At 42.0% G+C, this 144,179-nt stretch overlaps 1 protein-coding gene across 4 annotated transcripts; it reads left to right on the top strand.

Moving 5' to 3' along the window:
- The first annotated feature begins 25,693 nt into the window (after positions 1-25,693).
- On the top strand, positions 25,694-141,369 carry LOC100092510 (spermatid perinuclear RNA binding protein). Of its 4 annotated transcripts, none has more exons than XM_029062081.2 (18): positions 25,694-25,802; positions 89,229-89,397; positions 96,730-96,950; positions 105,537-105,702; positions 108,417-108,561; positions 118,328-118,419; positions 118,848-118,943; positions 120,405-120,516; positions 121,111-121,208; positions 121,480-121,591; positions 125,790-125,882; positions 126,721-126,920; positions 127,562-127,720; positions 130,583-130,717; positions 131,279-131,419; positions 134,547-134,670; positions 138,180-138,224; positions 140,925-141,001. In XM_029062081.2, the coding sequence occupies exons 2-18, from the start codon at positions 89,395-89,397 to the stop codon at positions 140,999-141,001; spliced, it is 2,019 nt and encodes a 672-aa protein (XP_028917914.1). In that variant the 5' UTR covers positions 25,694-25,802; positions 89,229-89,394. The 4 variants fall into 4 exon arrangements, with proteins under 4 accessions (XP_028917914.1, XP_028917911.1, XP_028917913.1 ...); XM_029062078.2 differs by having other exon boundaries at positions 25,696-25,802; positions 118,325-118,419; positions 140,925-141,369; XM_029062080.2 differs by lacking the exon at positions 25,694-25,802 and adding an exon at positions 63,622-63,793 and having other exon boundaries at positions 118,325-118,419; positions 140,925-141,369.
- The last annotated feature ends 2,810 nt before the right edge of the window (positions 141,370-144,179 follow it).

Genomic DNA, 144,179 nt, shown 5'->3' with positions numbered 1-144,179 from the left:
ATGGAAAGAGTGCGGACGTGGGAGTCAGAAGACTTGGGTTGTAATCACAGCTCTGCCACTTGTCTGCTGTGTGACCTTGGACAAATCACTTATCTTCTCTATACTTCAGTTACCTCATCTGTAAAGTGGAGATTAAAATTGTGAGTCCATGTGGGACTTGGACTCTGTCTAATCTGATTAGCTTGTATCGACCCCAGCACTTAGTACAGTGCCTAGCACATAGTAAGCACTTAACAAAAACAAACATTGGGAATTTTTAAGGATGACCTGTTTAGGATGACTTGAGCCTGGGGTACGAGGCAAAGAAGCAGAAATTTAGTCTTGCTGTATGTTTAAGTGCTCAGGTACACGTGAGCTGATAAATTCAATTTTGTCATCTCTAGTCACTGCCACCGATCTCATAGCACTAACCTGTAAACCTGGATCACCTCCACGGTATGCTTTCTCTGCCCTTGAGCACAAGCTGCAGAGCACACTGCGGAGCACTTCTGGCAGAAATCCAGATAACAGGCCAACCTCATCCATCTATAAAACTCATCCTCTCCTGCTTAAACTCTGCCCGCTCCTCCTCCTGGCAGCAATACTGCTCCATTTATTTTGACTCTCATGTCCACTGCCCAAATCAACATCAGCTGTTTCAAACTTTTAACTCCCTCCTCAAACCCCCTGTTCCTCCCCGCCATGTCTTGCCCTGTTGATCTTGCCACATACTTCAGTGATAAAACTGAAACAACTAGACATTCATTCAATTTAATTCTATTTATAGAGCACTGTACTAAGCTCTGTTATTGTCCTACAATCTCCTCTGTTCCTTTCCAGTCTGTTCTACCTTCTAACCCTTCTTCAACACGCCCATCTTCCCAGCAGTTTCGCAAGAGGAGACATCCCACCTCTTCTCAAATATTACCCCCTCCACCTGTGCCTCTGATCACATCAAAACTACACTCCCTTCTTCTTTCCCTGATTGCAACCTTCAACCATTTAGTTTGCAATGGCTCATTCCACACTACTTTCAAATATGCCCATGTATCTTTCTCCTAAAAAAAACCTTTCATTTGCCACTGCACCCTCCAGGTATCACCCCATCTCTCTCCTACCATTTCTCCCCAAACTCCTTGAGAGAGTTGTCTCCACTTGCTGCCTCCATTTCTTCTCCTCATAGTCTTTCTTTGATTTCCTGCAGTCAGGTTTCTGCCCCCTCCGCTCTACAAAAACTGCTTTCTCTAAGGTCACTGATGACCTCCTTTTGGCCAAATTCATTGGGCTCTACTCCAACCTAAATCTCCTCGAACTCTTCACTGCCTGAAACATGCCTTTCTCCTGGAAACATTTCTAACCTTGGTGTCACTGACACTCTTCTCTCCTGATTCTCATTCTATTTCTCTGGTTGATTCTTCTCAGACTTATTATCGGGCTCCTCCTCTGTCTGCCAATCTCTAAATGAGAGGGTCCCTCAAGGCTCAATTCTGGGTCCCTTCCTATTCTTCATCCACACCCACTCCCTTGGAGAACTCGTTTGCTCTCATGGCTTCAACTATCATCCCTACATGGTATCTATCTCTCCAACCTCTCTCCTCCGTAATCTCACATTTCCTCCTGTCTTCAAAACATCTCTATTTGGATGTCCTGCCAACACCTCAAACTTAACATCTCACAAACAGAACTCCTCATATTGCCACCCAAACCCTGTCCTCCCCCTGACTTTCCTGTCATTACAGACACCACCATCATCGTCCCTGTCTCACAAGCCTGTAATTTTGGCGTTACCCTCGACTCTCTCTCATTCAACCCACACATTCAAACTGTCACCAAATCTTTTTGGTTCTACTTTCCAAACATCTCTAGAATCCACCCTTCCCTATCCACCCAAACTGCTACCACAATGATTCTAGCACTTACCATATCCCACCTTGAATATAGCATCATCCTACTCACTGAACTCCCTACCTCTTTTGTTTTATATAGTATTTGTTGAGTGCTTACTATGTGTCCGGCACTGTACTAAGCACTGGGGTAGGAAAGAGCATGGGCTTGGGAGTCTAATCCTGGCTCCGCCACTTGTCTGCTGTCTGACCTTGGGCATGTCATTTAACTTCTCTGTGCCTCAGTTACCTCATCTGTAAAAATGGGTATAAAAAAAATGTGAGCCCCACGTGGGACAATCTGATTACCCTGTATCTACCCCAGCGCTTAGAACAGTGCTCTGCACATAGTAAGTGCCTAACAAATACCATAATTATTATTATATAGATAATCGGGTTGGACACAGTCCATGTCCCACATGGGGCTCACAGTCTTAATTCCCATTTTACAGATGAAGTAACTGAGGCCCAGAGAAGTTAAGTGACAAGTGCCACGAAAGACAAGTGGAGGAGTGGGATTAGAATCCAGAGCCTTCTGAATCTCAGGCCGTGCTCTATCCACTAGAACAGAACACACTGTTTCTCGTCTCGCCCTGTTGCTCCCTTCTCCAGTCCATACTTCAATCTGCTCCCTGGATCCTTTTTTCTAAAAAAAAAAATGTTCAGTCCATATCTCCCCACTCCTCACAAACTCCCATTGGTTGCCCATCCACCTCCTCACCAAAAAGAAACTTCCCTCCATCAACTTTAAGGCACTAAACCAGCTCTCCCCATCTTACGTTACTTCGCTGATCTTCTCCTACACCCTACCACGTGTACTTTGCTACTCTAATACCAACCTACTCTCTGTACCTCAATCTGGCCCGTGTCATCCCTCTGGCCTACAACTCCCTCACTCTTCATATTCAATAGATGACCATTCTCCCCACTTTTAAAAACCTACTAAGATCACATCTCCTCCAAGGTCTTCCCTGACTGAGTCCTTATTACCTCTATCCCCTTCCCTTCTATGTCACCTATGCACTTGGGCCTGTAGCCTTTAACCACTTAGATAATCATCCCACCCTCAGCTTTGCAACACTTTTTTTATGTGCTCTTAAGCACTTACTATGGATCAAGCACTGTTCTAAACACTGGGGTAGATATAAATTAATCAAGTGGGTCACAGTGCCTATCCTACATAGTCTTAATCCCCACTTTACAGATGAGGTTAACTGAGGCCCAGAGAAGCATAGTGACTTGCCCAAAGTCATACAACAGATATGTGGCAGAGCCAGGATTAGAACCAGGATCCTCCCAGGCCCATGGTCTTTCCATTAGGCCACGCTGCTTCTTATATATGTATCCTTACACTCTGTAATTTCCCATATCTGTAATTTCCCCTATTTCCTCTAGACCCTGAGCTCTTTGTGGCCAAGAATCATGTCTACCAACTCTATTGTACTGTACTTTCCCAGGTGTTTATCACAGTGCTCTGGACACAATAGGTACTCAATAAAAACCATTAATTGGTGCCTAAAATCTGTTCCAGTCTTGTGTATACAATTCCCAGCAAGCATCTTCCCCATTCTTCACTTTCTCCATCCTCCTTACCAATCACTCCACCTCCACAAGAAAGAGACTAGCTCTTGGTCCTTGTAGTTTCTTTGCTAGATTCTGGTACATTCACAGATGCTTTGAGGGGCTGCTTTTTTAAAGCTATGTGTTTATCTTTTTGATGTCCCCATCTTTTCATCCTACATATTTTTTCATTTATGTGATCCAAATTTTGGATTTTTAAGCCCTTTATAGTTAGGGGCTTTGTCTTATTCTATACTGATTTTAAATTTTGTACAATGTCCAGCCCAAGCACACGAAGGGGCTTTATAAATCTTTTGTGGTCAGTTTCAGAAACTGTCCGCTAATTCAAAAGCCAAGTGAGACAGTCACATTTATGTTACAAGTAATGAAACCTCAATTGGCACTGTGTGCCAGCTGGAAGAAATGATGGACATTTCAAACCCATTAATACCCACCGCATCTCTTCTTTTCCTGACGACTCTGCCTCTGCCCTCTACAAAGGACACAACCATGAAAGAGAAGTTGAAACCAAGCCTATTTATCTGCGCTCTCACCGTCGCCTCTGAAATGGTAGAATTATCTTCTAACATATTTCCTCTTCAGATTTTTCAGTTGTATTTTTAGTTCCCTTTCTTCTTGGTTTCCACTACAGTGAGCAAGGGTTTGTTTTTTTTTTAGGTCATGTTTTTATAGTCCTCCTTTTTGAATTCATCGCTCTATTCTCTTCCTCTCTGAGGTCGTGGCTGCGGCTGTGACTTTTGGGACTGTTGGCCTAAGCAGCAAGGAGCCCAAGACTGGGGTCCTCTAGCCACGGTGTCCTGCTGCGCTTGTCTTTATCACTGTCCTTGGCTCTTACATTATTGCTGTGTTTTTCTGGTTTTGTCTTTCCTTGTGTGTCTCTAGTTAACACCCTCCTTGACTTATTTTTAGACCAAGATCACTTTGGGGCCCAGGAACCGTAACTAATTATCATCTGTGTATTTGTTCCTGTTGTTCAGTACAGTGCTCTGCACCCAGTGGACCCTTAATATTTTTACTACTACTCTCCGTCAATCAGTAAGTATTTATTGAGTGCCCACTTTGCAAAGAACACTGTACTAAGTACTAGGATTACTCCAAAGATAGCGCTTTAAAAACGCTTCATTTAGAGAAGCAGCATGGCCTAGTGAAAAGATTATAAGATGGGGAGACAGAGGATCTGAGTTCTAATCCTGGCTCTGGTGCGTGCCTGCTATGTGACCTTGGGTAAGTCACTTTGCTTCTCTGCATTTCAGTTTCCTTATCTATTAAATGGGGATTCAATACTTATTCTCCATCCTACTTAAATTGTGATCCCTGTGTGGGGTAGGGATTATGACCTACTTGATTATCTTGTGTCTTCCCCAGAGGTTAGAACAGTGCTTGACACAAAGTAAGGGTTCGACAAATACCACAATTATTATTATTGTAATCATAATAATTATTATTGTGGTATTTGTTGAGCTCTTACTCTGTGTTAAGCACTATGATGGAGTTATTGACTTCTTGCCTTTAGATCTCTAAAAGGACCACTCTTAAAGGACCACTTTATGAACATCTTGACATCTGACTCTATCTTTCTCATCCTTCTTTCCAGTTTTCCACTTTCTCTTTTTTAATTTTTTTTTTGGTATGTGTTAAGCTCTTGCCATGTGCCAGGCACTGAACTAAACCCTGGGGTCAAAAAGAGCTCACCAAGTTGGACACAGTCCACAGTCTTATTCCCCATTTTACAGATGAAGTAACTGAGGCACGAAGAAGTGAAGTGACTTGCCCAAGGACACACAGCAAACAGGTGGTGGAGCCGAGAGCACACACAGTAAGCACATAACAAATACCATTATTATTGTGATAAATTAATGGCACTGACATAACACTGTCTCCTTCTTGACTCCAAAGAACCAGCTTCCCCACCTCTCCAACTGGATCACAGAGTAGGCCTCCAATGTGTGGCTGGTATTTCTTTTTCTAGTTTGTGGTTGGGTCTACTGTGATCCATATTTCCCACTTTCAACTGCAGATCATAGAAATGGAAGCCACAGCATTCTTCTCCAGATCTCTTTTGGGGACTGAGTCTGAATTGTTTGCTTGGTAGAAAGCTAGACCCAATCTTTGGAATCTGTCTGGAGCTCTGCCCAATCTTTGGAATCTGTCCAAGAGGCCTTCCCAGACTAAGCCCCACTTTTCCTCATCTCCCACTCCCTTCTGCATTGCCCTGACTTGCTCCCTCTTCTCTTCCCCTCCTCCCAAAGCACTTATGTACATATCTATAATTTTATTTATTTGTAATGATGCTTGTTTCCCCCTCTAGACTGTAAGCTCATTGTGGGCAGGGAATGTGACTGTTTATTGTTGTATCGTACTCTCCCATGCACTTAGTACAGTGCTCTGCACACAGTAAGCGCTCAATAAATAGAATTAAATGAATGAATGAATGAATGAATGAAATCCAGTCGGTTACACTGCACTTGGTTTGTTCTCCTCTTGAGGCTACTGACCATTTAATCTTCAGCATTGTGTTGGGAACTAGGGGTATTTCAAATAGGTTTACCCATTCATCTCTAGCTCAACTCATTCATTCAGTCAGTCAGTCATATTTATTGAGCTCTTACTGTGTACGGGGCACTGTACTATGCCCAAGGGAGCAAATAACAAAACAGTGAACAGACACATTCCCTGCCCACAACGAACTTACAGTCTACGGGGGGGAACAGACATATAAATTAATAAACTACTGATATGCGCATAAGTGCTGTGGGGATGGGGGGGGATGAATAAAGGGAGCCAGTCAGGATAACATAGAAGGGAGTGGGAGAAGAGAAAAGGAGGGTTTAGTCAGGGAAGGCCTCTTGGAGGAGTTGTGCCTTCAATAAGGCTATGAAGCGGGGGAGAGTAATTGTCTTTCAAATATGAGGAGGGAATGACAGCCTCCCCTAGCTCAGTGGTCCCGGACATTTGAAGTGACAATCTACACTCATTGTTCTTTCCTTTTCTTTCAATGCAGTTTCCTAGCCTACTGTCATCTTTTTGAAAATTACTTTCATACATTGGATCTACTCACCAGCTGCTCCCCTTTCTATCTCCCTCACTTAGCATCAGGAAAGAATGCTTCACTGGTTACATACGGAATGATTTCTTGCATCAGAAAAAACAACCCACTAGGTAGGTTTTTTAAAACTCTTTTTTTGTTACCTGGTATAGAATGATGGGAAGTTATGATCCCAAACAGAGGTGTTGGAGTGTCACTTGAATAGACATATGGGGTGCATTTGCAGGAGTTCATTCCATCAGATAAACTAGTGTTTCAAATGCTGCACTCTTGGCTTGGCTTTTTGTTTTGTTTTGTTTTCTTAATGGCATTTGATAAGCATTTACTATGTACCAGGGGTAGATAAAAGCTAATCGGGCTACTCACAGTCCATGTCCTAGACAGGGCTCATAGCCTTAATTTCCATTTCCCAGATGAGGTAACTGAGGCACAGAGAAGTGAAGTGACTTGTTCAAGGTCATCCAGCAGACATGTGATGAACCTGGGATTAGAATTTAGGTCCTTCTGACTCCCAGGCCCATTCTCTATCCACTAGGACATGCTGCTTCTTTAAATTTAAGATTCAGGCAGGTGTGATTTTATTCCAATTCTCCTTGGAATCCTGTACAACAAAAAAGATATCTACATTTCTCTCTAGTAATTTACATGTGGTTCAAACTTTCTATTTTTTTTTCTTTTTGGACATTTCTTAGCAAAACGTCTAACATTTCTATAAATTCAGTCCCTGGATTTTACTTCTCCTTACTCTCTCCTCACATTTTGACCCCTACTTCTGACCCAAACATTTAGTGGTACTGGATGTGATTCGTATTTCCTAATTTTCTTTTCAAAAATCTATTTCTCATGAAACAGTGTTTCCTACTCATCAAGAATGTCAAATCGAATATGGTAACTAGGTGTATTCAACTTCCTTTATATTGATGATTTCTGGCTCATTTCCTAGGACACTTCCTAAAATAACCACTGAACTTGGTTGTTCTCAAGAACTGTGAAATGAAATCTTCTTGTGCTACCCTACCTCCAGGCATATGCATCTTTGACTAGGCCATTCTAGTGCTATCTCAATAAAGAACTAGGTGACTGAAAGTCTTCTGTGATCAGAGCTTGAGGCATGTTTAAAAAGCTGCTGTCTCTGCATAAGCATCTCTGACTTCTGTACTATTCTTCTGGTAAAGTGCATTTGTTTCCAGAAATCATTTTCTTTTAATCAATAGAAGTTGCTCACATATAAGTGAAGGCCAAATATGACCATTCTTTCTTCACAACCCCCTTATCCCCCATTAGATTTTATTTTGTCTTTCCCTTGGTACTACTCCAATCAATCTCATGATTTTTTATTTTAGAAATCTCACTCACCTTTCCATCACAGCATTTTTCTTTAATACGTGTGTATATATGCACACCATTTGACACCTCATTTTTTGCATATGCTCCAGCTTAACAGCAATGTTAATTATCCACATATTCTAAAACTTTTTAATTGAATCGTAATAGTTGTCTTTGAATTCTACTTTTTCCTTGTCATTGGCTTAATATAATTTCCCCCCAAATTTCACATTCAAAATCCTTTAAAATGTTGCTGGAAAATGTAATAGGACCATCTTAAACCTCCTATATGTCCCGTTCTGATTGATTTATGGGCTGGGTCACTAAAGCTGATTTAATTCCTTGTATTTTAAAAGACTGCAGTGGTTTTCTTTATTTGCATTTTTGCCTTTGTCAAAGCATGGGGGGCTAAACTGTTTTGATTTCGGTCAAAATAAAATTTCATAAAACAATGAAGATCTCAGTTAACAATATCCTTTCCCTCCTTCAAGATCCCTTTGCACTTTTCTCTTGTGCTTGTCCATCTCTCCTGCCGATTCTGCAGAAGTAAGCTCTGCAGAGATTCCCAGTCTGAAAAATGCTGGATGTATCTTTTTTCTCTACTTTTTTTTGTCAGCCAGCATGCTTGGCTTCTCCTCCCAGGCACACTGTCCTTTTCCTCCTGCCCACTCACTTTACTACTTCAATATGTTTTCTTTGGCTCCTAGTTTTGACTGTGTATACATCTGTGATTAACAGTGAATATTAAGACTAAATTCTCATTCTTCAAACCCCCTAGGGCTTGGCCTTGAGTTTTGACTGGATTTTTTTTCTACTCTCATCTTTAAACAGGATAGGAAATTCTTCACACGTTTCTCTTAAAATTATTTTCCTTCAAAAACAAAAATCAGTCAATCTACCACCCTCCACTTAAGCTTGACTCCAAGCACATTGTTAGACTCCAGCACAATATTGATTTCTATGCAGAAAAATAAAAATAGCAGAGTCCCCTAACTTCCTATCTTTATAGAACCACACGTTTGTGCCCCCAATTCCCCGAGCTAAGGCCATAGAGACACAGAAGGCCCCGAGTGATCATTTTGAGCTATTCCACTACCTCCAGGCAGGACTGTATCAAAACCAAACCATCGAGTTTTTTAGAACTTTTCCACTTTTGTAGGTTACCATGCCTGGCCACCATGTTGAGAAAAAACTTAACAAACAGGAAATAGAGCAATCAACAACTTTCAGTTTTGAATTATAACCAGAGAGATTTGGGGTTTTGAATGGTAGAGGTTATTTGAACAGAAACTATAGAAGTCTTGAGCAGCATGGCCTAGTGGGAACATCGTGGGCCTGAGAGTCAGAAGACTTGGGTTCTAATCCTACCTCCACCACTTTTTTTGGGGGGAGGTGGTATTTGTTAAGCACTTACTATGTATCAAACACTAAGTGCTGGGGTAGGTACGAGTTAATTAAACCTACACCGTCCCTGTCCCGTTTGGGGCTCACAGTTTCAGTAGAAGGGAGAACAGGTATTTAATTCCCAGTTTACTGTTAAGGAAACTAAGGCACAGAGAAGTGAAGTGACTTGCCCAAGGATGCACAGCAGACCTCAGTTTCCTCAACTGCAAAATGGGGTTTAAGACTGTGAGTCCTATATAAATCAGAGACTGTATCCAACCTGATTATCTAATAAATACTTCAGTTGTTGGTACAGTGCCTGGCACATAGTAATTCATAGTAATTGCTTAGCAAATAACATAAAAAAAGTCTACAACTCAGCATGGCATAATGGATAGAGCAAGGGCCTGAGAATCAGAAAGTCATGGGTTCTAATCCTGGCTCCGCCACGTGTCTGATGCAAGACCTTGGGCCAGTCATTTCACTTCTCTATGCCTCAGTTGCCTCATCTGTAAAATGGGGATTGAGACGGTGAGCCCCACATGGGACGGGGACTGTGTCTCACCCAATTTGCATGTATCTACCTCAGTGCTTGGCACTTGGCATAATAAGTGCTTAGGAAATACCATCATTGTTATTATTATTATTACTATTATCTGTGGAGACAGAAACCCTACTTGACATAAATCCTGGCTCCATCATTTGTCTGCTGTGTGACCTTGGGCAAGCCACTTATCTTCTCTGGGCCTCCGTTAACTCATATGTAAAATGGGGGTTAAGACTGTGATCCCCACGTGGGACAACCTGATTATCTTGTATTTATCCCAGTGCTTAGAACAGTGCTGCTTGGCAGATAGTAAGCCCTTAACAAATACCATAATTATAGTTATTATTATTATAAATCCAACTAAGAGCCATTATGCCTAAGAGTAAACTGGGTCCCAGAAACAATGAAGGTTAAGAATCCATAATGTAAAATATATGTGCAAGTAGATTAAAACCCAGGAGAAGATGAGTGGCTAAAAGAGAAAGAACCCTAAATGTGAATGCTGTGGCATGACAGGGCCTAAGAATTGAGAGGATGTGTATTGTTAAAGCCTGATTCCCTCATTAATCTTACAGTGATGTAATTCCTATGGACACTGCAACAATTTCCATAAAACAACCATCAGTTTAGTCAATATGTAAATACCACAAACCCAATTTGTGTCAAGCAAGCCCTAGGAATGATCCAAATACAGTAAGATCTCACTGCTCCATACTCAAGTTGGTCTGTCTCCCCCTGTAGATTCTAAACTCCTTTTAGGCAAGGGTCATGCCTATCAAATCTATTGTTTTCTACCCTCCCAAGCATTCAGTATAGTGCTTTGCAACCCATCAGTCAATGGCATTTATTGAGCACTTACTGTGTGCGGAACACTGAGCAGTTGGGAGAGCACAATACAGCACAGCCAGCAGACTCATTCCCTGTCCACAAGGCGCTTACATAGCAAGCGCTCAATAAATATTACTGGTTATGGATGGGGAAGATGTCTGTTAATTCTGTTATATTTTATTCTCCCGAGTGCTTAGTACAGTGCTTTCCCCATAGAAAGCGCTCAATAAAAACCATTGATTGCTTGATTGATTGGTAGATATGGGATTCTGATAACCTGGCTGGGTTACCTACACCTAATTGCCTTTCTTTGAAAGGAGAGGTTTTAAACTACAGGAGGATGTGTTTGATCTACAGTGTAGTTAAAAGAAGCTTGCTTAAGCTGCAAGCAGCAAAAGAAACCCAGCAACAGCACAGTAGTTACAAAAAAGAGAGACATGCAGGTTTCTGGTCACCTAGGTAGATTTAAAGAGGCAGTCAGAGAAAAAAACTGACTTGTACGGACACCAAAAACACCTAAATCTAAGCTTAGCACACACACAGACCCACAAAACATCCTCTCCTCTCCCTTGTTATTACAGTAAAGCTGCATTTTAAAAGAAATGACTTAGGAATTCAGACTTTTGACTGACTACTTTAGTCCCAAACAGAGGTAGCATTGTATTTGTAAACAGTGTAAGAGAAGATGACTCTGAAAGACTCTTGGAGGATGGGGAGAGGGAGATGGAAGAAACAGAGGAGGGCAAGATGAACATGGCAGTAAAATACCTGTCCAAGAATCATCTTGCCTCTGGAAGAGAAGAATCATAGCAAATAGAGACCATGCCAATCTCCATCACATTTCATGTGGTGAGATTTTTCCTACTGATTATTTGCCGATTATTTACTGTTGTGTCTTTCTGCAAGTTATTAAAATTTGCATAATAATTCAAAGTAGATTGCTGTGGGGCATTTGGATCCGAAAGCTTTTCGAGAATGGTCCACTTGATATTCCTAGACATAACTTGATAGAGAGGCACAGGATTTCTCTGAAGAGTGAACCCGAGAGTCTAATGCCTGTAGAATTTGGCCCACATTTTGATTATAATTCCCCAGTACACAGAAGCGTGCAGTCTTTCCAAAACAGCAAGCTTTATTAAAGGAATCTCTGAATTATGTCACTTTAAGGCCATTGGCTACATTTTTTTTTTCACTATTTAAAGTTAAAGTGCTGCTGTGATTGTGTTTATTTCCTGTGGCTAGAGTCAGCTGAAGGGAGCCAATAAGTGGCCTGCACTTATGACATGTACAGTCCAGTCTGCTTGTCTGGGGACTTCGCTTCTAGGATCTGCTACCGTTTCTGGCTCGGAATTGCGGCCAGAGCAGTGACTTTATTCCATTCTTGTCATCACCACGTTTTGATTTATTTTTGTTTTCAATGTAACCTTATTCCAAAATGACTTCAAATCGAGTTTAAGAACAGCCTGGTGTGAACAGAGGAAAGGAGCGGATAGCCCCGTGACCTTATCCTCTTTCAGTTGTGGGATTAGAAAAAGTGGATCTCAACTGTCGGGAGAGGAAAGGGGGGTCGGGGGCAATACTGTACTTTTAACCATTAATTCCCAAAGGGCCTAAATGTAATAGGTGTCTTTCTGAATAGGAGTTCTTGTTGTCTGTTGTGAACTAAACCTCAGAGCTGCCTTTTTTCTTAATAGTTGACCAGGATTTCATTAAATTCCTTGGTTGCCAGCTGCTAGTAAGCTGCTCCAGGAAGCCTCTGAGAAAGGGATTTTTTGTTTAATTCACCGATCTTCAGTGCTTTCCCTTGTGCAAGATTGCGTTAGATAATCTGATATGAATCATCTGGCACCTATGCTAAAAAGACATTAAATAAAATCTTTATCACAATAGTTAATACTTAAATAGTAAAGGCTACTTAAATCTTTTGAATGTATGACAATCATAATGCAAAGGAAGTCAAAGCAGGTAGCTACATATGTCAACAGCATCAGTTAAAAAAGGAATCCTCTACTGAAGTTTTTCCTCATGTTGTGATAAAGAGTCACCTAGAAAGCAAATGTTTTTTTATTCGTTAGAATAATAAAAGTGTTTTGTTTCTTTCTTACTCAGAAGCAGTGAAAGTAGAATCCCAATACAAGAGAAGTGGAAAAAGCATGGGTCTGATAGTCAGAGGACCTGGATTCTAATCCTGGATCTCCTGCTTGCCTGCTCTGTGACTTTGAACAAATCACTTAACTAGCCTGAGGCTCAGTTTCCTCATCTGTAAACTGGGGGTTCAATATCTGTTTTCCCTCCTACTTAAACTGTGAGCCCCCATAGAGGACAGAGACTTAGATCTGATGTGAATTATGTTGTATCTACACCAAAATTTAGCACAGTGCTTGACATATAGTAAGCACTTAGCAAATACCATTTAAAATGGCACATGGAATGTCTGGTCACTAGCAATAGTGCAAAGGAAACACCACAAAAGTGGATGAAAAGTAAAGGTGAGAAGCCCTAAAATTAAAATTCAGAGTCTCAACTGGGATCACAGTGCCAAAATATTCTGAGGAGGAAGATGAAAACTTTTACTCCTCACTCAATAATAATAATAATGTTGGTATTAGTTAAGCACTTACTATGTGCCGAGCACTGTTCTAAGCACTGGGGTAGACACAGGGGAATCCAGTTGTCCCACGTGGGGCTCACAGTCTTAATCCCCATTTTACAGATGAGGTAACTGAGGCACCGAGAAGTTAAATGACTTGCCCAAAGTCACACAGCTGACAGTGGCTGAGCCGGAATTTGAACCCATGACCTCTGACTCCAAAGCCCGTGCTCTTTCCACTGAGCCACGCTGCTTCTCAGTGTTTGATTCACTCTGAGAGCAAGTTATTAAAGTGCTTCTGCCCCGTTTGGTTGGAAGCTTTGGTATATGTATAGGCAAGTTTATTTCCTCCAAAACATTCAACTGCATTAGAGAATTATAGTAGTGGCTAGTTGGTATGGCCAAGAAGCACTTTCATTAAACTTTCCGCTTCCTAATCCTTATAATCCTACAAAATTCCCAGAGCTCTAATTTCTCTTGGTTCTTTAGCCCTATAAGAAATTTTTCTTTTTGGAAGGTTAATGAACTTCCATTTGCCTGGTGTTTTCTTGTCTTATGTGGTCGAGTCGTCTCTCACCCAAAGCGACGCCATGGACACCTTTCTCTCAGAATGCCCCAATTTCAACTGCAATCATTCTGGTAGTGTATCCATAGAGGTTTTTTTTGTAAAAATATGGAAGTGGTTTACCATTGCCTCCTTCCCTGCAGTAAACTTTGCCTGAGACATAAAAAGGTGTATTTCTGCAGAGGAATAAATTATGCAGATGCAATTTTTTTATTTGTATACCAAGCTTTTTAAAAAAAACTAAACCAATGAATGCATTGATCATTTTGATGAAGCAAAGTTTAAAATTGAATAAATGACTAATGGTTGAAAAATCAGCCCTTGATGATTTTTTTCACAAAGAGTTTAGGAAGTAGAATTCAGGGAGGTAAAGCAATTTATTAATAACAGTCTCTTAATTCCCTCCTTCCCTACACTTGAATCATAGTGCTACTTCTGTTCCCACCCCTCCACCTGCTTCCACTGCCTCCACCTGATTTGGGAATCTAACGGTTGGATGAGCTGGCCAGCCAATAGGTGGATCAGGGAAAAGGCAAGAAAATATAAACCTGCAGAGAAAGAACTGGGCAAAGAAAGATCAGCTGACCAAGTAACAGGACATCTGCCCTCTAGCTACAAACCCTTCCAAAAACCTAAATTGTTTCTGGGAGTGTGCTTCCCTTTCTAGGTGATAAATGCTTTTTAATCTATACATTGTAATGGAATTTACTCAAGAATCACACCAAATGGAGAATTGTAACTAAAGCAATCTGGCTTTCACAGCCTCACATTGTTTGGTACACAGTAGTAGGCACTTAACAAATTGAACATGGTTGTTATGAGTGTTACTATTACTATTAATAAAAATAATAAAGGGCCAGTAGAAAGAACAAAGTGGCATCAGTGGCACTCACTGAGCCCTTACTGTGTGCAAAGCAGTATACTAAGGACTTGGGAGAGTACAGTACAACAGAGTGTGTAGACTTATTCCCTTCTCACGAGTTTACAGTCTAGAGGGGGGAGAGAGAGAATTAATATAAATAAACAGTTTATAATATATAGTGTATAGATATATACATAAGTGCTGTGGGGCTGCGGGTGGAGCAAATATAAAATACCCAGCTGCCCAAAGAGGGAGCAGGGGGAAAGAGGGCTCAATTGGGGAAAGTGTCTTGGAGGAGATGGGACCTTAATAATGCTTGATTCTCTGACCTTTCCGTCTCAAGCTCTTTCATAGGCTGCTCCTCTGCCACCCATTCTTTAAGTGCTCAAGACTCAGTTCTGGGGCACCTTCTACTGTCCATCTACACCAATTCCCTTGGAGAACTCATTCAACTCCCATGGCTCAAACTATCTACCATCCTTCTGTGGATGACTCCCAAACCTACATCTCCAGCCCTGCTCTCTCTCCTTCTCTACAGACTCACATTGCCTCTTGCCTTCAGGACATCTCTACTTGGATGTCCAAAACAGAGGAGAGGGTGAGTAAAGGGTGGAAATCCAAGGGCAAGGGTAACATAGGAGGGAGTGGGAGAAGAAGAATTGAGGACTTAGTCAGGGAAGGCCTTTGAAGGAGAAGCAGCGTGGCTTAGTGGAAAGAGCCCGGGCTTGGGAGTCAGAGGTTATGGGTTCGAATCCCAGCTCTGCCACTTGTCAGCTGGGTGACTGTGGGCAAGTCACTTAACTTCTCTGTGCCTCAGTTACCTTATCTGTAAAATGGGGATTAACTGTGAGCCTCAGGTGGGACAACCCGATTACGCTGTATCTACCCCAGTGCTAGAACAGTGCTCTGCATGTAGTAAGGGCTTAACAAACACCAACACTATTATTATTAAGGAGATGTGCTTTTAATAAGGTTTTGAAGGTGGGGAGAGTGATCATTTGTTAGTTATGAAGAGGGAGGGCATTCCAGGCCAGAGGCACGGCTTGGGCAAGAGGTTGGTGGCGAGATAGATGAGATTGAGGTACAGTGAGGGGGCTGGCATTAGAGGATTGAAGTTTGTGGGCTGGTCTGCAGTAGGAAAGCAGCGAGCTGAGGTAGGATGGGACAAGAGGATTGATTGCTTTAAAGCTAATGGTAAGGAGTTTCTGTCAGATGCGAGGTGGATGGGCAGCACCTGGAGGTTCTTGAGGAGTAGGGAAAAAGGGCCAAATGGCTTAGTAGACAAATGATCTGGTTGGGAGAGTGAAGCATGTACTGGAGCAAGGACAGACAGGAAGCTGATACAGTAATCAAGGCAGAACAGAATAAGTGCTTGGATTAACATGGTAGCGCTTTGGTTGGTGAGGAAAGGGTGGATTTTAACGAAGTTCTCAAAGTTGAACTGAGAGGATTTGGTGACAGATTGACTATGTGGGTTGAATGAGAGAGATGAGTCTAGAATAATGCCCAAGTTACGGACTTGTTAGAAGGAGGTGGTGCAGTGATAGGAAAGTCAGGGGGAGGATGGGGTTTGGGTGGGAAGATAAGGAGTTCTGTTTTGGACATGTTAAGTTTAAGGTGTTGGTAGGTCATCCAAGTAGAGATGTCCTGAAGGCAGAAGGCAATGAGAGAATGTAAAGAAGGAGAGAGATCAGGGCTGGAAATGTCGATGTGGGAATTATCTGTATAGAGATGGTAGTTGAAGTCACGGGAGTGAATGAGTTCTCCAAGGGAATGGGTGAACATAGAGAATAGAAGGGAACCTAGAACTGAGCCTTAAGAGACCACCAAATATCAGAGGGTGGGAGGCAGAGGAAGAGCCTGTGAAAGAGACTTAGAAGGAGCAGTTAGGAAGAGAGCCAAGAGAGTCGGGAAAGTGTCAGGAAAGTCAAGATTGGATAAAGTTTCCAAGAAAAGGGGTTGATCCACAGTGTCGAAGGCAGCTGCGTGGTCAGGGAGGATGAGGATGGAGAAGAGGCTGCGTAGTCAGGGAGGATGATAAGAAGGTCAGTGGCTACCTTAGAGAGGGCTTTGCCATGGAACAAAGGGGGTGGTAGCCAGAATTGATCAAGAAGAGGAAGTGGGGCAGAGGAAGTTGGTGTAAACAACTCTTTCAAGGAGTTTGGAAATGAATGGAGGAGACTGATGGGGTGATAACTGGAGGAAGCCATGGGATCAAGGGAGGTTTTTTTAGGAAAGGAGTTATGTAAGCATGTTTAAAAGCAGTGGGGAAAAAGCCATTGGAAAATGAATGGTTAAAGATAGCAGTCAAGGAGGGAAGAAGGCTCCTCCCCCTCTCCCTTTCATTCATTCAATAGTATTTATTGAGCGCTTACTATGTGCAGAGCACTCTACTAAGCGCTTGGAATGAACAAGTCGGCAACAGATACAGTCCCTGCCGTTTGACGGGTTTACAGTCTAATCGGGGGAGACAGACAGACAAGAACAATGGCAATAAATAGAGTCAAGGGGAAGAACATCTCGTAAAAACAATGGTAACTAAATAGAATCAAGGCGATGTTCATTTTATTAACAAAATAAATAGGGTAATGGAAATATATACAGTTGAGCGGACGAGTACAGTGCTGAGGGGATGGGAAGGGAGAGGGGGAGGAGCAGAGGGAAATGGGGGGAAAAGAGGGTTAAGCTGTGGAGAGGTGAAGGGGGGGTGGTAGAGGGAGTAGAGGGAGAAGAGGAGCTCGGTCTGGGAAGGCCTCTTGGAGGAGGTGAGTTTCCTCCTCCCTTCCTCCCTTCCACTCCCCTCAGCACTGTACTCATTTGTATATATTTGTATATATTTTTATTACCCTGTTTATTTTGTTAATGAGGTGTACATCCCCTTGATTCTATTTGTCGTGATTATGTTGTCTTGTTTTTGTCCATCAGTCTCCCCCGATTAGACTGTGAGCCCGTCATTGGACAGGGATTGTCTCTATCTGTTGCCAAATTGTACATTCCAAGCGCTTAGTACAGTGCTCTGCACGTTGTAAGCGCTCAGTAAATACTATTGAATGAATGAAAGGAGGCAAGTGTTTTAATAAGGTGTGAACGGATGTGATCAGAACCGGGAGATCCGAGTTTGATTCCTGGCCAATGCAAATGGCCTGAGAAGCAGCGTGGCTTAGTGGAAAGTGCACAGTCTTCATTCATTCATTCATTCAATCATATTTATTGAACACTTACTATGTGCAGAGCACTGAATAAGTGCTTGGAATGTACAATTCGTCACCAGATAGAGACAATCCCTGCCCAATAATGGGCTAAGAGTCTAAACAGGGGAGACAGACAACAAGACAAAACAAAACAAGTAGTCTGGCGTCAATATCAGTCAGAGGTTGTGAATTCTAATCCTGGCTCCACCACTTGTCAGCTGTGTGACTTTGGGCAAGTCACTTAACTTCTCTGTGCCTCAGTTCCCTCACCTGTAAAATGGGGATTAAGACTGTGAGCCCACATGGGACAACCTGACTACCTGTATCTACCCCAGTGCTTAGAACAGTGCTTGGCACATAGTAAGCGCTTAACAAACACCATCATCTATATTATTATTATTATTTATTCATTCAAGCGTAATGATTGAGTGCTTACTGTGTGCAGAGCACTACACTAAGCGTTTAGAAAGTATAATACAGCAATAAAGAGAGACGATCCCTACCCAAAATGGCCTCACAGTCCCCGAGAGACATCAATGCAAGTAAAGCAGGCATCAATATAAATAAATAGAATTATAGATGTATACATTTATACATAAGTGCTGTGGGGCGGGGAGAGGTGGGGGACGAGCGAAGGGAGCGAGTCATGGTGACCCCAAAGGGAGTGGGACCTGAGGAAAAGTGGGGCTTAGTGGTGGTAGATTTTGAGAGGAGGCAAGAGATCTCTTCTTGAGATACTGCAGGAAATATTAGGAGCACTGAAGAGGGTGGAGGAAGGTGGGGGGATTGGAGAAGAGCAGGGGAGATGTTAGGGAGATCACGCCTGAATGTTTCAATTCTGTTAATGAAGCATGTGACCAAGTCATAAAGGTAGAGACATGGTGCAGGGACAGGAGATTTGAGCAAGCAGTTAATAGTTTGGAAAAACTGGCAGGGACGATTGATTTGGGAGTGAATTAGGAAGAAGTATTGTTATCAGGTAGAGAAGAAGGACGAATCGAAGCAGGTAAGAACGAATTTAAGGCGATGAGGTCCAACAGATGTCTGGATTTCCTCAAACAGTGTTCCTCCGCTCGAGTACAGGAGTACAGAGGAAGTGTACTGTGATGATCCAGGGTAAACAATAATATTAATAATAATGGTGGCATTTGGTAAGCACTTATTATGTGCCAGGCACTATACTAAGTACTGGAGTGGATACAAGTCAATTGGGTTGGATCAGTGTGTGCCCAAGTTTCTTAAGCAGCAAATCAGGAATTCTGAAATTTCCTCCAGTTGGAAATGTTTGCCCAAGCTTCGAAAGAGCTTCCTGTTCCAATATCATACTCATTGGGTTGTGTGGATGAATAAATACAATTGAATGAATAAATAGTTCACGTGGAAGAAAAAGAATCATTATCATTCAGAAGAGCTTGCTGACAAATGGGCTGATTGTATCTAAAGTATGTTCAATAAATAATTCTTTTTGAAAGCTGTCTGGACTATTACTAAAAGCACCCTGGAGTAAAGTCTTCTGAATTTTGTCCCCTTCCCACTGATGATCCAGAAAATGAATTGCACCAGTAGATACCTCAATTTCCCTATCTGCAAAATGAAGATGACAAGTTAAATCGGTGACATAACCAGCTGCCCAGTCACTTGGAAGGTAAAGAATGTTCCAATGCTTAGAACAGTGCTCGGCACCTAGTAAGCGCCTAACAAATACCAACATTATTATTATTAAAGAAGTTTCTGGACACCCAAGAGGCCTGGAACTAGATCCACCAAACCAGCTGCCAGAGCGAGTGATTTTGCCCTATTATCAGAGACTCTGGAGGAAAATGGGTGTAAAGACCAGAGATTTCCCATGTCTGCAATATGACCTTGGGCAAGTCACTTCACTTCTCTGGGCAATTACCTCATCTGTAAAATGGGGATTAAGACTGTGAGCTCCATGTGGGACAGGGACTGTGTCCACCCTGGTTCTCTTCTATCTACCCCAGCTCTTGGTAGAGTGGCCGGTACATAGTAAGCGCTTAACAAATACCAGTATATTTATAGGTATATGATTACATAGAATAATAATAATAATTATAGTATATGTTAAGCGCTTACTATGTGGTGAACACTGTTCTAAGCGCTGGGGTAGATACAGGGTAATCATATTGTCCCACATGGGGTTCACATTTTTTAATCCCCATTTTTACAGAAGGGGTAACCGATGCACAGAGAAGTTAAGTGACTAGCTCAAGATCACATATGATATGTATATGTATACACAATTATGTATATATATGTGTGGCTTAGTGGCAAGAGCCTGGGTTTTGGAGTCAGAGGTCATGGGTTCGAATCCCGGATCTCCGGCCTGTCAGCTGTGTGACTTTGGGCAAATCACTTAACTTCTCTGTGCCTCAGTTACCTCATCTGTAAAATGGGGATGAAGACTGTGAGCCCTACATGGGATGACCTGATCACCTTGTATCTCCCCCAGCCCTTAGAACAGAAGCACATAGTAAGGGCTTAACAAATACCAACACTATTATTATTATTATTATTAATAAATGTATGTGTGCGTGTATGGTTGTGTTTAGGACAGTACTCAATAAATTCGATTGGTCGAAGGGTACATTTGAAAGCTTTATTGCGAGACAGGGCAGATCTTTGAGAATGTCTCTCTGGAGGGCTGTCCAGAAGTTTCTGATGGGAAGGCAAAGGAAGGCGAGCTGGCCTGGTAGTGAGCAGGCGGTGAGGAGCTTCAAGACAATGAAATGAAATGAAACGAAAACTGGCCCTAAATCTCCTCTGTGAGGCCATTCCCCGGTCCCCATGAGCATCGTCAGTGCGATTCTTCTTTTTCTTCCCTGCAGTGGGGCGGAGGGGGAGGAGGTCCCTCTCTCTTGGGTGAAATTCGACCCCCATTTTTCACCTCTTCTGGACCATATCCTAGAAATAAAATAAAATCAAGCAATCAATTGTATTTTACTGAGCACTTACTGTGGGCAGAGCTCTGTACTAAGTGCTTGGTAGAGTTCAGTGTTAAAACATAACGGACCCATTCCCTGCCCCCAGTGAGCTTACAGTCTAGATGGGGAGTCAGATGTTAATATCAATAAATAAATTATTGCTATATGCCTAAGTGCTGTGGGCCTGGAAGGGGGATGAACAAAGAGAGCAAGTCAGGGGGACACAGATGGGAGTGGGAGAGGAAAAGAGGACGTAGGGAAGGCCTTTTGGAGGAGATGTTCATTCATTCATTCAATCAATCGCATTTATTGAGCGCTCACAATGTGCAGAGCACTGTACTAAGCGCTTGGAATGTACATTTCGGCAACAGATAGAGACCATCCCTGCCCAGTGACGGGCTCACAGTCTTAAGGGGGGAGACAGACAGCAGGGCAAAACAGAACGAAACAAAATCAAGACAACATTATCCTGTTAAATAGAATCAAGGGGCTGCACACCTCATTAACAAAATAAATAGGGACATAAATAATATGTACAAATAAGCACAGTGCTGAGGGGAGGGGAAGAGGGAAGGTAGGAGCACATGCAGCGTGGCTTAGTGGAAAGAGCCAGGGTGTGGGAGTCAGAGGTCATGGGTTCAAATCCCGGCTCTGCCACTTGTCAGCTGTGTGACTGTGGGCAAGTCACTTCACTTCCCTGGGCCTCAGTGACCTCAGGGACTCAGTGACTTCATCTGCAAAATGGGGATGAAGCCTGTGAGCCTCACGTGGGACAACCTGATTACTCTGTATTCCTCCCCCCCGCCAGCACTTAGAACAGTGCTCTGCACATAGTAAGTGCTTAACAAATATCAACATTATTATTATTAGAGGGCTTTGAAAGGGGGGAAGAGTAATTGTAGATTATGAAGAGGGAGGGAGATCAATAAATACTATCGAATGAGTGGATTTTCTCTAGGGGATCTTCCCCTGTGGAAGGGCCCTCAGCCACTTAGTCCAGTGCTCTGCACATAGTGAGCGCTAAGCGTGGCTCAGTGGAAAGAGCCCGGGCTTGGGAGTCAGAGGTCATTGGTTCGAATCCCGGCTCTGCCACTTGTCAGCTGGGTGCTGTGGGCAAGTCACTTCATTTCTCTGGGCCTCAGTTGGAGAAGCAGCGTGGTACAGTGGAAAGAGCCCGGGCTTGGGAGTCAGAGTTCATGGGTTCGAATCCCGGCTCCACCGCTTGCCAGCTGTGTGACTTTGGGCAAGTCACTTAACTTCTCTGTGCCTCAGTTACCTCATCTGTCAAAGGGGGATTAAAACTGTGAGCCCCACATGGGACAACTGATCACCTTGTATCTCCCAGCGCTTAGAACAGTGCTTTGCACATAGTAAGCGCTTAACAAATACCACCTCTCTCTCTCTCTCTCTCATCTGTAAAATGGGGATGAAGAGTGTGAGCCTCATGTGGGACAATCTGACTACCCTGTATCTACCCCAGCGCTTAGAACAGTGCTCTGCATATAGTAAGTGCTTAACAAATACCGTCATTATCATTATTATTATTATCATAATTGTTCATTCCAAGCACTTAGTACAGTGCACTGCACATAGTAAGCACTCAATAAATACTTGAATGAATGAATTATCAGGAGCTGAGGAAAAGGGGGCTCAGCTGAGGGGAAGGGAAGGGGGAGGTGCAGAGGGTGGGGGGGAGGAGTTATGAAAAGGGACGGAGATCGATAAATACTATCGAATGAGTGGATTTTTCTCTAGGGCATCTCCCCCTGTGGAAGGCCCCTCTGCCACTTAATCCAGTGCTCTGCACATAGTGATCGCTCACTAAAGAAGCAGTCTGGCTCAGTGGAAAGATCCCAGGTTTGGGAGTCAGAGGTCATGGGTTCAAATCCCGGCTCTGCCACTTGTCAGCTGACTGTGGGCAAGTCACTTCACTTCTCAGGGCCTCAGTGACCTCAGGGCCTCAGTCACCTCATCTGCAAAATGGGGATGAAGACTGTGAGCCTCACAGGGGACAACCTGATGACCTTGTATCTACCCCAGCGCTTAGAACAGTGCTCTGCACACAGTAAGCACTTAACAAATGCCAACATTATTATTATTAGAGGGCTTGGAAAGGGGGAGAGGAGTAATTGTAGGATATGAAGAGGGAGGGAGATCGATAAATAACAACAATGTTGGTATTTGTTAAGTGCTTACTATGTGTAGAGCACTGTTCTAAGCGCTGGGGTAGATACAGGGTCATCAGGTTGTCCCACATGAGGCTCACAATCTAAAAGCCCATTTTACAGATGAGGGAACTGAGACACAGAGAAGTGACTTGCTAAATGCTCGATAAACACTATCGAACGAGTGGATTTTTCTCTAGGGGATCTCCCCCTGTGGCAGGGCCCTCAGCCACTTAGTCCAGCGCTCTGCACGTAGTGAGCGCTCACTCAGTAGTATTGAATTAGTCCCCAATTAGACTGTAAGCCCGTCAAAGGGCAGGGACCGTCTCTATCTGTTACCGATTTGTCCCTTCCAAGCGCTTAGTCCAGTGCTCTGCACATAGTAGTGTGGCTCAGTGGAAAGAGCCCGGGCTTGGGAGTCAGAGTTCATGGGTTCGAATCCCGGCTCTGCCACTTGTCAGCTGTGTGATTGTGGGCAAGTCACTTAACTTCTCTGTGTCTCAGTTCCCTCATCTGTAGAATGGGGATCAACTGTGAGTCTCACGTGGGACAACCTGATTACCCTGTATTTACCCCAGCGCTTAGAACAGTGCTCTGCACATAGTAAGCGTTTAACAAACACCAACATTATTATTACCTGATTACCCTGTATCTACTCCAGCGCTTAGAACAGTGCTCGGCACATAGTAAGCGCTTAACAAATACCACCATTATTATCATCTGTCAAATGGGGATGAAGACTGTGAGCCCCACGTGGGACAACCTGATTCCCCTGTATCTACCCCAGCGCTTAGAACGGTGCTCTGCACATAGTAAGCACTTAACAAATACCAACATTATTATCATCTGTCAAATGGGGATGAAGACTGTGAGCCCCATGTGGGACACCTGCTTACCCTGTATCTACCCCAGCGCTTAGAACGGTGCTCTGCACATAGTAAGCGCTTAACAAACACCAACATTATTATTACCTGCTTACCCTCTATCTACTCCAGCGCTTAGAACAGTGCTCTGCCCATAGTAAGCGCTTAACAAATACCACCATTATTATCATCTGTAAAATGGGGATGAAGACTGTGAGCCCCTCGAGGGGCTGCCTGATGACCCTGTATCTCCCCCAGCGCTTAGAACGGTGCTTGGCCCATAGTAAGCGCTTAACAAATACCACCATTATTATCATCTGTAAAATGGGGATGAAGACTGTGAGCCCCACGTGGGACAACCTGATTCCCCTGTGTCTATCCCAGCGCTTAGAACAGTGCTCTGCACATAGTAAGCACTTAACAAATACCAACATTATTATCATCTGTCAAATGGGGATGAAGACTGTGAGCCCCACGTGGGACAACCTGATTCCCCTGTGTCTACCCCAGCGCTCCTCCCCCTCTCGCCTCCCCTCAGCATTGCACTGGTCTGCTCAACTGTATATATTTTCATTACCCTATTTATTTTGTTAATGAGATGTGCATCGCCTTGATTCTATTTAGTTGCCATTGTTTTTATGAGATGTTCTTCCCCTTGACTCTATTTATTGCCACTGTTCTTGTCTGCCTGTCTCCCCCGATTAGACTGTAAGCCCGTCAAAGGACAGGGACTGTATCTGTTGCCGACCTGTTCATTCCAAGCGCTTAGTCCAGTGCTCTGCACATAGTAATAATAATGTTGGTATTTGTTAAGCGCTTACTCTGTGCAGAGCGCTGTTCTAAGCTCTGGGGTAGACACAGGGGAATCAGGTTGTCCCACGTGGGGCTCACAGTCTTCATCCCCATTTTACAGATGAGGGAACTGAGGCCCAGAGAAGCGAAGTGACTTGCCCGCAGTCACACAGCTGACAAGTGGCAGAGGTGGGATTCGAACCCATGACCTCTGACTCCAAAGCCTGGGCTTCTCTTAGTAAGCGCTCAATAAATACTATTGAATGAATGAATGAGTGCTCGGCCCATAGTAAGCGCTTAACAGATACCAACAGCAGCGTGGCTCAGTGGAAAGAGCCTGGGCTTTGGAGTCAGAGGTCATGGGTTCGAATCCCAGCTCGGCCACTTGTCAGCTGTGTGACTGTGGGCAAGTCACTTCGCTTCTCTGGGCCTCAGTTCCCTCATCTGTCCAATGGGGATGAAGCCTGTGAGCCCTACGTGGGACAACCTGATTCCCCTGTGTCTACCCCAGCGCTTAGAACAGCGCTCTGCACAGAGTAAGCGCTTAACAAATACCAACATTATTATTATTATTATTATAGTAAGCCCTCAATAAATACGAATGAATGAATGAATGAATGAATGAATGAATGAATGAATGAATGAATGAATGCATGCACTTGGCCGACGGTTACGCAGCGCGCGGCTTACGCCGTTTGCGTAGCGGCCGGGCCGGCGCGCGACGCCTGCGCCTCGCGCCCAGGTGCGGGCCGGCCGGGGCTACGCAATCGGCGTAAGCCGCGCGCGTCCCCGCGGCCCCCCACCCCCACCTTCCCATTCCCGCTCGGGCTCCGCTTAGGGCGCAAGCGGGCCCCAGGCGCGGCCGGGCTGGGGGAGGGCCAGGCTCCCTCGCGCAAGGGCGGCCGTTAGGCATTTGGCGCCGCCCGCCCCCCCCTCCCTCCCTCCAAGGTGCGCAGTCGGCGCAACGGCCGCCGCTGGCTCCGGCTCTCAGGTGCGGCACAGCGGGCTGGGAGGGAGGGGGGGAGAGGAGGGCCGCGAGGGGGCGGGGCTACGTTCCCTAGCAACGCAGGGGCCGCCCCCCGCGCCCAGCCAATCGCGGGGCTCGGCGCGGTCACGTGGGCTTCTCCTCCTTCGGTCCCCGCCGCCGCCGCCGCCGCTGCCGCCGGAGCAACGGCCGCTTGTTGGAGCGCCGGCGACGACGACGACGAGGAGCAGCGCGGAGCCGGGACCGGCCAGCGGGGAGAGGGGCGCCGGCCGCGGTAGGTTCCTCCCCTCCCCGGGAGGGCGGTTGGCGGGAGGCGCCCGCCCGGCGCCCCGCATTGTTTGTCGTGTCTCCGTGGAGGCGAGCGCGGCCGGTCCTGGGATTGTGCTGTCTCCGCGCCCCGGCAGCAGCAGCGGGCGAGGGCAGGACGTTGCGTTCACCTTTGGAGAGGAGGCGGTGCCCGCCCGAGGGGACGGTTGAAAGGGAGGGCGGGTGGGGGGCAGCGGCTCCGGATTGGGGGCGGGGAGGGGTGGGGGGTGGAGGGGGTCGGGATTGGGGGGGGCCACGGTGGATGCAGGGGGGCGGGATGGAGGGGGTTGGGATGGGGGGGGTTGGAGGGGAGGAAGGTTGGGATGGGGGGAGATGGAGGGGGTCGGGATGGGATGGATGGCGGGGGTCGGATGGGTTGTAGGAGGTTGGGATGGGGTGGATAGAGGGGGTCGGGATGGAGAGGGATGGATGGAGGGGGTCAGGATGGGGAGGAGGGAGATGGGATGCATGGAGGGGGGCGGGATGGATGGAGGGGGGCGGGATGGATGGAGGGGGGCGGGATGCATGGAGGGGGGCGGGATGGGGTGGATGGAGAAGGGCGGGATGGGGTGGATGGAGAAGGTCGGGATGGGGTGGATGGAGGAGGTCGGGATGGGGTGGATGGAGGGGGTCGGGATGGGGTGGATGGAGGGGTTGGGATGGAGTGGATGGAGGGGATCGGGATGGGGTGGATGGAGTGGGGCGGGATCGGGAGGAAGGGGTGTGTGGATGCCTGGGGCCGGGATTGGGTGTGATGGGCGCGGGGGGGGGGTGGGGGGGAGGGCGGATGGAGGGCGTCGAGATCGGGGAGGGGAATGGATGGAGGTGCAGAGAGTCTAGATGGGGGGAGGGGGTTGGAGGGTGCAGACTGCCGAGATCGGGGTTTCGGCGGGAGGGGGAAAGAGGGAGGATGCCAGGAGGCGGGGGGCGGGGGGCGGGTGGATGGGCAGTTCCCGGAATAGGAGACAGAGCGGTGGTGGAAGGAGGAAAATGCCTAGAATAAGAGGGAGCGTTGAGGGTCCAGGGTGCGGGGGCCCCGGGGCAATACCTGGAAATTTGGCATCTACAATGAAGGATGACAGGGAGAAGGAGATGGGCATGGAGGGAGATGCCCTGAGTGAAGATTCCCGATCCGAGGCGATGAAAGAGTGCCCCGTCCCAGGCCCAGGACCCAAAGGAGGCCGACTAACCATTGGAAGGGTGTCAGGTTGGACCCGTGTGGAAGTACCTAAGATTTGAAGGATGCCCCCCAAAGGAGGGAGTTTCCACATTGTGCAGGGGTAGGGGAGTGGAAATTCCCCAAGGGAAGGGACGGATCCTAGCTTTAGGGCCTTGAGAAGGAATGACTTTGACCCGTGTCCCGAGATGGAGGTCGCTCCTTGAAGGTGAGGTCCCAGGATCAGATTATCGTCGTCATCACTATCGAGCCGTGGTGAGTGCGGAGCATTATTATCCTTAGGTCCTTGAGGCTGGGTTTTAGAGTTAGGGTGACGGTGACCGACAACGCCCACGGGCAGGACGAGGGGATGGGGAAGAAATCCTCTCGCTGTCATCGAAGGAGAGTTGGGTTGTAATATTTTCCACGTCATGGGGTGCGCTGAGTGGTGCCAGTATGATATGGGGGTGATGGGGTGCTAGGTTCTTCACTCCGATGCCAGGACGGTGCCCCGATGTTGAGGCCCGAGTGTCAAAATGCTTTATCCGTGGCTGTATTCATTCATTCGGTCGTATTTCCTGAGCGCTACCCTGTGCGGAGCGCTGTTTTAAGCACTTGGGAGAGTAGAATCCAAGAAGAGACAGACGCATTCCCTGCCCACAGCCAGCTCACAGATGTCTGAAGTGGAGAACAATGCTTAGGTAGATTCTTTAGTGTGGTGTACGTTTAAGGCCATATGAGAGGAAAATTGCTTTAGCGGAATTTATTTAGGAGTCGTTGGGGAAAACTCTTCAGCATTATACCGGGAAGGGTGTAGTCGTTGAAGAAGGCAGGTACCCCGGGCCTGGTGTCTGTGCAGTGCTTTCAGCCTGCTAACACGTGGCAAATAACCTCTGGGGTTTAAACATAGATATTTCAGTTGTAGGTCCCCGTTGGGATTCCATGACTAGGGTCAGATTCTCTGAGATTTGAAGGGATCAAAGGAACCGCTTCTCCTTTCACAACTTCAGTACGCAAAGGAGTCCCTAAGAACCCACTTAAAGGTCAGAACACTTTTTGACAGTATGATACTAAATTCATGATCTCGCCAGACATTTTAATGGATTATTTTTGTCATGTTAATCCTCCACTCTAGTACCGCTCTGATCGTTTCTTGTGGCATTAATGTCCTTTGGGCAATTTAAAATAAAATACTAAGTGCCTGGTATTCCCATTGGAACCTAGGGAGATTTATGGATTGGTTTTACTCTTTTGAGAATTCAGGAATTGTCTAAATGTGAACACTACTGTACAGAAGATAAGGCTGAGTGAAAGCAGGAACCAGAACCGAATTTATCTTTGGGGTTACTCGAGAGGCTGATCTGAAATTTGAATTTAGTAGCCTGTTCATTTGCAATTTTGTGATTTTGCTATGGCACACTTTGATGGAAACCAGTGCATTTCTAAGTCAAATTTTCAAACATTCAGGTAGTAAAATAGTATCATGTAATCATTGCTATAGATGTTCATTTTGAAGGAGAACTGCTGTGGAGTCGAACCTTGTCAGGATGCTGAGTTTTGATGTCATGCCTCTGGATTAGGAAGTATATTTGATCACCTTGGCTCTCTGGTGGGTGTTAGATGCCGAAAGATACAACAAGAATAGGTGGCATTGGGAAACTGCCATCAATATTGCCATCATTTCTCTCTGGCAGTTTTCGAACCCATGGTCACAATCCTTTGAGTGGATCTAGTGCAAACAAAGCTGAATTTTAGCAGTCTTTGCCCTGGTGCTGCTATCTAGGGTGGCCTGAGGTCCAAGATAAAAAATTTTTCAACATAGTTTAAAAATTTTTCAGTCTTTATAATCCAGAGGAGACTGAGTTTGCCTAAATGTGGTATAGGAATTTGAGGGTCAAAATAACTGAGTCCTCTTTAATCAGAGAAGCAGCATGGTGTAGTGGCCTCGGATGGGCTGGGGAATCAGAGGTCATGGGTTCTAAACCTGGCTCTAGTACTTGTCAGCTTTGTGGCCTTGGGCAAGTCACTTCACTTCTCTGTGCCCCAGTCACCTCATCTGTAAAGTGGGGATTGAGATGATGAGCCCCTGGTAGGACAGGGACTGTGTCCAACCCCATTTGCTTGTATCCACTGCAGAGCTTAGTACAGTGCCTGGCACGTAGTAAGTACTTAACAAACACCATGATAACAATAATTATTATTATTAGTCTCAGTTGATCAAGAAGGCACTTGTACTTCTTTCCTATGTACTTCTTTCCTTGCCTCCTACAATCAAAAATGCCTGCTTCCTAATCGCCTCTAAGGAATTGAGAGTATTGATATTAACCTCTTTTGAATCCCTTTAAGGAATTATGTGAAAAACTGAAAAACTGATATCAATTTCTCTATTTCTCTAATGCATTATACATTTTCCTTATACTACTTTAATTTTTCAAATAAAATTCATTCTTGAAAATTGTTTATAGTGAGATTTTTGACGAGAACAAAATCTTCCTTGTGTGAGGAAGATGGAACCTTTTCTTTTTTTCCAAAGGAACACCTGGCATTTCTGACTCTTAAAGTGCGTCAGGTTTTAATTCCTCCATCATGACAGAAGCTTGAGAAGCTGTGTGGTCTAGTGGATAGAGTACGGGCCTAGGAGTCAGAAGGACCTGGGTTCTGATCTTGGCTCCCTCTGGTTCTGATCCCGGCTCTATCCCTTGTCTGCTGTGTGACCTTGTGTTAGTCATTTCACTTCTCTGGGCCTCAGTTATCTCATCTATAAAATGGGGATTAAGACTATGAGCCCCATGTGGTACAGGGATGGTGTCCAACCTGATTAGCTTGTATCTACCCCAGCGCTTTTGTTCAGTGCCTGGTACATAGTAAGCGCTTAAGAAATACCGGGCACACAAAATTGTCAACTCTGATTGTAATTAGGAAGCAGGAATATTGAGGGTGCTTCCAAACGTAGACTTTCCTGTGCCATTGTGATGTCATACACTGGTTCACTCAACTGGAGGTTATTGAAGGTAATAAAAGATGTAAACAATACCGTTGCCAATACATATGCCAGTCGTCTAATCAAAACTGCATTTCAAGTGTACATTTTAGAAATGTGGTGAGAAGAAATGAACGAAGGGCGTTAGAACAAATTGATTTATTGCTTCCTCTATCAGAAGATTCATACTTAAAACAAAGCCCCTTATTTTATAAAATCGGTTAGAGATTTTTCTAAACTGTTGACAGTTTCTATTCCCTCGGTGGGAGAAGGATTTTAAATGGTTTTTTTTTTGTTGTTGTGGTTTGGTTGCTAGTTTTAAGAAGCCTCCAGATGCTAACATGATTGACATTACAAAACGTAAGAAGTAAATTGCTTTGTTAGACATATATTTGGCTTGAGGTTTGTAATGCCACGCTCCAGTAGTAACTTCCTCTTACGCAGGCTGATGGAATTGTTCATTAACTTGTTTAACCAAATTGGAGCATCTATTACTATTACACTTTCCTGTAGCAGCCTCTTTGTTTATACTTGTTTTGTATAGGGTGTTTTTTTTATTGGAAGATTAGGTCGTTTTAAAAACCTTTTGCCGTAGAAAAGCTCTTGATAACAGGTAATTATGGGAGGCCTCGATTTAATCCAATTTTAGAAAACTGTTTATTGAAGTATGTTAATTCAGTTTATTAGGAGATTAAAATAGAAAAGGAATGAAAAGGGCACATGTTAGGTGCTCAGTATGTTAACTGGTGCGTGAAACTATTGTTATTATTGATGTGAAGTGGACAGATTTTTCACAGCATATATGTATATACACGTGCACACACACACATATATATATATATATATATATAGATGTGTATATATACACACACACACACATACACACATATATCTTTTCTTTTAATGTAAGGAACAGTTCTACTTGAACCTACATTGACCAAACATATTATTTAGTCATTTCTCTGACTGATTTGAGAGATCAGGTTCTTCTTATGTGAATTAGTATGAAGCATTTGCCCGGAGATGTGAGTATTGAAAATTTTCCTCCGACTCGGTTGTGTAATTAAAACAACATCAAAAATATTGTCCTTTTTCAAAACTTTAGAAACATTTAAATTGGTTCTATTGATCGCCTCAAATTGTGAGCTATCACAGCCCCTTTTCATTTGGAAAGTGAGTGTTCTGGAGCTGTCGTGTAATAAATCTGGAGGTGTTTCTAACTCACCGATACGGTATATAGCCTTTAAGACCTCCGTTTCTGCAGAATTTACTGCCAGTTGCAGTTCATCCATTTTTCCAATGAAGCAGGGGTCGCGTTCTTGCAAAATCCTGCTTTGAGAAATACTCACACTGTCGCACTCACCCGTTTTGATGCCGGACATACAAACCTTTCTTTGGTCACCACGGGGTGCTGTATCCAAACAGGCTCGCTTTGTCCAAAGAGGGTTTCCTAATTCCCTGACAAGACTGTAGCCAAAACACACAATGAAAACTCTGATTATGGCTCTGTGTCTTTTAGGTGTCCAGGATTTTCATAATCTTCTTTGGTCAGATCATCGCTTTTGAAAATAATCCTTTTCATTATATTTAACCCACCCCAAATGGCCGCTTTCCTAAAAGCAAGAGAAAAATGTAAGCTAGAAAAGGAGGTAGGGAGAACACTCAAGGGATCATTTGCTTGTGTATTGAAGAGGTAAAGATTTGGAAATACACGGTCAGCTTTTCACAGAAAGGGGCATTTAATCTAAAGGTTCTGATTTGACACAATAAGACTTTTATTGTGCATTTTCTCTCATTCTTATTAGATATTGGCCCAGTTAGACATTAACTGCTCACTGACTATAGAGTCTTAATACTGAAATCACCATTTGGGGTAAATACAGGGGCGGAAGTGAAGCAGAATGGCTTGATGTGTTCATTCTGGCTTGAATGATTTCAAAGCACATCCATCAGTGGTATTTGTAAGCCCTTAGTGCAGTGCTCTGCACACAGCAAGCACTCAGTAAATACGATCGAATGAATTGAGCGCTTACTATGTGCAGAGCACTGTTCTAGGCACTTAGGAAAGTACAGTTCAGTAGAATTGGTAGGCACAATCCCTGCTCACAAGGAACTTCCAGTCTAGAGGGGGAGATGGATGTAAAACAATACCTGCCTGCTCAACTTTATGAAAATGACTGAGCAAAAGAAATATTCTCTCAGGAACGAATATATTCCTCACTGGACTCAAACGATCAGATGTAAGTACTTCTGAGTAGCGGCCCCTCTCCAAACAGACTTCCTCCACTTTCTTTTGTGGTCCTTAGTCATTTTCATTTGGGTTCACTGGAACCTAAAGTGCTGTTATTTAACTAGGGCTGAAAGTAAAAATTGACTTATACCACAGTAGGGTGGGAGGACCAAGGCATTTAAAGGACCCTCCAAGAAGCCCAGGCATCATGCACAGAGGAGGCAGTGTTTTAGCATCTAGAGCTTTATCGTCTATTTATGTAGATTAATCCCCATCTCCCCCTCTAGAATGTGAGCTCCTTGTGGGCAGGGAATGTCTGTTGTATTGTACTCTCCCAAGTGCTTAGTACAGTGCTTTGCACCCAGTAAGTGCTCAATAAATATGACTGAATGAATGACTCGAGCCTTCCTTCAGGCAGTCCTCAGACTTACATAGCACAGTTTGCTTCCTGAAAACCACCAGCAGTTGGAACCCATTTTCTCATAGGAGCAATGTTTTAAATGGGGACTTGGATTCCAAACCTAGGTTGAATACCATATCTGTATCAAAATGATCAATTAATCAGTGCTATTTGTTGAGTCCCAACTGAGAGTGAAGCACTGTATTAAATGGTTGGAAGAATATACAGCAGAAGCAAGGCCCTGGCCTCCAGAAGCTGACATCTACTTGGGGAGACAGGTAGTCACTCCACCCCCCGCAATGTCTTCATGTATTTTTTTTTTTTAAAAAAGGTTTTTAAGTACTTACTATATGCCAGGCACTGTACTAGATACAAGATAATCGGATTGAACACAGTCCCTGTCCCACGTGGGGCTCGCAATCTTAATCCCCATTTTACAGGTGAGATAACTGAGACACAGAGAAGTTAAAATGACTTTCCCAAGGTTACATAGCAGACAGTTGGTGGAGTCAGGATTGGAACCCAGGTTCCCTGAATCCCAGGCCCATGATGCTTCTCACTCTCCTGCTTCTAATCCTCACTTACTGTCAATGCCAGAGTGGACATTTTTCCTTTTCAAATCCACCAGATTTGTTTGACAGCTAAGGAAGAAGTGTGGCCCAGTGGAAAGAGCAAAGACCTGAGAGTCAGGGGACTTGAGTTCTGCCACTTGCCTGCTGGGTGACCTTGGGCAAGTAACTTCCCTAAGCCTTAGCTTCCTCATCTGTAAAATGAGAATTCAGTTACCTTTCTACCTGCTACTTAAACTGTGAGCCTCATATCAGTCAGGGACTGTGTCTGACATGATTATCTAGTCTGTCATCTTGTATCTCTCCCAATAGTTAGCACAGTGCTTAACCCATAGTAGTAACAATTACTAAGTGCTTACTGTATGCAGAGCACTGTACTTAGTCCTGGAAGAGAGTATACAAATGGGAATTAGACATGGACCCTTTTCCTTGAGGGGTTCACAGTCAATCAGTGGTATTTATTGAGCACTTATGTGCAGAGCACCACACTAAGTGCTTGGGAGAGTGCGATACTGTGGAATCAGTAGATAGGTTCCCCTCCCATAACAAGCTTACGGGCTAGAGGGGGAGATGAAGATTGGGGAGAGGACTTTCCTGCCTTGGGTGTTAGGAAGCAGGATGGGATGGGGAGGGTTTGGGGCCGGTGGGGGTTCTCCTCAGAGGGGAACTGGTGCCGTTTCCTAAAAGGCTGTGTGACTAGCAAAAAGAACTTGATGGGGGCAGGCAGAGAGTTCCTCAGCCATGGGAGGGGTGGGGACAGTAGGGGACTGAGGGCCCACAGGGAGACCAGCCTGCAAATGCCGGATGTTTCTCTTGGCTGGAGGTGAAGAGGGTTCGGAGAGGCACAGCAGTGGCTTTTATACTCCGCCTGGCACACGCAGAGCATGCCAGAGGCAGGCACAGAGTTCCTCACTCATGACGGGAGGGCCTAGACCATGCATGGCACACATTTCGCTCATATGTGTTTAACAGATCCCATTATTATTATTATTAGTAGTAGTAGTAAGTCTTGGTGTGCTTTCAACTTTTCTCATTTGGTCTGGCAAGGGAACTACAGCAAAGGAAAGGAAAACACTGTGGAGCCATGGACCATTGGGGCTTTCTGGGAGGAGTTTGTCTTCCTTACTGAAGTGGAAAGCTACACTCACCTCAGAGGCACAGCTAAATTTTATAAGGAATTACTCAGAGGTGAATCCTCCCTCTCTGCTTGCTTTTCTCTGCTATCTCTGTTACTGCCTGCCTTGGGGCCTGCCAGAAGATTTACCCTTACCTTTGCTTCACTCTGAGACATGGGGTGAGAGATTTTTCTCCTTGTTGAATACCTTTTTTAATGATATTTAAGCACCTACTGTGTACCAAACACTGTAATAATGATGATGATGGTATTTGTTAAGCGCTTACTCTGTGCAAAGCACTGTTCTAAGCGCTGGGGTGATCAGGTTGTCCCACATGGGGCTCACAGTCTTAATCCCCATTTTACAGATGAGGCAACTGAAGCCCAGAGAAGTGAAGTGACTTGCCCAAAATCACACAGCTGACAAGTCGTGGAGCCGGGATTCGAACCCATGATCTCTGTCTCCCAAGTCCGTGCTCTTTCCACTGAGCCACGCTGCTGCTTGTAAGCAGCACTACTGAGCGCTGGGGTAGGTACAAGTTAATTAGGTCAGACAGCGTCACTGTCCCGCATGAGAAGGGAAAACATATCTCCATTTTAGAGTTGAGGAAACTGAGGCACAGAGAAGTTAAGTGACCTGCCCAAGTTCACACAGCAAGCAATGGGCAGAGCTGGGATTAGAACTCAGGTCCTTCTGACTCCCAGGTCCTTGTTCCACCTGTAGTAAAATAGGCCAGGGACCTAAGGACTAACTTTTGAAACCTGTGATAAGACTACTATTACTACTACTACTACTACTAATAACAATGGTAATAATTGTGGTATTTGTTAAGCTCTTACTATGTTCCAGGCACTGTATTAAGTGCTGGGGTAGATATTCATTCAATCAGTCATTCATTCAATCGTATTTATTGAGCGCTTACTATGTGCACAGCACTGGACTAAGCGCTTGGAATGCACAATTCGGCAACAGAGAGAGACAATCCCTGGCCAACAACGGGCTCACAGTCTAAATGGGGGAAGCAGACAATAAAACAAAGCAGAACAAAACAAAACAAGTCGTCTGGCATAAGTATCATCAAGATAAATAGAATCATAGCTATGTACACATCATTAACAAAATAAATAGAGTAATAAATACAAATATACACAGTGCTGTGGGGAGGGGAAGGGGGAAGAGCAGAGGGCGGGAGAAGGGGGAATGGGAAAGGGAGGAGGAGCAGAGGGAAAGGGAGGGCTCAGTTTGGGGAGGCCTCCTGGAGGAGGTGGGCTCTCACTAGGGCTTTGAAGAGGGGAAGAGAGTTAGTTTGGCAGAGGTGAGGAGGGAGGGTGATCCAGGTCAGGGGTAGGACGTGGGCCAAGGGTCGACGGCGGGACAGGCGCGAACAAGGGACCGTGAGGAGGATAGCGGCAGAGGAGTGGGGAGTACGGGGTGGGCTGCAGAAGGAGAGAAGGGAGGTGAGGTAGGAGGGAGCAAGGTGATGGAGAGCTTTGAGCCAAGAGTGAGGAGTTTTTGTTTGATGCGAAGGTTGATAGGCAACCACTGGAGGTTTTTGAGGAGGGGAGTGACATGCCCAGAGCGTTTCTGTAGGAAGATAATAATAATAATAATGTTGGTATTTGTTTAGCGCTTAACTAGGTACAGAGCACTTTTCTTAGTGCTGGGGTAGATCCAGGGTAATCAGGTTGTCCCACGTGAGGCTCACAGTCTTAATCCCCATTTTACAGATGAGGTAACAGAGGCACAGAGAAGTTGTGACTTGCCCACGGTCACAGAGCAGACAAGTGGCAGAGCTGGGATTCGAACCCATGACATCTGACTCCCAAGCCCGGGCTCTTTCCACTGAGCCACACTGCTTCTCGATGATCCGGGCAGTGGAATGAAGAATAGACTAGAGCGGGGAGAGACAGGAGGAAGGGAAATCAGAGAGGAGGCTGACACAATATTCCAGTTGGGATATTATGAGATCGGGTTGAACAAAGTTCCTGTCCCACATGGAGCTCACAGTCTTAATCCCCATTTTACAGATGAGGCCTAGAGAAGTGAAGTGACTTACCCAAGGCCACACACTAGACAAGAGGCGGAGCTGGGATTAGAACTCAGGTCCTTCTGACTCCCAGGCCCATGCTCTATTCATTAGACCGTGTGATCCATTCCCTTTTCTGCCGTAAAGCCTTAAAGCCTATGGTGCGTGCGGAAGGTTGCAGCTTTAAATCTCAGATGGTAAATTTCCATTTGATTCTTTCCAGTTGTAATATTGATTAAACATAGACTTTGCCCAAGATTCAGTCGGAGAACATTGCAGCCATAGTAACCAGAGTTTTTGTAGAGTTTCCCCTTGGATCTTGGCCCAACTCCTCACCCCTTTTGTTCCTTTTCCGTGCCATGGGGGCAGGAGGGTTTACTCTTTGGCCTGGTGGGTTTCAGCAAGGTGGCTCCAAAAGTCACAAGTCCCAAAGTCTAAAGTAGTTACCAAGTTCAGCTTTCTAATTTCCACAGGCGAAGTATGGAGTTAAAATAGGAGGTTTTCCCTTTGCATATGAAAATCGAGGTGCTGAGAGGTTACAGGCAGAGATAGGCCTATAGGTCTTCAACTGCAGGTTCTGTTGTCTCTTCAGTGAGGTCTGTTTGCCTCTGAGTGGGTGTGGTAAAATGACTGCCTTTTCTTTTATTAACTGAAGTCAGTTACCACAAAGTGATTTGTGCGCCAGTTCTAACAGTAGGAAGTACATAAAAGGTCTTAAATTATTACATACCTCTCGGAAGATTACTTTTTTGCCATGGGTCAGATAATAAGATGAGCTTTGCCTTAGACCTGATTCTGGATCATTTCCAGTTTCTCTAATGGCTGGAGTCAGTGAGACCGGATTTTGGCTGCCCGTAGGTGGCATTTTCACCATTAGCTTCCTATTATCGAGATTTAAAAAAAAAAAGGCCTTAATTCAGAAGTCATTTCTAGAAGTGCGGAGCTATGGATCCGATGCCTTTCTTTGATAGTACAAAGCATATCTGAAGAACTAGCTGGTCCTGCTAGCCCTTGATCTCCCAATTCTGAATCCAGGTAATTGATTTTTAAAACTTTTGGTATGACATTGAGCTCTACATGCATTTGATCTGATTGCAACTTTAACCTAAAGTTAACCAAATTGAATCGCCGAGAGCTTTAAAGTGATCCAAGCGCTTCTCGGTCAATAGATAGAACTTGAAATGGTATCTATTTTAGGCCCTTCCCTACTATTTGACTCTTCGTTATAGGTATCTGCTCAATATGTATTTTTATGATTGCTCTTTTGAAGACAACACGTAAAGACTGCCAGCAAGAAGCCTTACGCTTCCAATTGGGATGAAGCAGTACTTGTTTCTTAAAAATAAGGTCATATATATGGCACAACCTCCGACACAGGTACCTTAGTATTGATGATGATGTTTTGTTTTGCTTTGTTCCCTTTTGCTCTGCTGTCTGTCTCCCCTGTTTAGACTGTGAGCCCGTTATTGGGCAGGGATTGTCTCTATCTGTTGCCGAATTGTACATTTCAAATGCTTAGTACAGTGCTCTGCACGTAGTAAGCGCTCAATAAATACTGTTGAATGAATGAATGAATAATCAAGGTATTGGAATTGCCTGGTCCCTCATTTCCCTTCTTCTTGTCCTTTCTAGGTTGCCCTTGCTCCTGACTTTGAACTTTTCTTCACCCCAGTCTCCACAGCACTTATTTCATTATCCACAATTTGTCTCCTCCTCTAGACTAAACTCCATGTCTACCAACTCTGTTATTTTCTACTCTCCCAAATGCTTAGTACAGTGCTCTGCACACACTAAGACCTCAATAAATACTCAATTATGGAATTTGTTAGGCACATACTATGTGCCAGGCACTGTACTAAGCTCTGGGGTCGATACATGCAAATCGGGTTGGACACAGTCCCTGTCCCATGAGGGGCTCACAGCCTCAACCCCCTTTTACAGATGGGGTAACTGAGGCACAGAGAAGTGAAGTGACTTGTCCAAGGTCACGCATCAGACAAGTGGTGGAGCCGGGATTAGAACCCATGACCTTCTGACTCCCAGCCCCCTGCTATCCACTCTGCCATGCTGCTTTTATATGATTGATTGATTGCCAGAGCTCAAATTAATCAGTGGCAAAAAATATAAATAAACTTTCTTATCCATCAGTGATTTTCAGTTAGTCACCTGATAACTTAGGTGCATCTCCCAACTACATAAGTGTTTTTATTGGAAATGACATTTTTCCTTTTTAGTTATTTGTGTTTTTTTTTACCCAGACATCTCCAATTTAAAACCATATATTAATCAATACTATGTGCAAATGCCTATTCTGTTCAAAGTACCGTACTAAGCACTTGGGAGAATACAACATAGTAAAGTAGTCACGAGAAGCAACATGGGCTAGTGGAAAGAAAGAGCATGGGTTTGAGCTCTAGTTCTGGCTCTGTCACTTGCCTGTGTGACCTGGGGCAAATCACTTAATGTCTTTGTACCTCAGTTTCCTCATCTGTAGATTGGGATTCATTCCCCGTTTTCCTTTCCCGTTGGACTGTGAGCCCCAATGGGACAGGGACTCATTAAGGCTTATGCTGATCTGCATGAGTTGTAGCTATGATAGTATTTAATACACTGCTTAATAAATGTTGCCATAATTATTATAATCTCTGCCCTCGAGTAACTAACAATGCAGTGCGAGACAGAAAAATAAATTAGACACTGGAGGAAGAAGCAAAAGAGGTTATATACATGTGTTAGTGCTTGAGTAGTAGTGTTTAAGTTAAGTGCTTAGATTAAAGTATTTAAGTGCTGCAGGCGGTTGAGTGTACACCAGTATTTAGGTGCTGCAAAAGTGCTGAAGTGGCCCTAGAATTAACTTGGGGAGATTGGAGACTAATTGGGCAAAGAATCTAGGAGGAGGTCTGATTTCAGAAAGGCTTTGGTGGTGGTAAGAGCTGTGGTCTGGCAGATTTGAAGCGAGAGCGAGTTTCAGGGAGGGGAAAAAGCCTGAGCAAGAGGTAGGTGGTGGGAGAGATGAGAATGAGGCACAGTGAGCAGCTTAGCATGAGAGGAATGAAGAATGTGAACTGTGGGGTAGTGGGAAAAGAGGGGATAAGTAGGAGGGAGGGAGTTAACTGAGCATCTTAAAGCTAGTGTTCAGGAGTTTCTGCTTGTTGCGGAGAAGAATGGGCAACCATTGGAGGGATGGGAGGATATGTGCAGAAATATGTTGAAGAAAAATGATCTGGGAAGCACTGTGAAATGTGGGCTGGCGAGAGAGTCAATCGGAGTCAGGGAAATCAGTGAGGAAGCTGATGCAGAAGTTAGTAGGTGGGCTTGGATGTGCCAAATTCCTGGATCAGCATGCTGGCCATTTGTTTGATGAGGAAGGGACACTTACTGCAAATATCATAGAGGACAAATTGGATTTAATATTGGATTTAACGTTGGAGCTTGAAAAAAAGGGAGAAGTTGAGGATAATGCTAAGGTTACGGGCTTGAGAGATGGGAAGGATGGCGATGTCACTTGTTTTGGTAAAGTTATGTGGAAGAAAAGAGATTAATTCAGTTTGGGGGCATATTGAACTTGATGCACTTATGGGAAATTTCTTGGAGGCAAGAGGACAAGTGAGGTTGCAGAGAGGGAGAGAGATTGGGGCTAGTGACGTAGATTTCGGAGTCATCCACATAGGGGTGAGAATTGAAGCCTGGGAGTCGTCGAACTTGCCAGGAGAGTGAATGAGTAAACAGAGATGAGAAGGGGATCCAGAACAGAGCCTTGATGGATACGCACAGTTAAGAGGTGGAAGACAGAGAAAGAACTGGCAAAGGAGACCAAGAAGGATTGGCTTGCTAGTTTCTGCAAGAGAAAGGACTGGTTCACAGTTTTGAAAGTAGCCAAAGAGGTCAAGGAGGATTGGGTTAGGGAAGAGATTCTTCGATTGGGCAAGTAGGGGGTCACTGGCCACCTTGGAGAGAGAACAGTGTCAGTGGAGCGAAGAAAGCAGAAACCAGATTGTAAAGGGTGAAGAAGGGAATTGAAGAGGACGTGTGGAGGCAGTGGGTGTACACATCCCGTTCATAGGAATGGGAGGAGAAAAATGGGGCGATAGATGAAGAGCAAAGTGGATTCCAGAGAATATTTTTTATGACAGGGGCTATGTCTATTTGGAAGCAGAGGGGAAGTAGTCATCGGAGTGAGCAATTCATAACAGTGATCAAGGAGGGAAGAAGAATGGACACCAGTGTTTTTAGAAGGTGAGAAAGGATGGGATTGGAGGCTGCCAAAGGGGTTTAATTTTTTTAAAGGAGGCGGGAGATCCTCTGAGAGACAGCGGAACTGAAATAGTGGAGTTGGGGGTGGGAGAAAGTTGGAGAGGTGAGGAGACTTTGGATAGCCCATCCTGGTTTCAGTTTCGTCAGCTACTTAATCGGCACAGTCATAGAGACAAGAGAGGGATGAGCTGGGGGCACCTGCAGCCTCGGGAAGGGGTTAAAGGTCAGGGATAAACTGGTGGAGGCAATTGGCGTGTGGGAGTCAACGAGGAAAGCAGACCTAAATTAGCTTAGAGGAAGAGAGAGCAGAGTTGTAGCAAGCCCAGATGAATCTGAAATGGCCTAAAATGGCCTAGTGGTTAGATATACTCCAGCAGAGCCTTGCGGCCCGATGGCAGGGGTGAAGGCAGCAAACCTGTGGAGGAGATTGTAGACTCTAAGCTCCTTGTGGACCGGGACCGTGTCTACCGGGAAGCAGCCTGGCCTAGTGGAAAGAGCATGGACCTGGGAGTCAGAGGACCTGGGTTTTAATCCTGGCTCTACCAATCGCTTGCTCGGAGACCTTGGACAAGTCACTTCACTTCTCTGTGCCTCGGTTACCTCGTCTGTAAAACAGGAATTAGGTTCTCCACCCTCCAACTTAGACTGGGAGGCCCATGTCGGGGGTTAGGGACTGTGTCCAACCTGATACATGATCTACCTCAGTGCTTGGGACAGTGCTTGTCACACAGTAAGCGCTTAGCAAACACCATAAAATAAAAATTTAAAAAACCCAACTTTAATATATTGTTCCCAAGCTCTTCTGCACACAGTAAGATCTCAGTTAATACTATTGATTGAGGTCCAGTGCTGGGGTTTGATGATGTGTGATTGAAGTGATTGAGGATGAGGAAATGAATGGGTCAAAAATCTTGGAAATCGCTGCTCTATATAAGTACATATAGCAGGTTCAGGAAATGAATAGGGATATATATCTTCGTATACAAGATAGAGTTCCTATTCTTTGCTATGTAGTCTTGGCCAATCATGTAACCTGGTTTAGGACTGGAATCGGGAACTTAAAATGGTTGCTTACTGTTCGGCAGGGGATGAGCATAGGGACAGAGGTGTATCCTGGAGCCCTACTTGAGCTCACTGTGGATAGCAAGTTGGATAAAATTACCAGGAAACTCCATCTCCTCAACCGTCCACTTTGCCAGGTCAATACGGAGACTGGAAAAGGACAAAATTCTTTGTGATGCTGCTGGTAGGGAGGAAGACAGAGGAGGGGTTTGCTCACTGTTTAGTCTCTTGCTCCTTAACATTTTAAGCCCTGGGGAAAGGAAGTTTGAGGAGAATGGTTGATGGGGGTGATGGAACTTTGTCAAGTTAGTGAAACTGGTTCCTGCCAAAGAATCTCTGCCACAGAGGCAGTTGTGATTATATTAGACTTGGGGGAATAAGAGTGAAACCGTCATTGGGCAGAGATTGTCTCTGTTGCTGAATTGTACATTTCAAGCGCTTAGTACAGTGCTCTGCACATAGTAAGCGCTCAATAAATACTATTGAATGAATGAATGAATGAACGAAAGGCTTTAATACAAATAGATTTCATCATAATATGGAAAAAAATGCAGTGCTGCTTCCAGGCAGAATAGCTCCTGAAGTTTTCTCCTGTACTGTATTTAAATAAGTAAAAAGTTAATATCCATCAATCAGTACTATTTATTGAGCGCTATGTGCAGAGCACTGTACTGAACACTTGGGTAGGTACAATACCAGAGAATTAGCAGAACTGTTCCCTGTCCATAATGAGCTTAGAGTCTAGAGGGGAGACAGACAGACAGACTGATATATATTGTTAATGATTCATTAGCTAGGTGGATTTAGTCAGATTTCTCGGTATTGAAACTCAGCTGACTTTCATTCTAAGAAGTGTCAAAAAACAAAAATCCAACATCAGATTATTGAACTTTCTGAGAAATTTAAAATGAGAAACTATTTTCCCTAATAACAATGCCATATTCAGGGTTTTTTTTCCTAGGGGCAGAGAATATCTGCTATAGTGTGTTCCTGATTATTAAAATAGTGCTTGATAATAAAACTGTGACAAATATGTGAGTGTGTTACTGAGCCGACGCTGTGCTATACTATTTAGCTTTGGTTTTATATTGAGGTCATTAGCTACCCTGTGAACCAAGAAAGAAATCTAGTCTTTACCCAGTGTAGAAATTAGCAACTCCGTATATGCAGGCATTTTTATTTCAGGTTGATATTTATAATTTTACTTCAGAACATTAAGGTCCCTGGGATTACTTATCATCTATCTCAAGGTTCATCTTGGCTTGTTTCTGGGCATATTTGCAGTAAGCTATCAGTTTGACATCATGGCACCACCCTCCTCTAGAGATACTGTTTTTGAAAATGAGGGACGTAAGTAAAAGTGGACTTCTGCATCCCAGAACCTATGCCCGATGATAGAAGCAAAAGATGTCAATCCTGCAAGTTTTAATAGGCCGCTTGAAGTCTTAGTTAGGCACGTAGTCTCTTTCTAGTTTGGCTAATATGCACCTCAACTACTGGCTAGGAAGGGTATTTATTTATTTGTATTAATGTCTGTCTAGACTGTCAGCTGCTTGTGGGCAGGGAACGTGTCTGTTTACTGTTTTATTGTACTCTCCCAAGTGCTTAGTACAGTGCTTAGCACACAATAAGCGCTGAATAAAAAAGATTGAATGAATGAATGAATAAATGATTGAGTGGTACCTTGTTGGGAGAAAAGGACAGTTGTGTGGCAACCATGGGACATTTACCCTCTCGACTGACCTTGGAAAGAAGGGACTGTCTAGGATGACAAATGAGGAATTAAGTTGGAATAGCCGCAGATGTCAGCAAATAACCACCAATTTTGTGTATTTATTGATATCTAATGCATTAAACTTAAAACTGCTTTCTGTGCTAATTTGTCTGGGCACCATAGAATAAGTGCTTCAGTAAATGGACATTAGAGACTTCTAGTTTCCTCCACTTTTGGAAGTATCTCTTCAGCTCAGCTAAAACATTTGGGGTTTCATTTATTTTTTGACTCGGTGGGTGGTTTCATTCCTTTCCTTCTTTCAAAGGAAGGGGACGGCTAAATTTGAATTGAGCCATGAAAAACAGTATTCTAAATAGTTTTGTTGCTCATGCGAACGTGTAACATTTTGGTTGCCAAAACAGTTCAAATTAAAAGTAATGCCCATGTGTGTGTGTGTGTGTGTGTGTGTGTGTGTGTGTGTGTATGCGTGAGTGAGCTATGATGCCGTGTGTGTGTGTGTATGTTTGTGTGTAATGGTGACCCAGAGGAAAACTGTAAGCAAAACGAGCCCAAGAGTTTCTTCAAAGACAAATTCAGGGAAACACTCCTCCAGATTGAACAATACTGACATCCTTAGCCAGGACATGACAATGATAATAAACAAAAGGGAACTGCTGAAGCAAAATGGGAGTACTTGGTCTGAGCAAAATAGATATGAACTGATTGTGAGGCTGATAGGGTACAGCAAGAAGTAATGATTCCTTGAATTTGGAGCTTTTTGAAAGAAGCAGCATGGCCTAGTGGAAAGAGCTTGTGACAACTGGGAGCCAGGAGACCCAGTTTCTAGTCAGCGCTCTGCCATTTGCCACCTGCCACCTCTCTTGTGGCTCAGTTTCTTCGTCTCTAAAATGGATAAAATGCTTTTCTTTCCCTCTTGGATTGTAATCCCTTTGTCCAATTCAGTTATCTAATATCTACCCCAGACTTTTACCACAGTGGTTGGCACAGAGTAAGTGCTTAATAAATCCCATTAATTATCACTACCCCAAATAATTTTCCCATATATTTTCTCATTTTAGCCTTAATAACTTACCTGTGATGTAGGAAGAGACTACCTGTGGTGAGAGAAGCAGCATAGCGTAGTAGCTAGAGCACAGGCCCAGGAGTCAAGAAGTCATGGGTTCTAATCCCAGCTCCACCACTTGTCTGCTGTGTGACCTTGGGCATGTCACTTCAATTCTCTGGGCCTCAGTTACCTCTTCTTAAAATGGGGATTGAGACTGTGGGCCCCATGTGGGATGGAGACTGTGTCCAACCCAATTTGCTTGTATCCACTCCTGCACCTAATATGGTGTCTGGCACATAGTGGTTATCAAATGCCACAATTGTTATTATTATTATTAGGAAGAGACTGGAATTATATTATCCCCAGTTTATTATAGATGATGATCTTGAGGCCTAGAGAGGTTTAAATGACTTGTCCATGACTACCCAGCAGGTCAATGGCAGTTTGCTGCTAAAGCTGCAATTTAATGGTCAGTATGAAAGGAATCTCTGACTACAGTATGGCTCCCTATGTTCTTTATGAAGACATTGTTGCAGTTTATTTGTATGTTATGAGTAACTTGTGATGACAGGGATAAACTACCCTTAACGAATGAAAATAAGTATGGCTTTTTGTCTTTCAAAATAGTATTAATCCATCAGTAGAGTGCAGACCCTGTGCAGAGCACTGTGTTAAGCACTTGGGAAGGTACAGTGGAATTAATGGACATGATCCCTGCCTTCAAAGAGTTTACAGTCTAGCAGGGCAAACAGACCCTAATATAAATTACAGATGGGGGAAGCAACAGAGGTTAAACCTATGTACATGAGTGCTCCAGGAGGTGTGGTGCTGAGGTGGCGACAGGGTGGGAGAGGGGGAGAGGGAGATGAGGAATTATTCTGCGAAGACTTCCCAGAGGAAACATAATTTCAGAAGAGCTTTAAAGATGGGCAGGACTGTGATCTGCCAGATTTGAAAGGTGAGAGAGTTCCAGGCAGAAGCAGTGAAGGCGTGAGCAAAAGATTGCCTGCGAGAGAGACAAGGACTAAGCACAGTGAGACTGACTTGAAAGGAGGGAAGTGTGTGAGCTGGGGTATAGTGGGAGAGGAGGAAGGAAAAACTAGGGAGGAGAGCCTTGATTGAGGGCCTTAAGGCCCATGGTCAGATGTTTCTGAGTAATCTTAATGATGCCTATACAGGAATATCAAGGTTAGAAGCACTCCGAGATACAACCCAAATTGTCTGAGACTTTGTCTCGGGTCACACCCAGCCCAGGGATGCAACCTGTAGCATTTGATGCCTTACCCAACACGTACTCCCAACCTGTCCTGTCCAGGGTTCCAGCTGAGCACTGCAGTTCACTAAATTTGTTTCCACTTGCCCGTTCCCCACCTTCCTCTGCCTCACCTGCACTGAAATTAAGCAATCAACATTGAATGGCTCTTGGAGGAAGCCAATATTCAGGTGTTGAAGAGCTCCCTGAGCAGATAACCCAAGATGTTGTTGAACTGGTGAAGCAGTTAATTTAGAAATGGATGATGCAGCTGTCTGAGTTAATTACAACTCATTCAAAGGAGTGGTCCAACACAGATCTCGATGAATCTAGAAAATCCAGGGCCTCTTTGGAAGATAGTGAAACAGATGAATAAACTTTCTACCAGGTAATGTCTGTCAGATGTGAGGAGGGAGGACGTTCCAGGCCAGACACAGGACGTAGTCGAGAGGTCAGCGGCGAGATAGACAAGATGGAGGTACACTGACTAGATTGGCATTACAGGAGTGAAGTATGTGGGCTGGGTTATAGGGGAGTAGCAAGGAGCTATAGGAGGGGCAAGATTTTGAGGGCTTTAAAGCCGATGGTGAGGAGTTTCTGTTAGATGTGTAGGTGGATGGGCAGCCACTGGAGGTTCTTGAGGAATGACGAAATGTGGGCTGAACTTTTTGGGGAGAAAAATGATCTGGGCAGCAGAATGCAATATGGACTGGAGTGGGGAGAGACTGGAGGTGGGGAGGTCAGCAAGGAGGTTGATAGGGTCATTAGGGAGGGATAGGATAAGTGCTTGGATTAATATGGAGGCAGTTTGGATGGAGAGGAAAGGGCAGATTTTAGTGATGTAGTGAAGGTTGAACTGACAGGGTCTGGTGATTGAATATGTCGGTTGAATGAGAGAGAGTAGTCAAGGATAACGCCAAGGTTATGGGTTTGTGAGTCGGGAAGGATGGTGGTGCTGTCCACAGTGATGGGAAAGTCACAGGGGAGAGATCAGGGCTTGAGTGGGAAGATAAGAAGTTCTGTTTTGGATATGATAAGTTTGATGTGATAGCAAGACAAACAAGTAGAGATGTCTTGAAGGCAGGAAGAAATGCGAGACTGCAGAGAGGGAGAGAGATCAGGGCCGGAGATGTGGATTTGGGGATTGTCTGCAAAGAGGTGGTAGTTGAAGCCATGGGAGCTAATGAGTTCTCCAATCAAGTGAGTATAGATGGAGAATAGAAGGGGATCCATAACTGACACTATCCTGCTTTGCAAGCCTGTAACCTTGGCATTATCCTCTACTTATCTATTTCATTCAAGCCACACATTGTCTGCAGTAAAATCCTGTCGGTTCTACCTTTACAACGTCTCCTTTCCTCTCCCTCCAAACCACTATTACAGTAAGCCCAGGACTTATATCCTGCTTTGACTATTGTATCAGCCTCTTCATTGACCTCCCTGCCAGCTCTCTTCCCCTCTCCAGTCCTTACTTCACTCTGTTGTCCGGATTGTTTTTCTAAAACAAACGAACAAAAAAATTTAGTCCATGTCTCCCCTGTCCTCAAAAACCTCCCCTGGTTGCCCATCCACTTCCATATCAACCAGAAATTCCTTATTGGTTTTAACCTACTCAGTCGGCATCACTTTAAGGCACTCAGCCAGCCATTTCCCTCATACCAAAGCTTCCTGATATTCCCCTTGTGCTTGGATTTGCTCCCTTTATTCACCCTTCCCTCAGCCCCACAGCACTTATGTACATATCTGTAATTTATTCATATTATTGTCTGTCTCTCCTTCTAGACTGTGAGAGTATTGTGGGCAGGGAATGTGTCTACCGATTGTTATATTATACTCTTCCAAGTGCTTAGTACAGTGCTCTGAACACAGTAAGCACTCAATGCATACGATTGATTGACTTCTACAGTACCTCAATCTCATCTTTCTCACCACTGTACCCTTGCCCATATCCTCCTTCTGGCCTGGAACTTTCCTCCTTCATTTCTGACAGATCACCACTCTCATCTTCAAAGCCCTACTAAAATCTTATAATGATAATAATAATAATAATGACATTTGTTAAGCACTTACTATGTGCCAAGCACTGGTCTAAGCGCTGGGGTATGTACAAGTTTATCAGGTTAGACATAGTCCCTGAACCACATGGGGCTCACACTTTTATCCCCATTTTTACAGATGAGGTAATTGAGGCACAGAGAAGTTATGTGATTTGCTCAAGGTCACACAGCAGACATGTGGGAGAGCTGGGATTAGAACCCATGACCTTCTGACTCCCGGGCCTGTGCTCTAGCTACTAGGCCATGCTGCTTCCCCTCCAAGAAGCCTTCCTTAACTAAGCCCTCACTTCAACTGTTCACCCTTCCTTCTGTATCATCTGTGCACTTGGGTCTATGTCCCTTCAGCAGTTTTGATAGTGACCCCTTTCCCAACCCCCAAGTACTTATGTACATGCCCAGCTGTAATTTAACGTCTGAGACATTAAAATAGCCTTCTAGTATATAAGCTTTTGCTGGGCAGGGAGAGTGTCTGCCTACTCTAATTTATTGTATCCTCCCAAGCGCTTAATACAGGGCTCTGAATACAGTAGTATTCAATAATAAGCATTGATTGTTCACAAATGGTTAACCTGTCACAAAATACTTTAAGGAGAAAAGAAGCACCTACCTACGCATCTGGAATTTATCTTAATTTCCATCTCCCCATCTAGATTGTAGGCTCTTGTGGGCAGGGAATGTGTCTCCCAACTCTATCATACTGTACTCTCCCAAGCGCTTCGTACCGGGCCCTGTACACAGTAGGAGTTCAAATGCCATTGATCGATCACCCTTAGCATTTCTTTTTCTAAATTGTAAAAGTGATACATAGCACCAAATTTAACAAACATCATTATAACCCTTTTGTGAGGTTTGCGTTTGAAGTAATTAAACGTTTCTTGTTGAATCTGAAGTATTTCATTTAAAAATTTTGAAGTTACGGAGTGGCAATACTCTGCTTTTGTAATTATCAGATCTTTCATTATAGTGTAGTTTTGCCACTTTATAGAATCCTGGTATGCCTTCTCCTGGAAAACTGCAGTTCTGGTTGCCTAAATAGTAATAATAATGATGATAATCATAATGGTAATGAAAATTGTGGTATTTGTTAAATGCTGACTATAAGCCGAGCCTGTACTATGCTCTGGGTTAGATACAGGATAATCAGGTCCCACATGGGACTCACAGTCTAAGCAGGAGAGAGATCGGGTACTGAATCCCCATTTTGCAGATGAGTCACAGAGAAGGTAAGTGACTTTCCCAAGATCACACAGCAGACAAATGGCAGAGCCAGGTCATCTGATGCCTGCATCTTTGCTCTTTCCACTAGGCCACACCGTTTCCTACTCATTTTAGGATGGGTCTACTAGAGCCAGAAAAGGTATTAAGAAGGCTTCATTAAGCAAATGGAGCAGAGTTTTTGCATAAAACACTGAAAAGATTTTAAGTTTTCATTTAGGAAAGGCAAAGGAAGAGAGTTAGGATTAAAATTTACAAAATCTTGTATTCAAATACAGACTTGCTTGTTTTTTTAAATATGGTATATGTTACGTGCTTACTATATACCAGGCACTGTACTAAGCACTGGGGTAGATACCAATTAATCTGTTTAGACACCGTCTTTGACCCACACAGAGCTCACGGTCTTAATCTCCATGTTACAGATGAGGTAACTGAGACAGAGAGAAGTGAAGTTACTTGCTCAGAGTCACACAGCAGACAAGTGGTGGAGCGGCATTAGAACCCAGGTCCTTCCGACTCCCAGGCTGGGTCTCTATCCACTAGGCCACACTGCAACAGATCCCATAATAAAAAGGTACTCATTCACTCACAAATTTGGTAGATTTAAAGCAAACCAAAAGAAATGTTTTTCCACCCAGAAGGGTGAGTTCAGGCATAAAAGTATCAGTGTTTTCAGGATTGGGATATGTAGCTAAGCTAGGTGACCATAACATCTCGTTAGAAGATAAAGATAGGGATGTTAGCTATTCAATCTGTAACTGTAAGGATGGTTCTTCTTGAAAATTCATTACTCTTTTTAGTGTGAAATGCTCGATTTCCTTTTTTGACCTAGATTGTTCCAAAACTTTTTTGGGGAGAGGGGTGGGGGGACAATGTTGAAATTTCTAAAACTTCGTAATAAAAATATTAATTGTGGTATTTTGTTAAGTGCTTACTATGCGCCAGGTATTGAACTAAGCACTGGGATCAGTTTAGACACGATCCTTGTCCCACATTGATGAAAGTAGGAGGAGTATAGAGATTGAACCTCCATTCTACAGATGAAACTGAGGCACAGAGATGTTAAATGACTTGTCCAGGTCTTACAGCAGGTAAGTGGCAAAGTTAGGATTAGAACCCAGTTCTTATGACTCCCAGGCCCAGGCTCTTTCCGCTAAGCAACATTGCTTCTCAATGGCCTTAAACTTTGTGAAGTAATTTAATTTTGTTTTTTAACATTGTTTCTTAGCCTTGGGTAATCACTTTTCTGTTTTGGTCAAGAAATTGCTTACCTTTTCTATCAGCATAACATTTTGAATGAATAATATAGCTAGAGGCACTTTGGAAAAAGACTATTGTGGTATACAAAGCGTGCTTGAAGAGGGAAAAAAAAAATCTTCATTTAGACTGGCAGACAGCCAATATTTTATAAGCTACAATTTTCCTTTGAATTGCTCGTGGTTTTGTAGCTCTGTAATTTGTGGTTTTCTGAACTTGTAAAACGATTACATATATTTAAAAATGACCTTATCACTTCAGCATTTTAACAGGAGACAACTATCAAATTCTCATTATATCAATTCCTACTTTGTATCTTATTAAATCTTCTTGGGTTTAGAGCTTAGAGGGGGACCAAATCCCCAATTTTTGGTGCTAGGACAGCAGCTTAATTCAAATAAGGAAATCTGAGTTTCTGCAAATCAGGCCACCACAAAACCATGCAGCCTCCACCCGATTTCACTTGTTAGCCACAGCTGCCGACATGTGTTGAATTATACAGTGTGAGGCTTGTTTTTGTTTTTTGTGCCAAAATTAGTAGGAAGTAGATCTATTCCACTTGTGATGGAATTGTATCTTCAAGGCCAACGGTGAATAAATTAGTTAACATTCCTTTTGATATGTTCCTGGACTCAGTCAGAATGAATGCTTATATTGTTCATAAGGTTTATGTACATGGGTTCTTTAGTTGTGGGTAAGTATTTGTAACCAACTTATTGTTTGAGAATGTTAAGAAGGGTGTGCCAATTAATAGTTCCTTTCTACATTTATAGCAATTTTATAGATTTAAAAATGGTTTGAACTTCTACCTTTTAATTTTTCAAAATAAGCTTGTCAGATATTTAATACAATGTGACAGGTGTTTTATCTGTGGCATTAATGGTTTAAGTATTCATTGGTTTGGGGTGAAATTTGAATCCAATTCCTCATTAGTTGAATGATTTTTGTGGGAAAGGATCTTTTACCAAAACTGCCAGCAGCTGTGTATCAAACACCCATCTTAAAAAAAAAAAATAGGTATAGTCAGCTCTGACACAACACATGCTTTCATTACATGTTTTGGTTAAAACACAGTTGCAGAATTGGTATATATGTCTTGACAGCACATCTGTGTGGTTACAATGCAGTCTGGTATTGGAAGTAATGGCTTTATGCATACGTGTGGCGTCAAACACTGCCTGAGTTCTATGTTCTGTGCTTTCATGAATGCAAGGTTCTACAATCAATCAGTCGTATTTGAGTATCAATCATATAGAGCACTAACTATGTGCAGAGCACAGTACTAATCACTGGGGAGAGTGCATTACAACAATAAACAGACACATTCCCTGCCCACAACGAGCTTACAGTCTAAAGGGGGAGACAGGTATTAATATAAATTAAATTACAGATATGTACATCAGTGCTGTGGGGTTGGGCAGAGGTGAATAAAGGGAGCAAGTCAGGGCGATGAAGGGACGGGGAGAAGAGGAAAGGAGGGCTTAGTCAGGGAAGACATCTTGGAGGAGATGTGGCTGCAATAAGCCTTTGAAGTAGGGGAGAGTAACTGTCATATGGGGAGGGAGGGCATTCCAGGCCAGAGGCTGGATGTGTACAGAGTACTGTACTAAGCACTTGGGAAGGTACAATATAAAAGAGTTGGTATACGCATTCCCTACCCACAAATAAGCTTACAGTCTAGAAGGGGAGATAGACATTAATATAACTTAAATTATAGATCTGTACAGGAGTGCTTTGGGCCTGAGGGAGAGGTGCAAATCCAAGTCAAGGGTGATGCAGAAGGGAGTGGAAGATGAAGAAATAAGGGCCTAATTGGGGAAGGCCTCTTGGAGGCCTTTGAAGGTGAGGAGAGTAATTGTCGGTTATGAAGAGGGAGGGCATTCTGGGCCAGAGGCAGGACGTGGGCGAGGGATTGGCGACGAGATTGACAAGATTGAGGTACATTGAGTAAGTTGGCATTTGAGGAGCGAAGTGTGTGGGCTGGGTTGTAGTTGGAAATCAGTGAAGTAAGATAGGAAGGTGATTGAGTGCTTTAATGCTGATGGTAAGGAGTTTCTCTTTGATATGGAGGTGGATGGGGCAACCACTGGAGGTTCTTGGAATGAGGAAACCTGGACTGAACGTTTTTGGAGAGAAATAATCCATGCATGCATTCGAGTGAAGTTTGGACTGAAGTGGGGAGAGACAGAGGCAAAGAGGTCAGCAAGGAAGGTGATGCAATAGTAGTAACAATAATGATAGTAATTATGGTACTTGTTGAGTGCTTACTACGTGCCAAGCACTGTTCTATGTGCTGGGGTAGGTACAAAATAATCAGGTTGGACACAGTTCATGTCCCAAATGGGGCTCACAGTTTTCATCCCCATTTGACAGATTAGGTAACTGAGGCCCAGAGAAGTTAAGTGACTTGCCCATGGTAACACAGCAGACATGTGGCAAAGCCAGGATTAAAACCCAAGTCCTGGCTCCCAGGCCCATGCTCTATCCACTAAACCACACTGCTTCTCAAGGCAGTAATCAAGGCAAGGTAGGATAAGCCCTTGGATTAACGTGGTAGCAATTTGGATGGAGAGGAAAGGGCGGATTTTAGAAGTGTTGTCGGAATTGACAGGATTTGGTGACAGATTGAATATCTGGGTTGAATGAGAGAGATCAGTCAATGATAACACCAAGGTTATGGGCTTGAGACAGGAAGGATGGTGGTACTGTCTACTGTGACAAGAAAGTCATGCGAAGGACAGGGTTTGGGTGAGAAGATGAGGAGTTGTGTTTTGGAGATGAAGTTTGAGGTGTCTGCAGTACATCCAAATAGAGAATTCCTGAAGGTAGGAGGAGACTGCAGAGGAGAGAGATCAGGGCTAGAGATGTGGATTTGGGAATCATCTGCATAAAGATTAGTAGTTGAAGCCATGGGAGCAAATGAGTTCTCCAAGGCAGTGGGTTAGATGAAGAATAGAAGGGGATGCAGAACTGAACCTTGAGGGACTCCCACAGTTAAGTGGTGGGAGGCAGAGGAGGCCATGAAAGATACTGAAAATGAAAAGCCATAGAGATAGGAGGAGAACCAGGAGAAGACAGTGTCAGTAAAGCCGAGGTTGGATAACGTTTCCAGGAGAAGGGGGTTGATCCACAGTGTCGAAGGCAACTGCGAGGTCGAGGTGGATTAGGGTGGAGTAGAGCCCATTGGATTTTGCAAGGAGATTGTTGGTGACCTTTGAAAGGGCAATTTCAAGGGAGTGAAGGCAGTAATTGGAGGGGGTCTAGGAGAGAATTGGGGGAGAGGAACTGGAGACGGTGGGGAGTAGATACTCGCTCAAGGAGTTTGGAGAGGAATGGGAGGTGGTAGATGCCGAGATACCTGGAGGGAGCCGGGCGGTCGACGGAGGATTTTTTTTAGGATAGAGTTTTTTGGGGAATACAAAATATGTTTTTAGGAATGTATTTTAGGAATACAAATGTATTTTTTAGGAATCTATCCCCTTCCATGACAGAACTGACTTTGTTATTGACAAGCTGTGGGTTTTCTAACTGCTTTTTTAGTTATAGTATTTTGCTCTATTAGATTTGACAACAATAATGGTATTAAACACTATGTAACAAGCACTGTAGTAAGTCCTTGGGGGGTAGATACAGGATGATCAGGCCAGAGACAGTACCTGCCCCACATGGGGCTCGCAGTCTAAGTAGAAGGGAAAACCGGTATTGGAATCCCAATTTTTCAGATGAAGTAACTGAGGCACAAGGAGTTAAATGACTTACCCAAGATCACACAGCACTCAAGTGGCAGAGCAAGGATTTAGAATCCAGATTTTCTGACCCCCCCAGGCCCATGCTCTTTCCAGTAGTCTACACTGATTCCTCTTGTGGCTACAAACACATAAGAAAAAAATCAAACACAAAGTCAAATTAGAAGGTGGAGGATGGGGATAAATGGACCAAGCAATAAAATAGAAGCTGTAGGGTCCCGGGGCTCGGAGAGCAGACTTTCAGGCTTCTGGGGGCTCAGAGTCCAAAAGTGGCAGCCACAGTGAGAGCCACAGCTGCGGCCTTCCCACGTCCTGAGCCCGTGGAGCCGCCTCCGCTGCCGCCGTCCTTCCCGTCCAGATGGAGCAAGGCAGATGTGGAGCAAGGGGGCTGGGATGAGGTGGTGGGGAGAGGAAGGAGGGCATTGCGGGCTACTGGCCAAGCGGCTCAGCCGAGATGGAGCATGGCAGGTTAGGATCGGGGCCCCAGGATGACAGTATAAAGACCGTACTTGTTCCGATTGTCCTGCATCTTCAACACTTAGCACGGTGCTTTCTACAAAGTATGTAGTCCTTATTCTTCCTTCCTTTCCTTTTGCCAGCCCCATCCCCTTTACAAAACCGTTCAGCCTGGAGACTCCACTCTCGGCCCACCTGAGCCCCTCTCCCCATATCTGTACATACCTCCGATTTGCAGCCATTTACATTGATGTACTGGTGTGATTTTTGTGTGGGCATCTGTAGTCAGTCGTAGAGGTTTCGTATTTACTCTGCCTGCTCAGAGAGCCATCCCGGTGGATGCACAGTGAAACCTCGATGTATCATTGACCCTAGCAGCTCAACAGGAGCAAGCCCCATATGGCACAATCCAAAGATATTAAGCCTCTGAATGCATACATTCAGTTTTTATTAAGGAAGAAAGATCAGGATTTTTATAAAAGTTTTTATGTGTAGGCTAATAGATTTAGATCTGGCCTCCTTTCTGGCTCCAGATCTGGGAGACCATGGTAATTTACACAGCTGAATAAGATCAGAGTTGGAGGAGGTTGTTTTTTTTCCCCTTGGTTGAAAATAGTTATTTCTCCCACACATTTTGTGGACAGTTATTTTGAGTTGGCACCATTACTTGAACAACAGGGAGGAAGGGAAATTTAAAAGCAACAGGGAAGAAGGGAAATTTAAAATGTGAAGTTTTGACCATCAGACATTTTGGATCTTGCAGAAATGTAGCTTAGTAAAGTGTACATATTAAAATTAAAATGAGATCTAGAAGTGTTGGGCTAGATTTTGGGGTTTGTTTTTTTTTCCACTAAAGACTAAATCTATTTCTCCCAAAATACAATGCATATATAAGTAATTTCACAGGTGACTTTGCTATTCAACATGAAAAAACTTTATTATGAAGAAATTGGTAATGGGTTCTACTTTCTACAGGTTAAGGAAGTAGTTTCCCAGTTGCTCTCACCAATGTGAACCTCTATCATTACCCAATATGCTCAATTTATCATCTGTCAGGTGACATTAACATTTTTCTTGGCAACACATCTCCAGCTGCAGAAATAGTTTTAGGGAGTCTGATTTAGAGATTACTGGCTGGCCTTTGAACCAGGAATAAATGATAATTATTTATCCAGTTTCAGGATTCTTAGGGAACTTGGGCAGAAAATTTCTGTTAGATGCCTATTTCAGATGGAGATATGTATGTATTCCTGTTGTCTTTCATTTATTACCTTTAACTGTAAGCTCCTTGTGGGCAGAGAGCCTATCTACCAACTTTGTTGTATTACACTCTCCCTAGTGCTTAGTACAGTGGTCAGAACACAGTAAGTGCTAAATAAATGCTCTTGATTTATTTTTGAACCCAGTAGCCCCCCTCCAACACACATGTTTATGCTCTTTCATTTATTTATATCCTTCTTCTGTAGCACTTGCTGTATATAAGTATAATCAGCTGTAGAGTCTACTATTCTGATTATTTGTTGATATTTGTGTTGGTCTCTCTGGGTAGAGCACAAACTCCTTAGAGGCAGGGACTGTTTCTAATGTTTCTATTGCACTTTTCTAAGTGTTTGGTACAGTGTATTACACATAATGGTCCCTCAATAAATACCACTACTATTTTTAGTACAAGCCTCCCAAAGCCCTTGTATTTCTCCCCCTTCCCTCCAAAACTGCATTTCTGAAAATAAAGCTTCAAAATAGCTTTAATTTAATGGATGGACACAGAATGATTTCCAGCTTTGTTTCACCCATCAGACTCCAATTGAGATTTGCCTTCAAGCTTTGTTCTTGCTAGTGGGAAAGATTCAAAATTAAAAGAACATGTCATTTTTTGATGTGGCTAGTAATCTGTAGATCTCAGCGATAACCATACATTTTGCGGTGCGTTTTACCAGAAAACGCAAATGGCGACGATCCTAACAGTCAAATTTGTCGTGAACGAAGTTTAGTAAGGTTTATTTGCCACCTAGTGTAAATGTCAGTGACATTTATTGACCACCTGCTATGTGCCAAACACTGTGCTAAGCCTGAAGGTAGTAGATAGAAGATAGATGACTCAGGACATCTCTGGCCTATACAGGTCCAGGAGGGAGTGAGGGAGAGCTGGAAGTCCATTCCAGTTTTACAGATGAGGGAACTGAGACCAGAGGTCAAGAGGCTTGCCCAAGGTCACACAAAAGGCTAGTGGCAGAGCGGGAGCTAGAGCCTGGGTGTGTTAAAATCCCACACATGTGGTCTTTCCAGTAGGCCATGCTGCCTCACCGCAAGCAGCCCTTGTGGTTTGGCTTAGCAACAGTGTGTCTCCTCAAACAGGCGCTCCAAACCAGAGAAAGCTGAAGCGCTCCATTCTGGCGGCCCCCTGTCAGGATGGCAGCCAGGATGGACGCTCCTGGAAGAAGGTCTCCAGGGACACCCACACCCCATCACTTCATTGGGCTCTCTGTCAAACTTTAGCACCTTGTATCTCTGCCCAGCCTTTCTGAGCCCCAGACGTTCAGTTCGTTGCCTCCTGTTAAGTCCTCAAAGACAAGAAGCATCCGACCTTGAATCTCCTTTTATGGGGAAGGAGCATCCTAGGTTTTTTTCCCGGGCCCCAGGGCCAGAAGCCTGGAGAAGATTGGCTCTCAGCCCTGCAGATTTTTCCAGAGGCTACTGAATTCCTCCTGACTTCTGCTCCTCATGTCGCCCTGGGTACGGGCGGGTTGACCCATAGAGGGCTCCCCTCGGTGTGAATGGGGATTTTCTGAGGGTGTATGTCCATTTTTGGAGTCTTCTCATCAATAGTCGGTTTTCATGTGTTGTATTGCTAAGGACAAGCTGTTTTCATGACAACACACCCACATGCTCATCCTCCAAAGGGGAGCCTACCTGCACACTAAGGGATGTAGATTTCAGATTTTCCATATCTAACAAGATAAGATAATGTTGGTATTTGTTAAGCGCTTACTATGTGCAGAGCACTGTTCTAAGCGCTGGATGAGAAAACTAGAATTATAATGGTCACAGCCTAAATCCTCCTGACACCTAATTGCTGTCTTTGAGAACCTTGACTTCAAGTAATTCAGCAGAAAACATTTTTTTCCATATCTTCTATGTTGCATCCTGAGGAAAGCTCCTGAAATCCTAGAAAATAAAAAGCTGGTGTTTTACAAATATGACACTTTCTGAGAAAGCTATATAATCCATTGTGGACAAAGCATGCTACGCTGGACAAAGAGTGAAAAACACCAGGAGGCTTGGAATTTTGTCAGAACATAAATTTGTTTCTTCAAGGCAATGAGGCCCCATCTTCCAGATAATTAGGATTGTTTGGTTACTGTGAATTACAGTAGTTGGTCATTCGAATACTGGTTAGGATTTGAGTAACCTCACATAGATATGGGTCATGTGAGCCCTGTGTGGGACATGGACTGTGTCCAACCTGATTATCTTGTATCTACCCCACAGTTTAGTTGAGTGCATGGCTCATAGTAAGTACTTAATAAATACCATTTTTTTTAAAAAAAGTGGGTGCTCAGTAAATGCTATGACTAGTGTTAGAAGGGCCCCACCTCAACTTGGCCTAATGGATAGATCATGGGCCTGGAAGTCAGAAAGTCTTGGGTTCTAATCCCACTCTGCCACTTGCCTGATGTGTGACCTTGGACAAGTCACTTCACTTCTCTGGGCCTCAGTTTCCTCATCTATAAAATGAGGATTAAGAGTGTGAGCCCCATGTGGGACAGGGACTGTGTCCAACCTGATTAACGTGTATCTACCCCAGTGCTTAGAACAGTGCTTGGCACATAGTAAGTGCTAACAAGTATAATAATTTTTTTTAAAGTTTTTTTAAATTATTTTTTTCTGTGCCTCAGTGACCTCATCTGTAAAATAGGGATTAAGACTGTGAACTCTATTTGGGACAGAGACAGTGTCAAACCTGATTATATTGTATCTACTCCAGCACTTAGTACCTGGCACATAGTATGCACTTAACAAATACCATTAACAACAACAACATTCTTCAAAGTTTGGAAATTGTCCTGCCAAAATAATTGCCTAACCCTAGTTTGAAGTATGAGTACCTTCTAAAAAGAAGAGTACCAATTCTTGCACATGTGTATGTGTTTACGTGTGTTTGTGTATAGGATGGCTGGGGTTATGGGTTCCACATTAGCCTCTCTAGTCATGTACATACTGAAAAGTGAATTCCACCATCGGTGTCTACATCTTCAAGACCTAAGGAAAACTCACTCTCTCTATATTTTATATAAATATATAAACTCCCAAACTAATTAGGGTTATTCACACACACACACACCCACACAGAGAGAGTTTTCCTTAGACCTTGGAGATGATGATACTAGTGAAATTCTCTTATAAGTGTGTATGTGACTGAAAAGACTAATGTGGGACCCCTAGTCCAGGCCACCTTGTGTGCACAAAGAGGCTGTCCCTTGTTGAGCTGTTATGTTTGATGTTTATAGGACCTAGCACTGCTTTCACTTTTGTCTCCATGTCCCTCATTCTATTTGGAGCTTTTGTTAAAAAAGAGTGGCTCCTTTCTTGATTGATTGCAATAAGGCATTGTGGTCTATCAGCGGCAGATGAATAAATTGAGCAGGACCGGGTCAACTATATATCACTGCCTTCCTCCACTGACAATGGGGAATGTGCTGTATAAGAACAGCACTCTTGGTTTTAAATCGGCCAGCCGTGCTGCCATGAAGTTGCCTCAGAACTTCATTGAACTTTTTCAGGACCGCCAAATTTACAAGGTAATTTCTGGAGCCCAGATGTATTGATAGTGCCATATACTTTCTCATAAGGGCTAAGAAAACTGGGCGTAGGTCTTAATACTGTTCCCTGAACTTTCCCTGTATCTGATGCACAGCAAAGATCATTTCTACTATGGCACCCTGAGGACTTAAGCCATATTATGACTCTGGGAGCTTTCGGTCAGCGATAACTCATTAGTAGACTGTGTGGTTGTTATCTGGCTAGGACAGTGCTTATATCCAGTTTTAGTACACTAAACATTCCCCAAGTGGTTTGAAAGAGAAGAATTTTAACTGTATAGCAGGGAGTCAACTTGGGCACTGTAAAATGAGTCAACTCAAGCATTTTAGCATTTAGTATTTTATAGATTAAATCTATTTTATTCAACATATCTTTGCTAGAAATAGTAAGCCAGGACAGAGTTCAACTGAAAGATAATGCTACAAAGTTGTAAATCTAGCTGGTAGCCTATGGATTGAATATAATATGCTATCAACTCATTTTCATCATTTGATGCCATTTGAGAAATATCATGGCCTAATGGAAGTCAGAGAACTTGGTCCTAATCCTGGCTCTGCCAATTGCTTGCTGGGCTAGTTACTTAACTTCCCTGTGCCTCACTTTCCTTGTCATTATAATGGGGATTAAATATCTGCTTTCTGTCATACTTATTCTGTGAGTCCCATGTGGAACAGGGACTGTCCATTCTGGTAAACCTGTATCTACTCCAGTGTTTAAAACAGTGCTTGACCCATAGTAAATGCTTAACAAATACTATTAAAGAAAATTATGGAGTTGTAGTTATGAAATTGATAATTTGATGGTGAACCACCCTTCAGGGCAATAAGGTCTTTGAAGGACCCATTCTTTGTGGATCAATCAATCTACAGTCCAGAGGGCTCTAGAAAGCTCCCTTCAAGTTAATGCCCAAGGCTTCAAAAATTCTGAAACTGGAAGGCTTCAAGAAGATGCTTCAATTTGCTCCTTGGACTCTGAGTCTCAGGAATGCCTAGTCGCTTAAGTTCTCTCACCCCCAATTTGGTGCTGGTGAGGAAGGGTTTGCGGTGCAGAATTTTGTCCTGGTGAACGAGTGACCCTTCTGCAGCTGCTAGTAAACTATTTTTGGTCATTTAGAAGACTGGCTTTAAAATCTGTGTTAATAAGAGCGATTACAAATATTCCGAGTATTTTAAATCGATGTTTAAAAAAAGGATTGGTGCTTGTGTACAATAATCCATTGTCTTTGTTCTGGCTTTGTAAAAGCACCAGGCAGTTCCTATGAGAGGCTACCATCAACTGAAAGGAAATCATCCAAAGTATTTATTAAAACCATGTGCAGTTGCTATTGCAAAGTAGGAGGAGGAAACAAAACTAGTAAATGATAAATGCCAACTTCACTGCACCTCGATCTTGTCTATCTCGCCACTGACCTCTCACCCATGTCTTGCCTCTGGCCTTGAACTGCCTTCCATCCTCACATCTGAGAGACAGTTACTCCTCCCAACCCCCCACCACCCTTCAAAGGCTTATTGAAAGTACATCTCCTCTAGGAGGCCTTACCTCACTAAGCCCTCCTTTCCTCTTCTCCCACTCCCTTGTGCATCACCCTGGCTTGCTCCCTTTATTCATTCCCCCCTCCTAGCCCTCCAGCACTTTTGTACATTAGTGTCAGTCTCCTCCTCAAGACTGTAAGCTCAGTGTAGGCAGGGAATGTGTCTGTTTATTGTTATATTGTGCTCTCCCAAGCACTTAGTACAGTGCTCTGCACACAGTAAATGTCCAATAAAAATGATTGAATGAATAAATGAATGAAAGGGTGTATTTCCAGAGGGCTTGAATACTTAAGAAACAAGTGCACGTGAACTGTGATGAGCCACTCCTTTTGTCATTTGTACAATTACCAAAGGCTTCTTGAGTTTGTAAATGTTCTGTGTTATGAAACATCTAGTCTAGTTGCCTTCCTCATCCAGATAAATTATAACTGAAGAGGGCAAAACTACTGCCCCCCAGATCTCTTCACCCTCTCCCCCTCCTCCTTTCTCCCTTTTGTTCAAATATTACAATTGTCAGTAGTCGTATTTTTGAAACTAGTAGTTGTAGTAATAGTATTCTGTCGGTTTTACCTGCACAACATTGCTAAAATCCTCCCTTTCCTCTCTATTCGAACTACTCTGCTGATCCAAGCACTCAAAGTATCCCACCTTGACTACTGCATCTGCTTCCTCAGTGACCTCAGTAACCTGCGCTTTGAGGTTATGTATAAGTGGACGGTAAGCTCATTCTCTAAACCAAGTTCATTTGGACAGGGAACGTGTCTCCTAATTCTGTCGTACTGTACTCTTCCAAGGGTTTAGAATATTGCTCTGTGCACAGTAAGTGCTCAGTAAATACACTGAGTGATAAGTAAATTCATAAATACTAGACTTGGCTGATGGGTTTAAGAAGACCAGACCTCCTCACTCCCCAGCAGAAGCTCACCATCTAAAATAGGATTTAAACAGACACATTGAAAGATAACAGTAAAATACAAGACAGTAATCAATTGCAAAAATTGACAGTCCAAGGCAAACATGTAACACGAAGAAGCTGGGGGGAGGAGTCTGGGTGGGTTTTGGTTTTTTTTGTTTGCTTTTTAGGGGTGTTAAGTGATATCTATGTGCCAGGCACTGCACTAAACGCTGGGATAGGTACAAACTAAACCCGTTGAACACAGTCCATTGTTCCACATGGAGCTCTGTCTTAATTTCCAATTCACAGTTGAGGTAACTGAGGCAAAGAGACGTTAAATAACGTGCCCAAGGTCACACAGCAGACAAGTGGCAGAGCCGGAATTAGAACCAAGTCTCTGACTCCTTAGCTTGTGTCCTATCCACTAGGCTGCACTGCTTCTCGTGGTTCCTGACCCAGTCTTTGATGACAAACCTGTGCAGGCTTCCCAGCCGTAGATCAGATATGAATGGGACTTTTATTTTCCTTGATATTCTTGGGCATGTTTGAGTTCTGGGGGTTTGCATCTATGATCCAGACTTAAATTGGGTTTATTGTGACACTTGTAACCAGGCAGGGAAACAATCCGCTTTCTGGTTGGCTAGTGGGATTGCAGTATACCCTCTTAAATGCTAGTAATCTCGCATTCTACCCACATATTCAATCGGTCACCAAAGCCTGTTGATCCTACCTTCACATTATCACTAAAAGCCACCCTTTCCTCTCCATCCAAACTGCTACCACGTTAGTCCAGATACTTAACCTATTCCACTTCAATGACTGCATCAACCTCCTTGCTGACCTCCCTGCTTCCTGTCTCTCCCCTCTCCAGTCCTTACTTCACTCTCCTGCCTGGTTCATTTTTCTTTGAAAATGTTCAGTCCATGTTTCCCCATTCCTCAAGAACATCCAGTGGTTACCCACCACTTGCCTGCTGTGTGACCTTGGGAAAATCACCTCACTTTTCACTTTTTCCCTCTAATGCTAACCTATTCACTGTACGTTGATCTCGTCTGTCTTGCTGCCCACCTCTCGCCCACGTCCTGCCTCTGGCCTGGAATGCCCTCCCTCTTCATAGCCAACATATCCAACTCTCCCCACCATCAACGCCTTATTAAAGGCACATCTTCTCCAAAGACACCCCTTTCCTTGCAAACTCAGAACAACCTAGCAATGTGATCTAATAGAAAGAACATGGGCCTGGGAGTCAGAGGACCTGGGTTCTAATTTGAGCTCTGCCACTTGTCCACTGGGTGACCTTGAGCAAATCATTTAACTTCTCTATGCATCAGTTACTTCATCTGTAAAATGGGGATGAAATCCCTCTCCCTCTGATTTAGACCATAACCCCTTGTGGGACAGAGCCTGTGTCCAACTTCATTAACATGTATCTGCCCCAGCTCTTAGAACAATCCTTGACGTGTAATAAGTGCTTAACAAGTACCATAATTCTTATCTATCCCAGGGCTTAGAGCAGTGTTTGACACATAATAAGCACCTAACAAATACCGTAATGAGCCAATGTAGACGACAGGCAGTGGTGCTAGAACACCCATACAGTTCATCTGAGTTTCTGCACATCAGGCTGCCAAAAAACCATGTGGCCTCCATGCTATTCCATTTCTAAGCAAGAGTTGCCAACAGATTTTGAATTATATGGTGTGGAACTTAGTTTTGTTTACTTGAGAGAGCTTTTTTATGCCAAAATGTTCTTCAGTGGGGAGTCAATCTATTCCACTTACGATAAATTTGAATCTGCAAGGCCAAAGATGAAGAATTAGAGATTCCTTTCGGTGTGTTCCTGTGCTCTGTTAGGATGAAACCTTAAATTCTGATTCATTTGCTTTGCGCACATGGGTACTTCAATTGAGTAGTAACTATATACAGCAAACTCATTGCTTGACAGATTAGATGCAACTCAGTAGTTCCGTGATGTTCTACATGAATATTGTTCTGCAATAATGGACTCTGGTAATGGGGACGGACATTAATTGAAAAGATTCTGGAGTTGGAGGAGCCCCCCTCTTGGACCCACCTGAAATGCCCTTCCTGAGCCAATGATTGAGCTTCTGAAGACAACATAAATGGATTTGATTTTGCTGCTTAATTTTCAGGTATCATTATTATTATTATCGTTATTATTATTAGTTTTAAACTGTCACCACTAATTTGTTTTTCTCCCCTGATAGTGCCAGGAAGGGTCCATCTTTGGCAGGATTTTCTTAGCCACGTAGTATGAATTTCATTTTCTCCAGTCATAATTACCATATGTTTGTTGCTAATTGGACGGCATTTGAAGAGCTGACCTAGAAGGCTGAGTCTTCATATCTTGTCAGCAGTTTCCTTAACCTCACAGTCAGTCTCTAGTTGTTTGCTTTAGCCTCATCAAGAAATGTAGCAAAGACCATCTCTTGCCAGAAACTCTTCTTTCTGCTCAGAAGTCACGGGAGATTTGTCCTCTATTTTTTTCTTCACTTAAAATTATACGGTCAAGGTAGCATTATATCATATTCTCGTTGTTTCTGAGGTCATGTGCACCCAATTTTTCTATAATGTGGCAGTTCTTTTCTTGAAAAAATAACCCCTTCTTAAGAAAAACTCCCAGAGTGTAATCGCCCTGTTGCAGGTTCGTGCACACCCAGCAGTTTCTGCCAGCATTGTGTCATTATATCCACACAGACTGGTGGTGTTGGAAGAAAATTCCCAAATTCTGTCGTTGTGTTCTAGCTGAAATGTTTAATGAAAGCACATGCTTCGACAGAATTGAGTGCATATACGACACTGTTACTGGAAATTGAGTTTAAGATCAAAGATTGCATGAATATTTTACTCTATTAAGGAACAGGGTAATAACTGTAAACTCCAAGGAAAGGCTGTCCAAGTGAATAAGTTCAGAAAATCCACTTATGACAATAATACCTTATTTCTTAACAAGTTCTCATTCTTAAAGGGCTATGAATCTCCGAGCAGCACTTGTACAGCTTCACATAAGGTTAATGGATAGCAAGTGATTGTGATATTGGCAAACTGTAGCTTTTTAACTTCATTGCTGCTTTTAGGCTAAAACCTTTTAGAATAGCACAGTTTCAAAATCAGAGTTTCTTTCAGGACCTTTGAAGCAGTGGTAAGGTATCGTACCTTGATTTCATCTTTCACCCTTAATTGTGGATATCCCACTAGGCTGTGATCTGGGTCCCTTACTTTCCTCTCTCTAAATCACTCTTAGAGACTTCATCTGTTCCCTGGGCTACCACCGCATTTTTTTTTCATTTTTAATGGTATTAAGCACTTACTGTGTGCCAGGCACTATACTAAACCCTGAGGTAGATACAAGCTAATTGGGTTGGGCACAGTCCATGTCCCACATGGGGCTGACTGTCTTCATCCCCATTTTATAGAAGAGGTAACTGAGGCACAGAAAAGTGAAGTGAGTTACCCAAGGTCACACAGCAGACAAGTGGCGAAGCTGGGTTTAGAACCCAAGTCCTCTGACTCCTAGGCCGGTGCTCCCACTAGGCAGTACTAGTTCTCGTTTATGTTTATGGACAACTTCCAAATCTATTTTACCAACCCAGCTTCGCTTTTTATAATCTTGCTTTTTCCTCTTGCCTCCAGTACATAGCCACAAAAATGTGCCATTGGCACCTTCAATTTAGCTTGACTTAAACTGGATGGACTCCTTTCCTCTTAAACCCACACCACCTCATCCTCCTTCTCCTCTCTTCTTTCTTCTCCAGTATTTCTTGAATCCTCCCCTTCCTTTATACCCAAATTGCCACCATCTTGCTTCAAAGCTGTAACCCTGTAATCTAATCTCCCTTCTTCCTCTGTCTCCCTTCTCATTCTGTCTCCCTCCCTCAGCCTCCTCCCTGATCTCTCTGCCTTCCAACCACTTCCTTCTTGTGTCTGCCGTATCCGCTGCTTAGTTCACCTTTCTAAACCATCGTTTAACTATTGGTTGCCAGGCTCCAGAAAGTGATCGGTAGATTTTTTTAAAAATGAGTTTTTATATGAAGACTTAACGAACATTTAGTAGAAAAGTGGCATGGTCACTGAAATGCTTGGAAACCCTGTCAGTTAAAAAAGGCTGATGGGCATGCTTCCTACAGATAAACAATTTGGAAAACTGTTTTATTCCTTTTGGCAACCATTTAAAAATGTCTTCTTTCTCAGATAGAGTATTTTATATAATCTTTCCTCAGACTGATTAGCAAAAATGACTACATTTTATTTAATACTTATTCAATAATGGTATTTGGCCTCTGTAACCAAACCTAGGAAGCCGCATCATCAGTTACCGTGACTTTGAATAGGAAATTGAAGGACGGTATCGGCTGATACGTATTTGTCTGTGCACAACTCAATTAATGGTATTTAGTGCTTACAGTGTGTAGATCACTGTACTAAGTGCTTGGGAGAGTTCAGTGCAACAGTTGATAGACACATTCCCTAGCCACAAGGAGCTTACAGTCTTTTAGAAAGTATTTGAGCTAAAAGAATAAAGGAAGCTTGCAACTAAATTGTTGCCACAGTTTTAGAAAGATGAGACATTACCAGCCTCTTCAAACCTTGGCTTCCTTTTTAAAATCCGTTGGGCCTTTACACACAATGAGAAGGTCATGGGTTCTAATTTCGGCTCCGCCACTTGCCTGCTGTGTAATCTTGGGCAAGTCACTTCACTTCTCTGTGCCTCCATTACCTCGACTAAAATGGGGATTGAGACTGTGAGCCCCAATTTGCTTGTATCCACCCCAGAGCTTAGTACAGTGCCTGGCACATAGTGAGTGCTTAACAAGTACCATAATTACTATTTAAAGCCGTGTTTCGCAACTGTCATGTCGAGGAATTTTTGCGCCCACCATCCTTTTGACGTTGCGGGTATTGACAAGCATTGTGTGCATTCTTGTCTATGTCTCTCTTCCCCAGGCCCCTCAGGGCAGCGCCCTTCCTTCCCTCATGCTCCCTTTTGCCTCTCTTTCCACCGACTTCTGCGTGAGGGATGGTGCCCCTGACACTTAGAGCAGCAGTGAGTGAGCTGCTGACCAGAGAGACTGGGAAGCATGATCTTCACATTTCTTTGCTGGAACAGAGCCTCCGTTAGGGAGTTGATGAAATTAGTTAGGCAAGAATTTCATTCTTAGTGCATAAATGAAATCACACTTTAAAACCTTGACCTTGGGCAAGTCACTTAACTTCTGTGTGCATCAGTTACCTCACCTGCAAAATGGGGATTAAGACTGTCAGCCCTATGTGGGACGGGGACTGTGTCCAAGCCGATTATCTTGCATCTACCCCAGTGCCTAGTACAGGGCCTGACATATAGTAAGCACTTAACAAATGGCATAATTCTTTCTTTAAAAAAGCATCGTCACTGCTCCAGGTCAATCTTAGAATGAAAATTCGCCTCTTGAAATTATTTTTTAAGTTATGGTTTTAAGCAATATTTGCAGTATTTACTGAATACCTCTGTGTGTAGAGAGGGGACTGTATGGAGCACTGGGAGAAGCTACAAAAGAAGCAAAAGTAGAGATCCCTAGTGGATTTATAATCTAATGGAGGAAAAGGTAGACACAAACTGATACCTGTGCCTTTGTTAAGAGTGAGAGTAGAAATAAATAATACACACAAGTGAATAAATGTCTTCAGTTTGCTTCCAGTGAATTGGTTTTTTTTGGCCCAGTGTTGACCCAGTTAATTCTGAATGATCTACGGCTGGGGAAAAGAAGTGGTGCAGATAATAGAAAACAACAGATAATGGAAAAAAAAAAAAGAAGTCAGCTTTGTCCTTGAGTTGGCAGCTGGGGGGAGTTGGCTCTGAACCCTGTCTGAGAGAACCAAGGAGGGCAACACTCAATCAGAGGAGGCAAAAAAGAGCTATTGTTCTGGACTAAAGGTGCTAGGATTAGGAGAGGATCAAAAGGAAGTCAAGGTGTTGGCTGGAGAGAGTTGAAAAATCTGACATGGTTAATCCACCTCCAGAAAATCAAGAATGGACTCTTTTATGTGTTAAAACTATTGTGTCACCTACCTTAATTTGTAAGTTTCTGTACAGCCAAGGACATATCTATTAAATCCATTTAGCATCTAACACAGTTATATATGCACAGATGGATGATTAATACAAGTTTTTTGATTATGATAAAAGTGACTGCTAGGCATAGGGTTATCTTGATTCAAACAGTTTCTCTTTGCATCATCTCCTTTTTTTAGCCCTCAGGAAGTTGTGATCTACTTGTGTCTCTTTTACAAAAAGCTTGGGAGTATATGAAGTAATAAACTAGCACTAATCTTTTAAAATTTTATCCCTTTGAAATTATATAAAGCCATCGAAGCATCAAACTGACATGCTAGAAATGCGCCTAAGTGAAGGCTCATTAATCTTTAACAAGTAGAAAAGCAAACATGTGGCCAAGTACCCAGTGTGGATTTGGAATATTAAAATGCCAGTGTTTTCTTATATGTCAGAAAAGGACAATGGGAAGTAATTTTTGTGAGAAACGGCTTCGAGAAGGTCAAAAGGTTCAGGCTTTAATAAACAAAATCCAGATTTGTTTTGCTTTGTTTCTTCATTGTAGCTAATTGTAAATCAAAATGGAGCATAACTTTTTATAGTGATTGTTTATTTAGAGCCATCAGAAACAGCATCAATTAAAACAAATTACTTTTTAGTCTTCAACTACAAGGCTGCTACCAAGGTCATCAAATGAAACTGACACTTTAAGCAAAAGCCTTTGTTCAGGGTGGCTTTTAAGTTCCACCACTTTGACCTTCAAGGCTCCTGTCAATTGTGACTTGATCTGTTCTTAGTGGTAGAATCCTTCTTAAGCGTTCTTTTATTTCGTTGCTCTGAACACCTTTTTCTTGTTGTGTTTGTTGAAAACTGACAATGCAGTTTTTGTATGGGCAGCCCATTTCGGTGGGGAAGGTGATTTTCTTTTTCAGTATATTTTAGAGGTCTGAATTTTCCACCCTACCATTGCCTGGGAACAGGTGATCAGATCATGCCTTTTGTTTGTCTTGGAGTGACTTCATGTTTTTGTACCAATTTGATGGTTAATTTATTTTAATTGATTTTCATGTTCCAGGTGCTAAAATCCTGTAGGATAGTATATGGATTTTTATTCCTGGGGCACATTTTAGATTTGGTGTTGTGTTAGGTAGTGTCTCTAAAGAAGACTTGAATTCCCGTTTGGCTTTTGTTGTTCCTTTCTAAACGTGTAGATTCCGATTCCTTATGGAAGCATCAATCCAGGGTTTTTTCCTGTTTGTTGTTCCCTGACCTGTTTCTCTGAGTTGTACTTTCATGTCCGAAAGGGCTTTCCTCAGGGCTCAGCCCCAAATAATCAAATGTTGCTGTTCACAAAATGAATTTTTCTTTCCATTTTATTGTAAATGGAGTCTTGCTCTGTATTGAGGAAATTTCTTAATTCAGGGAATAATTTTTGCTATTTTGTGGTTTAAAATTTTGTGTTCACAATAGACAGGATGTTGTCAAATTCAATTTATAGAATACAAATTATTTTTCAGTAGCTAATTGAGAAGCGCTACGCTTATGCCAGCTGCACATTTCATTATGAGTATTAAATGTATTCTAATAATATTTTTAGGACCTCTAAGAGTGGGGGTTCGAAATTGAATCTAGCTTTCTTTAGTTCATACTGAACAGCAATGAACCATTCACTGTCAACTAAGAATATTAAAAATGATGCCATTTTAAATGATGCTTTTTCAGGGAGTAAGAGTTCAAACCTAGATTTATATTCTAAAAGAAACAGTTTAAATTTGGGATTTATGTTCTTCATCTAGAGGTTTATTCCTGTGTTTGTGTTTTTGTCGTCAGAGTAGGATTTAATAGAAGCTTATTCTTCAGCGTTTTATCAGCTTTCTGCCTTCTTTATGTTTTAAATCCAAACCCCAAACATCATACAAAGAAGTGATTCCCGTACTGACATCCTCAAGCGAGTAAATTGTCCATGTTTGGGGGCAGCGTTTACTGTTCTCTAGATAGCGGTTACATTTTGCTCAGTATCTGTATATACAGTTGTTTCCAAAATGCTTGCTTCCCTCTGGATAGAACGGGATGGCAAAGTTAGGGGACGTTCATCCGACAACATGAGATGGAGGGTGATGTAGCAGCGGAAGAAATGGCTGTGTGTATGTGAGTGGCATCCGTCGAGCAACGGTATAACAGCGCGGATATTTCCGGCCACAAGTTTAAGAACACAAACCCTACGTTGTCGGAGAACCGACTGTTCTGACCTGGGACTGGCCACTGTTCAGTTATAGGCTGAAAATGTATAGTCTCTTTAGTTTTTCCTTTTTCAGTAAGCCATTACATTCCTGATTCTGTTAAATGAAACGAATATTTTTTTCACTCTTAAATCAAATACCCTGCATAATTTATTGAAATTTTCATCAGTATTCCTCTTGAATTGCAATTATTTGGAACAGGAAGAGGATGCTCCTTCAAGCTACAGTGTCTTAGTGCTGCCTTTTGTGTTGGAGCCCCAGTGTTTTCAAAATGCTAATTTGTTCTTCCGAAAGTTTGAATTTCGTTCTGATTTTGCAGGACCATTTCCCTAATTCATCTAGTATTCGAAGATGTTAGCCACCTCTCAGTTTGGTGTCACCTGCAGATGTGTGGTAAGTACAGGAGTTTCTAATAGCTAGCCAATAACCAACTAAACAGTGGCTCCAGAATCGAGGAGGTTATTCTGGGCTCAGTGTCTACCAACTCTGTTATTTTGTACTCTCCCAAGCGCTTAGTACAGTGCTCTGCACACAGTAAGTGCTCAATAAGTGCCATTGATTGATTGATGGGTTGATTGATTTCTTTTATCCTTGTTGGGCCTTCGGGAGCAATGAAGAAATAATTTTTGGAGTCTGAGATGCATTTGTCCAAGAAGATAAGGAAGCAGTGAGCGTTAGTGGGAACCAGAGGACTTGAGTTCTGCATCTGGTTCTGGCACTTGTCTGCTGTGTGACACTGGGCAAGATGTGCCTCAGTTTCCTCATCTGTGAAATGAGAATTCACCACCTGTTCTGTCTTCTTCATAAACTGTGAACCCCATGTGGGACAGAGATCTTGTCCTACCAAACTGTCTTCTTTCTAACCCAAAGCTCAGTGTAGTGCTTGGCTCATAGTAAGGGCTTAACTAATACCACCATTAAGGGGTGAAATGAATCAAGAAATAGTTAAATATAGCATTAAAGATTTTTTCTGTCCTTCCACCCCCACTTCAGTAAAGAAAAAAATGGAGGACAACAAACACTGAAGAATAAACCAGCATCTTTAGGAAAAATACTTTAATTAGCTGCGCACCATCAAGGGACCTTCTGCTGCTGCTTCTCAGAATTGGAATTAGGACTGTCAAAGAGGAAATTAAATCTGGAGAGAAAATGGAGAAGATATTTTTAATGATTGATTCCATTTGCTGGTTGGGATTCGGTCCAGCAAACCAGTTACAAACATACAAAATCAGGGAAAAAATTAACCCGTTTAATTCCTTAACAAATGCAGTCTTAAGTGGTCTTTATTTTTATCTTTGTAAAGTCAAGGAAGGTAGATTAAAAATAAATGTCAGTAGAGGTAATTTTAAGCAACCACCCTTCACCACACTTTTAGAAATTAGAAAAGATATGTTTTGCAGGACAGCAATTTTAATTCTGGTCTTTTGCCAACAGACATTCTTCTCTCCAGCATCATTTAGCTCAGTTGGAAACTGTATATGTATGGGTCAGAAAAGACAAGTAGCTTTTTAGAAGTCAATACCCTTGGCATCAGAGTTGATCCAAGCTTCTGAGTTTTTCAGAAACTTTTTATACTCTACCCAGACACAAATCATAACAAGATGGGCCCTGATAATTCTGTTAAAATAACCGGAAAACTAGCAAACTATTTTGAACCAGGAAAACTGCAGGGGGGAAGTGGAATATGGAAAATAATAATAATAGTGGCATTTGTTAAGTGCTCACTATGTGCCAAGCACTGTTCTAAGCTCTGGCATAGGTACAAGGTAATCAGGTTGTCCCACGTGAGGCTCACAGTCTTAATCCCCATTTTACAGATGAGGTAACTGAGGCACAGAGAAGTTAAGTGGCTTACCCAAGGTCACACAGCGGACAAGTGGCCGAGCCGGGATTAGAACCCACATCTCCCAAGCCCGTGCTCTTTCCACTACGCCACACTAGTATTTTGCAATACTAATATATGTGATTTCCTATGGAGACATTAAATATTTACGTCCAAAATCTCCTATATTGCTGCTGAAAAGGTCATTTTTCTTTCTTTGGTAATATTCATAGCTGGACTTGTCAGTCATTTCCAAACATTGTCCAAATCCCTATATACATAAACAGCTCCTAAAAGGAGGAAAAAACACAACATTTGACATGCTGGAACTATGACTACTAGAATTTTCATTTGTTGTCCCTGAAAGCACATGTCCTCTCTATTGAATAAAGATATTTGTACCAAGTATATCATTTTCCAGAGGCCTAGTTAAGCCTTGAATTTTGGGAGCTTTGCCATAACGTGGAGTTTACTTTAGTGACTAGTTATGACTAAGTAAGCATACTCTTTTTAAGGGGGAAAAAAAAATCAAACTTTCTTTTAGTTAGATACTGACAGACTTACTCTCTGCCCTGAATGCTCGGGAAGTCTGGACAAGAATTTACACAACCATTTCTCAGAGAAAAGAACTTTCATCTGAGGATCTATCATAGACATGCTCAGGAAAGACAGTGGATATACTGCAGCTTAAAATGTTTTCCAACTTTAAAAAGTCATTCCCATACACACTCTTTAGTAGTAGTAATACCATTTTTTGATCACCACTAGGTGCAAGGTACCATACAGAGCCCTTGGGAAGTACCAAACTAAGCAAATGACACATTCCCTCCCCAAAGGGAGGTTATCTTCCAATCAGAGAAAAAGGTATAAAAGTCTTTACTTGTGGTCAAAATAAATAATGAAATATACAGTTGGTATTTTGTGCCAACCCCACAGAAATATATCCTCATAAATAACAGAAAGGTGGCAGAATATTGTTAGGGCTCTTTACTTGCATTTAAGGTGAATTTTCAAAAAATTCTTCTTTTACAAAAACTGTCACTTGTTTCTGCTCCCAACTCAATTTTGAAGTGATTTTGAAGGACATGCACACACAAAAAATAACCATTTTATGTGGCCCATGACAGAGAAGGTACTTCAGGGCTAAAGCAGGTTAGTTTGACTGTAAGCCCATGTGGGACAGGGATTGTCTGGCCTGACTATCTTGTATTACCCCAGAGCTTAGAACAGTGCTTGATGTACAGAAAATGCTTAGCAAATACCATAAAGACAAACAAAACTGATCCTGGAGTTCCTACCTTCTTCAGTAGTGAAGGACCAAAATGAAATTCAAATATTTAACCAGGCTTATCACACTTCTATCGCTCTCTGATTTTCATCCTCATTTGTCGTAGGAGGTAATAAAGTACAATGAAAGATAAGAAAATAAAAGCTGGAAGTTTGTCACTAAATAGGTTACTATGATATAGAACATTATTAGAACTTCTTGAAATGCGTAGGTATCAATTGTAAAATCTGTTAGCGCTTTCCATACTATTTTTTCGTATATATTAAATGCCCATAGTGTCAGTGATTCAGTATGTAGTTCACATAAACATCCCCAAGCCATTATAGGCTGGCTTTTTTCAAATGATGATTTAAAAAATAATAATTATGGTATTTGTTAAGCGCTTTGTATGTGCCAAGCCCTGTTCCAAGCACTGATATTTTATTCAAGACCCTTTGGGAAGAAGTTAGCAAAGCTTTAAAATGAACTTTATTTAAGAAAGCAAGTTTTAACAGGCTTAAGTCATTTGATTCAAAAGTGAGAGCATAGGTAGAACGAGAACCTACAGCACGGTCAGCAACCTATGCCCCTCGAGCTATATTTGGTTCGTCGAAAAACCAAATATAGCTCTTGAGCACAGATGTTGCCTCCCTGGAGGTGCCAGCATTAGCTACACCATCACAGAGTTTGGCTTGCCCCATCCCTTAGAAGTGGACTCTAGACTGTATCCCCGTTGTGGGCAGGGAATGTGTCTGTTATAGGTGTCCAAGTGCTTAGTACAGTGCTCTGCACACAGGTAGCACTCAATAAATATTAAATGTAAAGAGGCCAAGGTGGAGCCAAGATGGTGGTTCCACCCCTTGCCCTTGTCAGTAGGATGCTGCCGCATCTCAGGGCCCACTGCGTTGTCCATCGCTAATACCAGTAAGCAAAGTGGGATGGAGGTGCTCTCTTTCTCTCCCGCCTCACACCGTGTGCCACCTGCCCATCTGTTCCCATTATGAGCAAGCAGCAATGGCACCAAGATGGCCAGTCAAGCTGGGCAGACAAAGGGAGCTCTCTCCCACGATGGGTGCCAGGGGCCAGAGAAGTCCCTGTACTGGCCACCGAGGATGCGCAGGAGGAAGAGTAGTCACCCTGACTTGCTATATGTCTGTCTTCCTCTCTCCCCCAGTCTGTAAGCTCTTTGTGGGCAGGGATTGTGTTTATTAATTGTTATATCTATTCTCCCAAGCGCTAAGTATGGTGCTTCACACTCAGTAAGTGCTCAGTAAATGTGGTTGAATGAATAAGATGTAATCAGCCAGGAGTAAGTTCTCTTTCTCTCTTTTTCCTCTTTTTTTCAGTCTTGTCTTTGCCTTTCCCTCACTCTTCCTCACCCTCTTCCTTCTACTCGTAGACAGGGTAGGACACAGGGTTGGCTGTTGGCCCGGCTTCTCTTCACTGGCACTAATATGGGCAGAGTGGGGATTGATGGAAGCAATCAAAGGGAGCAGCATCCCTCTCGAAGCTGGACAGTGGGGGAAGCTGACGAGGCGGTAGGATTGGGCAGGCCAGCGTGGAGCACAGACTAAGGTGTAGGGAGGTGAGTGAATCAAGAAGGAGCTAAGGGTTGCCCTTTCTAAGGTTATAGCTTCCAATCTGCCCACTTGGGCCTTGGTATTACTTCTTAACATGAAGTGCATATGCTTTCCTTGTCTCTATCTCTTTTTGCCTTTCCCTGCCCTCTGTCGCTGATCCCTTGCCACAAAGGACTGCTGTTTTTCAGTCTCTTCAGTTGTCATTTCTCCTTCCTGCTGTCCTTTGCTAATGAATGTTCCCCAAGGCTCTGCTCCAGGTCCTCTAATTTTCCTCATTCTACATTAATTCTCTTGGGGCACTTGGCAGCCTTATGTGATTCAACTCTTCCCTTTTGGGATAACTCCCAAATTTATCTCACCAGGTTTGAGCTCTCACCTCCCAATCAATCAATTGATTAATGGTGTTCATTGAGTAGTTAAGCACTTGGGAGAGTACAATAGAGTGAGTAGGGAAGGAGCTTACAGTCTAGTGAAAGAGACAAATACTTAAGTTACAGCTATGAGGAAGCAAGAGTATAAAGATATGAACGTAGGGGTGTGAGTACGTGAGTGCCCGTTGCTGAGGTAGAAGTTTGGGATTTAGGGTGGAGAGATGAGAGATTAATTAGGGAAAGCCTCCTGGAGGAGATGTGATTTCAGAAGGGCTGGAGGATAGCTCTTCCAGACAGGGAGAAACAACGAATCCATCAATTAGTTGTATAGATTGAGCGCTTACCATAGACAGAGCACAGCACTAAGTCCTTGGGATAGGAACTTCACAACAAACTATACAACACAACAAAGTTCGTAGACACAATCCCTCTACACTGTAAGCTTGTTGTGGGCAGGGAATATGTGTTATATTGTTATTCTCTTCTCTCTCAAGTGCTTAATACAATGCCCTGTACACTGTAAGCTCTCATTAAATACGATTGACTGACTGCCCACAAGGAATTTGCAGTCTACAGGAGGAGACTAAAGGAAGAGTGGCCCTTAGAGTCATTCATTTCTTCTGATGGATCAGTCAATCAGTGGCATTTATTGAGGACTTACTGCGTGCAGAGCATTGTACTAAGCACTTGGAAGTGTGCACTATGTCAGAGTTGGTGTACACGTTTCCCTGCCCTCAAGAAAGTTACAGCATTCTAGAAGGCGAGACGGACATTAAAATAAATTACATATATGTGGAGATGAAAGGAGGGCTGACTATCAAGTGCTTAAAGGGTACAGAGAGTAGGGGAAATGAGGGCCGAGGGAAGGCCTATTGGAAGAGATGTGATTTTTTTTTTGTTAAGGCTTTGAAGGTGGGGAGAGTGATGGTCTGTTATATATAAAAAGAGAGGGAGTTCCAAGCCAGCAGGAGGACATGGGCAAGGGGTTGGTGGTGAGGTAGGCAAGATCAAGGTAAAGCGAGTAGGTGGGCTTTATTGTAGTGAAGGATGTGGGCTGAGTTGTAGTAGAAAATCAGCAAGGTAACATAGGAGGAGAGCTGATTGAGTTCTTTAAAGTCAATGGTAAGGAGTTTCTGTTTGATGTGGAGGTAAATGGGCAACTACTGGAGGTTCTTAAGGAATGATGAGAAATGGACTGACTTTTTTTTTTTCCCCAGAAAAATAATCCAAGCAGCAGAGCAAAGTAATAATAATAATGTTGGTATTTGTTAAGCGCTTACTATGTGCCGAGCACTGTTCTAAGCGCTGGGGTAAACAGAGGGGAATCAGGTTGTCCCTCGTGGGGCTCACAATCTTAATCCCCATTTTACAGATGAGGGAACTGAGGCACAGAGAAGTTAAGTGACTTGCCCACAGTCACACAGCTGACAAGTGGCAGAGCTGGGATTCGAACTCATGAGCCCTGACTCCAAAGCCCGTGCTCTTTCCACTATGAACTGGAGTGGGTGAATTATATCTGTAATTTATTTATATTAATGTCTGTCTCCCCTCTAGTCTGTAAGCTCACTGTGGGCAAAGTATGTTCATTCAATAGTATTTATTGAGCGCTTACTATGTGCAGAGCACTGTACTAAGCGCTTGGGATGAACAAGTCGGCAACAGATAGATACAGTCCCTGCCGTTTGACGGGCTTACAGTCTAATCGGGGGAGACGGACAGACAAGAACAATGGCAATAAACAGAGTCAAGGGGAAGAACATCTCGTAAAAACAATATGTGTCTAACAGTATGTGTCTACCAACTGTTATATTGTACTCTCCCAAGCCCTTAGTACAGTGCTATATACACAGTAAGTGCTCAATAAATATGATTGAATAGAGTGGGGAAAGTCAGGCGATAGGGAGATCATCAAGGAGGGCTGATGCAGTAGTTGAGGTGGAGTAGGATAAGTGCTTGGATCAGCATGGTAGCAGTTCAGATGGAGAGGAAAGGGCAGATTTTAGAGCGATTGTGAAGGTAGAATCGAGAGGATGTGATGACAGATTGAATACGTGGGTTGAATGAGAGAGAGGAGTCGCGGGTAATGCCAAGGTAACGAGCTTATGAGATGAAGAATGGTGGTGTCTGCTGTAATGGGAAGAACAGGGGAGGGCAGAGTTTGGGTGGAAAGATGAGTCCTGTTTTAGATATATTAGGTTGGAGGTGTTGGCCGGACATCCCAATAGAGATGTCCTGTAGGCAGGAGGAAATGTGAGATGGCAGAGAAGGAAAGAGGTCAGGACTGGAGAGGGAGATATGGGAATTATCCATGTAGTGATGGTAGTTGAAGCCGTGGGAGTAAATGAATTCTCCAAGGGAGTGGGTGTAGATTGAGAATAGAAGACCCAGCACTGAGTCTTGAGAGACTTCCATAGTTAGGAGGTGGGAGGATAAGGAAGAGCCCGTGAAAGAGACTGGAATGAGCAGCCAGAGAGATAGGAGAACCAGGAGAGTACATTGTCGGTGAAGCCTAGGGTGGATAATGTTTCAAGGAGAAAGGGGCGGGCCAGTGTCAGAGGCATCTGAGAGGTTGAGGAGAATTATGGTGGAGTAGAGGCCATCGGATTTGGCAAGAGGGAGCTTACTGCTGATTGCGGCGAGGGCAGTTTTGGTAGAATGAAATGGGCTAGTGCCAGATAGGAAAGCGTGAAGGAGAGAATTGGAGAGAAGAAGTGGAGGCAGTGGGTGTAGAAAAGTTGTTCAAGGAGTTTGGAGAGGAATGGTAGGAGGGAGATGGGGTGAAAATTAGAAGGAGCCATGGAGTCAAGGGAGGGTTATGTTTTTTGTTTTTTAGGATAGGGGATATATGAGCATGTTTGCAAGCACTGAGGAAGAAGCCTTTGAATGGTTGAAAGTCAAGGTTAGGAAGGGAAGATGGGATGGGGGCAAGTGTGCACTTAACAAATACCAACATTATTATTATTTTGATAAAATGTGAATGGATGGGGTTAGAGGCACAGATGGAAGGGGTAGATTTTGAGAGGAGGTGGGTGATCACTTCTTGAGATAACCAATCATTGGTATTTACTGAGCTCATACTGTGTGCAGAACACTGTATTAAGCACTTGGATGAGTATATTATAACAAAGTTCCCAGCTCACAATGAGCTTAGGGTCTAAAGGGGGAGACTATATTTACTAACTATTTACATATATGCACAAATATGCACATAAGTGCTGTGGGGCTGAGGCAGAGGTGAATGCAGTGGAAACAGCACGGGCTTTGGAGTCAGGGCTCATGAGTTCGAATCCCAGCTCTGCCACTTGTCAGCTGTGTGACTGTGGGCAAGTCACTTAACTTCTCTGTGCCTCAGTTCCCTCATCTGTAAAATGGGGATTAAGACTGTGAGCCCCACGTGGGACAACCTGATTCCCCTGTGTTTACCCCAGCGCTTAGAACAGTGCTCGGCACATAGTAAGCGCTTAACAAATACCAACATTATTATTATTAAGTTCAAGGAGAAGCAGTGTGGCTCAGTGGAAAGAGCATGGGCTTGGGAGTCAGAGGTCGTGGGTTCAAATCTCGACTCAGCCACTTGTCAGCTATGTGCCTTTGGGCAAGTCACTTAACTTCTCTGTGCCTCAGTTACCTCATCTGTAAAATGGGGATGAAGACTGTGAGCCCCATGTGGGATAACCTGATCACCTTGTATCCCCTCCGGTGCTTAGAACAATGCTTTGTACATAGTAAGCACTTAACAAATGCCATCATTATTAAATACAAAAGTGATGCCAAAGAGAGTGGGAGAAGAGGAAATGAGGGCCCAGTCAGAGAAGACGTCTAAAGAGAAGTATCTTCAATAAGGTGTGCCTGGCACATAGTAAGCGCTTAACAAATGCCATATTTATATTTAATAAGGTTTTGAAGATGGGGAAAGTGATTACCTCTTGGTTATGAAGTTGGAGGGCATTCTCCCCTGATTAGACTGTGAGCCTGTCAATGGACAGGGATTGTCTCTATCTGTTGCCAAATTGTACATTGCAAGTGCTTAGTACAGTGCTCTGCACATAGTAAGCACTCAGTAAATACTATTGAATGAATGAATTCCGGGCCAGAGCCAGGACATGGACAAGAGGTCGGCAGAGATACTGCTGGGAAAGCTCTAGACTGTAAGCTCATCTTGGGCAGGGAATGTGTCTGTTTATTGTTGTATTGTACTCTCCCAAGTACTTAGTACAGTGCTCTGTACACAGTAAGTGCTCAATAAATAGGATCGAGTGAAGTTAGGAGAGTCAAAAAGATGGCAGAATGAGGGAGGGACTGGAGAGGAGCAGGGGAAGTTTTAGGGTGATCACAGTGACTGATCATTTTAGTTATTTCGATAAAGTAAAGGACACGGTCATTATTCGTTCAAATCCTCCTTTCATAATACCACCCTCGTGCCTCTCCGCATCAAGCCAAAACTCATACTAACAATAATAATAATAATGGTATTTTGTTAAGGCTTTTTTCACCCCTCCCACAGACCCACAGCACTGAAGAACATATCTATAATTTATATTAATGTCTCTCTCCCTATCCAGACTGTACGCTTGCTGTAAGCAGGGAACAAGTCTACCAAGTCTCCCAAGTGTTTTGTACAGTGCTCTGCACACAGTAAGCGCTCAGTAAATATGATTGATTAATTGGCTGTCCCACCATCACCTCAAATTTAACTTGTCCAAAACAGAACTTCTCATCATCCCACACAAACCCTGTCCTTCGCCGACTTTCCCATCCCTGTCGACAGCCCCACCATCCCCCCACCTCACAAGCCATAACCTTGTGTTAACTTGGACTCAACTCTCATTTAACCCACATACTCAATCTGTCACCCAACCCTGTCCATTCATCACCACATCACTAAAATCCGGCCTTTCCTCTCCGTCCAAACTACTACCATGTTAATCCAATAATTTATTCTATTTCCCCTTGATTACTGCATCAGTCTCTTCCCTGACGTTCCTGCCTCTCTCCTCTCCAGTCCATACTTCATTATTCTGCCTGATTCATTTTTCTACACAAATGTTCGGTCCATTTTTCCTTACTCCTCAGGAACATCCAGTGGTTGCCCATCCATCTCCTTACCATTGGCATTTTAAAGCTCTCAATCACCTTGACGCCCTCCTACCTCTCACCTTCCTGATTTCTTACTACAACTCAGCCCACATACACTTTCTCCTCTAATGCCAGTTTACTCACTCTACTTCTATCTTGTCGCTGACCTCTTGTCCACCTCCTGCCTCTTGCCTGGAATGCCCTCCCACTTCATATCTGTCAGATGATCAATCAGTTAATCATATTTATTGAGCGCTTACTATGTGCAGAGTACTGTACTAAGCACTTGGAAGAGCACAATACAACAGAATTAGCAGACACATTCCCTGCCCATAACTAGCTTACAGCTTAGATGGGGAGACAGACATTAATATGAATAAATAATTTAAAATATAAAATTTAAAGATATGTATGTAAGTTCTGTGGGGCTGGGGGTGAGGTGAATATCATATCCAAAGGTCACAGATTGAAGTATATAGATGATGCAGAAGCCACTTTCAAAGCCTTATTGAAGGCACATCTCCTCCAAGAGACCTTCCCCTATTAGGCCCTCATGGGAAGCATCCTGGCCTAGTGGCAAGAACATGAGCTTGGGAGTCAGAGGACATGAGTTCCAATCCTGGCCCTGCCAGTTGTCTGCTGTGCGACCTTGGGCAAGTCACTTAACTTCTCTGTACCTTAGTTACCTCATCTGTAAAATGGGGATTAAGACTGTGAATCCCATGTGGGACAAGGATTGTATCCAACCTAATTACCTTGTATCTACCCCAGTGCTTAGAACAGTACTTGGCACTTTGTAAGCGCTTAGCAAATATATTTATTATTATAATTATTAGTTTCTCCTCTTCTCCCACTCCCTCGTGTGGCTCTTGTACTTGGATAGGCATCCTTTATTCACTCCTCCCTCTGCCCCACAACATTTATGTACATAGCTATAATTTATTTGTTAATGTCTGGCTCCCCATCTCTACTGTAGGCTCGTTGTGGGCAAGGAACATGTCTACTGACTTTATTATACTGTACTCTCCCAAGTGCTTAGTACAGTGCTCTGCACACATTACACGCTTAATAAATATGATTGATTGATTCTACTTCTTCAATTTTGGTTTATTCTTGTTGTTCTTGTTGGTTTATTCTTGCCCTTGTGTCTGTTTCTTCTCCTGTTCCTGTCTGTGCCTGCCTGTGTCCCCTAATAAATTGGAAGGTTCTTGAAGTCAGGGTCCATACCCTGTATTACAGTGCTGTGCACACACTAAGCATTCTCTGAAACTGATAATGATGGTGAGAAAATAAAGGAAATTAATGTCAGTTACAAGAGGAAGGCTTTCCTGTAGACATAGGAAAGAACTTATTCATAATCAGGGTTTTTAAACAGTGGATCGAGCTACCAGGAGATACTTAAAGAAAAGAGTAGTTAGCTGTCTTTTGGGGATAGTGGAATATCAGGGTTTTAAAACAGTGGATCGAGCTACCAGGAGATGCTTAAAGAAAAGAGTAGTTAGCTGTCTTTTGGGGATAGTGGAATCACTCTTCTGCCTAGAGGTAGGGGGTAGAGTCAGCCTATTCTCAGGGTCCTCTGCTATCCATAATTCATTATTATTTCACATGTTTTCTAGGCTAATTTTGAATGAATGTAGAAAGTGCAATGAAACAACGACCACAACTCCAAGGCATTTTAAAATAAACAGTGTTTTCTCCCATCACTTTTGCCTTTGCTTTGAAAAGGAGTAAATGAAATACAAAAACCCTACATTAGTGCAATTTTCAGTGACAAGTGTCAGGAAATTCAAAATTATCGTTTCCATAGCAACTAACAGTCATTCTGCATAAAAATGCCGCTGTATGTTCTGCATTTAACACCTTAGAGAAAACACAAGGAACCATTAAGGAAAAGGGGTTACGAATGTTCTAAGAACAAATTTCCCGGTCTTGTCTTTTTTCAAAATGGAAGTCAGTATACACTCTGTTCTGCCAGAACATGTGTTTCCATTATATATTTTGGCTCAAACATAATTAGGGAATCAGAAAATGTTTCTCTGACAGCACCAGCCTGTTTGCATGTAAGATGTTGCAGTGTTGGGAGTAATGAGTGTAGGCGCATGGCAATGGACAAATCGACTAAGTAAGACATGAGTTTTCCTTGACATGAGGTTTTGTGGAAATACAACTCTTGTGTTTTAGAACTGATGTAAAAGTCACAGAACTTAGCTCATGTATTTATTGCTTTCAGCAGGAAATGTGTTTATTGGGTGAACAATGTTTGAGAATGGGATTTTATTTGAATATTAGTATCATCCTCTGTACAGTCTCCTCGTTTCTGAATTTTTAAAAAGACACACTAAGGAAAAAAGTCTGAAAACTTTGTCCAGTCAAACACTGAAGCTTTTTAGGATCGAAGCTTCTGAGTGATAAGTCCAGTGAACTAATCCTGGCTCTGCTACTTTTCTGCTATGTGAAATCACTTTCCAGTGCGTCGTTTATCTCATCTGTAAAATGGAGAATAAGACTGTGAGCCTGCCGTGGGGCATGGATTGGGTCCAACCTGATTATCTTGCATCTACCCCAGTGCTTAGTTAAGTGCCCGGCACATAGTAAGTGCTTAACAAGCACCATTTATAAGATGGGAGGGGTGGGAGGGGAGAGAATGAGATAGAAAGAACCACCAAAGTAGTAAGTGGTGTGAACTGCTGGCTTCAGTCTGTCTGCTTGCCTATTCTTCAACTCCAAAACTGTCGTGGCTGTCTTCTCCATGCCTCCTCAAGGCAGCAAAGTGGCCCGTAATGCAAGCTGAAGTAGAATCCTATGAAAATATAGCAGGGAAGCTCCTCCGACTCTGCTGCAAAAGTACAAAATAGTGAAAGAGAATTATTATAAAATAGAAGTGAATCTTGCAAGTCAGATATGGTCAGAATGAAATTCACTTTTCTTTCATGAATTCTTTCTTTCTGTTGTAAAATCCTGTAATTTTCTGCAAAATCAGTTAATCGATCTCTGCATCATTTCTCTTTTCAGAGTCAGATTTTATGAACAATGCACAATATAAATGCTAACATTGTTATTCACTTTCCATTAACAAAGGAGTTCCCTTTGGGACAAATGAAACCGATGTCTTAAAAATAGCTAAAAAGAACTGAAGGATCACAGACAACCACAAACTAAATTCAAACCAGCAGTACAGTATTTTATTTTAAAGCCAAAAGGTAGTTAGCTGGATGAATAGAGAAGGGCATGGTGTAGTGGATAGAGCACGGGTCTGGGAGTCAGAGGTCGTGGTTTCCAATCCCAGTTCCACCACTTGTCTGCTTTGTGAAGTTGGGCAAGTCATTTCATTTTTCTGTGCCTCAGTTACCTTATCTGTAAAATATGGGGATTAAGAGTGTGAGCCCAATGTGGGACAGGGACTGTGACCAACCTCATTAACTTGTATGTATCTCACTACTTAGAACAATGCTTGGCACATAGTAAGCACTTAATAAGTACCATAATAATAATTATTATTATGAATACAATGTACTGTAGATGGGAAATAATCTCTATGCCCTGTAAAATGCTCACAGTATTAGGGCTTTGTATTGTCATGTCATCACGCATGGATAGGGTGTGGATAAATTAAAAAGAAAAAAGCACAAAGCAACTGAATAAAGGGAAGAGATATTGGGTCCTAAGAGGAGAGATGGCAGGAATTGGGTGCAGTTGAACTCAGAAAAGAGAAGCAACCATTTTTGGGGAGAGTGCTGACAGTTTTGTGTCCACAAAGCTTTGGCCAAGAGAAAATTCCTGTTGTCGGGGTGATACAACACTGAAAAAGATGTATGAGCAATCTCTTTATCCCAGGAAATATATAAACAAAGAATTGATCCAGCAATCAATAGTATTCACTGTGCACTTAGTGTAGAGCACTGTATTAAGCACTTGAGAAAGTGTACTAGAGTTACACAGTTCTCAATAGATAAATCATCTGTTGGGATTGTTTAATAATTCACCAGCCTGTAGCCTAGTTTCTAGTCTAGATAGCCTTACAGGTCCTCACCATGTCTTGATTCGCAGTGTATCGTGACTATATTCATATCTATTGTATTCATATGTATTGTTTTAATCAATCATTGGTATTTATTGAGTGCTTACTATGTGCAAAGTGCTGCTCTAAGCACATCTCATAATTTCAAGCAGCAGTGCTTAGAGCATCGTGACTGTATTCATATGTATTCATATGTATTGTTTTAATCAATCATTGGTATTTATTGAGTGCTTACTATGTGCAAAGTGCTGCTCTAAGCACATCTCATAATTTCAAGCAGCATGGCTTAGAGCATCATGACTGTATTCATATGTATTCATATGTATTGTTTTAATCAATCATTGGTATTTATTGAGTGCTTACTATGTGCAAAGTGCTGCTCTAAGCATAAGCACATCTCATAATTTCAAGCAGCATGGCGTAGAGCCCGGGCCAGGAAGTCAGAAGGTCATGGGTTCTAATCCCGGCTACACCACTTGTCTGCTATGTGACTTTGGGCAGGTCGCTTCACTCCTCTGCCTCAGTTACTTCATCTGTAAAATGGGGATTGAGACTGTGAGCCTCACATGGGACAGGGCCTGTGTCCAACCCGATTTGCTCGTACCCACCCCAGCGCTTAGTATACTGCCTGGCACATAGTAAGCGCTTAGCAAATACCATAATAATTATTGTTATTATATACCGAGCACATTGTGAGTAGTCTGCAGTAGTAATGATATGTATTTATTCAGGGCCTTCTAAACTAAGTACCTGGGAAGGTACAACAGAAGCAGGCTACACGTTCCCTGCCCACAAGTTTAATATGCTTAATGGGGAAGACAGTCATAAAAGCTGCAGCCTAAATACCTCAGAGAGTCAAAAGGCTGCCTTGGTGCCAAGTGGATGGGTGGGTGGGGAAACCTGGGAACTAGGTGAGGGAGATGTGTGGAAATCGAGTAGGTGGGAAGACATGAGGGAGGGAAGGAGCCAAGAAGGAAGAAGCAGACCTAGGCAGATGAGCAGAGAAGGCCCAGGCAGGGTATTTTTGGGAAGGGGAGGATATTAATTTTGGAAGTGAGTGGCCACCTAAATAACATGTAGCTGTAAGTCTTAGAACCACTCATCCTGAGTGGTTTTTTGGTTTTTTTTGAAGTACAGAGCATTGGCACTGTTTCTGCTGTAATGCAGAGACCATTACTAGGGGATTAGAGGACGTTCTTTCAAAATCACACCTTTTTGGATACAACACAGCATGGTGTCGGAAGGAACGGTTTTGTGCAGGTGCACGGTTTTGGACACGGTGAGTGCTAAAATGCTGATTTTCCTTAATTTGGGCTTTTGCAACAGTGCAGCTCCTACATTCTAGAAGAATTGGGCATATTATTGTATGATAAATTCAAGGTGTTTTTTTTTCTGAATTTCAGTTAAGAACAATCCCTGTCCCCCATCCTGGAAACTTTCTCAGCCCAAATAAAAGGTTTCAGAAATCCTTTGGATTGGAGAGTAATAGTGCTTCCGACTAATCATTTGATTTTTCCGAGTTTTATCCCTATACAGTTTAAAATGAAAGCAAAGTTTTTCTTTTTTTCTTTGCTAGTTGAACCTGAATTATATGATGTAAAATGTAGACTACTCCCTCTGTTCTTGTTTGGCAACTGTGTAATCTATAACAATTTCAGAGTTGCTTGAATGGCCGTGTGTTATTCCCTTGAGGATGCTGTTACGCAAGCTACTTTCCATAGCCCCTTTCTCCAAATTAGAAATTGAGCATAAAACCAGTAGGAGAAAAGTGACCGGGACTGGTAGTCACAAAGTGAGAGTCTGGTAGCGAAACAAGTAGGAATAGAAGCCAGGTACCTAGTCATTAGGGAGATGGCGATAGCCATGTGAGTGGCGCCAAGGACTGGGGGAGGTGAGGAAATGAGGATTGTGAAAGAGTAAGCCCATGGCAAAGATGTGCTCCAGACTCTGTAAACGGGGAAGACGACTGCATCTCTTACCCTGCAGTCCAGTTGGCGTCACCTCCTGGTAAAGTGGTGATTAAATTTAACAATGAATTGAGGTCAGAGCTGGTATTCATTGAGGGGAAAAAAAATGATATAATAAAAGTCTTACTTCACATCATCATCTGTGGGTAAGTACACTCTCTGCTCCTAAATTTCAGAGTTCTTGTTTTCCCAAGACATTTGTTGTTGAACATTTATTAAGCCCTCAGTGTCCTCTGTCCTCCTTAGAACATGTAACATGATCTAATCGCTGTCCTGAAAGAAACAAGATACCTTCTCTTCCCCTCTTCTTACAAGAAGCTAGAGGGTACAAAATTGGCAGTGCAAGCTTTTTAGCCCCGTTGCTGCTATTGGCAGAGTATTTCCAAACAAATATGCTTTGGCTATCAGGAGAAGGAGAAGAATTTCAGAGTCCAAGGCATACCTGCAGCCTCAGCAACTCCTATGGCAGCCACCTGTCCTGCTGAGGTTTTGTGGGTGATTTTACTCTTTCCCCCTGGGGTGGTGCAAGTCTGAATGGGATGGAGTCTCCTGGATGGCAAAGAGGAGAGCTGGTGGCTGGCCGGGCCGTGTCATGGGCAGAAAGCCAAGAGCACAGGGGCGCAGTTTTTATCCCTGGCTTGGCATGTCCAGAGCATGTCAGGAGCAAGGGTCCTTGGGGGCAACTTGAAGATTAATTAGGTATATACTCAGTGCTTCCATAATGGGAGTTTTCACTGCATATTTTGGCTAGAATGCTGTTAAGTAATTAGGTGTGTGTTAGAAGAACATTCCCTACCTGGATAGAATGATGTCATCAGAGGTGCTGGCTTTTTATTTTGAGACGGGGGGGGGGGGGGGGTGCAGAGAGAGCTGGGAGTTTTGTAGGAATGGGAATTAGGAGGGAAAGGCTTTGAAGCACTAATCAATCATTGGCAATTTATTGAGCACATAATTACTATTATTATTATGTGGGAAAAAAATCAATCGGTGGTATATATTGAGCACGTACTATGTTGTGTGTGTGCCCGTGGCATGGGTGTGTCAAGTGGAATTTGCAAGAAAGTCACCCCCCTTTTATAGAAGAAAGGAGTGTTATAGTTCCTTAATATGTCCTTAATTTTAAAATAATTGACTTGCCTTGAAAAGGATGTTGAAAAACTGTGGGAGCTTCCTTGGAGATATTTAGGAATATGCTGGGCATCTGAAAATGACTCTTTCATAGCCAAATCCATAATCTAGTGTGTCTTTATATTCCTTGATCCTTCACCCAACTTAAACATCGTTGACCACTCCCCTTTCTCCAAGTGCTTAGTACAGTGCTTAGCACACAGCAAATGCTCAGTAAATACAATTGATTGATTGAGTGATCAGGGTTTGTTGTTGCCATCACAGAATTAATCTAATTCTCCTCCTATCTCTCTGACTGCTCCTTCTCAGTTTTAGTCACCAGCCCATCTTCCACCTCTTATTCCCAACTGTGGGTGACCCATATAAAGCTCTGTCCTGAGTCCCTTCCTTTCCTCACTCTGTTGGGGAGACCATCCTCTTCCATGACTTCACCTACCACTTGCATTCCCCAGTCTACCTCTCTAACCCCAGACCTCTTTCCCACTAATCAGTCTTCCATTTCCTCTTACCTTCACGACACCTCTCTCTTTGAAAGTCCCACTGTCACCTCAAACTCAACATGTCTAAAACTGATCTTTGTACGTCTTCTCCTCCTAAACCTTCTGTTCCTCCTAAATTTCCAATCTGTCGATAACACCATCGTCCTCCCTATTCCAATTCCCCTCAACCTCAACTTTTCAGTATCTTTCAGCTCTCAAATACTACTACTCACAGTTATATCTCTCTCATTCTTCCTCTCTGCAGTAAATAGAAGCTACCAGCCATTGGGTTCAAGGCACTCCATCAGCTCACTCCCCCATACCTAGCCACTCCACTCTAATGCACTCTCCATTCTTTGGTACTTTGTTTCCAACCCGGACACCCCCGACCCTTTGCTCATGCCCTTCCTGCCCTGAAACTCTCTCCCTCTTCAAATCTATCAAGTCACAGGATGCCCTATCTTTAAGGGCCTTCTGAAATCCCACCTCCTCTAGGAAACTTTCTCCAGTTAATTTTTCTTTCCCTCAGGTCACACTGTGGTCCAGTGGAAAGAGCCCGGGTTTGGGAGTCGGGGGACCTAAGTTCTAATTGCAATTCTGCCACTTTCCTCCTGTGTGACCTTGGGCAAGTCACTTAACTTCTCTGTGCCTCAGTTCCCTCTTCTGCATAATAGGGATTGAACACCTCTTCTCCCTCATAATTAGACTGTAAACCCCATTTGGGATCAATTGTCTTGTATCTGCCCCAGGGCTTTGTACGGTGCTTGATACATAATAAGAGCTAAACAAATGCCACAATAATAATGGCTATTATTATTATTATTGTTATCTTCCCAACTATTATCTCAGCACTTCTGCACAGTCATTCACTCTACTACCTATTTTATCTTGTTCTTTCTCTATTTGTAAATTATATTTTATTTGTACTCTCCCAAGTTCTTAGTACAGTGCTTGGCACATAGTAAACTCTCGATTGATTTATTGCTTGACGTCTTTCCTCCCCCTTGGTTGTAAGCTCCTAGTGAGCAGGGAACATGCATTTTGCTTTAGTTGTGCTTAGACTGCAAACTCCTTGTGGTCAGGGATCGAATCTATGGACTTGGTTGTATTAGACCTTCCCAAACGTTTAGTACATTACTCTGCACACAGTAAGAGCTCAGCAAATGCCACGAATTGATTGATTTTTTTTCCCCAAGGACTTAGGAGGCACTCAATAAATACCATTGGTTGATTGATGGTTAAAGAACAGCACTACATGACTGCGGAAGCTTTCTTCCTTTATTTTGACTGACCTAGTTGCTAGTCCTTTGTTAGGTAACCTTCAGATAAAGTCCCATCCATTTATTGGCTGAAGAACCAGACTAACCAGTCAAATGAGCACACCTAAAGAAATGATCACGGTAAGCTAAGGGAGCGACAAAAAGATGCTTTCTGCAGATATATCAGATTTTTGTTTAGAGGTAAATGATATGGTGATTTTTCTCCATGAATCCTGCTGCTTTAATCAGTAGTTTGGTAATGTGCTCTACACCTTGTTTGGAAAATAATTGTAAATTAGCATTCTTAAAAGTTGTTTTTCTTTCCTTTGCAGCTGTATTACTGAGAGCAACTCTCAGCATTTTGGCTGTATTAACTCTGGGCTGTCAGGGGACACAGAGGCTTATGAGGAGGTTCTGCCACGTAAAGCAGTGTCCAGTGAAGGCAGCAAAGAAGAGGGGAAAGGAACGGAAAAAGAAGCTAAAATATTATAACACACCATGGTAGGTAATTATACTTAATTTAGTCCAGTTCTTTTAACTCGCTGTTGAATATGTTAACAGTTAAATTGTGATAAGAGAATTTGTGATTATTTTTTCAATACATACTCAGTGAAAGATGGCACTGTACTATTTAAGCAAAACAAATGGGATATGTGATTTATTATGTAGGCCTTAGACCACAGAATGGAGCCTCATAAGTCTGCAGTCTATGAATTATTTAGTATGAATGAGAGAATACTCATAAATAACATTGTCTAATAAAACTGGCATTAGCAAATTGTTGTAAACGGCCAGGTGACCTTGAACTGAATATTACTTATTCAGTGCAGATTTTTTTTGCTCTCCACACCCCCATCCAAGGTTAAATATTTTTTCCTTCTTGCTAAAAATTAAGACTGAGATTAACACTACTATCATTACCATGAATACTGCAAAGATTTTACCCAGCCAAACAGTCATTCGCATTTAACCACTTGAGAGACATGGTGATCAAATGAGTAAAAAAAGAAGTCTCGCAGTCAAGGAACTGCCATTCTGTTTAAAGTTCAGCCTTTGACTTATTGGGGTGAACTTTGACAAGTCACTGAAAGTTTCATGCCTCAGCTTGTTTGACTAGAAAATATTGTCTTAATATATCACTTTTCTACCACTTGGACATATAAGTACTAATGCAACAGGATGAAAGGATAATATTCACTAGGATCCCACAAGTATAATGAAAAAAGGAATTCTCCCGGTCAACTATAGTAAATTACAGAAAATGTTGACTTAATCTATGTTCTGTGTAGTTCTACGCAGTAGTAAGAGACCATCACTAGCAGATGGCAACTAATGTGAGACATTTAAAGTTGGAATATATTTGTATAATTTGAATTACTGGAAAATGAAGAAAAAACTAATTCACCTCTTTTTGTAAAAAAAAATAAAAGACTTGCCCTGTGATTTTAATCAAATTGAACAAATGGTTAAAATCAGGGTGGTGACATTTCTGAAATATGAAAACTGATTTCCTATTGTTTATCAGAGCTTTATAGAAATGGTGTTGCCACCTTGGAAAATCAAAATCTTTGTAGGAGGGAAGGCGAGTTACTTTGTGAGCTAGCAAACTGCAAGGTTGACAAATTAACTGTCAGTCAATTAGCTGGTAATATATGAAGACCTACTAGTTGCAGAGGAGAGCATGGAAGAGTACAGTAGAATTGGTAGACATGACCTGTAGACCATATGCTAATTTTTCTGGGAACGTGTACACCAATTCTGTTATACTGTATTCTCCTAAGTGCATGATTGAGTGCTCTACACACAGTAAGGGCTCAATAAATACCATTTTGATTGTTCAATCCCTGCTCTCAAGGATCATACAGTTTAGAAGGGAAGAAGGACACTAAAATCAATTAGAGGAGATAATAGAGTATAAAGTTATGGAAGTGTTACTGGGAGTAGAGGGGTGGGTGTAAGTGCACAACGAAGTACAAAAGTGCAAAAGAGGCCGTTTGGGGGTATGTGGGGAAAGGTGAGAAATTAATCTGAGAAATCCTCCTGGAGGGGTCATTTCAGAAGGGCGCTGAACAGGGGGAAAGCAGTGGTCTGCAAGATGTAAAGGGGATGAGAATTCTAAGCAGGAGGGAGAGTATGAGGAAGAGGTCTATGGCAAGAGAGACGAGAACAAGACGTAGTAAGTTGGATGGAGAGGATCCAAGCATACAAACTGGGGTAGGGCGGTAGAAGAGTGGATAAGTAGGAAGGAGAAAGCCACTTGAGTGCCCTGCAGCACTCAAGAGTCACAAGTTTCTGTTCGATGTGGAGAGGAGTGGGAAACCATTTGAGCTTTTGAAGATGGGGGACAAGTGCAGAACCTTTTAGAAAAACGATCTGAGCAGCAGTGTGAAGTATGTACTAGATAAGGGAAAGACTAGAAGCAAGGAAGCAGGTGCAGTAAAGCCAAGATAGGACATGTGTCTGTAGCAGCATGATGTCTGTTTAGAAGCAGTGTGGCCAAGTGAGCACAGGACCTGGAAGTCAGAGAATTTAGGTTCTAATCCCAACTCTGCCACTTGCCTGCTTTATGGCCTTGGGCAAGTCTATTAACTTCTCTGGGCCTCAGTTTCCTCATCTGTAAAGTGGGGATTCAATAGCTGTTCTCCCTCCTATTTATATTGAGAGTCTGATGCGAGACAGGGACTGTGTCTAACCTGATTATCTTGCATCCTCCCTATTGTTTGACACATAGTAAACGCTTAACAAATACTCCCATTTTTTATCATTATTATTATTGTTATTGTTATGATGCTGAAGAAGGGAAATGTTCTGGAAGAAATACAAGATTTGTCAGCAGACTGAATCTAGGGGTTGATTGAGAAGGTGGTCAAGCAGTTAATTGGATTTGAACACATACTCTGTGCAGAGCACTGTACTAGGCGCTTGGAGGACTACAGTATAACAGGGTTGGTAGACACGTTCTCAACGCCATGGATGTGGATTCGAGGATGAGGGAGGATAATGGTGCTGTCAACGGATTTGTTGGAAGAGAGAATTTGAGAGAGACTGTAAAGTATTCAGTTTTGGACATGTTGATCTGGAGATGCCAGTGAGGCATCTGTCTGTGTAGAAATGTCTTGGAAACAGGAGGAATGCTAGATTGCAGTGAAAGTGAGAAATCAAGGCTAGCTAGGTGGGTTTGATAGTTGGCCCCATAGGAGCAGATGAGCTCCCTAAGGGAGAGAGTGTAAATTGAGAAGAAAGGGATCCCCCCTAATGGAGCCATGGGAACCATCCTCAGTTCGAGAGTGAGACCTACAGACCTGGATCACCTCCACGGTGTGCTTTCTCCACTCTTGTGCACGAGCTGTGTAGTGCTGCTGGCAGAGATCCAGACATCAGGCCAGCCGGGTCCATCTCAAACATCCTCACCTGCTAGACTGTAAGCTTGTCTTCTAGACTGTAAGCTCATTGTGGGCAAGGAGTGTGTCTCTTTATTGTTATATTGTACTCTCCCAAGCGCTTAGTACAGTGCTATGCACACAGTAAGCAATCAATAAATACGATTGAATGAATAAAATATCCTCTTTGCCCATCCATAATTTTTCTCTTCCTGTATTGACTCCCGTGCCCATTGCCTGTGTTAGCCGTTTCAAGCTCCCTCCTTAAACTTCCCCTCCTTCCCCCTATCACTTGGCTCAATGACTTTGCCATCTGTTTCATGGCTAAAATAGAACCCATCAGGCATGTTAGCCCTAAGTTCGCCCTTGTATCTCTCCAGTTCAATCCTCCTTCCACCCCATCATTGAGTCTCCCAGCCTTCCTAGAGATCTCCCGTTTCCCCTCAAAATTTACCCCTGTGCCTCTGACCTCCATTGTTTCACACTTTATTAAAACACTTGCCCTGTCCCTGAGCCATCTTCAACCGCTCACTTTCCAGTGGCTCCTTTCCCACCAGTTTCAAATATGCTCATGTATCCCCTGTCATAAAAAAATCCTCCCTAGACCATATTGTCCCTTCTAGTCATCTCCCCATCTCTCTCCCGCTACTCTTGTCCAAACTCTTTGAGTTACTTTTTTATTCTCATGGCCTCCACTTCCTCCCCTCCAGTTCTGTCCTTGTACCTCTGCAGTCAGGCTTTAGCCCCATCCATTTCACAGAAACTGCCCTCTCCGAGGTCACCAGTCTTTGCCAAATCCAATGACCTCTACCCCATCTTAATCCTTTTCAACCTTCCAACTGCTTTGGACACCACAGACCATCCCTTTCTCCCCTAAGTAATATCTAACCATAGCTCCACTAACATTGTCTCATCCTGATTCAAACAGTCAATCAATCAGTGGTATATATGGAACACTTAGTGCAGAGTATTGGTACAAACAGCACTTGGGAAAAGAAAGTACGGTAGAGTTAGTGGACATGATTCCTGAGGATCCGTTGAGGTACAAGGGGAATTTTAGGGAGATCATGCCTGTTGGTTTCCATTTTAATCGATGAAATAGATGGCATTAAAGAATTGAGGTAGATTACAGAAAGGAAAATAGCGGGGTATAAGGATATGCATTCATTGTCGTATTTATTCAGCACTTACGTGTGCAGAGTACTGTACTAAGCACTTGGAAAGTACAATTTGGCAACAGATAGACAATCTCCACCCCAACACGGGCTCACAGTCTGGAAGGGGGAGACAGATAAAACAAGTAGACGGCATCAATACCATCAAAATAGATAAATACAATCATAGATATATACATATTAATAAAATAGAGTAATAAATATGTACACAACTACACAAGGGTATATAGGTGCTGAGGCGCTGACGGTAGGGTGAGTATAAAGTGCTTAAGGAGCGCTGATCCAAGTGCATAAGCAATGCAGAAAGGATGAGGGTGAAGGGAAATGAGGGTTTAGTTAGGGAAGGTCTTTTGGAGGAGATGTGGTATTAGGAGGACTTTGAAGGTGGGAAGAGTAGTGGTCTGTTGGATATTAAGGGGGAGGGGGTTCCAGGCCAGAGGGACGACATGAGCATAGGTCAGTGATGGGATAGATAAAATCAAGGTGCAGAGTAGGTTGGTGTTAGAGGAGCAATCTGTGCGGGATGGGTTGTAGTAGGAGATGAGCGAATGAAGCTAGAAGGGAGTGCTTTATAAGAAATGGTAAGGAATTTGTGTAATGCAGAAATGGTTGGAAAACCATTGGCGGCATTTGAAGAGTTGTGGACTGAACCTTCTTTTGAAAAATGATCTGGTCAGCAGAATGAAGGATGGACTGAAGAGAGGATAGACTGGAGACAGGAAGGTCAGTGAGGAGGCTGATGCAATAGCCAAGGCAGGATATGATAAGTGCATGGATCAGTGTGATAGCACTTTGGATAGAGAGGAAAGAGCAGATTTTAGAGATCTTGTGAAGGTACAGCTGACAGGATTTAGTCACATTAAATGTATGAGTTGAGTGAGAGAGATGAGATGAGGACGATGCCTATATTTTGGACTTGTGAGAAAGTGAGGGTGGTAATGTTGTCTGTAGTGATATGTCTAGGGAGGACAGGGTTTAGGTGGGAAGATATGAAGAGTTCGCTTTTGGACATGCTGAGTTTTAGGTGTCTATAGGGCATCCAAATAGAGATGTCCTAAGGCAGGAGGAAGTGCAAGACTGCAGAAAAGGAGAGAAACAGATTTGGAAATCTTCTGTGCAGAGATGCTAGTTGAAGCTGCAGGAGGGAGTGAATGCTCTCAGGTGTGTGAATGTGAATGGAGAATAGAAGGGGACCCAGACCTGAACCTTGAGGGACTCCCATAGTTAGAGGGTGGGAGGCAGAGGAGGAGCCTGACTGAGGAGCAGCAGCCGGAGAGATAGGAGGAGAGCCCAGAGAACAGTGACAGTGAAGCCAAGGTTAGATAGTCATATCAGGAGAAGGAAGTGGTCCACAGTATATCTTCTTATACTCTACTATTTCCCCTCTGTAATTTATTTTAATGTTTATCTACCCCTGTAGACTGTAAACTCCTTTTGGGCATGAACTGTGTCTACCAACATTACTATTGTACTATTATATTGTAACTATCATTGTACTACTATTGTAAGGTACTTTCCCAATCACTTAGTACAGAGATCTGCCCACAGTAAGTGCTCAGTAAGTAAATTGATTGATTTATAGTGCAGGCACAATCCAGCATCCCCAGTAGACTGTAAATTTCTTGAGGGCAGGGATCGTGTCTCATAACTCAGTTGTACTGTACTCTGCCAAGCACTGCACACGTAAGTCTTCAGTAAATACCATTGATTAATTGAGTATTAATGTTGGTATTTGTTAAGCGCTTAGTATGTGCCGAGCACTGTTCTAAGCGCTGGGGTAGACATAGGGGAATCAGGTTGTCCCACATGGGGCTCACAGTCTTAATCCCCATTTTACAGATGAGGGAACTGAGGCACAGAGAAGTTAAGTGACTTGCCCACAGTCACACAGCCAACAAGTGGCAGAGCTGGGATTCGAACTCATGAGCCCTGACTCCAAAGCCCGTGCTCTTTCCACTGAGCCACGCTGCTTCTCCAATTCCAGTGTATTCCAGAGTATTCCAGTGTCATTGGCAGCCGGGAGGTCAAGAAGGATTATGGTGGAGTAGCGTCCATTAGATTTGGCAAGGAAGAAGTTATTGGTGACCTCGAAAGAGAGCAGTCTCAGGGGAGAGAAAGAGGCAGAAACTGGATAATAGAAGGTCAAGAAGGGAGTTGTAAGAGAGGAAGTAGAGGCAGCAGGTGTGTAGAATCCATTTGAGGAATTTGGACTGGAATGGGAGAAGGGAGATGGGGCAATAGCCAGGAGATCTAGTAGGGGCCAGAGAAAACTTTTTTTAGGATAGCAGTTTGGGTCTGTTTGAAGGCAGAGGCTAAGGATCCATCAGAGAATGAGTGATGGAGAGAGGGGAGAAGAGTGGGTGCAAGGAGAGACGTGATGGGCTCGGAGGGGGGTGGGAAATAGCTTTTGGAAGCACACTGGTGATGGCCTGAGAGATGACCCTGATGGATGAGAGCAGATGAGATGGTGGAAAGGAGCTGGAGGTATGAGGGGAGATTTTTGGGGAAACTCATTTCCGATGGTTTCGGTTTTGTCAGCAAGTTGTTGTCTAAGTCGTGAGAGACAGGGCAGATTCGGAGATGGGGCATTTGAGAATTTGATAGAGAGTTAAATTGGGAATAGCTGGAAGGGCAGTGGGCACGCGAGCCTGAGGAAGTTGTGGTGGTGTTGCTGAGTTCTGACAGGTGAGGTTTAATTTGAAATGGCCAAATTAGGCCCAGTTTCTGAATTTCCACCAGCACTGTTCTGTGGCATGAAGCAATCAGTAAAAGTGACCCAGGGATTGTTGGGACTAATGATTGAACAGGGGAGTGAGGGCATCCAGTTTATCAGAGAAGACGTAGATTTTTTAGTCGAGAGATGGTGTGGGAAAGTTGAAGGACATGAGAAGCAATCCATAGGAATCCATGCCTGACTTTGGAACCCTTTTTTCTTTTTTTTAAATCCAAGGCAGCTGTGAGATGCTATGTACAGTTTGGACTTGGGTGGGGAGGAGGGTTCTAGCCAAACCTGACAAAAAGGGCCCTCTTTCTGCAGTGAAATTCACTTGAATTCCCAGACAGGAAGTCTGGCACTCCCAAAGCTGTGAAACTCACCATTTCTCTCTGTATGCAGGCTGACACATTTCTACTTTAGAAACTGTTTTCAGATATTTGAAAAACAAAAAAGCATCATAACAGTGAATTATATTTTTCTAAACTATATTGGGGCGGTCATTTTTCCAGTTATATTTTCTTGATAAAATTATTTTTTCCATTTTTTTCCACCTCTAAAACAGAGATCTATTCGGTCTTTTGCTAATGACGATCGCCATGTCATGGTGAAACATTCAACAATTTATCCATCTCCAGAGGAACTTGAAGCTGTTCAGAACATGGTATCTACTGTTGAATGTGCTCTAAAACATGTCTCAGACTGGATGGATGAAACAAATAAGTCTGTGAAAACTGAGGGAGAGGCAGAAGTGAAGAAAGAAGAGGCTGCAGAAAGCCATGCCAAGTGAGTGAATTGACCTTTATAATGCTTTACTATACTGCACTGAAAGGATTTAGCCCTTCTGAATAAGGGCCATAGTGTTCTTTGGATTTCCTGATATGCATGTTTGGAACCAGGAAGTAGATGTGTATGGAATTTTTCTGAGGAGTGTTTTCAGTGGAAAATAAGAAGTGAATAATGAATGGGAATCTAGTCATAAGGAAGACTTTTAATATTTTTAAATTCAAGCCCAGAACCCTTCCTTCGGAGAATTTCAGGTAAATTTGTTTAGACCTTTTAATAAGAGCCTGAATTCTCCTAACACATTGTAACAACTGAGCCCTTTATGTCAAGCAGCCCGATTTTACATCTGTTGCTACCTTCGGAGATGCCAGATTTTCCTGCTTCACTTCAGCTCCAAAAGCCATGAAACAACTGGAACATTGGCTGTGTTTCTGGGGGAAAAACCAGCAGCCATTTTCAGGCATTCCAGATTCCAATGGGGGAGGTACTGTAGAGGAAAGTATATTTTAAGGTTATGGTGGATTAGGCTGTTTCATTGTGTGTAAAACTGACAAAACATAACTGTAATTGCTTTCAAATGAAGGATTTACTCTATTGAGAATAATTTAAACTCGAACTCTTCAGAGAAGAATTCCCCCAGTCATTCTCATAAGATTTGGAGAAATGTAGTAAAACCCTTGTTTTAAAGATGGAGGATACAAGGCTCATATAATGGGGCTCCTTCATACCCACATATGGAAATTACTGAGAGTAAAACTGGAATCCGCGGAAGGAAACTGCAGAGCAGTGTGGTCTAGTGGAAGAGAGCACGGGCCTGGTAATCAGAAGGACCTGGGTACTGATACCAGCTCCTCCACTTGTCTGCTGTGTCACCTTGGGTTAGTCACTTCACTTCTCATTTCCCTCTTCTGCAAAATGGGGATTAAGATTGTGAGCCCTCTGTGGAACAAGGACTGTGTGCAACCTGATTATCTTGTATCTACTGCAGCACATAAAACAGTGCCTGGCACACAGTCAGTACTTAACAAATACCACAATTATTATTATTATTACTTAACATCTCTGTATCTCAGTTCCCTCTAGACTGCAAGCTTATGGTGGGCAGGGAATACATCAGTTTATTGTTGTATTGTACTCTCCCAAACGCTTAGTACAGTGCTCTGCACACAGTAACTGCTCAATAAATACGATTGATTGACTGACATATAAAAAATGGGGATTAAAAGACTATGAGCCCCATGTGGAACATGGGCTGTGTCCAACCTGATTAGCTTGTGTCTATCCCAGCGCTTAGTACAATTCCTGGCACATAATAAGCACTTAAATATCATTTGAAAGAAAAAGAATCTTTACTCCCAATTGCTACTCTCATCAGAAACTTCTGCTCCCTCTGGTTTTTGCAGCACCGGGAGAGTGGCCACCTTTGAACAAAGCCTTAACACACCATTAACATAACACCATATCTAGAATCCAGGAACAGTGCCAACCTTTTAGTTTGCCTTGTGGTAAATGGCCTATTGTACCGAGTGTCTCAAAAGTCCCCGGGCACCTACCTACTCCCTGAATAATGCTTATCATCTACGGTTAATGCCCAGGGACTTTTGAGTCATCGTATTTTAAAGGCAGTTAGCTGAACATGTGCAGTGTATTTGTGTATTTTTTTTCTTTTCCTTTTCCCTTCTCTACCCTCCACACCCCCCAGCCCTGTCTATAGAGCTGATCCTTAAAAATTAACTCAGTATTAAGAGTGGGTTCTTGTGCATGGTCCCTATTTTGTTCATTATCATGGGAGCCTCTTTAATTTTGTTGTTTGAATGAGAAGCAGTTCAAAAAATGGATTTAAACCTAACTTTCTGGATTTGAAAATGTTAGGTAAGATTCTGTTGTTGGTAGCTTGGCTGCTAAGTAGTTTGACCAGGAGCCTGGTGAATGATGCTAATGAAAGCTGTCATTTGGGATGCCTCATTTCCTAGACTTTGTTCTGCTGCTGATTTGAAGGGCCTTCGGCACGTTTCTGAAGTACCTGTACCCTGTAATGAGTTGTTTACAGTTCATCCTCACAAAGCTATATTCTTGGAAATCCATGGGTCCCAGGAAAGTGCTTTTTCTGAATTATCTGAGTCTGTGGGAAATAGAATTAAATTTTTTTTAAAATCGTATTTAAGCACTTACTATGTGCCAGGCACTGTACTAAGCTTTGGCGTACATACACAACAGTTTGGACATAGTCCATTTCCCACATGAGGCTCACAGTCAATCCTCATTTTACGTCACCTCGCTGTTCTACTACAATCCAGCCACACACTTTGCTCTTCTAATTATTATTATGGTATTGATTAATCGCTTACTATGTGCCAGGACTGTTCTAAATGTTGGGGTGGATGCAAGCAAATCGGGTTGGACACAGTCCCTGTCCCATGTGGGGCTCACAGTGTCAATCCCCATTTTATAGATGAGGTAGCAGGCCCAAAGAAGTGATTCCCCAAGGTCACACAGCACACAAGTGAGGGAGCTGGGATTAGAACCCAAGATATTCTGACTCCCAGTCCCATGCTATATCCACTACACAATGATTTTTCTCTAATGCTAACCTTTTAGCTGTACCTCGATCTCGTCTATCTCACCGCCAACCTCTTGCCCACGTACTGCCTCTGGCCTGGAAAGCCATCCTTCCTCAAATCCGACAATTACTCTCTCCCAAAGCCGTACTGAAGGCACATCTCCTAAGAGGCCTTCCCTAGGCCCTCCTTTCCTCTTCTCCCTCTCCCTTCTATGTCACCCTGACTTGTCTCTTCATTCATCCCCCCTACCAGCACCACAACACTTATGTACATATCTGTAATTTATTTTAATGTCTGCCTCCCCCTCTAGACTGTAAGCTTATTGTGGACAGGGAATGTGTCTGTTATATTGTTATATTGTACTCTGCCAAGCACTTAATACAGTGCTCTGCACACAGTAAGCACTCAATAAATTCAGTTCACTGACAGCTTCAGGGTTGAAAATAACACTGAATGGAAATTGATGGAAGATATCCATAATGAATTATCGAACAAAAATATTGGATGTTACGAGATTTTGAATTATTAGAGAAAAATTTAAAGATTCAAAAAGACACAAAGCATGAGGATAGATGTCAAGGAAGGTAAGTGTATCACTAAGTGCCATTGCCAGAGGTGGACCTCTGGACTTGAATAGTCCACAGATTTGACTCAGTGTGGCAGTCTTTATTGCCTTGACCGCTTCGATCAGACCCATTTTGACAACTGTAAGATCTCCTTTAGAGTAAAGCTTTAAAGCACTTGCTGAAAGGTATTGAGAACTTTGTTTTGTTTTTGGTGCCTTTAAATTTAGTTTAAATATAACAAGCTGTCACTTATTTTAAGATTCTAACTTTGCTTTTCCCTCTAGTCCTTCTCTTATCCATCTAGTCAGGCTCTTTACTGGGATTCAGCCAGGAAGCCCAATGTATAGAATTTTAATGGGAAGTGTTCATGAGGAATAAGAATCACAGAAATATTTTAATTACCTAATACTTCTACAGAACTTGAAAACTGCTTGAATCAACATTAAAATAATAGAGGATTGATAAGGGTGTTTTTCCCAATGGAAGAGTAGTTAAGCTTTTCTTCTTTAGTAGAAAGGTCAAGAATCTTAGTTAATTTTTGGCTGAAGAACAGTTTTTTTTTACTTTGTTATTGTTAAGCCCCTACTGTGTGCCAGGCACTGTTCTAAGCGTTGGGGCGGATACAAGCAAATCGGGTTGGACACATTCCCTATCTCACATTAGACTCACAGTCTTAATCCCCATTTTATAGGTGAGGTAGCTGAGACACAGAGAAATGAATTGACTTGCCCAAGGCCACAAAGCAGACAAGCGTTGGAGCGAGTTTAGAACCCATAACCTTCTGACTCCAAGACCCATGCTTTATCCACTACATCATGCTGCTTCCCAAGGGAAGCAGGACATGGAATGGATCACTTAATGTAGTAGTTTGGTCAGTTACATTTAAAATTCTGGCTAGGACTTCGGCATCGTTTTAATATAGATATAGTGCTTTGTACAGGCTTTGAAAAATGCTCTTTTGCAATGTTTTTATCTTACAGTATATCTAATTAAGATTATCCAATAACCCTACTTTGGCTCCATAGGTTTTTGTATTTCTCTTAGTGTATTTTGCCGTGGTTCTGCACTCTTAGATTTAAAGGAATTTCACTCGTCCTTATACCATTTTTATAAATATCACCTTTAAGTACTTTTAGACAAAGTTGGCCAACTGTAGGAAATCATCTCAGCTTTGTTGTTTCTTCACAATAGGTAGCGGGACATTTTAAAGGTTTTTAAATGTTAATGTGTCCTGAATCTTTCATTTGTGTTTTGAAATGAAACTAGATATGTGAATAGATCAGTAAAATGCATAAATGACTTCTCTCATTTCTTTCTTGCACCAAACAGTCTCAGAGAGTAAAATGTTAATAGCCTGATTTAGGGGTAGAAATAGCTTGGTGTGATTTAAAAAATACCTAAGCAACTTTTGGAAAATTCTGGAAAGTGTGGCTGAGAAAGTGTGGCTGAGATCAGATTATCGTCCATATTTATATGATGAACACCTTGTTTCTTCAGTGTAACCTAGTTTCATATTCTGTTTTTAATTAATGAAATATGAATCTCCCATTCCTATAAAGTCTCCTGTCCCGGAGAGCAGTTCTTCGTATTCACTAATAATGGAATGCAGAGGAGGATGCCAGTGTACTTTCCTATTTTCATTGGAAGGCACAGGAACTTCATTCTGGTTCTTCTGTTAATAGGGGGATGTTATGTACATGGTAAAGAGCTCAGTAGGAGAGGGTGCAGGAGGGCAGAGCCCTCAAAGAAGGAAGGAGAAAGAAGAATTTTAAAGTTTTACCAATCAGCAATTCAGAATGCTCTTGTTCTTAGCTCTTTACCTCCTTGCTCCTCCCAGTTCACAGCCAGTTCAGAAGTGAATGTTGACTATTCTTGAACTTTTTTTGGTAGCAAAAAAGCACTGATATAGGCCTTTTTTTTTCTTTTGCTGGTAGAGTGGTTTCTCTAGTAAATGGCTCTACTGGCAGAACCAGACTGTGGTAAACACACATGCTGCTTGCCTTCCACAGGCAGCTTTCTTATAGTGTACATTATGGTTTTGAATATATAAATTTAGGAGGGTTTTCTAATTTTCAGTGCACCTATAAAAGAGAGACTAAGTAGGAATGGGATTTATTGAGTGCCTTCTGAATGCAATGTGCTGTTCTAAGTGTTTGGGAAGTATATCAGAAGCACAAGATGTGATACCTGCTCGCAAGGAGCTTTCACTCTAACAGGCTGAGAATTCTGAAACATTTGACTGTTGTAGAGCTTTGGTATATTTGATCAACCAATCAGTGGTGGTTATTGAATGCTTATTATTCATTCATTCAATCGTATTCATTCAGTGCTGAGTGCAAAGCACTGTACTAAGCTCTTGGGACAGTACAGTACAACAATAAACAGACACATTCCCTGTCCACAACGAGCTTACAGACGAGAGGTGGGGAGACAGACATTAATATAAAAAATTAATTAGAGATATGTATATAAGTGCTGTGGGGCTGGGAGGGGGGAAGAACAGGGGAATAATAATGTTGGTATTTGTTAAGCCCTTACTATGTGCAGAGCACTGTTCTAAGCGCTGGGGGAGATAGAGGGTCATCAGGTTGTCCCACATGAGGCTCACAGTTAAACCCCATTTGACAGATGAGGTAACTGAGGCACCGAGAAGTGCAGTGACTTGCCCACAGTCACACAGCTGACAAGTGGCAGAGCTGGGATTTGAACTCATGACCTCTGACTCCCAAGCCCGGGCTCTTTCCACTGAGCCACGCTGCTTCTCAAGCAAGTCAGGAAGCAAGTCAGGGTGATGCAGAAGGGAATCGGAGAAGAGGAAAGGGGGGGCTTAGTCATGGAAGGCCTCCTGGAGGAGCTGTGCCTTCAATAAGGCTTTGAACGAGGGGAGAATGACTGTCTGTTGGATTTGGGGAGGGAGGGTGTTCCAGGCCAGAGCCGTGACGTGGGCGGGGGGTCGGCAGTGAGATAGGCAAGATCAGAGCACAGTGAGAAGGTTAGCGTTAGAGGAGCGAAATGTGCATGCTGGGCTGTAGAAGGAGAGTAGCAAGGTGAAGTAGGAGGGAGCAAGGTGATGGAGTGCTTTAAAGCCAGTGTTGAAGAGTTTTTGTTTTATTATATGACAAGCACTGTAATTAATCATATTTATTGAGTGCTTACTCTGTGCAGAGCACTGTACTAAGCACTTGGGAGAGTATAATACAACAGAGTATATTGGGTGTGAACAATGCATTAGAGTTGGTGGACACATATCCAAGGAGCTCACATTCTAAAGAGGGGAAAAAGACATTCATATAAATGACTAGTGGGGAGTGTATAGGGAGATGTACTTAAGCACTGTGGGTCTAGTGATGGGTGAATATCAAGGGCTTAAGGGGTACAGATCCAAGTTCGAAGACAGTGTAACATGATACTGAGTGGGAGAAATGAGGACCTAGTTAGGGAAGAGCTCTTGGAGGAAGGGAGTCTAGTAGAATTTTGAAGGTGGGGAGAGTGGTAATCTGTCAGTTATTGTTATTATTTTGTTATTATGGTATTGTTAAGCACTTTCTTTGTGCCAAGCACTCTTCTAAGCGCTGGATTAGATACAAGGTCACGTGAGGCTCACAGTTTTAATCCCCATTTTACAGATGAAGTAACTGAGGCACAGAGAAGTTAAATGGCTTGCCCAAGATTACCCAGCAGACAAGTGGCGGAGCTGGGATTATAACCCATGTCCTGTGACTCCCAAGCCCGGGCTCTTTGCACTGAGCCACACCGCTTCTCTGCTTTTGAAAGATATGAAAAGCGGAATGAGTTCCAGGCCAGATGGAGGAAGTGAGTAAAGGCTTGGTGGTGAGATAGGTGAGACTGAGGTACAGTGAGTAGACTCTAGACTGTAAGCTCATTGTGGGCAGGGAGCGTGTCTACCAGCTCTTGCGTTGTACTCTCCTAAGTGTTTATAGTACAGTTCTCTGCACACAGGAAGCACACAGTAAATACCATCGATTGATTTAATCTACATTTTTTCCCGGGTAGGATATCCCATCTCAAATTATTTGTTCTTTAGAAATGTATTTACTTTGACCATTGTGTGACTCTCTAACGATATTTTTGACCCCCCACTGAATTGGATGTTATTAGATCGTTGGTGGGGCACCATTAGCTGGGTCTTATTGGTTTGTGTGAGGCACTGTACCACTTTTTTATGGAACTCTGCAGACTTTTAAGTGTACCGTAAAATTACTCATACCTACACAAAAATTAGACCTAAGTGTGAAAAAAATTCTACTCTATTAGATTTATTTTAACAGTAAATTGGATATTAATGGGCACTTTTTAATGAAACTATATGTGTTCCAAGTTTGAAATTCCAAATTCAATAATGGTATCTAGATGTAATCTACCAAGTTCTATCGTCTAATCCTCAGCTTTAACCTATGATTTTTGGATTGGATTTTTGGATTTTTGAGGACATTGCTGGCCTATATTTTTGGTGTGGTGGGCATGTTTTATTATGGCAGTGTTCGGGTGGGTAACCTTTCCAAAGGGAATTTTAAAAAGTCAAAAATTTAGAAAAAAGCCAATTAACCTTACAGAAAACGAATTTGCAGTCACAAAAATGTGTATTAATGCTGCAAGGATAAGCATGAATTAGCTTTAACTTTCATATTTTATGGACAGTAAGGTCCTGAATGTGCATCTGTTTGAAGAACAAGTTAAACCTCTTCATGAATTGGATGCAGTCCAGGGCTTCCAGCTGGCAATGCTGATTAGAGAAGACTGACTTGTGGACTCCTAGTCTTCTTTATATCCCTGGCAGAGATGGCTAAAATCCACTTAATTTGTTGTGTCCCATATAAGGAGATAAGCACAGTCAGTTCCTATAACACAGGTTTTTCTTTTTGTGCATGTGTCTGTGTGTGTGTTTAATGGTGTTCGTTAAGCTTTTACTGTGTCAAACACTTTTCTAAGCGATACGGCAGATATAAATTAATCAGGTTGGACACAGTCCTTGTCAACACATGGAGCTCACATTCTAAGTAGGAGGGAGCACAAGTATTCAATCCCCACTTTGCAGTTGAGAAGACTGAGGCACAGAAAAATTAAGTGACTTGCCCAAGGTAACATAGCAAGAAATTGGCAGACCTGAGATTAAAACCCAGGTCCTCTGACTCCCAGACATGGTCTTTTCTACCAGGCTACCCTGCTTCCTATTCTTCCTGAAGAACTGGAAGACTCCCTTGATCACGAGAACCCAAGTTTTGGTTACTCTCGCTTTTATCGGCACATGCACGCACAACTGTTTTTTCTGGCACTGCATTGTACTGTATCCAGACAGGAGCATGTTGTGGGAAGAACATTCCCCAATTCCTCAATAGCGTTTTATCCAAAACACATAATGAAAGCATGTGTTTTCGAAGAACAGACTGCCTCGGTATTTCCTAGTATGAAAGTATCAATTCAGAATTGTTTTGTTGTAGGGATCAAGGTGGTCGAACCTTGTGTGGTGTAATGAGAATTGGCTTGGTCGCAAAAGGCTTGCTGATAAAAGAGGATATGGATCTGGAATTGGTTCTAATGTGCAAAGAAAAACCCACAGAAGCCTTGTTAAATACAGTCAAAGACAATCTTCCGATTCAAATCCAGGTGAGTTAATTTTGGATAATCCCGCTGTGGAAGCTAAGGTAGGGTAGTATCTGAGGAGAGTCCTTTAAAGAGAAAAACAAATGGTAAATGTGCAGCTAATGAAAAACATGAAAACATGTCTGACTGTAAACTTGATATGACGCATATAGTTCTAGGGAGTAATGTAATATACTCTTTGCTAAATTAAAATGTATGTTAAAATCACCGTAGAATCTGTTGATATATGTCACTTGTTGCCTTTCCTCAAAAGCAATGCAATTGCTTGCCTTCCGAAGCAATGTAGAATTGAAAGGGAAAAACTTGGTCTTACTGTTTTCAAGCCTGGGAAATTGTAAATTTACAAAACTGATAGGATTAAAAATTTAAAAAGGTGTTTAATTGCAGATTAATTAACTATTTAAAAATAAATAGTTCTAAAGTTTGCAATGTCTATGGTTTCTAAATGGGCTGGTGGATTCTTTCAATCCCCTGTTGAATCATCCCACTACTGAAATTACCTTCTTTTTGCTTATATTTCTGAAGGGTGAAATGCAGTAGGAGGTAGTATCTATTCTAAAGATAGATGTAGTATTGGACTTCCTGATAATCTAGAACGTTTTAGCAGGCCCTAGTCCTCAACTCCTCACTTCTCTCTTCCTGACTTGATCCAATTGTAACTTTATTTTAACTCTCATTTTTTAAATCTCCCTTACTGTAATATCTATAACTAAAACAATTTTCTCCTTTTATAAGAAAACTCTTGCCACATCTGTTTCTGAGATGTTACCCATCAATTACTCTTCAGATCCAGTGTTTCATCTAACTGAGACCTTTCCACTGTCGCTCCCAGCATCCAGAAAAATTTTGTGATGGTCTCTCCATAAACCTGGTTGCATTCACAATTAACTTCCCTCTATTTCATCCCCTGCAACCCACTGCACAATTTGCAAGCATAGAGACCTCTTTGCTGTAAGGCCACTGCAACTAATTTACCCTCCTCAGTTTTATCTTATGCAAAATGAAGAACCCTTTGACCATGCTCACATAATGAAGCCATTTTTTCTTTTAAAGGCCTTGATTATTTGATGGGGGTACAAGTGTCAGTTGAATGACAAGAATCGCCTAGGGTCTTACTCCCACCTCCTCCTTCCCTTTTGTCCCTAAAGTCATTTAGTCTAGAATATCTTTTACAAACAACTCACAGAAGTTGTATAAAACTGGACGGTTAGCCTGAGCCAGCCCTCCTGCCACATTACTTGAATGCTTGTCAGACACCAACCTTTTCAGCCATACTGCCCCTAGAAATGAAGTCTACAGGCAGTAGCATTATATTTAAATATGCATGCCTGTTTGGAGAGAAATTTCTTCTCAAGAGATCTTCCCAATTGTGTTTAAATTCATCCTTTTTTCACAGTGTAACTGATTTTTTTCTGTAACTTCTATACTCTGATGCCTCTTAGCTGTAGAGTCAGAAACAGGGATTCCAGTTCTGTTCTCCAACTGCCTGATAATTTAATCTTCCACAAGGACTGCACCTTGACCTTGACCTATCCGTAGAGAAGGAGGGACAAGGGGCATTTTCATTATCTGTTTCATGTTAGAGAAGCAGCGTGGTCTAGTGGATAGAACACAGGCCTGGGAGTCCGAAGGACCTGTATTCTAATACTGGCTCTGCCACTTGTCTACTGTGTGACCTTGGGGAAGTCACTTAACTTCTCAGTGCCTCATTTACCTCATCTTTAAAATGGGAATTGAGACTCCGAACCCTATGTGGAACATCCAACCTGATTAGTTTGTATCTACCCCAGCATTTAGTACAGTGACTGACACATAGTAAGCACGTAACAAATACCATAATAATAAGAAATATGTCCCTCCTCCTCTTTCAGGGTTAGGTGAAGGTTCAGTGCTTGTGGTATCAAGGTATTGTATAGCATCTAGCATACATTGGGCCCTCCATCAGCTTCTGAGGCATTTTATGTATTGGAGCAACTCGGGAGATTATTTAGCCTATTTGGGAACTACTTAAATTGGTTTTCATAGAAAATGTGTCTTCTTAATCTTATACTGATTAATGCCAAATAATTAAATTTCCAGTTGTTTTCTCTATTGGTAGGCCTTATTGCAGAAATCCTTAAAAGGGTGAATTACTTGCTTGTATTCATTTTCCATAGGATAATGTTCATAGACACAGTCTTTTGCATCCATGACCATCCCACCCCTTTCATGGAGAGTTGTAATTGTTTCTGTAAAAGTCATGACAGTGTAAAAAGATCTCTCTCCTCCCTCCTCCCCCACCACTTCCTCCCACCTCTGACTTTATCACTTAAGGATCCATGGTGTCAAAGATACCTATACATACAGAGAATTCCTCATGCTATGCATTGCTCAACAGTTTTCAAGGTCACAATCCTAAATGGAATCATTACAAGCAAATAATTCATTCTTGATCTGATTCACGGCACTACCGGCCATTGTCCTTAAAACAATTAGCTAGCGTTATTGCATTTTTGGTTAATGTGGGGCTTGTTTAAACCCTTAATGTGATAGTAAATAGGAGAGAAGAGGGAGAAATTATGTTCCTGTACAGCGTACTGCCAGATTAAGCAAGTTGAGGGTTTCATCCTCCTCCGTGATACCATTTGAAATCATTGACTTTAGTTGCAAACATTCATTTTTGAGACTGTGTTCCTAATTAATTTGGCCTTTTTGACATCTTACTTGGTGACTTTCAGAAACTTACAGAAGAAAAATATCAAGTGGAACAGTGTATAAATGAGGCATCTCTTATTATTCGTAATACAAAAGAGCCCAGGCTAACACTGAAGGTGATACTTACTTCCCCTCTAATTAGGGATGAATCGGAGAAGAAGGATGGAGGTATATAGAGATTTTTTTTTTTAATTCTACTCTTATGCTATGTGGGTGTACAGTATAGGTTTAAGGAAACGCCTATTTTGTAGTAAATAAATAACTGTTTTTTTTAATACTGTCAGTAACTGATACAAATGTATTAATATCTATGTTCATTGTGGGGGCCCATTATTACCATTACTGGAATCATTCTATCGTATTCTGTTTTCATTTATTTGGAGTTATTTATAGTAAACCTAGACCTGCTGAGGCTTTAATGATTTTTTTTTTCTGTTGCATAGTAGTAGGATTTATATGGATAATTCTAAGCTATAGTCATTTGTGTGAATTCTCCTTAAAAAACTACTAAATACTCCCTTGGCAGGTGGGTATCATGGTGAGATTCATTTGTTAATTATATGCATATATGAATTCACACACACACACATGTATCTGTTTAATTTTTAGGGAAAGACATTTTAATTGGGGTATGAGTTAAAAGTTATTTTTTAAAAAGTACACAATTTTTTTCCTCCTGAGGAGATTTCTGACATTCTACGTGATGTTTTGGGTGTGATAAATGTGGAAAATATGTCTCATAATGCCTTCCCTTCACATCTACCTAAGACTTGCAGTGGAAAATTCTTTAACTGTGGAGAAATAAAACTATTGGCGTTAACATCAGTGAGAATGGGAAGAAACCAAGAGAAACAAGTAGAGATAATTGAGCCGTTTGAAGCTTTTTAAAATTTTCTCTTACATCTTGATGGCAGTTCCTTGCTTCCGTCTACCAATCCTTTCCTAGAAAGTTTTTTTCAGTAGTGCCGTGCTCAACGTCAGACCTTTGACCAACTGGCCACTCTCTGTCATGATGACTTAGGCAGCTGGGCCCACCTGGGCGAAAGGGAACTCCCTATTGCTACTTCTCATTTCTAGACCTATTACAAGTTCCTTTTTCTTACTCCCCTACCCAACATACCGCTACAGTGAGAAATGTTGGTCAGTTTCTTGTCATTTATTTACTAAAGAAATTTAAAATATAATTAGTGGTAGCTGTGACTCTTAAGAATCCCATTTAAAGAGATATGAGGGAACTATTCATTAAGAATTAAAAGAAATTTGGAATTCTAAATTCACCTCTACTGCTACCCTTTTGAGACAAACCAGACTCATTTTTATAAGTCAGTCACACAGTCATTTTAAAATCTGAAATCTGTTCAGTTAGTTTTTTATTTAGGATCATCTTTAGAGCTGTACATTTTGGTAGAACCTCTGAAGAACCTATTTTAAATGATTTAATTTTTTTAACAGCTTTACAGTTCACCATTAACTGTAGAAATTTAAAATGGTATCTTCAGTATCAAGATTTGTGTTAACTCTGGTAAGCCGAGCTCTGTTTGACCTCCCAGTGTAAAACTGAACATTGCTAATGACAGTAGCCATTTTATGTTACTGGTTCTGAAATTGTCATTTTATTGTTTGAGTGTATGGACATTAGAAACAGTATGAGATTATCACTAGTTATCAATATTATTTATAGCATAATTTTACCAAAACATTGGTTTATTGCAAGAGGCAGTTTATTGCATCCTGTAAAGTGAAAGAAATATGGAGGGTTCAAGCCTTTCAAAAATTTATCCCCACAATAGTTATGTGAATTTCCATTTGCGAGGAAAAACATGGATTTTTCAGTCTATTTTCCAGAGTCCCTCTAAAATTAAGGCTCATTGTGGTCTTCTCATTTGTTGATTCTTTTGCAGACATTAAATTCTGTTTCTTTTAAGTACAATCTGAGCCTCCTTTTACCATTTGAAATAGCATAAAACAAACATGCTAAAATCAGTAATGAGTAATATACTATGGATTCACTTCCTGACGCTTTTGAACATGGAAAGGTATTCATTGTGCCATTTAAAAATCCTGTTTCCCACCCACAAAAAACACACACTGTCCTTATTCTTTATTGACAGTTTTTATGTCTTTTATAATTTGCTCATTGTCGTTTGTAGCCTGAGCGTCTCCAGAGGTGATTTATGCATGACCGATGGGCAGGTGCTTCTCGCCACTCCCAGGACTTCTGCAGCTACTAATGATAGAGGCAGCTTATTCTTCAGGGGTTCACAACATAGGTGTCCATTCCATGGGGGCCTTGGGCTGATTGGCCCCTTGAGGGTTTGAGCTGGACTCTGAGACTTACTCAGAGTTGAGACTTGAGAGTTTCCAGTCAAGGTTGGAAAGATCCAAATGGTGGCTTTCAAGCTTACTAGCCCTTTGGGGCCTGTTTCTTACCAGTCCTGTTCCTCTCCTCAAGTTACAGCCCCCTTTACACTCCCCGCACGCAAAATGAAAAGTGGCCACCTTTGATTCTCAGATCTTTAAGTTCTCTCCTTCCAATGGGTGGTCCTAGCCACTCCTTCTCTCCCCCTCCCATTCCTCTTAATAGTTGAGAATGACCATACTTCAAGTTTGTCTCTCCCCAAGAGCACTCCAGGCTGAATATAACTTAATTTATTTTTGAATTTTCACTGTAAGATCATTGGACTTCATTTTAATCACTCAAAATACATTTTCCCAATATTAGGTTTCACCCTCCAGCCTCATTCCCTCCCATTCTGTAATTTTATTGTACTTTCCCATATTGTACTTTCCCAAACATGTAGTACAGTGTTCTGTGCACAGTAAACGCTCAAGAAATATGACTGAATGAATGAGTGAACCCTAGATTGGAGTAAAACCAAGAAAGCGAAATTAAAAGAACAGACAAAACTAATTAAGATATTTGTTAAAGCACTGTAATACTTAAATTGGAAGAAAGAGAAAAGTTTATGGTTGTTTGGGAGAAAATTTTGGGTGGCAGGATTTCTAATTCATTCATATAATCAATTGTATTTATTGAGCGCTTATTGTGTGCAGAACACTGTACTAAGCACTAATCTCACTGTGTCCTGGAGTTTAGTGATTTTAGATGGTTTACTGGGTACTATCAATTTACGCCGTAATAATGATATCAGTGGTGTTATTTGTGAATCCCTTACTTTGTGTCCAGTGCTGTAGTGAGCACTGGGTTGCTACAAGATATTCGTGTCCCACACGGGCGGAAGAACAAGTATTATATCCCCATTTTACAGATGAGGCAACGGAAGCACAGATGAGTTAAATGCCTTGCCCAGAGTCACCCAACAGGCAAATTCCAGAGGCGGGATTAGGACCATATCCTCTGATTCCCGAGCCCACACTCTTTCCACTAGGCCAAACGGCTTCTGTTTTGTTAATCCTCTTAAAATTCATAGGGTTCCCTTAGCAAGGTCAGTTCTCTTCATAATAGAATATTCCTTGGGTTATTGTTAAAAATGATGACTGCATGAGTTTTCTCCTCTTCAGTTCTCCGCAACTCCATCCAACACTCACACAATGCCTCAACCCCCTCTCTTGCCTCCACTCTGCCACAGAGTCAGGCTCCAGCCACAGATCCGCCCCAGGGACTCCAGTCTCAGAAGCGAGAATCACTAGGACTGTAGCAGACCTAGGACAATTAATCTGGGGATGATTAAACTCTTAAATGGAGCTCGCTACGGTCAGGGAGCATGCCACTGAACCTGTTATATTGTTCTCTCCCAAGTGCTTAGTACAGTACTCTGCACATGATAAACGTTCAGTAAATACGATTGATTGATCGAGAATTTAATGACAACAAAATGAGAGCTCAGCCCTAACAGGGAGCAAAGTGGTCTTCCAGACCCAGTCATCTACTACCAACATGGGCTTCCAAAATGATCACTCAGACATTGACCCAGCAGGCTTTTGAAGGATCTGTCCATTGGGTGATTCACAGCCACTTCAGAGACAAGACCACACCAGTTCCTCTTTAAGGCAGCACATATCCAGGCCAGTGCCTTTGAAGCAAGTCGTGCATTGGGCAGATCAGGGCTGTGCACTGGTTACCAGGCTGGGCCCATTAGGTACTAAATGCAATGAGGCACAGGCACTGATATCTGATAAAACCAAGTCTCTGGGACTTTGAGACAAAGTGTATTGAACCCTCAGTACATTGAGTGCTGGAGGTAATTGTTATTGAAAGCACACTGTACGAAGCTTAATATATAAAGTAAATAAACTCGGTGTGCTTGGAATTATCTCAAGTTCAAAAAAGGAAAACAAACATAAAATTTGGGCAATAAAACTTGGATAATCAAATAAGAGATTCCTATCTCTTTTTAGAACTCTTTCTCCCTCCTGAATTATTTTATTTTTTAGATTCTCTCTAAAAGGAAAGATATCTTTTGCCTTGTTGCTGAATTGCTAATTTATTCCCTACCTGAGGTTCTCAAATTGGTGTCATTTTTCAGTCATTCAATCAGTGGTATTTATTGAGCATTTCCTACATGCAGAGCACTGTACTAGTTGCTTAGGAAAGTACAATAGAATTGGTAGAAGTGATCCCTGCCCTCAAGGATCTTAGAATCTAGTGGGTTAATACCTTAGTTTTTGTATAGCACTTTTATTTCCAAAACATTCTTCCATTACTTATCTCACTTTTGCCTTCCCAACAACCCGTGAGGTAGGTAGAAAGTCAGGTATTTGTATCCCTCTTTGGGGGATGAGGAAACTGAAGTACAGAGAGATTGTGGCTTGTTCAAGTTCACACAGCAGGCTGGTGTTTTTGCTTTCTCCAAAAGACTGAACAGGTATTTCCCTTTGGGCTTCACTATTTTTTAAGGAAGTCAAAAATTTTTTGAAAGTTTTAAAATAGAGAAACACTGAGAACCTCAACTTTTCCATACTGATTTCTTCCCCTTGCCAACCTAGGAGCAGAAGCCTAACATCGGCTTCCAAAAGCATCTGAAGGGCAGCCAGGACTTGCCCACCCACATGTTGACTCACTCTCCCAATAAGGAGTTATCCATGAAAAAAGAGAGGCCCAAAACCTGTAGTTCTGACCAAAAGATCACAGGAAAGGAAAAATTAGAAAAGTCCTCTCTTCTTTCACTTTTTCCTCAAGTCGTCTGCTCTGTTAGCTTGAAGCGCATCTGTAGTAACCCCTAAGAGAAGGAAACTACAGTAGGCCACCCCTGTCCATCAAAATACAGAATCCCCACAAGTCTCATCCTTCGTTTTATGCCCCTCCCAAGAGGGGCTCGGTGGGGGGTTCAGGGAAAATGTTGACAAGTTTCTGTGGCTTCTCAAGATGGTTAGTGGTGGTGGTGGTGGTAATAGTAGTAATCGTATTTATCAAGAACTTTCTGTTAGCAGAACTAAGTCCTGGGAGTGCTAGACAGGCTCCTGGCTCTCAGGGGACTCACAATTTAGACCTAATAAAGCCTCATTAATCGGCCATGGCCTTGCTGTCAAATAAATCGGAGTCCCAAAGTTAACCTTTTAATTAGCAGAAGCTGTAGGGTTTCCGATTGGAGTCCAGAGTCTCCAGCTACTCACCTCCACTCTTAGAGGTGGTAGTAATTATACTCGGTGCTTCATTGCCTCAGTCCTTCACAGGCTCTTCCTGCTAGTTTGCTGCCCAGAGAGGGAATTCAGTAACTGTAGTTGGCTTTACCTGGAAGTGACATTTTGGCATGAATAAATCACCTCTGGAGAAGAGAAGGTTACTTCCCAGTAATCTGGATTTCCCCAAAGCATCATCCATTTCTCTCAGCCCCTTGAGGTAAAGGCACACACACTTAGGGTCCGCAATGTGGATGAAGAGGAGGAGCGTTTTTCTACACTGCCTCTTCTCTATAAAATCATGCTGCTTTGCCAATCCCTCTGTTAATTTGCCACGCTCTGGTGTACCTCCTTGGCCCCTGGCCTGAGGCAGGGCATGTCCTTTTTGAAGAGCCTCAAGGTACTAAGGAGGCGGGGAGAAGGAGCTTCTGGGCTGTCTTTGAGGCAAATAAAACGATCTAAGACTTCTTAAGCCCAAGCAGCCCAAGTGTTCTCCACCCTCCTCCAGAGGGGCAGGGAGCACCTAAAAGTGATAATCGAAAGCGCATAATACACCTTCAAGGAGAATCTGGGTTGTAGGTAAGTAGCATACAGATCTTTGGGCTTCTTCCCCTTCCATCATCAGGCTAAAGTTTTTGGTTACATGGACAGGGAGGTAGTTTGCATGCAAGGAATTGAGAGAAACTGACCAAGATTTCCTGCAGTATGGTTTGAGTCTGGTCACTAAACTAACTTCTAACTAAATAAATATGGTTAGGCACAATGGACTTCTTTTTCAGTGCTTCCATTTGTCCAGTGGGAATGTGGTGTGTACCTTCATGCCCTGATGTCAGATGAGAGAGAAAAGAATGTTCTTTTCACCTTTTTATTATCCAAAATATTGTGGTCCTTATGTCTGTTTTTACGGGCCAGTGTCAAAGCAAGTGTGGGAGACAACTCTGTTATTCCTTGTTATCCCCAGAAGGTTTTTAGAGCATTCAGAAAAGCTCTGTTTTTCCCCAACTAAATTGAAATGAACATTTTGAAACCTGGGACTGTTTCATCAAGTCCTTCCAGCACTAGTTCTCACTCAGACAAACACATGAAGTAAATTTTCAAAAATATAATGAATTATCATTGATCATGAAACCAAAATAGTAGGCAGGCCAAATTTCAAAATGGTTCTACGGTTTTATTTCAAACGTCATCAAGCACTTCAAAAAGGACAGACTGGATCATTTATGATTTACTGAATTGGGGGAATTGGGTGCCTTTAAAACATTTGATAGTACTGTACACCAACAGGCAATCCATCAATCAGTCATTTTATTGAGTGCTTACTGAGTGCAGAGCAGTGTACTAAACACTGCAGTACCTGCTAATGTGAGTAGAGACTTAACATATAGGAAGCTGGGAGAGAAAATGATGAGCACAGTGAGAGAGAAAGGATTGTTAAAAGCCCTAGTACCTCTGGGGCAGAGCTTGACTTTATGGTGTTTGGTTCAAAAAAGTTTATTTTAACATTTAAGTGTGGTACCCTTTTTAGTTAGTTAAAAATAAAATCAATCACAAAACCACAACCTCATAAATATTGGACAGCCTTGAATCTATTTTACTTCCTGACTGACAGAGCATGAAGAAACATGGCCATTCTGATGATGATGTAAAAGGCAATCTGGTGCAAGTCTCTTCCCCTGATCACTGCCTGTTCCTTTCATCTTTCTTTTTAATAGAATCTTGCAGCCAAATGTTGACTGCCTGCAACAAGCAAAAGTAAATTTTCTTCAAGAAATAGAATAATTACAATGTGGCTTTGAGCTACAGACTAATTTCTACATATTAGTACTTTGATTTAAAATACTGGTCATCCCGCGTTTGTAGCATTCTAATGCCAGAACAAAATACAAGTCTTGCTTGTATTTTATGTAATGTTTACCTCACTCTGGCTACTGAATCAAAGAAAGGGAAACTCTTCCCTTTCACTGTGTACAGAAAACAGAGCTTCATTGGTAGTAGGATGATGGGGAAATCAGGTTGCTTTATTTATAGCCATCAAATAGACTATCAAGATGATGAACAGTTGCTTTTAGAACAGCTGTACCTGTTCTACACCTCTATAATGGTTAAATGATATACTGCAGCCAGTCAACCTTTGCCATTTCTAACTTCAAAAAAGATTCTAATCACTCATTTATAGTAATTGTTCTATCCAGTATGTGAGCTTTAAGCAGATGTTTGTATTGTAAAGCTAAATGTTTTGCTACAAATCCACCCAGTTCAATTTTATGTTTGGAAATAGTAAACGATAAACAGTAACATCAAAGGGACTGGAAATATGTGAGAATCAACTATAGGTTCTAAAGAAACTATACAAAGTGTCTGTTTGGACTCGTAAATAAGTACTGTTCTATTTTGGGGCCCGTGGAAGATCCATCTCAATTCAGTGGTTAAGTGGACAGTGATAATGAGAAACAATGCAAATATCTGCTGTCAAGCTTATCAGGTCAGAAAATAAGTGTGTAGCACTTCAAACCTTTGTAGGGATTGCAGCCAAAAAAAGAGAGCCCCCCCCCCCCCAAGCCCCCCGCCAAGCAAAACATTTAATGCAAGAGATCTCTTCTCAGTTGAGTTTTGCATCTTTGGTTTTCATTTTATAGTTTTTATCCATTTTTTGTACTATAAATTGAACTTCAGGAACAGACTCCCCCTAAAGCCCTGAAGAAACTGAGGAAAGACAAAACATCACTGGTGTCACCCATTTTGATTAATATTAGTGCTAAAATAGTCTCTTAGTATGTGTAACCAGTAAAGGTAATGAAAACAATCAGCACTACTGCTAAAGATTTGACTATTCATAGGTGGCGAGCTTGGTAATCTGAACAGAAATTTCTATAGCTTTAAAAGGAATCTGAACTGTTAAGGATTTGATATAGGCCATTTTGGATACATACATGGTTTAAGAGCAAACTCCCAAATGTAAAGAATGGGTATATTGTATTTTAGTAACAATAGAAACCCTTTCTATTTCCACAGTGATTTGGGGAAAGATAATGTAGGTTTAGGTAACTCTTAAAGGCCAAAACTCGACTTAGCAATGTATGGAAAATATAGCTAGGTTGAAAAAATACTTCATCTTGGACTTGAAGCTTGGTCAGCTAGTTTAGTCTAAACTCTACTTAGTCTTAACCAATTTGTTTATATTTAGTAGTGCATTATTTTAAAACAAATTTTCTAGATTAAATAATTCAGTGATCTTCAGGATGATCAAAAAATGACTTACAATATTTTTTGCTCAGAGGAAAGTTAAATAATAAAGATTCCTAAAACAAATCCCCAAATAAAGCATTTCCCCTCAGGCACAGTTTCACATAGGTAACCCGATGGGAGATTTTGTATAGTTGAAATATGTTGTTTAGTTGAAGGTTGAAGTATGATTCTTTAAGTTCATTTTCAGCAAATGTTTTGCTTCAGAAACTTTTTTAAGTCTAAATAGGAACCGGTGAGTGATGCCCCAGAGTTTACATGAATTTAGATTTCATAAGTAATGGATAGACAAGAAAAGGAAATCAGTATTACAAACCTCAACAGATTTACATTTTTGTAGACGAAAGCCTCCTACCACTCTTTTGAAAATCTGTTGTAGTAATTTTAGGTTAGCAATTTCTATTAGGTTTGAAATTGAAGTAAGGGAAAAGAAATCCTTTAAAGTTATAACAGAATCTAAAAGTTTAAAATCAACTTGGGTGATTTTGTCCCCTTTGGTTCTTAGGGAATTAAAACCACTGCTTCACTGCTTATTTATCCAAACCTCACTTATCTGACACATCACAAATTGTTTTACCTACCATGATCTAAGATTTGGATAGAACAGTCATTTCCCAAAGAAAATAATATGGGCAAGGCTGGATCTGAAATACTTTTAATTTAATGAATCACTTGTTTTCTGTAATGCTCCAGGCCTGGGTGATCAGACTTGTCCCCTCAAAAAGCTTCTTTATAGAAAAATTTGGGGGCTACTGTTCATTCAGTATTTCCTCTCATCTTCAACACCAGAAAAAAAAAGGGAAAAGTGCTATGTACCTATTTTATGTCTTGCAATGTGTTATACATTTTTAATAAGATCCCAGACTGTATGTAGCAATGGTCATTGATTTGTATACAGAGTGAATGCCTTTTTGCTTCTGTTGCTCATGTGCACATTACTACTTTTAATGGCTGTTGAATTAAATAACCACAGTGCACTTTTTAAAAACCATTAAATCTTCTGGGAGTCTTATTAGCTCACTGAAATGCTGCCGCCTTTTTTTTTTTTTTGTAACGTGACAGAAACCCCTTGGTCATTGTATCTGTCTCTTTTTATTCCATTTACCAGTAGAAAATGTTGCGATGAAAGATCCTCCGGACTTATTGGACAGGCAGAAATGCCTGAACGCCTTGGCGTCTCTGCGACATGCCAAATGGTTTCAGGTTGGCTATTTGTTCTTACCTTATTGTTATTGTAGCCTTATGAGGGTTGGATTTAAGACATTTAATGATGACAGTGGTTTTCATTTAATAGTTTGGTATTTTATGCCTAGCATTTGGAATTTCAAGTGGTCTGTTTCAAAAAAAAAAAGGAAAAGAAAAACTTGATACTAGATAGGTAGATGACCAGTCTTTAGTTATCATGGGGCTACAAAAGCAATTTTAACATTATGCTTCTTCCTTTTACTTTAAGCCTGCCTTTCTAAACAAAAAAAATTGCTTTTAATGTAACTTTTTTGTTTGCATGAAACTGATTATTAACTGGCTAATTAGAAATCACATTAAAAAAAGAAAAACATGCCCAAGGACACTGTACATAAAATGAAGAATGGATTTCAACAGGTATATTGGAACCATTTTGTTTGTTTTAGGCCAGGGCAAATGGACTAAAATCATGTGTAATTGTCCTACGCATTCTGCGGGATTTGTGCAACAGAGTCCCCACCTGGGCCCCATTAAAAGGATGGGTAAGTACCAAAGAATGGCTAATAGCATATTGGCACAGTCCTGGAGTTATATTTTGGTTGAAGTTATTGTAGTATTGTGTGCCGTTTATGTTATTAGACCTCATCTGAGAACTGTATTAAGTATGCCATCAAATGATGAGTAACTCCTTTCATGCCTTAGACATTTTCAATATCATTTATACACTCACTTTAAAAAAAATGTTATTTGAGTGCTTATTGAATCCCAAACACCGTATTAAGTCCTGGGGTAGAAACATTTTATAGATGAGGAAACTGAGACTTAGAGAAGTTAATTGACTTGCCCAAAGCCACAAAGACAGTGGGAGATTTGGGATTAAAATTGGATCTCCAGACCTTCCATCCTATGCCCTTTCTACTAGATGACACTGCCTCCTTGACTCATCTCTCAGAGTCACATGCATGAGTTTTCCCCTTAAATATATCTTACTCCTCATGGAAATGACCTCAAGTAAGAATGTTTTATTTCCGTTTGATCCTTTCCCAGTTTCAAATTTGGACAGCAATTCTTTGTCTCTCTTGCATTGTGGTGGGCAGAAAATCATAATCTTAACACATTCCATTGAATCAGAGCCAGGTTTACTGTCTGAATGCTACTTCTTTTCTATTGGCTTGAATTTCTAAAATATATAGCAGGTTCCCTTAATGTTGTAGTTGATGTAGTACATAATGTACAAAAATTGTGACAGTTGTTACTCTCTTGATTTGGCAGTTATCCCGAAACAGTAGTGTACATATCGATCAATCAGTCATTTTATTGAGCACTTACTATATGCAGAGCATTGTATTAAGTGCTTGGGAGAATATAATGCAACAGAATTAGCAGACAAGTTCCCTGCCCATAACAAGCCATACCTATCAGATATGCAACTTTCTATTGCAAGTTCCAGTTGGAGTACATGAGAAAGGCCTCCTGGAAAACACAGATGTAATTCCATTAGATTGTTTGTGGCCTTATGAATTCCTTTAGGTAGAAATTAGAGGTGGACTGGACAAGAATATTGTCCATCAAAAAGGCATTACTTTACCAGGAATCGCTGAACTCATTTTTAAGTGACCCTTTCCAAGTACCCAAAAATGAAGAATTTAAACATTGTAGCATTTTCTGGTCCTTGGTCACAAATGTAAATGAAATGAGGAAGGCTGGGCAGGAGAGGAAAAGATGGGCAAGTGAGAATTGTTATCAGTCAATCAATCGATCATATTTATTGAGCGCTAACTGCGTGCAGAGCACTGAACTAACCACTTGGGAGAGGATGATATAAAAGAGTTGGTGGACACATTCCCTGCCCACTTATCTTTTAAAGCCAGGTAAACCCAACTAAAATAATTGTGGTCTTCCACCTCTTGACCTTCGTAGTAGAAGAAATGTCATCTCACATTTAACTGTACTTCTGTTAACCCCTTGGCGCATGTACTAATTTGTAATTTAATATCTTCTAGCCACTAGAGCTTATATGTGAAAAGTCTATAGGTACTTGTAATAGACCTTTGGGCGCTGGGGAGGCCTTGAGACGAGTAATGGAGTGTTTGGCATCTGGAATACTACTTCCGGGTAAGGTTTTGAAACTCTGGAAGAAAAAAAAGAAAACAACAAAAATCTCATTTCTGGTTTTTTGTTTGTTTTTTCTGTTTGTTTTCCTATGTACACTGTTTGAGTTCTGTGCATGAAAATGATGCATGTGTTGTGTTTCATCGGAAATTCCAAGCACTTGGACTACTTGAAAGAATTTGAAAAAAATATTTCCTTAAAGCTCAATCTTTCAATAGTTCTGATCTGTGTTTTATGTATACTAACGTAAAGTGTACTAATAAAATCAGAGGGTGAACTATAAATGTTTTGTAAAATTGTGAGAGTCTCATGTTTTGGAAACCTAGCCTTGGTCTTGAAAAAGAACAGTGTGGCTTTGCATGCAACTTTTTTCAAGGTTTGAGATGTCTTTCCAAATTTCCAGTTATGTCTCATGACCCCATTCTATCCTTGAGTAGCCAATGACTTCCCTAACATTTACAGAAATTTCCACCCTTATCTTAGAAAATAGAGCCTACCCCTTTGGTTCCATTTCATTTCAGCAGATAGTTGTTGGCTTATAACTTCAGCCATGGTTCAAAAGGAGTGCTTATGTTTTTGTTTGGCTTTTCTTCACAGGGGGTCCTGGACTCCATGATCCTTGTGAGCGGGAACCTACGGACGCTTTGAGCTATATGACAGTTCAGCAGAAAGAAGATATTACACACAGTGCTCAGGTAGAATGCATTTACTTTTAGGACTAAAGGTGTGTCTGAGTTAAGTAATGTATACTAAAAATTAAACTGTGGTTCAGAATGGCTTCTTTTCATAGCTTTTATAGTAAGAAATAGCAAATTAACTTAAATATTATTCTCATAATGTTAGTGTTAGAAATTGGGCTTATTACAAGATTGTTGCTATTAATTGAAGTTTGTTTTTTCTGTGAACTCACAATTCTGTGTGCAAATTGTTAAAATTTCAAGTAAACTTAAATGTCTTGTTGTTTAGCATGCGCTCAGACTATCAGCCTTTGGTCAGATATATAAAGTGCTGGAGATGGACCCACTCCCATCAAACAAACCTTTTCAGAAATATTCCTGGTCAGTTACTGACAAAGAAGGTGAGAGTTAATTCTTTCCTTGGAAGTGCCATTTAATTGCATTTGCATTTAGGGCTGTGTTTGGCCTAAGGTAGAGCACCAGTGTTAACCATAGTCTCTTGAAAGAGAGGTAAATGCAACCCCATTTGGACTGGCTGGGGTTAGACTCAGTTTGGGGCCCATTTTACATTTGCCAATGAAGAACTTAGTTTCTTTCAGTTGATAAGTGGGTGAAGCAACTGAGTACAGGACCCAGAAGTGAATCAGTCACAAGCTTAAAAATCAGACCCAGTCCCATACCATGCATATCAGATTGCTTTTAGCAGATGTCTTCAGCGGAAGCTTTGGACATTTGAACATAGAAACTATTTTTAGACTGTAAGCCCAGTGTGGGCAGGGATTGTCTCTTTTTATTGCTAAACTGTACTTTCCAGGTGCCTAGTTCAGTGTTCTGCACACAGTAAGCGCTCAATAAATATGATTGAACGAACGAATGAATATTTCTCCTTCAAAGATCATCTCGTAAATAGATGATCAGTTGGGTGCTCTAAAGAGCAGTTGAATCTAAAACTTCGTGATTGTTTGGAGTAGACTGTCCCATGTAACTTTAGCTCCACTATTGAAACATTTTCCACGTGCAATATATGTCATAAACATTTCTTCAGCAGATTTCTTCAGTGATTCTTAGGGACTCTTTCACTACAGGGGATTGAGACTCCCTTGGTGTTTGCCGCCCTCTGTATGTGAATGAACAGGAGTGATTTACTTTCAGTTTATTCTTTCCTATGGAGCCAACCACCTTTCCTGAAAGACAGCAGTCAGTCATTTCTTAGAATCAAAGAGAATTCAATTAATCGTATTTATTGAGCACTTACATGTGCAGAGCAATGTACTAAACGCTTGGGAGGGTACAGTGTAACGGAGTTGGTAGACACACTCCCTGTCCACAGGAGCTTGCATTCTAGAGTTACCTTAAGTCATTGAATGGGAGGAGATAGTTGGTGAATACTACTTCAAATTTTCCCGATATGGACTTTTTTGCTTGGATGGAATTGAGCTCCTTTGGTCTCATGACATTTAATTATCTGTAGCTTTCTGAAGACAGCATTGTTACTTTTGGTTAAAGATGAAATCATATATGATTCTAGTGGGATTATCCATTTGAACGGATGATATGGAGCTACAGAAAGTGTCCTCCAGACTCATAATCTCTCCTACATACTGAGGCTTGCACACAAACATATACACTTATGCCTGAACAGTGATTCACCCACACATTCTCACCCACCCAGTGAAGGCGATTTTCCAAGAGTGAAAGTCCTGGGGAGGGTGGTGGCCAGGGTGGCGGTTCCAAGGGAGGGAGGTCAGTGGAACTGCAGAGACTGGGGTGTGAGGAGTTCTTTAGGTGAAATGAACTTTGGAGGGGTGATAGGTTTCAGTGGGGGCAGGGCAAGGGCAAGAAAGGTAAGATGGGACTGAGGAAGGGAGAGGGAGAGGTTCTAGGGATGGACAGAGTCCAGAGGAAAAAGGGGCATTTGGGATTTAAAGCTCCAGGAGAGGAAGGTTCAGTAGAGAGATTTGGCCTAAGGGATGAGTGCCTCTGAAAGAGACAGATTCTAAAGTGAATGAGAGTGTGAGGGAGGGGAACTTTGGGAAGGTAGATCCTGGGGGGAAAGGGAGTTTTAGGGGAGGAAGGGCAACTGGGCTACTGGAGTAGACCCAAGAAATGTTTGTACTTTCCAAGCACTTAGTACAGTGCTCTGCACACACTAAACGCTCAATAAATACGATTGAAGGAATGAATGAATTGTTGACTCCTTTGGAGCCAGCGTTCCCTAGGCTGCACTATTATTGCACCTAGGGATAAGAGGAACTGGGAAGTAGTGACTCTTCCTTTCCTGAAATCATAATAGCTAAGATGGTTTGTCAGCTTGAAAAATGCTGGCATTTTGAGCTATCTAATCAATACGTGGTATCTGAGTGCCTCCTGAGAGCAAATACTGCACTAAGCACCAGGGAAAATACACACATTCCCTGTCCTCCGTGATCTAGTCTAGTGGGGCAGGCAGGCTTACTTACAAAATTATTTACAAACCGTGGAAGGAGGAGGAAGAACAAGGATGAAATAAATATCAATCCGTCAATGGTTTTTGAGTGCTTACTATGTGCAGAGCACTGCAATAAGCATTTGGGAGAGTACAATCCAATAGAGTTGTTAGACATGCTCCCTGCCTACAAGAAGCTTACAATCGAGAGGGCGAGGCAGACATTAAAATTACCTACAGGTGGGAGAAATGCTAAAGTATGATATACACATAAGTGCCGTGAGGTCCGAGGGGGTCAATGTTCAAGTGCATAGGTGACGCAGAAGGTAGGGAGACTAGGGGAGATGAAGGCTTAGTCATAGAAGGCCTCTTGCAGTTGATGTGGTTTTTGAAGACAGGGACAGTGGCTGTCTAGCAGATATATAAGTTGGGGTGAGATGGGGGAGTTCCAGGCCAGAGGGAGGATGTGGGCAAGGGTTCAGCAGCGAGGCAGATGAGATGGAGGTGTAGCGAGTAGGTTGGCGTTAGGGGAGCGAAGTGTGCAGGCTGGGCCATGGTAGGAAATCAGCGAGATTAGGTAGGAGGGGTTCAGCTAATTGAGTGCCTTAATACTGAATGCAAGGAGTTTTCATTAGATGCAGAGATGGATGGGCAACCATTGGAAGTCTTCGAGGTGGGGAGGTGAGGACTGAACAGTATTTTTTAGAAAAGTAGTAGAAGAATTTGGTCGTCTTTCCCCCAAAACATGAGCATGGCCACTGTGTCAGCTAGTGGTGGCACATTAATGGCAACAAAACCAAAATATTTAATGTCTTAATAATTATGCCTCAGTGTGGAGCATTCCAGGGCCAAGGCCATGGACCTAGTGGATGTGAACTCCCATGAGGTCAGAACATAGACTGTAAGCTCCATGCAGGCAGGGATCGTGTCTGCCTTCTTTGCTGTGCTCCTCCCAAGTGCCTGGTGTGTATGAGGCTCTGCAAACTGTGAGGGCTCAGTAATTACTATCCACTGATATAGTGGATTTGAAGGTTTTCCTTTCAGGAGGAAGCTTAGACATATGCATCAATAGTCCCTTCATTTCCTTGTTCTCCTTCCAAATGCAGTCATAGCTGTTGTTTAATCTTCAGATCGTCTCATTCCAGTAGGATAGACTCTCAGGGCTAAGGCTTTCCTGCCACGTGGTATTGCCGAGGGAAAATCCAGGCCTTCATTTTTAAAGTAAGAACACTGATCTGAAGATTTTATTTTATGTTTCTATTATCTCAAGCCTCAGTTGTTGATCAGCTGACTTTATATGATGAATTATTAGGACAGTACTAAGTCACCTGTCCAACATGATGACTCTTGATTATACCTTTCTGGAGGAGGTTAGAGAGCAGACTTGATAGTTTGAGCAAGTTGTAGGAAAAGCCTCCTTGTCAGTTGCAGACAATCAAGGATCCCTTTATGTAATTTAGTAAGTGAGAGGGTATGCGAACAGTCATAGTTTTCCTTTCAACTCTAAGAGGTAGAGTTTGCGTGGAGCCTTGGCACATTCTCAATTTTGTATAATGCAAATGAAACACAATACTAAGCAGATATTGCCTTCTGTTGAAGTGAGCATCAAGATTGATTGACCTGAGTGGTAAGTATTGATGGAAAGAAAAACTGAGGTCGATATTTCCCCCAAGGGACAATGAATCTTGATGATCGCAGAATAGGAAGTTAATCTCTGTTTTGTTACAAGCTTTTATCAGAAATATCTGGAAATCTTTCTATTGTGGAGTATTCTCTTGAGCATAGCAGGCTTCAAACAAAAAATGCCAACTTTTTCAAAGAAGCTGAGAAGTGTTTCACCTCTGCATAAGCCAGTATGAGGCACATGGTCTGCTAAATTAGAATTTTTGTAAGGGAATATTTTAAAGTGAACAGTCAATTTCCATAATAGGAAAGGTGCTGTGACTGATCTACTGACAAAAGTGTTCACCAAACTTCTGCATAAAAATAATTGAAGGGAAAAATGCATGTTTACTACTTAGTTGCTTTTTTCCTTATAATGGCTCTATCCAATAAATGCAGTAAGCACCTGTTAACCCAGAAACTGCTAATATCCTAAATATGGTTAAAGATTTTTTCCATCTAAAATGGGTACTTTGCTCTGATTAAAAAACCCAGGGAATCTTCTCTTGTAGGTGCTGGGTCCTCTGCTCTGAAAAGACCATTTGAAGATGGATTAGGGGATGATAAAGATCCCAACAAAAAGATGAAGCGAAATTTAAGAAAAAGTACGTACAGCATTTCTTTTCTAAACTGCTGCTGTCTGGAATACAAACGATTGAAAAAGATGAGTAATATCAGACAGGAAAATACATATCAAATGGGGTATTAAAGTCTTTTTGATTTTGTTGTGTTTTTGTTTTGTGTTGTTTTGTTTTAATGGTATTTGATAAGTGCTTACCGTGTGCTGTACAATGTGCTGGGGTGAACACAGTCCATGTCCTACATGAAATCACGTCTCAGTCCCCATTTTGCACATGAGAGAATTGAGGCACAGAGAGAAACGATGTGCCCAAGGTCACATAGCAGACAAGTGGAGGGGCTGGGATTAGAACTCAGGCCTTTCTGACTCCCAGACCTGTGCTCTTCACTAGGCCGTGCCGATTCTCTGGATAGTTTTCTAAATGTCATGTAGTGCTTCCTCTTTATTGTTTGGGCCTCATATTTTTAGGTGGGAAGCACCTGCAAGCTTAGGATGACAGGTTTAAAAATTGCAATTTTTTTATTTTAGTGGGTTAAGCACTTACTGTGTGCCAGGGTAGATACAATGTATTCAGCTTGGAAAAAAATCCGTGTTCCCACATGAGACTCACGGTCTTAATCCCATTTTACAGATGACCATTACTGGGACCCAGAGAAATTAGTTGACTTGCCCAAAATCACACAGCAGACAAGTGGCAGCTAAATTAATCCTTGTACCCGTGCAGTTTGTCGAATAAAGCCCATTTTGGTTGTCCAAAGAAAAACAACAATAATTATTTCAAGTGGATAGAAATAGCTATACCTGTTTTGGAAGGAAATGATTGCCCTTTCACTTTTGTTCTTTTTTTTCTTGATCTTTAATAGTTCTGGACAGTAAAGCAATAGATCTAATGAATGCTCTTATGAGGTTAAACCAGATCAGGCCTGGGCTTCAATATAAACTTTTGTCCCAGTCTGGTCCCGTTCATGCTCCAGTCTTCACGATGTCTGTAGATGTAGATGGCACAACCTACGAAGCTTCAGGACCATCCAAGAAAACTGCCAAACTTCATGTAGCAGTCAAGGTGAGTTTAATTAAATATATGTATATATATATATGTATACCCCCACACAGTTTTCCTATGACATGGGTGTGTGTATGGTGAATTTTGTGCGGTGTGGCTCAGTGGGAAAACTGTAACCTCACTAACAGGTGACTCTAGCATGGAGCCTCTAGACTGTAAGCTCACTGTGGGAGGGGAACATGTCTACCAACTCGGCTATATTGTACTCTCCCAAGTGCTTAGTACAGTGCTTGGTACACAGTAAGCACTCAGTAAATACAATTGATTGAGTCTAATTGTCTTGGAGTAGAGACTTCAAAGTACTTGCCCACCCCAAAAGGGTGAAACTAAAACATCAAGCACTATAGGTAACAATAGAGCAAGAGACAATCTCTCCGGAAGAGATGGTCTGATGCATAATATGTAATGGACTGAGTTTCATTTCTGTTTGGAGTTTTCTAAAGAACTACTGTACATATACGTTAGGAACAAATTAACTACACCATAGAACATTATTATTATTATTGTTTTAAGTGCTTACTATGTGCCAAGCAGTTTTCTAAGAGCTGAAGTAAATCATGCATGTTGGTATTTAACATTTTCTCTCTCTCTACATTATTTTTATTTCCAGAAAACAAACTTATTCTCTCTAATTTGTGAAGGTTTTGCAGGCAATGGGTTACCCAACTGGCTTTGATGCAGATATTGAATGTATGAGCTCTGATGAAAAGTCAGACAATGAAGGCAAGAATGAGACTGTCTCTTCAAATTCAAGCAATAATACTGGAAATTCTACAACTGAAACCTCCAGTACCTTAGAGGTATATTTACTTTTTAAATTATGCTCTCCAAAAAGAGTTACTGAGTAGTGTTTGTCTGGAATTAATGAGGCCACTTGGACAAGGGAGTACTTGAACTGGGAAATTTCATTCAGTAGTATTTATTGAGCACTTACTGTGTGCAAAGCACTAAATGAAGCACTTAAATTTGGGACAGAGGAAATTACATGCTGATGATGAAGCTTAATAATGAAAGCAACATCCATGCTAGTCCTCCCTAATGTAGAGCTTTAAGCAGATCCTAGCTTTGAAAGATACAGTTTGTAGTCCCAGCCAAAATAATAATGCTGGTGCCTTTGTGGGCAGAATGAACTGTGAAACTAAACTGGATATTTAGATTATCCAATGTTCAGATTGGATTGGGCTCTCTTTGCTGTAGTTTAATTTCTGTTCACGGAATCAACCATTCACCAATAGTGAGCTTAAATAGTTGATTCCAGTATACTTAGCACATTAAAAATGGCAGTGCCCCGGCCTATCCTCTGCTTTTCCACATAAGTCTGATATGGAGGATTGGAGTTCAAATCTCTTTTATATTTTAGCATCTTCAGATAGCATAGGCTCAAATTCAGTAATCAATCAGTGGTATTTAGCGCTTACTGTGTGCAGAGCACTGTACTAGGCACTCGGAGGAGTAGAGTTGGTAGACATGATCCCTGTCCTCAAAGGGTTTACAATCTGATAGAGGAATTTACAATTTAGTTTTAGCTAGGCAGTGGACTATAGTCACTGAAAAGCTAGTTTTACAAATTATTCTTGGTTAACTCCCTTTTAAGAACGGGTTTTAGAAGTGTTTGCAGACTGTAAAGCCCTAAAACTGTATTCAGTTACTATGAAAGAAGAAGAGAAGTTTATTTTCAAAAACGGGATTTTTTAATTTTTTTGGCCTGGGCTCAGGTAATTTTTTCGCTCAAGCCTTTTGACAAATAATCACAGTTGAGCCAGGTACATGACTACTGCCATCTTGTAAAGTGCTAAGCAATAGGTCTTCTAAAAATCCTCTCCCAAAGTAGGGCTGCAGTTATATTACACCTAGGGCCTTGATTTGAAAATTCAGAAATGTTCTTCAGCCCAAGTGGTGGGTAGGAAGGATGGCTAAATGCTCTTACATACACCTTTCTGAGTTGGAAGGGAATACCTCCTCCCCCTCCCATCCTTTAACTGTTGGAGTTCCTTAAGGGTCAGTTCTTGGCCCTCTTCTGTTCTCCATTTACACTCACTCCCTCGGTGAACTCATTCGCTCTCACGGCTTTGACTACCATCTCTACGCAGATGACACGCAGATCTACATCTCTGCCCCTGTCCTCTCCCCCTCCCTTCAGGCTCGCATCTCCTCCTGCCGCCGGGACGTCTCCACCTGGATGTCGGCCCCCCCACCTAAAACTCAACATGAGCAAGACTGAGCTCCTCATCTTTCCTCCCAAACCCGGTCCTCTCCCAGACTTCTCTATCACCGTGGATGGCACGACCATCCTTCCTGTCTCTCAGACCGGCAATCTCGGTGTCATCCTTGACTCGTCTCTCTCGTTCACCCCACACATCCTATCCATTACCGAGACCTGCCGGTTTCACCTCTATAATATCGCCAAGATCCGCCCTTTCCTCTCCACCCAAACGGCTACCTTACTGCTACGGGCTCTCGTTATATCCCGACTAGACTACTGTGTCAGCCTTCTCTCTGACCTCCCTTCCTCCTCTCTCGCCCCACTCCAGTCCATTCTTCACTCCGCTGCCCGGCTCATCTTCCTGCAGAAACGATCTGGGCATGTCACTCCCCTTCTTAAACACCTCCAGTGGTTGCCTATCAACCTCCGCTCCAAACAAAAACTCCTCACTCTAGGCTTCAAGACTCTCCATCACCTTGCCCCTTCCTACCTCTCCTCCCTTCTCTCTTTCTACCGCCCACCCCGCACGCTCCGCTCCTCTGCCGCCCACCTCCTCACTGTCCCTCGGTCTCACCTATCCCGCCGTTGACCCCTGGGCCACGTCCTCCCGCGGTCCTGGAACGCCCTCCCTCCTCACCTCCGCCAAACTGATTCTCTTCCCCTCTTCAAAACCCTACTTAAAACTCACCTCCTCCAAGAGGCCTTCCCAGACTGAGCTTCTCTTCTCCCTCTAATCCCTTTACCACCCCCCTTCACCTCTCCAGCTAAACCAGCTGCAGCTAAACCCTCTTTTCCCCTTTTCCCTCTGCTCCTCCCCCTCTCCCTTCCCATCCCCTCAGCACTGTACTCGTCCGCTCAACTGTATATATTTCCATTACCCTATTTATTTTGTTAATGAATTGTACATCGCTTTGATTCTATTTAGTTGCCATTGTTTTTACAAGATGTTCTTCCCCTTGACTCTATTTATTGCCATTGTTCTTGTCTGTCCGTCTCCCCCGATTAGACTGTAAGCCCGTCAAACGGCAGGGACTGTCTCTATCTGTTGCCGACTTGTTCATTCCAAGCGCTTAGTACAGTGCTCTGCACATAGCGCTCAATAAATACTAATGAATGAATGAATGAATGAATGAATGAATGAATACCCTGTCTTTCCTCGATAGCATAGTTGTTGGCTTCTAGACATTTGAAAGCTGTTCTCATTTTAGCTTGGAATTCCTCTAAGAATCAAGCATATCTGATTTAGATCTTCCCTCTGTCATGTCCATTGGCACTTTATGGTGAAACATGAGCTAATTTTCATATAAGCTTTCAGCCTGGCATTTTGCCCCAGGCCTATCAGATGCGTGGTGCAGAAGAATTTATAGCTGTTATGTGACTTACTGCAGTATATATTTGAAGATTCAGTGACCTTACTTCATAGTTTGGCAATTCAGGAGGTAACTTCTTCCTTTGTTAGGTAAGAACTCAGGGCCCTATCCTCACAGCAAGTGGCAAAAACCCAGTTATGGAGCTGAATGAAAAAAGAAGAGGTCTTAAATATGAACTCATCTCAGAGACTGGTGGAAGCCATGATAAACGCTTTGTAATGGAGGTGAGTGAACTGAGCCAGGTAGATTTTTTTTTTTGGTAATTTATTTTTTTCAAGGAATTTATGTTCTTTTTTACTTTTTGTCCCTTTTTCAGTTCTTATAATTTTTGCATCTATATGCCAAAGAAATTAGATTTTGAAAGCAGGGAACTACTTTTGAATTATTTTTTCCCTGCCTGTCAGTAGAAGGGATAAAGGTGCAAGGAAGATGCTGTAGGCAACAGTCCTGGGACTCTGATTTTTGCATCTAAATGCCAAAGAAATTAAATTTTCAAAGCAGGGAACTACTTTTGAATTATTTTTTCCCTGCCTGTCAGTAGAAGGGATAAAGGTGCAAGGAAGATGCTGTAGACAACAGTCCTGGGACTCTGATAATGATTCACCAGGTTCAAGTAAAAAGAGGGATTGCTGAAAAAACTTTTTTCCATGCAGTACAACTTGGTTTATGCTTACTCAGTTTCCATTTGCTGACTTTGTTTCTTGTCAAATTGGCTGGGATTCAGTTGTATTAAATTTTATTTCAGAAAGTGAACAATGTGGTGGATATTCTGTTATTGATTATAGGTAGAAGTAGATGGGCAGAAATTCAGAGGCGCAGGCCCAAATAAGAAGGTGGCCAAAGCAAGTGCGGCTTTAGCGGCTCTGGAGAAGTTGTTTTCTGGACCCAACGCAGCAAACAATAAGAAAAAGAAGATTATTCCTCAGGTATGATTTCCAGCATCGAACTCTGCGAAGTGGCTTCTGGAGATGTTCCAGTGATGTAAATTTCCTCTCTTATATCTACGTGTTTGTACAACAATTTTGTTCTCTTGTCTGATTCAGCCTCTCCACTCTGAGTAGTAAGATAAATAAACTGAAAGGAAGTACTACAACCATATGCTGCAGTGTTTGTCCACAAAGACTTTTCCTTGAGGCTTTCAGCTTCATATTTTTGTCATGGGCACTACCTTGATTAACTAAATGCTGGGGTTTGAATTTTTATAAATTTTAGTGAAACACTGGCAGGAATTGCTAATGTTGCTTCTAACTCACCAGAAGCAAGGTGAACTTTCTCGAACTACCTACCGGTTTTGCCCTTTTGTTTTGCGAAGGTTGGACTTGGCTTTGGGGTGATGTAATGGCATTTGATATTCTGCTGCTTTTGTTTGCTTGTAGGCACAGCGAATGTCATCAGTGTAAAAAAAAGAGCTGAGAAAATTATTAGGTGCTGCAGTCCCAGAACTTACAGGAGCTCTAAGGGTACAGTCATATAGATGGGTAAAGTTTATAGAAAATGTTAGAATATGTGGTGAGTTAGACCTCAGCTTCAAATTGTAGCTTGATGGGTCTAAAAGTGATCTGGTCATTTCACTTGGTGATGGAGCATATTACAGTAGAAGCTAAAAAAAAAGTATTTTTGTAAATTAAAGATAAAGGATTTAAACAACAAAACTATAGTTATTTATAATTAAAAACTGTAAGTTTGTTTACCATAGGTCTCAGTGAGCAAACGGATCTCCTTGAACTGTAATACGCCAATTAGTTTTATGTAGAATAGTTGGAATTTTTCTCTATCTGAAAACATCCAATGAATAGTTGTTGTTTTTTCCAGTTAGGTAAGTCTTCTTGCCTTTACCTGTATATTAGATTTATAGAGTGCATTTTTTCAAAGATCTCTTTGAATCCATCAAGCAACTTATCCATAAGTCCTACATTAAGCTTTTTTCCCAGTTATTTCCAATTTTTAAAAACAGTCTTTTGAGTGTTTTTACATATCTGTAGTTACATTTCTTCTTAATTGACAACTCTGAGATTAATTTAAAGCAATGTAAATGCTGCCAGATTACTTCACTTTGAAATTCATCCCAGCCCCACAGCACTTACATATTTATCTGTCTGTAATTTATTTTAATGTCTATTTCCCCATCTAGATTGTAAGCTTGCTGGGGCAGGGAACGTTTCTACCAATGCTTTTGTATCCTACTCTCCCAAGCTCTTAGTACATTCATTTAATTCATTCATTCTGTCCTATTTATTGAATGCTTATTGTGTGCAGAGCACTGTTCTAAGCACTTGGAAGAGTACAGTACAACAATAAACAGACCCCTTCCCTGCCCACAATGAGCTTAAGGTAGGAGAAGGACTACTGTGCTCTGCACACAGTAAGCGCTCAGTAATTACCATTGATGATGATGATGTTCTCCCAAGTGCTTAGTACAGTGCTCTGCACATAGTAAATACCAATAAATACCATTTATTAATGGATTGACTCCTAGCAACATCAATCATATGCTGGAATCACAGGACTTTTCTTTAAGCCATAAAAGGAGTGAGAGTCTGGGGGAAATAGGGAACTCATATGCAGCAGTTTTCTACTCAAGAAACACTGTATCTCAGCAAAGGAAGGTAGTTCAACGTTTTCAACAAAACAGAAGAAACATCTGCTAAATCAGTCCATTGGGGAGACTGGGGGCCTTGAAACTCCTCTTTCCAATAGGAGCTCTTGTTTCTAGCACTTGTACTGGCAAAGCCAACGAGGAGCCTATATCCTACCGTCATTAACAAATTATCAGTATTTGAGGTCATGATCACTTGCTTATGTCATTGGAAAGCAGTGTGGCCTCAAGGAAAGAACACAGGCGTGGGAGTTCTAATCTAGGCCCTGCCACTTACCTGCCGTGTGAACTTGGGCAAGTCACTTAATTTCCCCATGCCTCAGTTACTTCATCTGTAAGGGGGATACAATCTTACTTCTTCCTATTTAAGCCCCTTATGGGGCAGGGACTGTGTCCAACCTGATTATCATGTCTCTACCCTAGCACTTAGTACTGCACTTGGCACATAGTAAGCACTTAACAAGTAGATTTTTAAAAAATTGTTAGTATGCTTTATTCAGGCAGTCAGATGTACAGCGAAATTGGTTCTTGAAAACCTGTTTTAAATTGGCATTTGAAGTTGGAACTAATTTTCTCATAGGAACAATGTTATAAATGGGTGATTGGTTTCAGAACCAAAGTTCGGGTGCCCTGTTTTTACCTAAATCTCTGAAAAGTGGTTACTCTTATCAGTTATAGATGAGTAATATAGCACATAATTGAGTCAGAGCAGTTCCATAATAGTCTGGCTTATTTTTACTTCCTTAGAAGTAAAATGGACGTCACCTCTTTCTGGGGATTCTAGCAATCAAGTAGTCTCCACCCCCTCCCTTGCCCCCATTCTTTAAACTTCCTTCTGCTCCTCCAGGTGTTCCCAAGCACCTCCCTCCAGTGCCCTTGGACCCGGAGATAGTTAATCCTATAAAGGAGGCCAAGTGTTGTAAAGCTCCCAAACCTGTGTGTTGTGTAGATAAAAAGGGGTAAATTTAGAAAGATTGTAGGTGCTGTTCATCGTAAACAGAAGAGTGGTAAGTTGGGGGCTATCTGTACTCACAAGATTGCAGAGGGAGGTAAAGGCCAGCATTCTTGTAGTTCAGTGCTATTTTGTGCTGTAGCATTCCCTCGTTTTCATTTGCCTTCCCCCTCAAACCTGGATTCTCGGGGTCCTTCCTTTTGGCGGAAAGGGTGAGGGCCTTTCAGTTGTGCCTTGGGCACCATGACATTTGGCTGGAGAGGGGCTCCTGGGGATTTATGCATGCTCTGTTCACTTCAGTTTCAGCCTAGAGACCGTGGCCATAGTTATTGTACACAGACCAAAATCCCAGGCTCTGGATATAATTTGAGTGCAATAACTTTAAAACCCAATAAAAGTCCTTTATGTAACATACCGAGTCATAAATGACTTTCCTCCTAGAGTATGCGTTCAAGGGACATGGATCGTTTCTACCAGTAATAATGAATTTTGTTGTCCATAACAGGCAAAAGGTGTTGTGAATTCAGCAGTGTCTGCAGCAGTGCAAGCGGCTCGAGGCAGAGGCAGAGGAACAATAGCGAGGGGGGCGTTTGTTGGGGCAGCTGCAGCTCCGGGATACATAGCCCCAGGTATCGTATAGATTGCATTGGGCTTGGGGCCCCCACTCAGATAAGTTTGGGAAAGCAATCACATTCTTTCTCATTGTACAGAAAATGTTCCAAGAATTTTGATTTCTGTCTCTGCCAGGACTTGGAAACTCACAGTTCTTTACAAATAGGTTGCAGAAGGACTAAGGATACCTATTTTCTACTTAATATTGTCACCTCCAAATCTTCCCTTCGCCTCCCGCCTCACCACTCCTAGAATCTGGGCAAGCAGAGGCAGAAGGGGTGCACTTCAATTAGTCTATGTTGCTCCTCATCAGCGGCCTTCTGAAAAGGGCAGTTGGAGGTGTGATTCAAATCATTGGATTTTATAATATCTGTTTTTCCCTTCTGTGTATCTCCCACCTTCCCCCCCCCCCCCCCATTAATACATTCATTTAAAACTGGACTGTGAAAGTCATGGACTCGTTTGACTGAGGGATTATGAATCTATTGAATTATTCGTTATCAGAATGATCATTCTGGGGTTGCAATATGGTCTTTGTTTTCTCATCAGCTCCTCTCCCAGCAGTCAGTGGTAACCTGATGAGTCTTTCCCATTGGATCACATTCAGCTGTCTCTAGGCTGGGCTGGCTTCTCCTGAGAAGGCCCCACTGAGTGAAAAGTAGCTTCAAAATTCATCCACTGGGGGTTATACCATGGGCCAGCAGGGTGGCCTAGTCAGAGGACCTGGGGTCTAAGTCTGGCTCCTCCGAGTCCCTGCTGTGTGACTCGGGCAAGTCACTTAACTTCTCTGGGCCTCAGTGTTCTCATCTGTAAAATGGGGATTTAATACCTCCTCCTCATTTTCCCCAATCTGATTGTCTTGTATCTACCCCAGCCTGCAGTATGGGTGCTTGGCACATAGAAGGCACTTAACAAACACTGTAATCGTTATTATTAAAAGGCAGGTGCGTACCTTAAACAGCGTAATTGTTATTATTAAAAGGCAGGTGTGTACCTACTTCCAAAAGAAACCCTTAGGTTTCTTATTGTTTGTAGGATCTTGCATAAATTGTCCTCAAGAGATCAACTCTTATCCAGTAACGTCACTTGAGATACGTTCCCTTACTGTTCACCACCATCATTGCTCCCTTAGAAACATTGAATTTTTTGGCCCCGATTCTGCAGTTTTATATCCGACTCTCCTCTTCATCACCTTTTGCGAGCACTGTCATTCCCAGAGGCATCATTCAAATGAGTTTTTATAGGGTGCCTTTTTTTACATCCAAAATAACTGCTTCTCGGGAGGGTTTTGAATGGTTCAGCAAATTCTGTTGCTTTTTTGTTTTTGTTTAGTTCAGTGTGTTATTTAAAGTAAAAAGGCCCCCATTAAACCAATTTGGAAAAGTTGTTGAAATGAGCCAGTCAGTCCCGTGTTGTGTACTATGTTCCAAAACATTGAATGATGGAGTTTTTAATCTGGCATCCACCAGTGGTATTGTGTTCATAGGAATGTTCTTTCAAGAGTTGGAACTGCTACCAGAGCCTCTAATAAGAACGATCATATGTTGAAAGTAACTGAGAGAGGAAATAGATATTCCATGTTCCATTTGCTAACTGATCCAGGGTGTCTGTTCTTAAATGGTTTTCCAGTCAAATAATAAAACTACACTGAATATAGGGGAAGGTTTACCTGCTGACACTGTGCCATGCTGCCTCTCTTTTAAAATGCTTTTTTCACTGCCCAGAGCAAACAGAAAAGCCGGTTATGTTGCGTGAGTGTGTGTAGGTTGAGCAATATCTGGTGTCACAACTCTGGGGTAGCCAGGCAGGATGAAGGCCTCTTGTGTGAAATGGCTGCCAGGCTGAGCCCTAATGAACTGGGCAGCAGCTGAAGATGGATATGAAAGAACGAATGGAGTGAAGAAAAACTTAGAAATAGCTACTCTTTGAGTTGCCAGACTAGCATCGTCAAGTGGAGACTTTGAGAGTGTCGGTAAAGTTGCTCATTGTCTATTGGTAAAGTGATTAAATGACTTCCCTGAGATATCATAGGATACCAAAGATGGGGATGGATTCCGAGGACTCCAGGCCCCAGGGTTATGGCACAGGGGCTCTATGTTAGGTAGGCACACAAGAAATGGACACATTTCCTCTCATATCGCTATTGAACCAGTATTAGTAGTAATGACATTTATTAAACACTTAAAATGTGCAAAATACCATGCTGATGGGATAACGTGCTGAACAGACATTTTTCTTCTGACCTCAAGTTTTGACTCTTGCTTTCTATTTTCCCTTATCTCCTTTCTACTGGAGGGAAGTCACCCATTTTGAAAAATTATGGAAAAGCAAACATTGAAAACTAGGATTAATACTACTTGGCTTTTGACAAATCTGGATGATCTTGTTTCACGTCCCCAGTTGATTTGGGTGTTTTTTTCTTAGTATTTTGTCTGTACACTGTCCAGGATCCTTTCCCCGACAGAGAAGTATACTAATCCTTTGCTAGTGTTTTTCTAACCCTCCCATTAAAAATGTCTTCCACATACCTGGAAATACTGTGAAGGCCAATCTTCTTGAGGGCCAGTTGATGACCTACATCAATCTTTTCAGCCACACTCACGGCTGCAGTAAATTGCATTGTCAGTGACATCATCTTCAAGCAAGGAGGACAACTGAGATTTAAAAATCCTCAAAATAGGATATCATATTTGCTCATCAAATTTTGCATAATGTTTGCGACCCAAAAGAGGGGAGAGGCTATTACATGGGGGATTAACTATAGCACTCAGTTAAGTACATATCCCCCTTAGATTTGCCGCTCATACTTGTACCTTGGACGTCCTGACCCTACCTTCCTCCCCTAGCTCAGGCACGTTTCCGAAAAGAAAACCTCACGGCACGGTACCCTGCCTTTCTCCCTGTCCTGGCACGTGGTGTTATCACTGCTCAGAAAAATAATCTTTTCCTCCTGAAAAATCAGGGCTCGTGTAAGAATGATGTGGTGGGGGCAATTACATGAGTAAGTGTGAGGAAATACGGTAATATTGGCTCATAAGAATATGAAAAATTTCCATAGAGATCCTGTTTCCTTTTAAAATGGAAATAGGGGAAAATGATTTTATAATTTGGACTAGGTTTATTATATTATTTAAGAATGGAGATTTCGGGAACTGTTTTGTCAACTCTCACTTTACAGGTTAGTTAGGGGCCTCTCTAAGGATTCCCGGGAAGAGAGAATTCAAGGCAATCTGGATATTTACGGAAAGGCCCAACTGCATTTTATCACGAGAACAAATTGAAGCTAATGTAATCTGCCTCTTGGAAGGACTGCACAAAAATAATGTGCAATATTTTACCTAGAGAAGTCTTCCTCTATTTTATCATTTACTACCAAAGAGCGTGGAAACAATGTATTTTTCATCCTTGCTCTGGCCTCTTTTCTCAAACCAAGCTTTGCCCGCTTTTGAAATCTGTATTTGGTACAAATGCTGATTTTATTTTTTTCAGTATTGAATTGATTCCTCACTCTGTTTTTGTGTATTAGGTTATGGAGCACCCTATGGATATAGCACAGCTGCCCCTGCCTATGGTATGTACTCCACATTACTTAACTCTTGAATTATCGGCTCTATCAGGGCAGTCCAAAGTAAAATGTGATTTTTTTTTAGGATTTGTGCAAATTAATCTGAAAAATCCAAAGAGGCTTGGTCATGATGATGATTGCACCTTAATTCATTTTGAAAATGCCAAAACCTTGTGGTTCTTGGTTAGGTTGGAGTAGCTTTTCCCTTTGCTTTTGCCTGATTGTTGAAGGACTGCGCGTTCTAAATGCCTGTTTTTTTTCACCGTATTGAATGGGAAAATTTTTTAGTATTCCTTACAGCCAATTTATGCTCCATTCAAAGGATACTCAAGGGCCTTACCAGTGTTTGGCTTAGCATTAGTCTTCGGCTCCATGCTAGTAGTATTTCTGTAAACACACCTAAATTAGGTTGAGTTAGGGTGCCACAGATATTTATGCTTCACCTTAAATATTTACACAAATAAACTGTTGCATTCAAGTTCAGAGCATTGTTGGTTAGAGCCCAGCTCGGTGAGGACTGAGAAGATGCTTAGAAAACCAGCACTATTGGAGCATTCTTACCGAGGCAGTAAACTAGCTTAGGCAGATGGGATTTAGCAGTACACTTGAGAAAGTAGAAGCAAGTTAGCGACCCTTGCTTTAGAAAAAGTTTGAACTGCAAGTCGCTTTTTCATTCTAACTGGCCCCTTTGGTAACTTTGAATGAGGTTTATGTGGCAATGGAGGCAAACCCATTTGGAGTCAGTGATATGTCCTTACACTACATGCCTACGGGGCAGATTAAAGGTGCTCTGTGCTCTAGAACCAGGTACCTGCACGAGGGGCCGGGAGGGGGGAGAGAGAAAGGGGTATGTGGGTGTGTGTGTGTGTGTGTGTGTGTGTGTGTGTGTGTTTGCATGCTTGTGCACATGCACTGTACTTTGTAGGTGCCAGTTTTCTGTAATAACTTAATGGGTAAGTGAATTTGGTCTTACCTCTTTCAGTGACTTCTGACTTGGGTTTTTCTATTATATTTCTTCTTACACAAAATTTTGCTTTTCTAATAAAATTGAAAAAAAAACCTGAGACCTCATAGGAAAAGCATTTTAGGGTTTGGAAGATTATTATATCTCTCCTCCCTTGAAGGTAGAAGAATTATTTTTTGATTTAACTTGGACTTAGATTTTTTTTTTTAAGTTGTTGTGAAATCGCTCCTTTCCCCTGCTTCACCTCCCACACACATTATGGCATTGAATTCTATTTCAGAATCAGCCTATACATTGGGCTGTGGTGATTAGGAGTTGGGACATAATTATCCAGGGTGATGTATGAACTCATTTCTGTATAGAGAGGAACAGAATTTCCTGTTAAACTAAGAATCTACAATTCTGATATGAAAATGGAAATTCTCATGTCAGTTATTTACCATTTCTTTACACCATGTGACAGTGGATTTTTCCCAGCCCTCCTCTTGTAATCAGGATAATTCCAGTTAGGTATCTTATGCTGTGGTTTTCTAAACATAGATGTTTCTTCAGTGTTCATATCTTGTTTGAAAACCAAAGCCAGACCTTATCCATTTTCACTGAATTGTGGGAAATTTTAGTTTATTTTATTCATAGAAAAAACACAAAGTTGAGAATCATAGGTGGTTTGAGGTGAGAGTATTTTTAACTCGCCTTGAATATTTCACTCCCTCTCCCCCAGTTAGCCTTCTGCCTACCTCCCTGCTCTCTTTTGGACTGTAACGTTTTTCTTTTACACCGCATCCATATCTGAACTTGAATGTAAAGATTCAGACACTTCGTGTAGCATATAACTGACTTCAAAAGCTTATAAAATCTGATGCCCCCATTTTTCACATAAAGAATGTGTTTTTTAATATTTTCTTATTGTGATGCAAAAATACTAAAATATTGCTTTTTTTTGGCTGTAAGGTAAATATGTCTTTTGGCCTTTGTAAAGCTGTTGCATGTTGGGAAACTTCACTTTGATCATCCGGTGCTCTTGAATACCTGCTGTTGCTGCTTTGTGATTTCTCTGTAGGGTTATCTAATAGAGAACCTAAATAGGAGCAGATTTAAAAAATGTTTGAGTATGCAGAAGTTTGTGAGGCCACAAGAACGTATTAAGCAATTAATCTTTCCAGATTTGCCATTTCAATATCGTTTATTCCTGCATTTCCTCCTTAGAGGATGGTTACGAGCATGGCTTTTATTTGTTCAATCTTGGAATGGCTGTCCTGTAAGGGACAAAGAACTATCAAAGTCGAGTTAGGCTTTGATTGTTGGAATTTCCTATCTGCCCTGCCAAATTCAGTGGTGCAATGTTTATGGGAACTGATTTGGATTTATTAATTACTTCAGAGCATTTAATAGTAGCTTCATGTAGAGCTTCAGAATTAATCCTAATTCACATAATGGATTGGAAAAGGTAGCTCGTTTAAGATTGGCATTCTCTTGAAATCAAACAATTGCTCCACCCATAATCCTGAAAATGAAGCGATTTTGAGTTGGGTAGGAGTAATATTGGTCACATTATTTCCTTTGAGCAATTTCGGAATAACGGGAGAACTCTGATGGAGATTTACAGACCGCTCCCCAAGCCAAGCACTTTGATTGACTCATCTGGAAAGGGTTAATGATATTACTGTAAGATCTTTTTAACCTGAATTTTCCATTGGCTCATTAAACTTATTTGGAGTCCTCTCCGTTTCTTCTCTCTGTAGGTTTACCCAAGAGAATGGTTCTGTTACCAGTTATGAAATTCCCAACATATCCTGTTCCCCACTACTCATTCTTTTAGCAAAGGCAGAAGCTAATTCGTACTGATTGAACAGCAGTACAATACTGAATACTAGAAGAGAAAAAAGCCTTTTTATCCTGTTTTCCTTTGAACACATACTTGAGCAAAATCATTTGTAAAGGACATCTTTTCCTACCTTTGGTTTTAACAAATGCAAATTTAGTTCTCTAAAACTTGAAAAAAAAAGTTCTGTGAAACGTTACCTCATTTTCAGATAATAACTTATACCAGCCCTTTTGTTCTAGGGAAGAACTAGCAGCTTCAAGATTAAGTTTTAAATGAAGTATCAGATTATGTAAAATTAAATTTGTGAAGGATGTATAGAGTATAAAACACTGATCACAAATAAACTGTTTTGTTGTAACACAGAGTACTGCCTGGTTCCTGATGCAGTCACAGATTCTTAACTAATGACCTATAATTGTCATAGAGCTATTTAACTCAGGCTGTAGTTATTTTTTTTAACTCAACAGAAACTTTTCAGTTAAATTTTAACTCTGTAAATATTAAGGTATGTAATACAGACAATAACATTTGGGTTTGAATATTGTTTTAGCTTATTTTTGATATGATTTGATACCTAGGCATCAAAAACTTTAAAGAAATTGACAACCGAGGAAATAATTATAATCAAAGGGTTAGTAATTTAACCTAAGAAAACTTTTTATTTTTAGCAGATGCTAAAAGCAAACAAAGGAGATTGTTAACAGTGGATGATCTCTTTGTGTTTAGTTAAATTTTGTGACTCCTCTGTTGACCCACGGCAATTCCCAAATAAATATTTTTCTGTGATTAGAGCAAAGCTTATTTTAATGATGACACTGCCCAGACATGGGGCTGGGGTCATCTGACAAATAAGTTTTCAAGTTTCAAAGTTGGCAGACATATTCAATCATCCAATCAATCGCTTCTGTTCTTGTGGCCTACTTCCCTCTGTAAGATGCTGTGTTCAGTCCCTGGATTTGCCATCCAAGAGCAGATTAATCATTTTTCTTGTTGTAAATAAAGGGTCTCTTTCCGCTTCAATGACAAGAATCTAAAGCAGCAACAAGGTCCCCATGAAAACTTGCTATTCAATTGTCCCAGTTCTTGTTGAGTGCTGCTGTGAAAAGTGACAGGTTTCAGCCATAGGTCAGCATTCATTGTTGGGATTCTGTAGCCGGTGCTCAAACTCAGGCTTTGCTATATGAAAAAGGGAATAAACTCCAGGCACCTCCCATTCTAACCTCCATTAGAAAGCTGATGGCAATGGGTTGTGACTTGGTAATGGTTTTATTAAGGTACCCACCCCCACAAAACAAACAGCACTGCTCTGTGCCTGTATCTAAAGGTGCATCAGGGCTGGAAATGCTTTTGATGTGTTGAAAGTGAGTTTATGGAACTCTGCCCTCTCAGAAACCTCCTCCCCTTCTCAGACACTGTCAGCTTTCACAAGTGATGAGATGAGACCTGAGGGCTGAAATGTGAACTGTATGCCCCGGAGCCACGAAAGAAGTGGACTGCTGTTTGTCTCGAATGGGAATACTCAAGCTCTATTATTATTGGGAACAGGTGTTCTAATCTCCTCTAGATGATTTCCTTTCGGAGTCTTTATCTTTGCCTTCATTGAGTGGTGGTGAAACTTTAATAAAAACATGCCACTTGCTGAAAAGAGCAGTGATTTTGCCATTAGCATCCTTTGCTTTAGTGATGAGAAATCAACAAAGGGCTACATTTAAATTGAGAATTTTGATCAATGTTGACTTGTTTTGCTGGCCTATGGATGAAACAAAGCCATCACTGAGAAGAAAAAGCATGGCTGATACAGCCCAATTTTGGGGAATCAGATGTTTTATTGGACTACTTCTTGTTTTCATTTTTGGAGTCCTGTTGATTGGCGGCCATGAGTGAAAAGTTGTTTGAAATTTAACAGCCAAATTCATTTGCAACCTCTAATATCTTCAGAGCAAATCTGTTTAGAAAATTCTCTATAAGAAATAGCTTTACTGTTCGTAGTTCATCAGACCCCTCTGTAACTGAGAGAAGGGAGCTGTGCTCTTTTCCAACATGATGGCAGTCATTTCCAATTATTTCTACCAAGTCATTTTTTTTTAATTTTGTTGTTTGTTGGGAGTTACTAACCACATTGTAAACTTGCCCAGTTGCTGCATACTTTACATTTCTCTGCTTTCCTGAAAATGAATGAGCTGTCAGTTCTTTTGTTGGAAGTGGTAACAATGCCAGTTAAGCTGTGTAGATACCATAATGAATTTAGAGTGCCCCTTCCTCCCATTTTGTAATGAAAATTCCACTTGCAGCCGAAAGAGCAGAGAAATATAAATGGAGCTTTTGGCTTCACCAAATCAATTGAAATTAACGCGAAGTTTTGCTTCTCTGCTCTTTTCTCCGCTGTAGGTGGTTTTTTCATTGACAGTCCCTATTGCCAGCCACTGAGCATCGCACCTTTTATTGTTCACTTGGGCCCTCAAGATTTCTTCTCTGACTTCTAGAACCATCAGGTTGTGTGGCTTGAAATGGCTATTTATTATATGTCTTGGTTTGAAAGAGCCAACATGACTTGTTGAGGCTTCCCAGCTTTCAAACCCAGAGCGTGAAAGCAGTGACTGACCTGAACTCAAATCATTTTGAAGAGCAATATTTATTCAAAGCCACGGTGTCTGTTTAAATCCTATCTGAAAACCAAGCAATATCTGTATATACTCCTCTTAACTAAAGCCAGAGTTCAGAAGTACAGACCAATGTAGAACTTGGAACTGATTTCTGAGCTGAAGAGCCTGCGTTCGCGCTTACCAGAATTTTAAGTTCTTTGTCATTTGAATAGTTGCTCAAGTTAACTTTATTCTAATCATTTCCAAGCGAGACAGATGTCCCCCTTGAAGCCATATCTGCTGCGTGTTGTGATTTAAAAAAAAAAAAATGAAAAACTGGAAATGCAGCTGGTATTACTTCAGGTGAGACAGGCAAAATATCTGTTTTTCAGTGTTTGGTCTGATCTATTTTGAACATACCTCATCCTAATTATAGGTTGTAAAAGGTGGAACTAAGTGAGCACGGTATTTTAGCCCTCCTCTTCAATTTGCCAGCACCTATTCCAAAATCCCTCACGTTCAAATCTAAAAGTTGTAAATAACACCTGAGAAACCAATTGTTAGGCTTTACTGGTGTAAGATTAGAGAGT

Source organism: Ornithorhynchus anatinus, chromosome 4 (assembly GCF_004115215.2).
Source record: "Ornithorhynchus anatinus isolate Pmale09 chromosome 4, mOrnAna1.pri.v4, whole genome shotgun sequence".
NCBI lineage: Eukaryota > Metazoa > Chordata > Mammalia > Monotremata > Ornithorhynchidae > Ornithorhynchus > Ornithorhynchus anatinus.
The sequence above is the reverse complement of the archived record's forward strand: the minus strand, read 5'-3'. Positions and strand labels throughout refer to the sequence as shown.

What these genes read in the sequence shown, in the direction of transcription:
- LOC100092510 (XM_029062078.2), top strand. An exon ending in GGGCCCCATTAAAAGGATGG is followed by an intron (nt 118,944 to 120,404) that starts GTAAGTACCAAA and finishes AATATCTTCTAG; the next exon opens with CCACTAGAGCTTATATGTGA. An exon ending in CACAGCTGCCCCTGCCTATG is followed by an intron (nt 138,225 to 140,924) that starts GTATGTACTCCA and finishes TTCTCTCTGTAG; the next exon opens with GTTTACCCAAGAGAATGGTT.